The 144,179-nt window shown below is 46.6% G+C and overlaps 8 protein-coding genes across 8 annotated transcripts; 6 read left to right on the forward strand and 2 right to left on the reverse strand.

Moving 5' to 3' along the window:
• Positions 1-6,800: 6,800 nt before the first annotated feature.
• RNF186 (ring finger protein 186) lies at positions 6,801-7,547 on the forward strand. Its single transcript, XM_075278847.1, has one exon. The coding sequence runs from the start codon at positions 6,822-6,824 to the stop codon at positions 7,545-7,547; it is 726 nt and encodes a 241-aa protein (XP_075134948.1). The 5' UTR covers positions 6,801-6,821.
• Positions 7,548-12,606: 5,059 nt separating this feature from the next.
• TMCO4 (transmembrane and coiled-coil domains 4) lies at positions 12,607-40,727 on the forward strand. The gene is made up of 14 exons (XM_075277900.1): positions 12,607-12,715; positions 18,553-18,705; positions 18,784-18,958; positions 19,502-19,529; positions 21,537-21,669; positions 26,438-26,535; positions 26,622-26,765; positions 26,843-26,962; positions 27,075-27,239; positions 28,735-28,871; positions 30,713-30,797; positions 32,866-32,983; positions 33,400-33,517; positions 38,719-40,727. The coding sequence occupies exons 2-14, from the start codon at positions 18,575-18,577 to the stop codon at positions 39,109-39,111; spliced, it is 1,845 nt and encodes a 614-aa protein (XP_075134001.1). The 5' UTR covers positions 12,607-12,715; positions 18,553-18,574; the 3' UTR covers positions 39,112-40,727.
• A 113-nt stretch (positions 40,728-40,840) lies between these two features.
• HTR6 (5-hydroxytryptamine receptor 6) lies at positions 40,841-51,105 on the reverse strand. The gene is given in 4 exon segments (XM_075277899.1): positions 40,841-41,468; positions 43,277-43,420; positions 48,978-49,712; positions 49,714-51,105. Coding segments are annotated over 4 exon segments (1,398 nt in total). The 5' UTR covers positions 49,834-51,105; the 3' UTR covers positions 40,841-41,069.
• A 5,267-nt stretch (positions 51,106-56,372) lies between these two features.
• CASP9 (caspase 9) lies at positions 56,373-64,076 on the forward strand. The gene is made up of 9 exons (XM_075277902.1): positions 56,373-56,577; positions 57,972-58,182; positions 58,318-58,358; positions 58,429-58,605; positions 58,728-58,817; positions 60,120-60,267; positions 61,805-61,993; positions 63,135-63,244; positions 63,676-64,076. The coding sequence occupies exons 1-9, from the start codon at positions 56,446-56,448 to the stop codon at positions 63,766-63,768; spliced, it is 1,191 nt and encodes a 396-aa protein (XP_075134003.1). The 5' UTR covers positions 56,373-56,445; the 3' UTR covers positions 63,769-64,076.
• Positions 64,077-74,039: 9,963 nt separating this feature from the next.
• On the forward strand, positions 74,040-77,644 carry LOC142209804 (chymotrypsin-C-like). Its single transcript, XM_075278850.1, has 8 exons — positions 74,040-74,079; positions 74,607-74,695; positions 74,783-74,883; positions 74,977-75,099; positions 75,204-75,340; positions 75,479-75,624; positions 77,123-77,275; positions 77,494-77,644. The coding sequence occupies exons 1-8, from the start codon at positions 74,040-74,042 to the stop codon at positions 77,509-77,511; spliced, it is 807 nt and encodes a 268-aa protein (XP_075134951.1). The 3' UTR covers positions 77,512-77,644.
• Positions 77,645-84,018: 6,374 nt separating this feature from the next.
• LOC142208995 (chymotrypsin-like elastase family member 2A) lies at positions 84,019-87,468 on the forward strand. Its single transcript, XM_075277919.1, has 8 exons — positions 84,019-84,061; positions 85,203-85,291; positions 85,498-85,598; positions 85,683-85,811; positions 86,201-86,337; positions 86,726-86,871; positions 87,136-87,288; positions 87,414-87,468. Exons 1-8 carry the CDS (start codon positions 84,019-84,021, stop codon positions 87,429-87,431), a joined length of 816 nt encoding a protein of 271 aa, XP_075134020.1. The 3' UTR covers positions 87,432-87,468.
• A 4,655-nt stretch (positions 87,469-92,123) lies between these two features.
• On the forward strand, positions 92,124-105,063 carry TMEM147 (transmembrane protein 147). Its single transcript, XM_075278852.1, has 7 exons — positions 92,124-92,273; positions 92,353-92,422; positions 102,955-103,020; positions 103,491-103,627; positions 103,969-104,053; positions 104,136-104,257; positions 104,805-105,063. The coding sequence occupies exons 1-7, from the start codon at positions 92,197-92,199 to the stop codon at positions 104,923-104,925; spliced, it is 678 nt and encodes a 225-aa protein (XP_075134953.1). The 5' UTR covers positions 92,124-92,196; the 3' UTR covers positions 104,926-105,063.
• Positions 105,064-110,410: 5,347 nt separating this feature from the next.
• Positions 110,411-125,357, reverse strand: ATP4A (ATPase H+/K+ transporting subunit alpha). Its single transcript, XM_075277912.1, has 19 exons — positions 125,290-125,357; positions 122,405-122,539; positions 121,809-121,868; positions 121,524-121,727; positions 119,659-119,772; positions 119,396-119,530; positions 119,044-119,161; positions 117,858-118,126; positions 117,573-117,771; positions 117,377-117,486; positions 117,151-117,285; positions 116,830-117,022; positions 116,486-116,661; positions 115,549-115,685; positions 115,307-115,457; positions 115,049-115,217; positions 114,800-114,954; positions 110,683-110,806; positions 110,411-110,540 (listed from the first exon to the last, which is right to left on the reverse strand). Exons 1-18 carry the CDS (start codon positions 125,299-125,301, stop codon positions 110,744-110,746), a joined length of 2,535 nt encoding a protein of 844 aa, XP_075134013.1. The 5' UTR covers positions 125,302-125,357; the 3' UTR covers positions 110,411-110,540; positions 110,683-110,743.
• Positions 125,358-144,179: the final 18,822 nt, after the last annotated feature.

A 144,179-nucleotide genomic window follows, 5' to 3' on the forward strand; every position in this document is an offset into this window, starting at 1 on the left:
GTACAGAATAAGTAATGTAATGTATGTACACAGTGACTGCACCAGCAGAATAGTGAGCGCAGCTCTGGAGTATAATACAGGATAAGTAATGTAATGTATGTACACAGTGACTGCACCAGCAGAATAGTGAGCGCAGCTCTGGAGTATAATACAGGATAAGTAATGTAATGTATGTACACAGTGACTGCACCAACAGAATAGTGAGTGCAGCTCTGGAGTATAATACAGGATAAGTAATGTAATGTATGTACACAGTGACTGCACCAGCAGAATAGTGAGTGCAATGAGCGTGTTGTTGGCGTTGATGATCCAGATGCTCCAGCATTTCGACAGCTCTCAAGCTGGCCTGTTGCTTAATTTGTTTCTTGCGCTGTGCCTGTGATTGTTCCGGTATCTTAGCAGCTCGCTGGGATGCCATATAATGATCGTGTTGTTGGCGTCGATGATCCCCCTCAACTCTGTTTGAGGAGAACTGTGTGACTTCTGGCTTCCTTCATAGCTCTCGTTGTTTGCGACAAATTAGATTCTCTTTTTCCAGGCATGTTTAAAATTGACAAACTGCCAATTTGGATTAAAGAGGACCTCCCATGGTTTGGGGCACAGGCAGTTCTATATACTGCTGAATTCAGCGCACTGTCGGCTTTCCTGTTGTGTGCCCAGAGTAAAGCGCTATCGGTGCCGGTACCGTAGCTCTTTACAGTCAGAGGGGCGTCCCTGACAGTTAGTCAGGTACGTCCTTCTTCATAGCAGAGCCTATCGCACTGTACAGTGTGAGCGGGGAGGAACGTCCCCTCCCCTTCTAATAACACTCGTCTATGGATGAGCACTGTGAGCAGAGGGAGGGGGCGTTCCTCCCCGCTCACACTGTACAGCGCGATAGGCACTGTTGTGGAGAAGGACTGTCAGGAATGCCTGTCTGATTGTAAAGAGCTACAGTACCGGGACCGATAGCTTTTCACCCGGGGCACAGATCGGAAAAGCCGACAGTGTGCTGAATTCAGCGCACTATCGGCTTTCCAGCAGTATATAGAACTGCCTGTGCCCCAAACCATGAAAGGACCTCTTTAAAGTTGTTCTTTGCATGTCAGTTTGTCTGCACTGCCTGGAGCAGATCAGATAATATGCACATGTGTGTAGACAATCCACAGAGGGTTAGCGTGTGTTTACACAGAGAGATATTAGCCCTGTGTCCTGAGATAAGGCTGCTGCAGGAGCAGTGTAATATAGTGTATGGACATAAATTCATAACAGTCGTGCAGCCATGTAATTTACCGTGTCATCATTAGCTTGATGACCTTTGACACACTCCAAAGGGGGTTAAACCAGTCACAGGGTTTTATGTCCTTTTACAACAACTAAACACCACGTGACTGATCAAAGGAACCATAAAACTCAGAGAACCTTCCTGTGAACTGATATACATGTTTTTTTTACTGTTTATTTGCATGTTCTGCTTTCCATCAATTCTGCATCTAACACTCTATTCCTGTATAAATGTACTCGCCTTCAGATATTGTGTTACACCAGCCTGATGAAGGGACCTGTTTAGTCGTCCCGAAAGATCGCAATATGTCATCATTTTTAGTTAGCCATTAAAAAAGGTATCAACTACTGAAGACTCCTCAAAAAAAAAATAAAAAATTATATTTCATCACCACTGGCTAACACGGTACTAAGATATTTTTCCTTATTTGTAATATTTATTAGTATAAGTAGGAGCAGGCTAGGATGTGCGGTCAGGACTGTAAGTAACTATTTGCTCACTAGGTGGCAGCACTAGTCCACATTGGGGAGTACACAAAAACCTGAAGCTTCAGGAACAGACCGTCCTCTCTGCAGTAAGCGGTCTAAACTGATACATTGCAGCAAACTCTCATATGAGATGGTGGTTTGGACTTTATACAATTATAATAACCCCTTAGCTTTGAGCATTGGCGTAACTTAGCGCTCATGGACCCTGGTGTAAAAGCTCAGCTTGGGTCCGGCTGTGCTATTGCACCTCACACCCCTCAGCCGTGTCCCATCTGGACATTTTAGCTGCACCTTCTCTATCTGAGCCCAGACTGCCATGATGACTTGTTCACAATATGTCTGTACACAAAAGCTTCCCATCGTTCACATCCCCTGTTGGTGCCCCTCACATAGTGATTGGGCCTCCTTTTGTGCCACAACCTCCCCTACAGAATTCCTCCTTCACAATATCCTGCTGACCTACTGCTATATTTCACCACTAAAGAATTACTTTTCTGCTTTCTGACAGTGGAAGGCTGTGTATCATAAATTGTCTCACTCCAGTGCACTACAGGGCAGAGCGAATACATTCACCACCCACCGAGCGTCAGCTATTAAAGGATATCAGAAAGGAGATCAAAGAATTTGAGCATAACCTATGGGCCCCCATGGCTCCTGGGCCCCCAAGTCACAGCTGCGACTCCTACAGGTGTTAACCCTTTGCATGTAAATGTGTTCCCCTTCACTGACCGCAGGACACCTATCCGTGCACTATGGAGTGGACGTCCCTTTAAGCACAGGCCGCAGCCTTGGTACATGCATTGATGATCATGTTACAAGCTATAATTGACATTTGCTTATGTTGACCCCTCGGGCTGTGTACGTTCTGTGACTTAGAAACCAAATTATGTCCGAGTAGCTCCCCTCCTCCCGCCTGGCGTCACTTAGGTAATCCGCAGTAAACTATCCAATGACGACAACGATTACGCATCAGCCGCACAATCACACCGATTGGGTGCACCCCTCCAGGTCCTGACCTCCAGCCTATAGAGCCAAAAAAATCAAAAAGGGCAGCACTCCAAGTTTGTACAATATAATGTACTGACCAGAAGCAGATATCGAGGAGACATTGCGGCCATTACAAGATTAGCTCAAGGGTTCTGCTGGGATCTAACTTTTGGGGTTCACTATACACAAATCATTATTATACTGTCGGATCTCTTCAGACCCCAATGTATAATAATCGGAGGTCTAGGGTAAGTGCGGATACATAACAGTTATACTCACCTTCGCTGAGCGTCATTGTGGCATCTGGCCCTCCCTGGGGGTTCCCTTATGGCCTCCTGGATGATGTCACACACAACGGGGGTCACCGCTGAGTTCTGTGTTTGAGTCTCAGTCCATCAGATGGGTGAAAGCATCTTGATGTCGACATGCACCATGTATGAGGTCACCCAGGAGGCCCAAGAGAAGTATAAGATTACTCCAGAGTAAGATAAGTTTCACTTCCAGTTCCTGACAAACTTGGGGAGCCTTCACATGGAGTAAACGCGCGTGTATTTTTGCAAAATACACGTGTAAAAATAAGACTCCCATTGACTTCAATGACATTTTACAGGCGTATTTTTACATGCGCGTTTACTCCGTGTGAAGGCTCCCTTACTTGACCCAAAACAAATCTTTGGGTCGAATCTTCCGGACCCGAAACCAATCTTCAGAGGTTTGCCCATCTCTAATCCTGGGCTCCCTTGCGGTGTCTGGCTTGTTTTAAAGCCTCATGATGTCAACATGGCCGACATGATCACTATCACAGGCCTGTGTAGTCACACAAGGCCAATGATTGATATCAAAGAGGAGGCCACAAGCTACCTGGCAAAGAAAAACAGATGAGAGAGCCCAGGAGAGGTGAGGGAAGGTGAGGGAACCTCCCAGAACAATGGCCTGCAATGACCTGCCAAAGCAACAGGGATCAATCATCTGATGCAAGTCATATATCAATACGGTATATACTCAAGAGTGAAATTACAACACCAAGGACAAACCGCAAGTTTCTACAAATCAGGGACGTAGCCGGTGTCACGCTGGGTTCACAGCAGTGCCCGGACTCCGTTAATCAGGTTTCCGTCTTCTGCATGCAGAAGACGGAAACTTGTCATTCCAAGTCCGGCCGTGAGCGCTGGTGAGCGTTTTGAGGAAACAGAAACCTGCAGAACGCGCTCCCGGGTGCAAATGTGAACGAGCCCTAACCGAAGGGAACATGAAAGACAGATTGAAAGAAAAGTTTTTAGCCACATGAAACCTCAAAATCAGATTAAGTGGTGCCGGGTGACTCCTTATTTGTCTCCGATGCAATGATATGCAAAGATTGATCTGGAGACCACGTGGGCCTTCACAAGGGAACGTTACGCCAATCCTGTTCCTGGGATTATGGCGTAGTGTGGCATAGTGTGTGCTAGCGATTTCCTGGCTGAACACCTTCCCACCTATCTCCACCACTCTGAGACAGGGACGGCTAAATAGTAGGAGTCATTTTGCAGGTTTAAGCCCCCACGTAATAAAATACAGCAAAAAACATTGGCAGAAAAACTCAGAGAAAATATGTTGCATTTTTCTCTGCACTGTTTTTTAGTGAGTTTTACTGCATTTTTCTCGACGTTTTTTTTCCACCCCATTTAAATCTATAGGGAAAGCATTTGCGATTCCGCAGTTAAAATGGGCCAGTATTTTTCAAAAATAGCTTTTCCGACGTTCTTTTTCTCTGCAAGATATTAATGAAATCTCATTCACTTTCCTGGTACTGTAATACACAGTGTTTTTTTCTGCAGCAGCCAAAAAATGCTGCATTTCAGCATTGTGTGGCCTTAGTTGTAGGATCTCCTAAAAGAAATGCAGCTCAGGGCGGGTTCACATCTGCGCCCGGTCTCCGGTTTAGCCAATCCAGCCAGTTACCGTCTTCTGCCCCGCGAAACTGGACAGGAGACGGGAACCTGGAGGTCAGCTTTTTTTAACCGGACATACAAAGTCCCGCATGTCCGACTTTGCTAAAAAAACAAAAAACAGTTTCCCCGCGAACAGGTAGAAGAAGCACACGAGCGGTCACCTCTGCAAACCCATTCAGGTGAATGGGTTTGAAAGCTGACCGTCAGGTTTCCATCTCCTGTCCAGTTTCGCAAGGCAGAAGATGGAAACCGAACGGATAGGCTAAACCGGAGACCGGGCGCAGATGTGAACCCGCCCTAAGCTGGAGTCACCGCTTGTTTCTGTGAGTTAAAGGGCACTTTTTACCATCTCCACCAACTCATTTACATCCTTCAATAGACTCCTCTCCACTGATTCTAGCACAGTTGGAATTTTTTATTTGGCCCCACCATTCCTGAGCAATCATTGCTTTAGTTTTAGCAGAGTTAGGTTCGAATCCAGCCAAGGATGACATCTGCAAGGAGTTTGTATGTTCTCCCTGTGTTTGCGTGGGTTTCCTTTGGGTACTCTGCTTTCCTTCCACAGTCCAAAGACATACTGATAGGGAATGTAGATTGTGAGCCCTGTATGGGCCGAACATTATAAAACTGAGGCTGCATATTGCGGTAAAGGTGCATATTTTGTTGCAGATTTTGCTGTGTTTTTTTTTAAGCCAAACCCAAGAGTGGCTTCAAGAGGAATGGGAAATTTAAAGGAACTCTAAGACCTCATGCACACAAGGCATGTGCACAGTTGGCGTGCTAGTCGCATTTTTCACAGCTAGCATACTGACCCATTTATTCACGCGTCAGTCATCTGAATGGGAACTGTCCTGGCAGCAAGTACAAGGGTTTGTGCGAGCTCCGTTTAGATGTACAAGACAGTCGGAGACATTGTAGCAAGACGTCTACCACCTGCAAATACACCTGACGCTAGGTTCACACCTGCGTTCAGGGTCTCCGTTCTATGGTTTCCGTCTTCTGCATGCCAGAAGACGGAAACCATAGATCAGGTCCGGCCGTGAGCGGCGGTGAGCGTTTTTTTCTCTCCGCCGAGAAACCATTTTTTAAAATCCGGACACAGAGTACTGCATGTCTGACTCTGTGTCCGGATTATAAAACCCGGTTTCACGGCAGAGAGCATAAAACGCTCACCGCCGCTCATGGCCGGACATCTTTCTCACCCATTCAAATGAATGGGTGAGAAAGACTCCTGCAGGTTTCCGTATCCTGCTCTGTTTTATGCAGGAAACGGAAACCTGAAGTACGGAGAGGAGAACGCTGATGTGAACAAGCCCTGAACTAGCAGATCATTTTTAGACATTTCCGTCACGTTGCTCAAGGCCAATCAGCGCCGCAGTGACCCTATACTAATATAGTAGGGGGCACAGAGCAGGGAACGTGCGAGGTCCTGGGCTGCACATTGCTCCTCATTATTATTAATAGGGGACTTTGGCCATCATTTATTGCCCTGTTTTCCTATTAGTATTTGCTTTCACAGCAGACGGCATCGTATTAATACTGGAGATTCCTGCCCCTTGCCACCCTGAGACGCCACATCAAAGATGGAGGCTCCGACCCATCAACGAGCCCGTATTAACCCCTTAAAGGGTTTGTTGGCTCTTACGGACCTAGATGGTGTTCCATTCTGCAACGTTTTCAGAAGCTTTGTGTTTCAGTTCCCGCTATGGGCCTCCATCCTGAAGTCTCCTGGTCCCAGGTCCCTGGTCTTCTGCACCACCTCAAGTTACGGCCCTGGTAGGAGATGAAGGTAAATCCAAAATGTTTGGAAGAAGGAGCAAAGGACTGGGCGCAGGATGCAACTTTGGGGTGGATACTTCTCATTGTCTACTGTATGTTTTATAGGGAATTGTTCTTCAGTTGAGTGACTGTCCTGGTTGCTATATAAACCAGCCGTTTCCTGTGTCCTGTGGAGGATACGTGCTCCCATGAAGGGTAGCAGAGGCTTTATCATCATCCATAAAACTTATCAAACATTGGGTTAATGTTTAAGCTCGGGGTGATAAGCGACATTTGCTTCTTCGCTGGAAACGGTCAAGCCCAGCTGCCTGAATTCCCCACAAGGAAGGATACAAGGAGACCTGAGATACAGACGCTCCAGCCTGACCCAGCATGGAGGCTTCTCCAGACCTTCATCCCACCATCCCTGAGGATGTAGAACCTGAGATTGATGAGACCTTACAAGGACAGACCCCCTCCGAACTGGATGTAGCAGACCAGCAGGCATCACTACATGATAAGGATCCATCACCACATCCTGGGCCTGACTCTTGTCTCACCGACATGGATTGTCCCATCTGTTTCAGCAGATATGACATCTATAGGGTTCCCAAGGAACTGTCCTGCAAGCACAACTTCTGTGCCGTCTGCCTTAAGCTGCTGATCTGTAATGAACTGGGTACTTGGCGGATCATTTGCCCCATCTGTAGGGCCCCTACCCCAGTTTTTGGTGGACTTGTACGCACTTTGCAAAACCAGGAGTCACTTATGAGCAGACTGGAGAACCCTAAGCCCAAAGCTGAGGTTTTTGAGCCTTCTAGGACACCAGAGGTGGCTGCAAGAATGGACGGCCATGACCAATGCGACCCAGGGAATGATGAGCGCCATGGCAATCTGAGAATTGCGGCTAGAAGGCTTGTCATACTTTTGTTAATTTTGCTCATTCTTCTCATTATCATCATGCAGTTTCTTTACACGGGGATCATGAAATGGGTTTTGGGGTTCACCCTCGGTGTGGTTGTGATTATCACCGTCCTTCTCTGCTTCAATCCGAATTGCAGGATGAACTTTCCCCGGGCGGACAATCAGCAAATGGACAATGATGTCTCACCTGTGTGATGTATAGACTGAAACGCGTGGGCGGAAACGCATTGGTTTAAAGCTCAATATTTGCATTGAAATGCGTCAGAAGTCTCAGACATAGACTGACATTTCTTAGCATGATGAATAGATGACTATGCTAGGGTCATACACAACCTGAAACGTATTAGCTTGCATACTGACTGACTCGTGATGTCATTACATGAATGAACTGAAATGCGTCCATGGTCTAAGTCTACCTTATATCCATTCTAGTATACAAATAGGTTATATTAGCCTTATTATGCTTCACCCCAAACTTCAAGATGAGTCTGGACAATATTGTCTCATCTGTACGATGGATTGAAACGCGTCTGTCTGATACATAGACTGAAACAAGTGGGATGAAAGGCGGCCCTTTTAGGCCAATGAAAATATATTGTGATGCAAAAAAATTGTAAATTGTATAAAAAAAAATCCATTTTAGTTGCCCAACCAAATTGCAGCTTTAGTTTTTCAGGCGCAGTATACAAAATGAAAGCTGCACTGTGATTGGTTGCCATCAATCTGCCCCTAAATGTGTTTATTTAATAAAGTCACGCATATACTATAACCATAGCGATCAGTGACCAATATTCCTATAAGCTGGCACAGGATTGGTTGTTTCAGCTTTCTTCCTGTATGGCGTCATTTTCTATTTTAGTGTTTTGTATCTTCTGTATGTCTATAAAAGAAAGCAAATGCAATAAAATAAAGAACGAAGAAATTTTGCAAACATTCCTGGTTACAAAGCTCTCAGTTTTTGGCACACAGATAGTATGCAGAGCTATGTGTAGTGCACTTTTGTAGCTATGTGTTACACGCTTCCTCCCATGCCAATAGTCATTGTCTCATCCATAGGGTCTTCTATCTGGAATGACCATTTGGAAGGGTTCAGATGGAAGACCCTATGGATGAGACATAGCTAAATGACTATTAGCTTGGAAGGAAAAAGATGGCGCCTGGTGCCCATCGCTGGGACATAGATTTCCTTGTAGATGGTATTATATGGGACATGGGAAAGTAGGAGAGGAGTGATAGTGCCCATTGTGGTACCGTAAGGGGCAGTACAAAAATCTCAATGGTACATATAGAGGGTTTGAGAAAATAATGGAAAAACACACTGTCAGGGTGAATTCACACTGAGTAAACGCTAGCTTATTCTGAACGTAAAACACGTTCAGAATAAGCGGCGTCTAAAGCAGCTCCATTCATTTCTATGGGAGCGGGGATACGAGCGCTCCCCATAGAAATGAATGGGCTGCTTCTTTCACTCCGTGCAGTCCCATTGAAGTGAATGGGGAGTGCCGGCGTATACGGCAAGCTCTGCTCATGCCGGAGCGTACACGCCGGCACTCCCCATTCACTTCAATGGGACTGCACGGAGTGAAAGAAGCAGCCCATTCATTTCTATGGGGAGTGCTCGTATCCCCGCTCCCATAGAAATGAATGGAGCTGCTTTAGACGCCGCTTATTCTGAACGTGTTTTACGTTCAGAATAAGCTAGCGTTTACTCAGTGTGAATTCACCCTCAAGTTGAATTCTTCCTGACACACCAATCATCACCGACAACGCCTCCTTTATACTCCCATAGAATATATCGCTATTAGGAAGGTTTATTTATTAATGTCTACTGGTTCAATGATCACATCTCAGTATGCAAAGACTGACAAAACAAATAGAGATAAAAGAAGCTGTGGCTGAAAGTCAAAGCTTGACGCAAGGGACAGAAGAACTTTACTGCATTATAGCCAAAAACACAAAACTACAGCCCTCCTCAAAATACTGCAGACAGATGATACTTTAGGGGCACTAGTATCAGTGAAAATTGTCCGGTGTGCACTGCACAAGCATAATATCCATGTAGGTGCTGCAATTGCCTAACTAAAGTCAAGCTTTGACTTTCAACCACTGTTGCTTCTGTTTAAGGATGTTTTGACAGTTTTTGCCTACTGAGATGTAATCATGGAACCAATAGATCTGGACACAGCCATCAACTGGGGTGACAGACACCCCTACCAGGTACACAGAGTACCTATCACACCTCTAAAACAAACAATATAATTTTTAGAAAAGCGCTAGAGTAATAAAGTTTATAGACAGTGATGTAATTTGTTACTGGGAAAAAGGGTGATACTGGTGACGGCAGGTTCAGGTATCGTATATCTGAATACCTTCACCACACAAGGTGGATCTCCACACTTTTTGACAAAGAAAGTTGATTTAACTACTGAAGCAGATTCCTCGAGAATTTGTTCAGGATTTGGGATTTTCTGAGATTGGGGTTGTCCTTGATTTGAAGATAATTGATACTTATGACCTACCCATAGGATATCAGTATGAGATCGGTCAGGCTGCTACACCTGGATCCCATCCCAATCATCTATCTCACTTGCTGGTAGGGTTGAGCGATCGGGATCGGAAAAGATCGGATGCCGATCGGCGATCAAGCAAATTTCACAATTGGCTGGAAAATGATCGGAAATTGGATTTTGAAACCTCAAGATCGGCTCAACCTTAAAAGTGACTATTCCCATAGAGAAGCATTGACTAGGGTTGAGCGATCGGGAAACATCGGATCCTGATCGGCGATCGAGCAAATTTCACGATCGTCTGGAAAACGATTGGAAATCAGATTTTAAAATCGATCCTGAAATCTCAAAATCGCCTCAACCCTACTTGCTGCAAGTCATATACTATGTATACCGCTGGAAACAGCACTGCTGATATTTAACCCCTTCCCCCCACAGGCATTTTTCTATTTTTGTTTTTGACTCCCCGCCTTCCAAACCCCGTAACTTTTATATTTTTCCATTCTCAGAGCCTTACGAGAGCTTACTGTTTGCGGGACAAATTATTCTTCCTAATAGTACAATTTAATATTCTGTATAATGTACTGGAAAGCTGGAAAAAATTCTGAATGGGGTGGAATTGGGAAAAAAGTGCATTTGTGCGACTTTCTTATGGGTTTCGTTTTTATGGTGCTTACTATGCAGCCAAAATGATGTCTCCTGTATGCTAATGATTGCCATGATTTCGGGATTGCAAATATATATGGTTTTATCTGCATTTTAACACATAAAAAAAATCCAAAATTTTGCAAAAAAAAAATATTTTTCTTAGAGTCGCCATATTCTGACACCTATAACTTTTTTTTGATTTCCGTGTACGGGGATGCATAGGTCGTCTTTTTTGCAGGGCCAGATGTACTTTTTAGTTATACTATTTTTCGGAAGGTCTATTACTTTGATCAAAAATAGTGCGAAAAAGTGAAAAAAACTGAAGGGTGCATGCACACGATGTCACGCAGCACTGATTCTTGCACGATAACTCGTGTACGGTTCAGCGCTGCAAAACAGAATCCCAGTGACTTCAATGGGTTCCGTTTAGCGCGCGTAACACATTGAAATCAATAGGAGGCTTTTTAACCCATTGATTTCAATGTCTTACGTGCGCTAAACGGAACCCATTGAAGTCACTGGGATTCTGTTTTGCAGCGCTGAACCGTACACGAGTTATCGTGCAAGAATCAGTGCTGCGTTACATTGTGTGAGTGCACCCTAAGACCGGGCGTTTTTGGGCACAGGGGTACCTAATGTGTACACGCCCGATTTCAAAACAGTGAGAGTCTATTGGGCGATTCATCTGGGATGAAAAAATAGGACGTCTTATTTCTGACTGTTTTTTCATAGATCTCAAGTCTGATGAAGAATCCACGAAAATGGGCTCCCCATCCGTTTTCATGACCGTTTTTTACAACGGCCGAATGACCATAGTCATAGTCGGTGTCTGGTAACGGTCCGTCCCTGAGCTGTCCATCATCTCATGTCCTGAACTCCTGCCACTGTCCACCTTAAGAAGAGTCCATGAGACCCGGTCAGTGCCGCACCTCCCATGAGGCGACCCGAAGCAAAAGCTTCAGGCGGCACTTTGCCGGGACCCCCCGGGGGGGGGGGGGCGTTGCAGCATTTTTGCTGACCTAAGGGAGTCCAGGATAAGCTGTCCTGGTCCGGTTTAGCGTCACCGTCTCAGCAGCCCGGCACGGGAAGCGAGCGGTGGATTGGGGAGGCCCTGTGGACGCAGCGCTGCTCCAGCGGCCTCCCCTCACGCTCATGCAGAGAGCAGGTCCTCTCCCTGCCTGCTAATGCCGCCCGGCCCCCCTTCACTCCACCACGCCCCCTCCTCCTGGGGGGGAGGGGCATCTTTCTGTCATCCGCCTCAGGCGGCATAAAAGCTAGGTTCACCCCTGGACCCGGTCAGTATCCCAGATCCAAGATTGGGTGGTGGAAGATGGGGTGTCTGAAACTTTGTGTCCCCCCCATTTACACTGAACTTGTCGCTCAAAGTTGGGCATTGGTAGTGGTAATACCCCCTTATTCACCCTGGTCTAGAGGCGTCCATATACCAGAGCCTTCAGGGATCACAATAGCAATGTCCTATCTTTCATAGGATCGGTCGGGGGTGACTTTCATCCCCCTGACATTAAGCTGCTTCCATTCTTTCTGGAGGTGCGCATTTGTGAACCGACTTGCTGTTTCCAATGACAGCAACATTTTGTAACTTTCGATGAGGACTAAATCTCATCTCCTATAGTCATAGGAAGCAGGGTGATAACCAATAGCACTGCCCATATACCCTCCACCCAGCTTTTCCAGCATCCTGAATCATGCCATGCATTTATTCATCCCCATTTCTAGTAATACTCCATAACAAGGTAGATTTGCCCTTCAGTATTCTAATATAGCAGGGTAACGCCCCCTGCAGGTGACATTAACAACTCAGTTGTCACCCAACTTTTCCAGGAACAGACATCATAAGGGTTGTAGTGACTGAATGACTCCAATGATTTATTATGCAAACAGTAGGCGTCCATCTGCAGCTACAGCAGCACCAGGCCGGAAGTGTCCCGTCACCACAGCAACCCTCCCCGGGACTCAAAGTCCGTCTGCCAGCTCACTGCCGAACTTACGCAAGTCCCTCTATTCTACAAAGCAGCGTAACTTGCGTAGTGAACGTAACTTTAGTCAGAGCCGTTAGTGAGTAATGTTACGCCAAGAGCGTAAGGTTGGTATTCGCAGAAATTTACGCTGATCCCGTAGATGTGGCCTGGTCGGTGTATGACAGAGGGCTCGGTGACTGGCGCTGGCCTGGAGCGGGTCGTGGCTCGGGTGAGAGGCTTGTTGTCCCTGTGTGATGATGGGGGTTGTAGTACTGCTGTGTGGGCTGTAGTGCTCGGCTCTGACAGGAAGTGACGAGGAACATGACTACGCTATAAGGTGGCGGCGGCGGACAGGCTCCTCACAGCTGGGTGCAGGGGGTGGAGAGGTGCAATGTAAACAGTATACAGTCACCTGCTGCCGCCATATTTACTGCTATAGTATTGGGCTCCACCCTCACCTGGCCCCGTATAACAATACATATGGCGCCAGGGGAGGAGACACTACAACTCCCAGGAGGCCCTGATATCTCCTGGTTGTAGTATCCTAAACCCCGGATAGTCACAGGTTGCATTGCACTGACCTATACAGAAGCAGGCTGTTGGGCATGCTGGGAGTTGTAGTTCCCCAGGCTCCAGAAAGTCATAGGTTGCATTGCATTGACTTATACAGGAGCAGGCTGTTGGGCATGCTGGGAGATGTAGTTCCCCAGGCTGCATAGAGCCATAGGTTGCATTGCATTCTTATACAGAAGCAGACTGTTGGGCATGCTGGGAGTTGTAGTTCCACAGGCTGCACAGAGCCATAGGTTGCATTGCATTCTTATACAGAAGCTAACTGTTGGGCATGCTGGGAGTTGTAGTTCCCCAGGCTGCACAGAGCCATAGGTTGCATTGCATTGACCTATACAGAAGCAAGCTGTTGAGCATGCTGGGAGTTGTAGTTCCCCAGGCTGCATAGAGTCATAGGTTGCATTGCATTGACTTATAGAGAAGCAGATTGTTGGGCATGCTGGGAGTTGTAGTTCCCTAGGCTGCATAGAGCCATAGGTTGCATTGCATTGACTTATACAGAAGCAGACTGTTGGGCATGCTGGGAGATGTAGTTCCCCAGGCTGCACAGAGCCATAGGTTGCATTGCATTGACTTATACAGAAGCAGGCTGTTGGGCATGCTGGAAGTTGTAGTTCCCCGGGCTGCACAGAGCCATAGGTTGCATTGCATTGACCTATACAGAAGCAAGCTGTTGAGCATGCTGGGAGTTGTAGTTCCCCAGGCTGCATAGAGCCATAGGTTGCATTGCATTGACTTATACAGAAGCAGGCTGTTGGGCATGCTGGGAGATGTAGTTCCCCAGGATGCATAGAGAGGTTGCATTGCATTCACCTATACAGAAGCAGGCTGTTGGGCATGCAGGGAGATGTAGTTCCATTGACTTATACAGAAGCAGGCTGTTGGGCATGTTGGGAGTTGTAGTTCCCCAGGCTGCACAGAGCCATAGGTTGCATTGCATTGACCTATACAGAAGCAAGCTGTTGAGCATGCTGGGAGTTGTAGTTCCCCAGGCTGCATAGAGCCATAGGTTGCATTGCATTGACTTATACAGAAGCAGGCTGTTGGGCATGCTGGAAGTTGTAGTTCCCCAGGCTGCATAGAGCCATAGGTTGCATTGCCTTATACAGAAGCAGATTGTTGGGCATGCTGGGAGTTGTAGTTCCCCAGGCTGCATAGAGCCATAGGTTGCATTGCATTGACTTATACAGAAGCAGGCTGTTGGGCATGCTGGGAGATGTAGTTCCCCAGGCTGCATAGAGAGGTTGCATTGCATTCACCTATACAGAAGCAGACTGTTGGGCATGCTGGGAGATGTAGTTCCCCAGGCTGCATAGAGAGGTTGCATTGCATTCACCTATACAGAAGCAGACTGTTGGGCATGCTGGGAGATGTAGTTCCCCAGGCTCTAGAAAGCCATAGGTTGCATTGCATTGACTTATACAGAAGCAGGCTGTTGGGCATGTTGGGAGTTGTAGTTCCCCAGGCTGCACAGAGCCATAGGTTGCATTGCATTGACCTATACAGAAGCAAGCTGTTGAGCATGCTGGGAGTTGTAGTTCCCCAGGCTGCATAGAGCCATAGGTTGCATTGCATTGACTTATACAGAAGCAAGCTGTTGAGCATGCTGGGAGTTGTAGTTCCCCAGGCTGCATAGAGCCATAGGTTGCATTGCATTGACTTATACAGAAGCAAGCTGTTGAGCATGCTGGGAGTTGTAGTTCCCCAGGCTGCATAGAGCCATAGGTTGCATTGCATTGACTTATACAGAAGCAAGCTGTTGAGCATGCTGGGAGTTGTAGTTTCCCAGGCTGCACAGAGCCATAGGTTGCATTGCATTGACTTATACAGAAGCAGGCTGTTGGACATGTTGGGAGTTGTAGTTCCCAGGCTGCACAGAGCCATAGGTTGCATTGCCTTATACAGAAGCCGGCTGTTGAGCATGTTGGGAGTTGTAGTTCCCCAGGCTGCACAGAGCCATAGGTTGCATTGTCTTATACGGAAGCAGGCTGTTGGGCATGCTGGGAGTTGTAGTTTTCCAGGCTCCAGAAAGCCATAGGTTGCATTGCATTGACCTACAGCTCTGGAAAAAACTAAGACACCACTGCAAAATGTTCATTTTCTCAGATTTTTCTCATCATTTTTATATTTTTGAGTAAAATGTACATTGTTCTTTTATTCTATAAACTACTGACAACTTGTCTCCGAAATTCAAAGCAAAAAATTTTGTATTTATTTGCAGCAAATGAGAAATCGTCAAAATAATAAAAAAGAAGCTGCGCTGTCAGACCTCAAATAATGCAAAGAAAACAAGATCATATTCATTTACAAACAACAATACTAATGTTGTAAGGCCTCGTTCACATCAGTGTTCGTATTCCGTCCGGGAGAGTCCGCATGAGGACCCCCCCCCAAACGGAATACCGAACGCAACTGCAAGCTCTGTGCCAGTGAAAGCACACGGACCGCATAGACTATAATGGGGTCAGTGTGTTTGCCACCAGATCTCTGCAGGGATCATGTGGACAGGGAAGTAGTTCACAGTCTACTTTCCTGCCTGCATGATTCGTGCGGCAAGCACACGGACCCCATTATAGTCTATGGGGTCCGTGTGCTTTCACTGCACAGCGCTTGCAGTTGCGTTCAGTAGCAGATGTGAACGAAAGGTAACTCAGGAAGATCAGAAATCAATGTTTGGTGGACTAACCCTGATTTTTAACCCCAGCTTTCACGCGTCTTGGCTTTCCACCAGTCTTTCACTCTATTTTTGGGTGACCTTATGCCCCTCCTGGCACAGAAATGTAAGCAGTTCTTCTTAGTTTGATGGCTTGTGACTATCCATCTTCCTCTTGATCACATTCGAGAGGTTTTCAATGGGGTTCAGATCCGGAGCTTGGGCTGGCCATGACAGGCTCCTTGATCCACACATTGACTGACCTAGTTGTCGCGAGGCGAATCCGCCTGAAGAATGAGCATGTCGCTTCTTTTTTCCGGGTGCCGGAACAGACCGCTCCTGGAAAAAAGAACTGACCGGCTCCCATTGATTTCAATGGGGGTTGTTTTTTTAGTCAGGATTTTGAGGTGGTTCTATATAGATGGCCCCAGTCCTCCAGGGCGAGCGTCGTTCCCCTTCTATGTCATCCACATGCCGCAAGCACCTAGAGATTCCTCTATAGTACAGCACGTTCTGCTATTACTGTTGATCAGGGATCGGTGACATTTCCTTAGGTTCTTTTATGGCCCCATGTTTACATTTACTAGTGCACTTATCGCGGGGGCCGCCATTAGCCATCTCATGTATTATCTGTGCAGTGTGTTTGTTATTGTGTGTATGGGAACTAACCCGTATACTTAACCACAATGGAAGGGTTGTTCTACATAGACACTTAGCACCCAGAGGTCGCCAGAGCAAAAATAATGTATGACATTTTTTAAATTAAAAAAGAAAAAAGTAAATATTTAAAAAAAATTTTTTAGGGGACTGCATTATAGTCTGTATGAGTGTACTACTATTGAGCTCTGCCATAGGCAGGCCTCAATGGCGATATTGCTATGGCAGGCTGGGAATATTGAGAAGGTTGCTGCTGTTCCTTTCACCTTATGAGACTGTTGAACTGAGCTGAGTGCTATATTCGGCTATCTCCATCAGTCTCATAGACTCTCATGTCTGTTCTTGTGACGCCAGCAGTCAGAGTTGTCATGGATATAATTAATACGTGTCGCTCTAGGTCAGTGATGATGAACCTTTTAGAGACCGAGTGCCCAAACTACAACCCAAAACCCACTAATTTATCACAAAGTGCCAACACGGCAATTTAACCTTAATAATGTGCAGATCCACAATTGCACACGATTATAGACCTGCAAAATATGGTCGTACGAATGGGGCTTTCTGCTCCACTGTGACCCCCACACAGTCCAATCTGCTTCACAGTGACCCCCACAAAGTACAATCTGCTCCACAGTAGCCCCCACACAGTATAATCTGCTGCACAGTGGCCCTCACACAGTATAATCTGCTGCACAGTGGCCCTCACACAGTATAATCTGCTGCACAGTGGTCCCCACACAGTATAATCTGCTCCACAGTGGCCCCCACACAGTATAATCTGCTCCACAGTGGCCCCCACACAGTATAATCTGCTCCACAGTGGCCCCCACACAGTATAATCTGCTCCACAGTGGCCCCCACACAGTATAATCTGCAGCACAGTATCCCCCACACAGTATAATCTGCTGCACAGTGGCCCCCACACAGTACAATCTGCTCCACAGTGGTCCCCACACAGTATGTTCTGCTGCACAGTGGTCCCCACACAGTATGTTCTTCTGGACAGTGGTCCCCACACAGTACAATCTGCTCCACAGCGACCCCCCCCCACAGTATAATCTGCTCCACAGTGGTCCCCACACAGCACAATCAGCTCCACAGTGGCTCCCACACAGTATAATCTGCTCCACAGTGGCTCCCACACAGTACAATCTGCTGCACAGTGGCCCCCACACAGTATAATCTGCTGCACAGTGGCCCCCACACAGTACAATCTGCTCCACAGCGACCCCCCACACAGTATAATCTGCTCCACAGTGGCTCCCACACAGTATAATCTGCTCCACAGTGGCCTCCACACAGTACAATCTGCTGCACAGTAGCCCCCACACAGTGTAATCTGCTCCACAGTAGCCCCCACACAGTATAATCTGCTCCACAGTAGCCCCCACACAGTATAATCTGCTCCACAGTAGCCCCCACACAGTATAATCTGCTGCACAGTCACCCCCACACAGTATAATCTGCTCCACAGTAGCCCCCACACAGTATAATCTGCTCCACAGTAGCCCCCACACAGTATAATCTGCTGCACAGTCACCCCCACACAGTATAATCTGCTCCACAGTAGCCCCCACACAGTATAATCTGCTCCATAGTGGCCCCCACACAGTACAATCTCCTCCACAGTAGCCCCCACACAGTATAATCTGCTCCACAGTAGCCCCCACACAGTACAATCTCCTCCACAGTAGCCCCCACACAGTATAATCTGCTGCACAGTGGCTCCCACACAGTACAATCTTCTCCACAGTGGCCCCCACACAGTACAGTCTGCTCCACAGTAGCCCCCACACAGTATAATCTGCTGCACATTGGCTCCCACACAGTATAATCTGCTCCACAGATGGGTGCCCAAAGAGAGTGCTCTGAGTGCCACCTCTGGTATCTGTGCCATAGGTTTGCCATCACGGCTCTAGGTACAGCCCCTTAGATTAAAACAGATCTACAGGTTCCTAAAAAAATGATCCCTGTACACGTCCTGCTGAGCTTGTGCCGCACGCAGCAGCCAATCTGAACAATCAGAGCTGCAGTGTAAAGCCTAGGGAGTGAGGGCACATTCTCTGCAATGAGTCAAGGGGGGCAAATTTTCGACACTGGCTTGAGACATAAAGTTTTCGGTATTATGTTGCGACCTCTTCGGTGCTTGTCAGTGCGGTCCTTCATTACTATTCCTGTATTTGCAGACGAGCCGACGGCGGTGACATCATGCAGGACGAATCGGACGGAGGCCGCAGGGCAGCGCTGCTGGGGAGGTCGCTAAGTGAACCGGCACGTTTCGCCTACGCGGGGCTGTGCGCAATATCACTAGCTCAGCTGTACCCCGAGAAGGAACAGAGGTAATGAGTGACTTATTTCGGGTGGTTCTCCCGCAGTCTATACACTGCCGTATACTCTATGTTGTCCTCTCTACCCAGGGAATTCTGCAGAAAGTTTGTGGAGGATTTGGTGCAATGGCTGGACCTGTGCCCCTCAGTCATCCCCGCCATGGAGGCGTTCGGCAGTGGCCTGGGCGGGGAAGGGACGGACACATTCACTCATGTTCTTCAGGGAGATTCAGTCATGAAGAGCAACCCAACCATAATCACTCAGGTAGAGCACGTCGCCACATTGTGTGTTATGTATACACGTCATATCTCTATTGTCATCGTTGTCATTGAATAGGAACAGCTGAGAGTTAGTTGTTTCCAACAATCCTAAACAGTCTATACTGCGGGATTGGGGCACCCTATGATGCCCAGAACTATTATATCTAATATATGGAGTGTCCCTGCGACCTTTAGCTTGGAGTTCTCTTTTATGAATATAATGTCAGAACTGCAGTGAACACTGACACCTGGACAAAGTTGAAGTTGGAGAGGGTTGGGTGGTTTTCCAGGCTTTCAAATGAAGATCAGTGAGGGTTCGATGCCCTATGTGAAGTGACAGCAGTGCTTCTGCTTCACAGGCCATGTGACCTCACATTCATCAGTCACGTGGCCGTTCGCAGTTCAGTTCCATTCAAGTGAGTTGGAATACCAAGCACAGCTTAGTCATCCATTATCTATTACATACATTACAAGATTCCAGGTTCTTATTACCTATGTTGATCTTTCCGCCCCCGTTGTAACGTCATGTCCTTCTCCTTTATTTCAGGATCTGGTGTCTTTCTGCCTACGAGATGGTGAGTTCTTGGATGTCTTGATGATGATGTAGACATTAAAGGGGTTATGCCCTTATGGACACTTGTCCCCTATCGAAAGGAAAGGGGATAAGTTTGAGGATACTGTGGATCCAAGCATTGGGACCTTCATAATAAGGGGAATAGGGGTTTAAAATCCCCCATGCCTCCTCTTTGTGAATTGAGTGTCAGTGCTTGCGTGACCGGCGCCCCATATTAGAGACTGGAGACTCCATTCACAAGGAGGAGGCACAGTCCTTCCACTCTCCTCATCGTTGGGGGGTCCCGGCGGTCAGACCACCAATGCCCTGAAACCTATCCTTTATCCTGTGCATAGAGGATAAATGTCCCTAATAGCACAACCCCTTTAAAGGGCTCCTTTCATTGGATACCCTTTTTTCTGACTAACATGTAGGAACAGCCATAAGAAAGGCCATTCTTCTCCTACCTTTAGATGTCTTCTCTACGTCGCCGTTCGGTAGAAATCCGGGTTTTCTTCGGTATGCAAATGAGTTCTCTCGCAGCACTGGGGGGCGTCCCCAATGCTGCGAGTGAACTCTCCAGCGCTGCCTCCATCTTTTTCTGGAACGCCCTCTACCTGTCTCTTCTTCCGTCCTGGGTTTCAATCTTCTAGGCCTCCAGCAGAGCCGCCTGCGCATACTTGGACCACAAGAAAATGGCCGCTTACACAGTAACCTGTGTAAGTGGTCATTTTCTTGTGGCTGCTTATGCAGTAAACTGGTGTAAGCGGCCATGTTCTTGTGGCCGCGGGCATGCACAGTTGGCTCTGCCCAAGGCCTAGAAGATTGAGACCCAGGATGGAAGAAGACACAGGGAGATGGATTCCAGAAGAAGATGGAGGCGGCGCTGGAGATTTCTCTGGCAGCATTGGGGACGCCCCCATTACTGTTTGAGCGTCGAGGACCGCCCCCAGTGCTGCAAGAGAACTCATTTGCATACAGACGAAAACTGGATTATATACAGAATGACGACGCGGAGAAGACATCTAAAGGTAGGAATAGAATAGTCTTTCTTAAGGCTATTTCTATGTGTTAGTCAGAAAAAAAGGGAATCCAATGATAGGATCCCTTTAAGCTGGCCGTCTTCCATCTCACAACCCTGTCAGTATTTTATCTGTATTTCTGACTGACGAGACGCTGATGTCACCGAGCGGTGATCGTACGGCACGTTGTAAAACGTTGCGTCGGCGGACGCACCAGATTGTGTGATATAAAAGCTAGTGCTAATTCCAAAATCCATCTGTTTTATCTGATGAAACGGCAGTCGAGGAGATTGTCGTCTTTTATGTGTCCCTATAAACGGAGCAGCCGCTAATGTGAGCTGTGACCTAGTGAAGGGCGAGGGATTTGTATCTACAGAGATTGAAGGATTAGATAAACACAGCTGCTTTTTTCCCCAGAAACAGCGCCACTGCTGTTCACAGGTTGGATGTGGAATGACATCTATAACTGCAATACCAGGTATGAACCATAGACAGGTGTGGCACTGTTGAGGGAAGGAAGAAATCAGGTGTTTATTCACATGTAGCTCTTTGTGGCTGCGAATTGTTCTCAAAGTGAGCAGAACTGTAGCGACATGTGAACAAACCTCAACACCGGACATTGTCTTTAATAGGGTTTTGTCATTACAAACAGTTATACTCTATCCATAGGAAGGTTAGTGTCAGATTGCTGGTGGCTCGACTGTGATCAGGAGAATGGGGGCCTATAAGCCCCCCTGTGTCCTCCATGTGGATGAAGCGCGGAGCTCCATTTACTTCTATGGGGGTTCCAGAGATTGCAGTCCCCCATTCTGGTCACTAGGGGGTCCTAGTAATCTGACACTTATCCCCTATCCTGTGTCTGTCATGACAAATTCCCTGTAAGGTTGGAGGGATAGTAGAGATGGTCTGGACACCATAAAGGGGTCTTCCACTCAGGTAGTCGGGGTGGTGGAAATAAATCCCGCTCTGTCCATGGCGTGGCTTGTGAATTGTCTCTGTATGTGCAGGGTACTACGACGCCCGGAGCAGAGTACTAATCTCCCACGTCTCCTGGCTGCTGCGTGTCCCCCCAGAAACCATGGAAATGAGTGAGGAGTCCATGATGGAGAGTCTGAAGAAATACACCGAGGAGCCTTCAGAGTAAGCACTGCTTAGCCGAGACATGCCGCAGATTTCTTGTAGACGTTTATGCAATTGAGAAACGGTCTCATCCCTCTAAATCTGCTTGGTGTTGCAGCAAGGACAGAGGTTTTTGCAAAGCCCATTCAGCAGACATTTCAGCAACACATCGGCTGCATGTGAATACGCCCATGTAAAATCTACCCCTATACCTATGTATAAAGGTCAATGCACAAGTTTTTTTATGCACAGTGACCCATTATATTGTAATGGCCCCACACACACATCCAGGTTCACACTTGCGCACGTGCCCGCTTTAGGCAATCCTGCTGGGTTTCCGTCTTCTGCAACGAGAAACTGGACAGGGGACGGAAACCCGGCGGTCAGTTTTCAAACCCATTCACTTGAATGGGTTTGCAAAGTGACCGCTTGTTTTGTGCCTATCCGCGGCAAAATGTTGTTTTTTTTTAACTGGACACAAAGTCGGACATGCAGGACTTTGCGTTCCAATAATGGCCCGAACAGGCACTAAACGCTCATTGGCGGTCACTTTGCAAATCCATTCAAGTGAATGAGTTTGAAATCTGACCGCCGAGTTTCCGTCCCCTGTCCAGTTTCTCGTTGCAGAAGATGGAAACCCAGCAGGATTGCCTAAAGCGATTGCCTAAAGCGGGCACAGGCACAGGTGTGAACCCGCCCTTAGCAGTATTTTTCTGCCTCGCCTGCCAATACCCTTTACTATTTTACTATTATACACAATACCTGTGTAGCTGGTGTCATTTCCTCGCCCGTGTTGTTCACCCCTACCCTATTTTTTTGGCTAGGGTTATTGTTTCTTTATAGTGTTGTGTATACTCCTTAGAAATCAATACAGTCGCCATTGATCGCTGTGTTATCCATGTTATGTTGGTGGGTGGGTGGGTGACTATATACAACCACATACACAATACACCCACAAATAGCCATATCATTGACTGTAGATGAGGCAGCCTTGACCTCCACTACTTATACAGCGCCTGGGCCCCGTAGCCTTGCCGGATGTGTCTGCTGCAGCCATATTGGTCATCCTGCACTGATACGATGGCACGACATCCCAGTGTATAGTAAAGCGGCGGAGTCCTGTCTCCTCACACATCCTGCCGAGGCCCTAAAGCCATAAACATGAGGTATATGTTGCCCAAACTCAGTAATTTAGTGGGACTGGACAGGGGATAGGCCATCAATATTAGAAAGTGGATATCCCTTTAAGCCCTCCATACACTAAGCTTTACTTCCATATGGCTGTATACCTTCCCTTTAATCAAAGGTGGCTCAGGTCAGAGGTTTATGGAACACAATAGGATGCTATCTGTTGTTTTTTTTTCCCTATTATTGAGTGATATTATTGATCAGAAGGATGATTTATGGGGCATGTTGTGCGGAGACACGAAAGTGACGAATATGACCCAATTTTAGTATGGACAATAGTAATAACTCTAGACTCTGCCCCAGATTCGCAGGTTGCACATCTACAGATCTACAGGTCGGCCCCATTTGCTGTCACTAGTCCATACATGACTACCCGCCTCTAGATTTCACATGCCAGGTCTTAGTCTTCTGCAATGTGGATTTCATATCTATGCTGCAGATGGAATGTGGAATAAACATGTTTATACCCAGCAAATGTGCATTAAAAATCATGTGTGTGTATCTGTACTGAGCCAATCCAGCGCTGTATGTTATATGTATGTTATATGACCATTACTGATCTCTCATAATGACCAATAACATTGTCTTTACTCACTGTGCTGCCACTGAAGGAGCCGCCGCCAAGGTGCGTAACTGTATGACCATATATCACTTCTCTGACATGTCTGTGTATGTATGTGCCTCAAAGAGCAGCTCCAGTCAGATCTAATACTCCGCTACTTCATTCATCTCCATAGAGGGCAATAATATAGTTGTTATATCCTTGTACATAGGAGGTAGTATTATAGTACAGTAGTTATATTCTTGTACATAGGAGCAGTATTATAGTAGTTATATTCTTGTACATAGGAGCAGTATTATAGTAGTTATATTCTTGTACATAGGAGCAGTATTATAGTAGTTATATTCTTGTACATAGGAGCAGTATTATAGTAGTTATATTCTTGTACATAGGAGTAATATTATAGTAGTTATATTCTTGTACATAGGAGCAGTATTATAGTAGTTATATTCTTGTACATAGGAGCAGTATTATAGTAGTTATATTCTTGTACATAGGAGCAGTATTATAGTAGTTATATTCTTGTACATAGGAGCAGTATTATAGTAGTTATATTCTTGTACATAGGAGCAGTATTATAGTAATTATATTCTTGTACATAGAAGTAGTATTATAGTAGTTATATTCTTGTACATAGAAGTAGTATTATAGTAGTTATATTCTTGTACATAGGCGTAGTATTATAGTAGTTATATTCTTGTACATAGGAGTAGTATTATAGTAGTTATATTCTTGTACATAGGGGGTAGTATTATAGTAGTTATATTCTTGTACATAGGAGTAGTATTATAGTAGTTATATTCTTGTACATAGGAGGTAGTATTATAGTAGTTATATTCTTGTACATAGGAGCAGTATTATAGTAGTTATATTCTTGTACATAGGAGGTAGTATTATAGTAGGTATATTCTTGTACATAGGAGCAGTATTATAGTAATTATATTCTTGTACATAGAAGTAGTATTATAGTAATTATATTCTTGTACATAGGAGGTAGTAGTATAGTAGTTATATTCTTGTACATAGGAGCAGTATTATAGTAGTTATATTCTTGTACATAGGAGCAGTATTATAGTAGTTATATTCTTGTACATAGGAGCAGTATTATAGTAGTTATATTCTTGTACATAGGAGTAGTATTATAGTAGTTATATTCTTGTACATAGGAGGTAGTATTATAGTAGTTATATTCTTGTACATAGGAGGTAGTATTATAGTAGTTATATTCTTGTACATAGGAGTAGTATTATAGTAGTTATATTCTTGTACATAGGAGTAGTATTATAGTAGTTATATTCTTGTACATAGGAGCAGTATTATAGTAGTTATATTCTTGTACATAGGAGGTAATATTATAGTAGTTATATTCTTGTACATAGGAGCAGTATTATAGTAGTTATATTCTTGTACATAGGAGTAATATTATAGTAGTTATATTCTTGTACATAGGAGCAGTATTATAGTAGTTACATTCTTGTACATAGAAGCAGTATTATAGTAGTTATATTCTTGTACATATGAGCAGTATTATAGTAGTTATATTCTTGTACATAGGGGCAGTATTATAGTAGTTATATTCTTGTACATAGTAGTATTATAGTAGTTATATTCTTGTACATAGGTGTAGTATTATAGTAGTTATATTCTGGTACATAGGAGTAGTATTATAGTAGTTATATTCTTGTACATAGGGGGCAGTATTATAGTAGTTATATTCTTGTACATAGGAATAGTATTATAGTAGTTATATTCTTGTACATAGGAGTAGTATTATAGTAGTTATATTCTTGTACATAGGAGTAGTATTATAGTTGTTATATTCTTGTACATAGGAGTAGTATTATAGTAGTTATATTCTTGTACATAGGGGGCAGTATTATAGTAGTTATATTCTTGTACATAGGTGTAGTATTATAGTAGTTATATTCTGGTACATAGGAGCAGTATTATAGTAGTTATATTCTTGTACATAGGAGTAGTATTATAGTTGTTATATTCTTGTACATAGGAGCAGTATTATAGTAGTTATATTCTTGTACATAGGAGTAGTATTATAGTTGTTATTCTTGTACATAGGAGTAGTATTATAGTAGTTATATTCTTGTACATAGGGGGCAGTATTATAGTAGTTATATTCTTGTACATAGGTGTAGTATTATAGTAGTTATATTCTGGTACATAGGAGCAGTATTATAGTAGTTATATTCTTGTACATAGGGGCAGCATTATTATATTAGTTATCATCTACTCTGTAGGGCGCAGTAGTGAGTATAGAATAGTTCCTCCATTGTAGTCTGAGCTGTATCTGGAGGTGTAATGTTAGGAATATTACAATGTGACTGGTTCCTGCTGCTCTCTTCTCCATATTAGTACTGAGCGCAGCTGCTCTTTAGGGCGGTTGTGTTGCTCCTTTCTCTGACACTGTATTACTTTTATGATCTTACAGTAGACTTTCTGTATCATGTAGGGATTTCTTACACTTGTATGATGGCGTTGGTGGGCTTCGCGCTGGTCCCCGTCCTCCTCCTGTGTTATTGTGTTTCTGCACTACTGACTGCGCGTCTTTTCGGAGGCGTCGCATGAACCCTGCCTGTAATTATTCCGCTTGTTTCCTCCTCCTTGTCGCCGGGTTTGTTTGTTTGTACACAAGAGCGGAACAGATTGTTCACATCAGGAGCGCTCCTGTTACCGCTGCCATTATTATTTCACTTCATGACTCCCAAGATCGTGTCATGCCAGTGGTGAACCGGTTAAACCTCCTTTCCCCAGATACTGGAAATACATGCTCAACTCTTGGGAAAGCTGGGTGACATCCAATATGGCTGCCATTATGGCTACCTCATGAATTGTTCCCACATTCGCACCCTGCAGCGGTTTGTATGCCTCTTCTGCCATTCAGGACTGCAGGAAAGCTGGATGACAACCCCCGGTAGAAGTTATTGTTTATGGCTTATTATTATTTGTCTGTTTTTGGGAAAGCTGGGTGATAAGCAATATGGCAGCCATTTTTGTTTCTTACTCATCTATGTTGTATCTCAGGTCCGTGCAGGCGTCTCGCAGGAAGAAGGAAAGTCGGAAGAAGATGAAGAGATATCTGCTCATAGGCCTGGCCACTGTGGGTGGAGGGACAGTTATCGGTGAGGGTCCTAACGCTGCGCCACTCTCGTCATGTGACGTGGTTACTTCGTGTGAGGTCTCTCATATATTCCATCCATGTACACAGGTCTGACGGGAGGATTGGCAGCTCCACTTGTAGCCGCAGGAGCCGCCACAATCATCGGGAGCGCCGGAGCCGCAGTTTTGGGGTCCACGGCCGGCATCGCTATCATGGCGTCTCTCTTTGGAGCAGCCGGAGCCGGGCTGACAGGTTCGTGGGAATAATAAAAAATCAGAAAAAGACTTTCCTTGGCTGATTCTCACAAGATGATGTCCAATATATCTCAGGTTATAAGATGAAGAAACGTGTTGGAGCCATTGAGGAGTTTGAGTTCTTGCCGATGACCGGCGGGCGTCAGCTCCACATATGTATCGCCATCACTGGGTGGCTCTCCACTGGAAAATACGGTGAGGGTTCTTATTCTTTGTTCTATATACCACCAAATAATACAGCTATACTGTATGACGGTATATGGATGAGATAGATGAACCTTATATAATGTCTTAATATCCTGTGTAGGAAGTTTTGCTGCCCCATGGCAAAGTCTGCTGCACTCCACTGAACAGTACTGCCTGGCATGGGAGTCTAAGTACCTCAGGGAACTCGGAAACGCACTGGATACCTTACTGAACGGCCTGGTGAATATTGTGGCGCAGGAAGCCCTGAAATACACCATCTTGTCAGGTAGCCTTATGCTATGTGCCCTGCTGACTGTATACATGGGGGAAGTGGAGTCTGTTTGTAAATACGTTGTCCTTAACTTGAGTTACATCCTGTATTATACTCCAGAGCTGCGCTCACTATTCTGCTGGTACAGTCACTGTGTACATACATTACATTACTTATCCTGTACTGATCCTGAGTTACATCCTGTATTATACTCCAGAGCTGTGCTCACTATTCTGCTGGTACAGTCACTGTGTACATACATTACTTATCCTGTACTTATCCTGAGTTACATCCTGTATTATACTCCAGAGCTGCGCTCACTATTCTGCTGGTGCAGTCACTGTGTACATACATTACATTACTTATTCTGTACTGATCCTGAGTTACATCCTGTATTATACTCCAGAGCTGCGCTCACTATTCTGCTGGTACAGTAACTGTGTACATACATTACATTACTTATCCTGTACTGATCCTGAGTTACATCCTGTATTATACTCCAGAGCTGCGCTCACTATTCTGCTGGTACAGTCACTGTGTACATACATTATATTACTTATCCTGTATTATACTCCAGAGCTGCGCTCGTTATTCTGCTGGTGCAGTCACTGTGTACATACATTACATTACTTATCCTGTACTGATCCTGAGTTACATCCTGTATTATACTGCAGAGCTGCGCTCACTATTCTGCTGGTGCAGTCACTGTGTACATACATTACATTACTGATCCTGTACTGATCCTGAGTTACATCCTGTATTATACTCCAGAGCTGCGCTCACTATTCTGCTGGTACAGTCACTGTGTACATACATTACATTACTTATCCTGTACTGATCCTGAGTTACATCCTGTATTATACTCCAGAGCTGTGCTCACTATTCTGCTGGTACAGTCACTGTGTACATACATTACATTACTTATCCTGTACTGATCCTGAGTTACATCCTGTATTATACTCCAGAGCAGCGCTCACTATTCTGCTGGTACAGTCACTGTGTACATACATTACATTACTGATCCTGTACTGATCCTGAGTTACATCCTGTATTATACTCCAGAGCTGCGCTCACTATTCTGCTGGTACAGTCACTGTGTACATACATTACATTACTTATCCTGTACTGATCCTGAGTTACATCCTGTATTATACTCCAGAGCTGTGCTCACTATTCTGCTGGTACAGTCACTGTGTACATACATTACATTACTTATCCTGTACTGATCCTGAGTTACATCCTGTATTATACTCCAGAGCTGTGCTCACTATTCTGCTGGTACAGTCACTGTGTACATACATTACATTACTTATCCTGTACTGATCCTGAGTTACATCCTGTATTATACTCCAGAGCTGCACTCACTATTCTGCTGGTACAGTCACTGTGTACATACATTACTTATCCTGTACTGATCCTGAGTTACATCCTGTATTATACTCCAGAGCTGTGCTCACTATTCTGCTGGTACTGTGTACACATATTACATGCCTTCTCCTCTGCTCTCCAGGTATTGTGACTGCCCTGACATGGCCGGCCTCGCTCATCACCGTGGCCAGTGTGATAGATAACCCTTGGGGTGTCTGCCTTAGTCGCTCGGCTGAAGTAGGGAAGCATCTGGCCCATATCCTGCTCAGCAGACAGCAGGTAACAAGGAGTCTGAGCGCTCCGTCCTCCTGACCGGTCATAATGGTGGATGATTGGATTCTGGGTGTACACACAATCCCTTCCTCCTTGTTGTCTCCTTCATCACGTCTCGTCTTATTCCCCCTTCCCCCCTCCTTGTTGTCTCCTTCATCCTGTCACATCTTGTATCCCCCACTGCTGTTGTCTTTCTGTGTGGGTGGGGGACTTGGACCCCCCTCGGTGTTAATCCGTCTCCTTGGTCCTGCCAGCACTGTGCGCTCTATATGCAGATACATGTGGGATGACTGGATGAATCATGGTGTGTATGAGGGGGTCAGACACCTGCGGGGGGAGGGGCTGCTTCTCCAACGTCTTGAAACGAGCGTGATTTCGGTTCTTAACAGCAGTCTCTGTAATGAACATATGTCCTCGAAGCCAAGAACCGGTAATTGCTGCGATGAGTGCGGATTATAGGCGACTACTTCATTACCTTGTGTACGCTCCGCAGCCGCGTGGCACGTCTCTGTTAATCTCTGTGTCGACACTTGATCAGGCACAGCTTGGCAGTGAGCCCATTGGCTAGTGTGGTGGGTCTCTTAGGGGTATGGGAAGGGGAGAGGAATGCTTGTGATCACATTATCCATTCACAGGGGAGCACAGCGCCCCCTCCCAAATAATGTCCATTTACATAGGGGTCAAAGAGAATCAGTAAATTCCCTCATTATTATCCTGAGTGTTTTCTGGAATTTTGTGAAAATTTTGCACATTTTTGATTCCTCGCCATTTTAAAGGAGTTTACGGTAAGCGCCTGGTTGTCGGAGATATCGGTGCAGGTAGTTTTGGCTCCATCACAAGGGTGGGCCTTATAGATCAGCGCCATTGTTGGGCAGTAAGGAACATTCCCCTGACATTACTCTTCCATAGCCCTATACTGTCAGAGGGGTGACACTGATCTGTAAGGTCCGTTCTTCTGGCGGTGAAGGAATATCGGTAACAAAACTACCCGCACTGATATCTCTGGCACCCTAGAGCATCTCTATTATCTATCAGTGAATGGACACGCTGCGTGTGATGTGCCATAATACTTCTCACAGCTAGGGTTGAGATTTCAGGATCGATTTTTAAAATCCAATTTCTGATCATTTTCCAGCTGATCCCGATCGTGAAATTTGCTCGATCACCGATCAGGATCCAATCTTTCCCGATCGCTCAACCCTATTTATGATATATACATGTATAGGGTTGAGCCAATCTTGAGATAACCTCCGACCTTGATCCTTCTGGAAAAGATCGGGATCGGAATCCGATCGCGATTGTGAAACTTACTTGATCGCCGATCGGAATCCGATCCCGATTACTCAACCCTACTCACAGCTGAGGATTTGTAACAGTGACAATCTTAGTGTCTGCCTTCCATGACAGGTCCCACAGGGCCAGGTTTTGAGGTGCAAGGCCACTCCAGTTTCCTTAGTGCGAATATCCTGAACAGCCTACGAACATCCTAAGTAAACATCCTAAGTAAACTTCTTAAGTAAACATCCTGAACTGCTGCACAGATACATTGTAACAAACTATCAGCTCAGGCAAGAGCTTTGTATAGCCAATATTGAGTTTACCTCACATAGTAGTCTATACCAGATACAATTGTAACAAACTCTCAGCTATGAGAATTATTAGTTGAAGGTGGGAAGGGCTTGTGAGGGAAGAGCGCCACCCTGTGGTGAGCTTATGCAGTGCAATCCTATGAGGACTGAAGCTGAACCAAGTGTGCATGTGTTCTCAGGCCGTGATGTGAATGATGGGGGTAGTTGTCCTGTGTACCTTGCACATGTTACAGTAACACAGTTGTTCTCTTCCCTCAGGGACGCCGGCCGGTCACACTGATCGGCTTCAGCCTGGGGGCTCGGGTCATATACTTCTGTCTACAGGAGCTGGCACAGGAGGCAGGTAAGGGCCGCAGTCATCAGCGGGGTCAATTGTGTAAGGCCTAATACAGTGATCTATACCGTCATGGTGTATTATTATGGGGGAAACACAGCTGTGACTTTCATGTAACCTACTAGAAAGTAGAAGCTCTGGAGTCACATCTTAGTCAGATCTGTTTCTGGGAAAGCTGGGTAACAGTTCTGGATTGTCATTCCTATTGGTTGTCACTAGGGTTGAGCCGATATTTGACTTTTCAGGATCGATTCTGAAATCCGATTTCCGATCAGTTTTCATTCGAACCCGATCTTGATCTGAATTCCGATTCCAATGCAAGTCAATGGGATTTTTTTATTAATCGGAGATCGGATTTTAAAAACAATCCTATTCACTATACAGAATGGAATCTAATAATTGAGTGCTTTAATTGTTAGAATCCATGCTGTGTAGTGATTTTTTTTTAATCCTCTGGCTACTTAGTCCCCCCTGGTGTCCACTTACCTGCAGAGATGGCTGCTCCGGTGCCCGGTGTTCTCGTTCTTCTTCGCCTTGCTGTCCCCCGCCTCCCAGGTTAGGAGAGTGTGGGCGGGTACTGGGAGGGGAGACGTCTCGTCTCACCGCCCTGTACCCGCCCACTTTCCTAAGCCACAAGCCCTGCCTTCTTCCTAGCTCTTTAACACTAACCTGGGAGGCGGGGGCAGCGAGGCGAAGAAGAACGAGAACACCGGGCACCGGACCAGCCATCTCTGCAGGTAAGTAGCTACTAGAGATGTTAGCTAGTCTCCCATTAGAATGAGTGGACGCAGCCGGCGCGTAGGGGGTTAAGGCTCTGTGCCGGCTGCTTCCATTCATTCCTATGGAACCACAGCGGAGCCTTCAAACTGAGTATACACTCCGCTCAGAATGAGCGGAGCGTATACTCAGTGTGAAGGCTAACATTGTTAGCTTTTCCCACAATGCTTGGCCAGTAGCAAGGCATTGTGGGAAATAATCACCGATCTCGATCCCACCTAAAAAGATCGTGTTCGGAATTCCGATCGCGATCGTGAAATTTTCTCGTTCGCCGATCGGAGTCCGATCTTTTCTGAACACGATCGCTCAACCCTAGTTGTCACCCAGCTTTCTTAGAGCTCGGATACTTCTGCAGTGATCTCTCTGCATCGTAGATGTGTCAAAGCTCCTGCTGTCACAAACAGGAGGCCCTATTGGTTGTCACATAGCTTTTCCAAAAACAGATATTTTCTTAAAGGGGTTATCTAGTTTCTATTATTGATGGCCTATCCTATTAGATCTGATATCAGGGACTTCCCCAGCAGATCAGCTCTACCGAGACAGTACGACTCCTGGTAATGTTTGCATTCACTTCTTCGCTATACAAGTAGTGGTAGGTTTTGGTAATGCCCCATTGAAGTCTATGAAGGTCATTGAAGACTATGGGGCTGCCCCATTGAAGTCTATGACACGGTACTGCAGTACCTACACCCACCTCTTTAGTTTCGGTCATCAGTACGGGATTTGTAGGGAGGACACTTGGACCCCGAACAGATCAGCTGTTCCGGCAGTTTCTTGGTGCAGATATAATCCATCAATACTAGAAATCCTATAACCCCTGTATCTACCATATGGACAGTTGTATACATTGGCATAGTCTGGAATAATTAAAGGGGATTTATTTCCTTTAAAAAGGTCATCAATATGTGATCAGCAGAGTATCGACACCCAGTCAGCACTGATGATCACTTATAAATCGATAACCTATCCTTAGGACACTCAGGACCCCCGCATATCAGCTGTTTGAAGGGACTGTGGTGCCATGGTCTTTTTCCTGGTCCACGTTCACCAGTCCCAATGTGACAGCAGCAGCTTGGTCTTGTTTAAATGAATGGGGTTGAGCTGCAATACCAAGCACAGCCACTATACAGTGTGTGGCGCTGCACTTGATATTCAGTGAAGTGACCGCAGCCGTCATCCACTTTGCAGTCTATTCAACTAGCTGATCGTGGTTGGATCCCTGCTGGTCACATATCGATGACCTGTCCTAAGTTTACGTCAAAAAACGAGTCATGGAAAAGTTGGATTGTATCCCCGGCAGATGCTGAAGGGATCATTGAGGACGTGGTGCTGCTGGGAGCCCCCGTAGAGGGTGACGTGAAGAAATGGAAGCCGCTCACACGCGTTGTATCGGGCCGGATCATCAATGGTTACTGCAGGTAGACCCTATCGCCCCTCGCTGCCGCATAGTGTCTATAGATATATATGTGTATATTTATTTGTAAGGTCTTGGTGAATCATGGCTTATTTTCAGCAGAATGAATAATACAATAAATAATAACCCCAAGAATAGATCGGAGAGCGGAGATTGTGGGGGAGGAATGGGCGGATGATGTCATCTATCCCTGCACGATATTCACAGGGTCTGTAATGTCTGCCCTGATGAGTTATATGGTTTTAAGGTTTTAAAGGGGTTGTCCAGGTTTGTTAGGCCGGAAATGGGTCGGGGGCCAATAGCCTTCTATAAGGGGCTGCTTTACTGCAGTACAGTCAATGCAGTGTCGGCATCCGGCTCCAATACAGGTTGGGGTTATACCTTATGTTTTGTCCTGACCTGTCACCTATTCTTTGGCAGAGGCGACTGGTTGCTCAGCTTTGTGTACCGTAGCTCCTCGGTGAAGCTCAGCGTGGCCGGGCTACAGCCTGTCAACCTGGATGATCGCAGGATGGTGAATGTGGACCTGTCATCCGTGGTAAGTGGCCACCACTACAGGTAGATGGCAACGCTATCGGAACGAAGAAATCTTTGCATTTGTTTGTGATTTTGAGTTTCTGCGTCCCCAATGCTGCGAGAGAAATCTCCAGCGACGCCTCCATCTTCATCTTGAACGGCCTCTCCCTGCGTCTTCTTCCGTTCTGGGTTTCAATCTTCTAGGCCTTGAGCAGAGCTGACTGCGCATGCTCAGGCCACAAAAAAATGGCCGCTTACACAGTAAGCTGGTGTAAGTGACCATTTTCTTGTGGCCACTTACACAGTAAGCTGGTGTAAGCAGCCATTTTCTTGTGGCCACTTACACAGTAAGCTGGTGTAAGCGGCCATTTTCTTGTGGCCCGGGCATGCGCAGTCGACTCTGCTTGAGGCCTGAGGCCTAGAAAATTGAAACCCAGGATGGAAGAAGACACAGAGAGAGGCCGTTCCTGAAGAAGATGGAGGCGTCGCTGGAGATTTCTCTCGCAGCGTAGGGGACGCCCCCAGTGCTGTGAGAGAACTCATTTGCATACCGAAGAAAACCTGTACAGCGGCGCGGAGAAGACGTCTAAGGGAAGGAGAAGAATAGCCTTTCTTAAGGCTATTCCTATGTGTTAGTCAGAAAAAAGGGTACCCAATGATAGCATCCCTTTAAAGGGGTCTTCCAGGATGTACATATTGATGACCAATCCTTGGGATAGATAAGGGTCTGACACCCAGTGTACCTGGTCTTGAAGAGACTGTGGCGCTCACGGTTCCCTTTGCTGATGACGTCACATTCATTGGTCACTTGGTACAGCCGCAGCTTAGTCCCGTCCAAGTGAATGGGGCTGAGGTGCAATACCAAGGTATTCAGTGAAGAGGCCACAGGCTCTTCAACCAGCCGATTGGTGGTGATCCTGGGTGTTGGACCCCCACCAGTCACAGATTGATTACTTATCTCCAAAAAATCTCTGCTTCATATTTCCCCTATGTAAATCGGTCACACGTGTGCAGTGCATGTCTAAGGGGTTAATGAAGAAGAGCTGAGCTGTATTTTCGGCTCCCTGTATGACATGTGATACTCCCTCACTTTTCCATAATCCCGGCCTACCAGGGATCAGCTCTAAGAGGCGGCCACCATGTTCCTTCCTCCCCGGAGAGTGATGTTTCTTGGAATTGGAGGAACAGCCTTGTTTCCTGTCTCAGTCCCTTATAATTATTTGTAAATCCACTTTGGCGTCGCTTTCATATGTAGAGATGGCAATAAGGGCCGGGGTTAATCCAGTGAGAGAGGCGAGCGCGGTCTCTGTGCAGACGGCCTTTTCTCTGGTCCTAATCCCATAAATATGTGATTGGTGGGGGGGGGGGGGGTCTGACACCCAGGACCCCCACAGATCAGCTAGTTGAAGAGGCAGTGCCATACATGTTATCGGGGCTGTGGTTAATATTGCACCTCAGCCCTATTTCCAGCTTTCCCAGGGACAGGTCCATGTGAACTCAATGACAGTGTAGAAGTTATGGGAAATTTCTCATTGTATTTGTATCATAGACTGGCGTGTAGTTGTAGCAGAGCTGAGATTGTTTGCGGTGCGGAGTCCCATATACAGCCCGGGCTGTGCTACACTGAGCTCTGCTCCATCTGCGTGCCTTCCCTCCTAGCCCTGGGCACATACATTACCACTTCTGATCTGTTTATTGTGAATCCTTCTGCTCCAGCGCCGCTGCTCACACAACAGACATGATTTCAGTAATGAACGCCCCGGCATGGCTGAGTGCTGACCCTGCGGGACGTAGCTGCCGGCCGAGGGATGGAAGTCGACAGCAGACTGTATCTTCTACACATCGTACATCAGGAGGCATCAGCTCCGTCTGGGATTTGATGCCTGAGTTAGCAGCGTGTAAGATATAGGACTGACAGCTGTGAGCGCGGCTCTGGAGTGCAAGAGGGAGGCTGCAGCCTGGGGAGGTAAAGGGGTTTTTCTGCAGGATATAACAGTGATGACATGAAGGTGAAGCCCTGACCGCAGAGTATGCGTCTATGGCAGGAGAGCAGAGAAAGGGACCTTGTGATCCTGAGTTATGGTCTGTAGTATGTACAGGATAAGTAATGTAATGTACATAGTGACTGCACCAGCAGAATAGTGAGCGCAGCTCTGGAGTATAATACAGGATGTAACTCAGGATAAGTACAGGATAAGTAATGTATGTACACAGTGACTGTACCAGCAGAATAGTGAGTGCAGCTCTGGAGTATAATACAGGATGTAACTCAGGAACAGTACAGGATAAGTAATGTAATGTATGTACACAGTGACTGCACCAGCAGAATAGTGAGTGCAGCTCTGGAGTATAATACAGGATGTAACTCAGGATCAGTACAGGATAAGTAATGTAATGTATGTACACAGTGACTGTACCAGCAGAAGAGTGAGCGCAGCTCTGGAGTATAATACAGGATGTAACTCAGGATCAGTACAGGATAAGTAATGTAATGTATGTACACAGTGACTGTACCAGCAGAAGAGTGAGCGCAGCTCTGGAGTATAATACAGGATGTAACTCAGGATCAGTACAGGATAAGTAATGTAATGTATGTACACAGTGACTGCACCAGCAGAATAGTGAGCGCAGCTCTGGAGTATAATACAGGATGTAACTCAGGATCAGTACAGGATAAGTAATGTAATGTATGTACACAGTGACTACACCAGCAGAATAGTGAGCGCAGCTCTGGAGTATAATACAGGATGTAACTCAGGAACAGTACAGGATAAGTAATGTAATGTATGTACACAGTGACTGCACCAGCAGAATAGTGAGCGCAGCTCTGGAGTATAATACAGGAAGTAACTCAGGATCAGTACAGGATAAGTAATGTAATGTATGTACACAGTGACTGTACCAGCAGAACAGTGAGTGCAGCTCTGGAGTATAATACAGGATGTAACTCAGGATCAGTACAGGATAAGTAATGTAATGTATGTACACAGTGACTGCACCAGCACAATAGAGAGCGCAGCTCTGGAGTATAATACAGGATGTAACTCAGGATCAGTACAGGATAAGTAATGTAATGTATGTACACAGTGACTGTACCAGCAGAATAGTGAGTGCAGCTCTGGAGTATAATACAGGATGTAACTCAGGATCAGTACAGGATAAGTAATGTAATGTATGTACACAGTGACTGTACCAGCAGAATAGTGAGTGCAGCTCTGGAGTATAATACAGGATGTAACTCAGGATCAGTACAGGATAAGTAATGTAATGTATGTACACAGTGACTGTACCAGCAGAATAGTGAGTGCAGCTCTGGAGTATAATACAGGATATAACTGAGGATAAGTAATGTAATGTATGTATACAGTGACTGTACCAGCAGAATAGTGAGTGCAGCTCTGGAGTATAATACAGGATGTAACTCAGGATCAGTATATAGGATATAGTGTATATATACAGTGACTTGAGGCTGTCTATGTAGTATAATACAGAGGTGGACATTGCTCTTAGTTCCCTCGGTCTGCGTTCAGCTGTCAGTTCCAGTGATTTTCCCTTCTCCTTCCATTAGCATATACCCGTCTTGACCCTTCAGTGTAGGATGTGAGAGATAAGTGGGATCATACAGAGGACTCCTGGAGTTATGAATTAGTTATGTCACCCCTGTCAGTCTTGTCTCTATTTCTCGGTACTAGAAGCCTGAGGCGCTCCCCTCGGGCCTTGCTGCTATTTATGTTGTGCTGATGGATCTGTGAGTGCAGAGATATATATATATATATGTGTGTGTATGTATACAGTATATATATATATATAGGCACCATTAGCACATCCTGCACAGGGAGCGCGCCGCACATTACAGGTGATAAAACATTTTGCTAATGTCTTAGCTGCTCTGACAGCTGGCTGAGCATGCTGGGAGTTGTAGTATTTCAACACTTGGCAGTTGTAGATCTTATCCCATGTGAGTTGTGACCCAATATGGCCGGCTGCTGAGGAACTACAAGTCTCAGCCACTCCCAGCTTATTCTATGTCCTCTTGCCTCTGATATAGACACTATACAGTCCAGACAGCCTGCTCTTTCCTGTGGTACTACAAGTCCCAGCATTGCCTTTATCTACAGTGATATCCCTTTGGTGTATTTTCCGCCTTCTGTTTGGCTCTGTACATGTCGGCGCTGCGCTATGTCACGGAGTAAATTGGTAAGCGCGGACTCTCGCCGCAAATAATTAGTACGCCGCCCCCACCTGGCAGAAATTAATTACACCTCCAGGTTAAGCGCTGACCCGCTGTCCTTTTCATCGCCGCTCGGGAGGGGGAGGTGATCCCAGCAGGTCTCTGGGTGTTTTTGGGGAGGGGGGAGAGGCAGAGAACAGCTGCTCCGTACAATGTTGTACCGCCACCCCCCATCATTACCCGCAGCGCATAATTGACTCCTTTTTGTTTTCTACTGTAAGCTCTTGATTTTCTTCAGTTTTTTTCGGATAAGGCACTTGTGGCTGCTTTATATTCCTGAGCCCTCGACGTCGTCTGTCACTGACTTACAGCTGCGCCAATGGGCTCACGTATCGCACCGCAGCGGAGAACAATCCCTCATAATCACTGCGAGCGGACACTTCCTGCCCTTTGCTGAGTGATCCTCATGAGGGGGGTAGAACTTTTCTTTCTTAAAGGGGAACCTTGTGTGTATGGGACAGAATTCAGGACAGATGCTGTTTCTGTCCATTTTGTATCTCTTCACTGAATACCACGCACAGCCATTGTAGTGGTTGTGTTTGGTATTGCAGCTCAGCCCCATTCAGTTGAATGGAACTGAGCTTCTGCTGTACCATGTGACCAATGAACGCAATGTCATCAGCACAGCACGGTCTTTTCAAACAGCTGATCGGTCTTGGTCCTGGGTATCAAACCCCCACTGATCACATATTGAAGACTTATCCTAAGGATAGGTAATAAGTATATGATATTGCTTACTGATCCCCCAGCGCTCCCATTCCAATTACCTTGTCCCTGCTGGTCTCTACTTCCAGGAAATGCCTACTCAGCCAATCAGTAGCAGAGGTGGATCCACACTGCGGCTAGTGATTGGCTGAGCAGTCGCTTCCAGGGCCAGGAAGTAGCGACCAGCAGGGAACCAGGAACATTGGGGATCACTGATTATCACTCCCCCCCCCCCATCCCAATCCCTTTAATGAGTTTACTGCCGCTCACGTCTACTCCTTCCATAGGTGAACGGACACCTGGACTACATGAAGCAGATGGACACAATACTGAAGGCCGTGGGTATCAAGACCAAGGAGTGTCGGCTGGAAGAGCAGAACGGACTTCTCCAGCCACTGGCGGGAGGTCTCGCTACGTCTCAAAGCAGCGAGACGGCAGAAGAAACCACCAGCAAGGAGGACGTCTCACCCTGGGACTGGGAGCCCATCACAACGGCAGACCCTTCCCCAGACTTGTCCCAGTCTCCCTGCGCCCGCTGTGGTACTGCGCAGGTGGAGGAACCGTTCTGTAAAGACTGCGCTAACAATAACACAGCAACAAAAGATGAGGAGAGCGACACTCCGCACTCTCTTAAAGAGACAGAACATGAAGCAGGGATCAGCTGCAGTTCTGTAGGGTGATCCGGACTTGGTGTCTTAGATACTGTGATACACAGGGAGCGTCCATGAGCCGTCTCCAGCGATGACCATATCCTGAAGGTAAAGCTGGTGACGTCACCGCACTGAGTTTTTAGCGCCGCTGCCTTATCGTAAAGGGGACATTAAAAAGTGCAAACACTTCCATAATACGTCCGATGTGTGAAGCCTTATAGGATGACCGCCATCTCCTGTGTCTTAAGATGGAGACTAGGAGTAGAGAGCAGCGTGGGGATCTGTCCCATTCTAGTCATTGTATTTTCATGGTGCCCCCAACAAACCCCTTTATTTCATTCCATAAGGCCAGATGTCGGCCATATTTCCTAGACCAAATCCAAACTCAGGAGTCCCTGCATTCTCAGTATTGAAAACATGACTACAGTAGAGGTGCAGGGACTCCTTGCATCATCAATGACTGTAGTGCTGGGAGTCTTGGTTCCAGCTTGGGTTTTGTCTTGAGAATATGGCTGACATGAGGTCCATATCTAACCGTACTGTGAAGAGACCGCAGCAATCAATATTGTAGTATCAGACAACCCCCTTAAAGGGATTATCCATGATGGCCAGGATCCCAAGAGTGTGGTGAGTACGCATTCCGGAGAAGCAGTGGGCATGTGTCCTGCCGTGTCATTCAAGGTATATGGGTCTGCTTGTGTTATCCCCATCTATCTCTAGGTGATTGTGACACCCAGGGCCCCCACCAATCAGCTATATGAAGGGGCGCAGCTTTAAGAAGCACCACAGTCTTTTTTCTATGCTGATGGATGATGTTACGTTCATCAGTCACATGATACAACAGCGGCCCAGTCCCATTCAAGTAAATAGGACTGAGCTGCAATACCAAGCACAGCCACTACAATATATACAGTGCTGTGCTTGGTATTCAGTGCTCTCTTTAGCCAGCTGATATGTGGGGGTCCCGGGTGTCAGACCCTCATCGATCATCGAAGGATAACTCCTCAATGTATAAGTTCTAGTAAACCCCTTTAAAGTCTAAGTCTATTAGCTCTTCATTTACATAAATCTGGACCAGCCCTTTAATTGAAGAGTGGATACGTCGCCGGGATCGACCCTTTAATGACTCAATCTCCCACACTTCACATACCTGACATTTCTCTAATGTCACCGAGCTTGTTCCTTCATTGCCGGTGGCGAGGACGGGCGCCTTCCCCTCCCCCATTTTCCCTGCTGCTCTCTCATCAAATATCACTGAATTTATTAGAAAAAAAAAAAAAATTACAGAAATAAGTGGACAGAAGAGCAATAAATTACTGTACAAAATGTCACCAGCAGAGCCCCAGGACCCCGTCACGTGTCAAGTACAAGACGGCGAAGAGACCCCAAAGTGACTGCAAAACAGAACTGTTCCTCCTCCGGAAAATCCTACACAAAATGTTGTGTTACTCTAGTCCCTTCCAAAGCTGCATTCATAATACCTCTGACTGTGCACTACAGGAGCTCAGATAGGACATAGCGCTAGGTTGCCCACAGTGGGGTGGAGCTAAACCCTGTCTATTGCTAAGGACAACCTGAAGAATGTTGAAGGCAGCTCTAGATGTGATTGGAGTAAATGGATAATTTACTCGAAAAGAGTCTTTCCAAAAATGACCGCTATACAACATGGCGATCACATGATCGGACCCTGGAAGTAAAAAAAAACAAGGCCCACTGTGCAATGACCACGACAGTAGTAAAGAGGGGGGGACTACTTCTAAATACATTGGGGTCCCTGAGTCTCCATCCTAAGCAAAGGTGCATAGTGGTTGTCACTCAGCTTTTCACAGATCCTGAACAGCTTTGATCTGTTTTGTCGTATACTCTCCTGCCTGCTTAAGTGTCAGTCTTCACCGGAGTTCGGGGTTCCGTTCGCCGGATAAACGGGCAGAGCCGAAATATAAATGTCCCTTCTGCCGGGATGTCACATGATGAGAGTCCATGATGTCTCAGTCCATGGGAGTGTTCAGCTGGTGGACCTGCATCTCCTGCTCCAGGTCAAAGAGGTTGACGGAATCGGCGGCGGTGACGGGCAGGGGGTCGGTGCTGTGGTCTTTATAGTTGTGTAGTAGGTGCTCGTTGCCCAGCGTGGCGGAATATATGGAGTCGGTCTCTCCTCGCAGGGTCAGGACGTTCCTCAGTGACAGCCCCAGGCGGGGGGCGCTGTTGGAGTTGCGTACGGACAGCGAGATGACTCTGGAGCGTCGGCAGCAGGGCATGTACTTCCCCATGGCACGCTTGAAGTCTCTCATGAAGAGGGGGTAGATGATGGGGTTCATGGTGCTGTTACAGTACCCCAGCCACGTCAGGACGTCAAACAGGTCAGGGGGGACGCAGTCACAGACAGCCTGCATGGCACAGCAAGACAACAGTCACCACACTGGGTACAATTTACAAGACGCCAGAATAATATTTACAGGGAAACGTCTACTGGGCTGACCCTTTAATTTAAAGGGATTCTACCATTAAAATCAAATTTTTTGTCCCTAACGTAGGAATAGCCTTAAGAAAGGCTATGCTTCTCCTACCTTTAGATGTGTTCTCCTCGCCGCCGTTCCGTAGAAATCACGGTTTTCGCCGGTATGCAAATGAGTTATCTCGCAGCACTGGGGGCGGTCCTCGGCGCTCAAACAGCACTGGGGGCGTCCCCAATGCTGCAAGAGAACTCTCCAGCGACGCCTCCATCTTCTTCAGGAACAGGCTTTTCTTCCGGGGTTTGGCTTCAAACTTCTCGGCCTTGGGCAGCTGACTGCGCATGCCTGCCGGCCACATGAAGATGGCCACTTACCATTCTGTGTAAGCGGTCATTTTCTTGTGGCTGGCGGGCATGTGCAGTCAGCTTTGCCCGAGGTCTAGAAGTTTGAAGCCAACCCCTGGAAGAAGACGCGTGAAGAGGCCGTTCTTGAAGAAGATGGAGGCGGAGCTGGAAATTTCTCTCGCAGCATTGGGGACGCCTCTGGCGAAAATCAGGATTTCTACGGAACGGTGGTGCGGAAAAGACATCTAAAGGTAGGAGAAGAATAGCCTTTCTTAAGGCTATTCCTACGTGTTATGGACAAAAAATTTGATTTTAATGGTAGAGTCCCTTTAAGGGAACATCTGGACAATGATAGTGAGCTCCACTTGCTCTTCACATGGCCATGATGCCGCTCAGTCCAATAAGTCAAATAAGTGAATTGAGCTGTAATACCGAGCACAGCCACTATACAAGGAAAGGCGCTATGCTTGGTAAGTAGTGAAGAGGTCAAAACAATCAATGGTACCAACTCAACGACCTCTTAGGGTGCATTCACACTGAGTAAACGCTAGCTTATTTTGTAGAGTAAAATTACACTTGTAAATTTTGCTATCCCATTGACTTCAATGACATTTTACAGGCGTATTTTTACAGGCGTATTTTTACACTTGTAAAAAAATATCATTGAAGTCAATGGGATAGCAAAATTTACAAGTGTAATTTTACTCTACAAAATAAGCTAGCGTTTACTCAGTGTGAATGCACCCTTAGGGTGCGATCATACGATGTAGCGTGATCTGGCACATATACACGTGTCAGCAGATTGCGCGCTCAAAAAGATCCCATTCATTTCAATGGGAGTTACAAGCGTATACGCCGCGTTATTTTGCGCCCATGATTTTGCGGCCGCAAAATAACGCGGCGTATACGCTTGCAACTCCCATTGAAATGAATGGGATGTTTTTGAGCGCGCAATCTGCTGATGTGTATACGTGCCAGATCACGCTACATGTTACATCGTGTGAACGCACCCTTATGGCTTCACACGGGGGCAAAGAGGCGGATTTTGACGGTGGATTTTGCCTCAAAATCCACCTCATTACAATAGTGGTCGATGTAGACCGCTAGCTTTTTTTTTTCTTCTAGCAGTTTTTCGCCGCTAGCAGAAAAAAGAAGCAACATGGCCTTTCTTCACGCGTTTTCCGCCTGAAGAAAGCAATAGAAGTGAATGGGAGGTGAAAAACGCATGTTTTTTTTCCACGTGGAAAAAAACGCCCCTAGCTGAGCTTTGACGGGACAGAAATAACCTGCTTGAGTTATGTTTCTGGAAAAGCTGGGTGATGACCGATAGGGATGATCCCACAGGGGTCGCCACACAGCTTTCCTACAACCCCGACTGACATATCACAACACTCTTACCTGAACCACATTGGCGACAAAGAATGGAAGCCAGGCCACGAAAAACATGCCCAGTAGGATGCCCAGGGTGAGACTTGCCTTGAGAGCCTTCTTACTGTGCTTAGTGACAAACTTCCTGCCCTCCACGACCGGAACCGCCAGCACCTGGGGAGATGACAGAGAAAAATGTAAGTATAAGTAGCTCAACGCTGGTCTGCCAAAGCCTGAGCTGCCAGGGCATGACACTTAAAGGGGCCTTATCCCTTTTTATTCCAAAAACAGCGCCACTCTTGCCAATGGGGGTGACTGGTATTGCAGCTTATGAGAGTGCTGCTGTTTCTGGGTTAAAAAAAATAGCAAAATTTGCTTCCAGTAGGGGGCAGCAGTGCGATCCTGAGAGCTAATAGACAACCGTCAGAATGGTGAGTGCCGCTCTGGAGCATGCTCAGTAGTGTAAGGACTGATCTGTAATACGCTGTAGCGTCATATTATATAAGTCGCTTCATTTTTGCATCCAGTTACAGTCTAATCGGACCCATCAACATAAGCTCGGATTAGTCACGCATCATTTATTCCGGTCATGCCAAATCCCCCTGGCGCTGCGGCCGCGCTCACATGTAACCTGCCAATCTTCCATCTGTCAGTGGATTACATGCACATCTGCAGCCGAGCCCTGGTAAGTGTAATATAGGTCAGGCCGCCGCAGATCAGAGATGGCGATCAGCGCCTCCGCCTCAGGTTTGTTCCTTATCCGCAGTGTTAAATTTCACATGTGGAATCGGAAACAGTCTCTGACCTAATATATCTCACAGGTGAGGGTTTGTTATACCATATTGGTGCAGGTACCTTGTTACACTGACAATACTGGGGCAAATGTGGGACATCAGTTTGGGAGAACTCGGCCTGACAGATTTACTGTGGTGCTGTGTGTTGTTGCGGATCAGAGCAACGGACACAAGGACCACAAATGGAGACCGACAGACCCCATTGGAATTTTTGAACGGACTCCGATGTGACCGTAACCTCTCCGGTGCAAGTTCTAAATGACATCCTGGATGGCGTAGGTCAGGGTCAAGTTTTAACTCTTTCCCAACATCTCTGTACTACTACGGTGGGTATCGGGTGTTTAAATTTGGCAGTCTCCTTTTGTATTGTATACTGAGCGTGGGTATTAACCCTCCCAATGCCACGGACAACCTTATAAAAATATTCTTCCCATATATTGAACTCCACAGTGAGAACAAAACTCAAAGGAGCCAAACCGCCATTTTTTCATAACATTTTCCGAAAAAGCGATTAAAACATCAGACATTCCCCAAAATATATAAATAAAAAGTACACCTGGCCCCGCAAAAAGAAAGACACCATATGCATCCCCGGTCACAAAAATATTTAAAAAAAAGCGATGGGTGTCATATGAATATGGCAACCCCCCAAAAAATGATTTTTTTAGTTGTTAAGGTTTGTATTGCTTTTAAGAGGTTATGATCTCAAAAAAACTATATAAATTTGGTATCTCCGTAATTGTACCAACCCACAGAATGTAAGTGACAAGCAGTGGCGTAACTAGGAATGGTGGGGCCCTGTGGCGAGCTTTTGACATATTCCCCCCCACCCCCCCGGAAGACCTCAACCGATGCCCCCCCCCCCCCTCATTCCTGCGTGCTCTATTATTCCCCATAGTGGCCCCTGCACATAGTATTATCCCCCATAGTGGCCCCTCCACACAGTATTATCCCCCATAGTGGCCCCTGCACACAGTATTATGCCCCTGCACACAGTATTATGTCCCATAGTGGCCCCTGCACACAGTATTATACCACATAGTGGCCCCTGCACACAGTATTATACCACATAGTGGCCCCTGCACACAGTATTATACCACATAGTGGCCCCTGCACACAGTATTATACCACATAGTGGCCCCTGCACACAGTATTATACCACATAGTGGTGCCTGCACAGAGTATTATACCACATAGTGGCCCCTGCACACAGTATTATACCACATAGTGGCCCCTGTACACAGTATTATACCACATAGTGGTGCCTGCACAGAGTATTATACCACATAGTGGCCCCTGCACACAGTATTATACCACATAGTGGTGCCTGCACAGAGTATTATACCACATAGTGGCCCCTGCACACAGTATTATACCACATAGTGGCCCCTGCACACAGTATTATACCACATAGTGGCCCCTGCACACAGTATTATACCACATAGTGGTGCCTGCACACAGTATTATACCACATAGTGGCCCCTGCACACAGTATTATACCACATAGTGGTGCCTGCACAGAGTATTATACCACATAGTGGTGCCTGCACAGAGTATTATACCACATAGTGGCCCCTGCACACAGTATTATACCACATAGTGGTGCCTGCACAGAGTATTATACCACATAGTGGCCCCTGCACACAGTATTATACCACATAGTGGCCCCTGCACACAGTATTATACCACATAGTGGTGCCTGCACAGAGTATTATACCACATAGTGGTGCCTGCACAGAGTATTATCCCCCATAGTGGCCCCTGCACACAGTATTATACCACATAGTGGCCCCTGCACACAGTATTATACCACATAGTGGTGCCTGCACAGAGTATTATACCACATAGTGGCCCCTGCACACAGTATTATACCACATAGTGGTGCCTGCACAGAGTATTATACCACATAGTGGTGCCTGCACAGAGTATTATACCACATAGTGGTGCCTGCACAGAGTATTATACCACATAGTGGTGCCTGCACAGAGTATTATACCACATAGTGGCCCCTGCACACAGTATTATACCCCATAGTGGTGCCTGCACAGAGTATTATGCCCTATTGTGGACACCCACGAACAATTATTATACTCGGGGGACTTTTCAGAGTATAATAATCGGAAACCCAGGGGGGATACCAACATAAAAACACTGTTACTTACCTTTCCCCGGCTCCGCTGCAGTCCTCGGTGGTGTCAGCCACCTTCAATGACGTTCGGGACGTCACATAACCCGGAACACAGGCTCCGATCATGTGACTTCAGGGACGTCACAGAAGTGGTCTCGAAGCCTGTCTGGAGCCCAGAGAGGTAAGTAAAAGCGTTTTTTATGTTCTCTTACCTCTCCTGGGCCTCCGATCATTATACTCAGGGGCCTGAAAAGACCCCTGAATATAATTATAGTGTGGGGCCCGCGGCATCACTTACCGATCCTGGCCTCTGCCAGAATCAGTAAGCAAATAGGGCCCGTTCCCGGCTGGAGTAGCCGGTAAAGGCCTATTATGAAAAGAAAAAACAGCAGTAGCGGCTGTCGTCGGGCCCCTAATGTCCTGGGCCCTGTGGCAGCCACTACCACTGCTAACCCGGTAGTTACGCCCCTGATCCTATTCATTTCAGTAGGAGTCAGACGCCACATGAGTGCTGTCTCTGGTAATGCTTGGCATCCTATAGAGTTCGATGGACCCTTGGAACAGGCATTTAGGCCCCACATTCTTGTGGTCTGTGCATTGACCAATGGTGAGAATCCCTGTGTGGAGAAATATCTGCTATCCTATAGATAAGGGGATGAGTCTTGTTCCCTGTGCAAACCCTTTTTAGGAGCAAATCTGCACCTAACGTTCCTTAAAGGGAGTGCGCGCCAAGTTTATGTGTTATTTTTACAGAAGTTTTCATGAAGCCACTAAAAAAAATAATAAATCCTGCAATTTTCATTCCATCCACTAAGACTAATAATAGACTGGCATTTACCAATTCTGTAGGGGGTTTTCATTTACATCACTGACAGGATTACAATAGAAGATAACACCCATAGTGACCCAGCATTACATCCACTACTAATAATAGATGATGTCACAGCTTATCTCCTCTCCCCTGCACAGAGCATGCCCAGAAAACTCTCCCATAGACCTCAATGAGTCGGCTCCAGAATACTGCTACCTATGACCATGATGGTGCTGTAAAGCAGATCACTAAATGCTGTTAACAGAGCAGAGGAGAAACTCAGGCAAAATGGCAGCCCCCATTTTTAATTGGTGACGCATTCCCTTTAAGAATGTATATCATGCATAAGGAATTAAAAATGGGGAATCCTGGAAGAGTCAAATAGTCTGGATTTCAGAGCCGCTGCAGAGCATCACTCCCCTGGTGCCCATGACACGTATACATGGATTTGGTTGTCATTGACCCCCTTGAGATGTAGAACCCCCCGGGGAGGCATTTAGGGTGCGGCCTCTTTAAGGGTTACTTAGGCGGCACAGAGTTTATGACAAACATGTCAGGCAGATCAATCTGGAATAAAATCTGGGACATGGAAACCATAGTGCAGAGAATGGCGGCTCCCCCTCCCCCGGCACACACTGAGTTGGCACGGGTTACCCTGCAGCAGAGGGTAGAGGGGTGTGGATGTTTTATGCATGCGGGTGCACTGGTACCAAGCCTGGCATGAGACTGTAGCCCACAGTTCTCATGTTCAGGACTGGAAACATATTACAAGGCGTTTGGGGAGGGGGGAGACATGTGACTCATCCCAGCGCCTGTTCTGCAGGGTAAATCACACTCGTGCTGTGTGCAGCAGAACCAAAGATCAGGGTGAATTCACACATGGCAGATAAATACTGAAAATCAGTTCCATACAAGTGAATGAGGAGGCTTCCTAAGCAAGTTTCCTAAGCAAGCAGAAGAATGGAACAAACTGAAACAAATCTGCTATGTCTGAATATACCCTAAGACTCCTATAGCATCAAATATTGCATATACTGCCACCTGCTGTCCGGGCATATTGTGTCTAACCGGACCACAGTCCTGGTATATGCAACTCCTGCCCAGCATACTATACAAACTACACAGTAATGGTAGCACTACCGCTAATAACCACAAGGTGTCACCGTGTAAGGGAGCTATCACCACCTAATGGCCACAGTGAGTAATGCAGGTCTGATTTAGTTTTCAATGTTTTGAGATTAAGAAGAATTAATTACTTCCTGGTCAGAGAGGAAACAATATTATTACTGCCTGTCATAAAGTATAATGATTTACTGACACTAAGAAACAAGGACGTATTATCCATCGTGGGATTCATAGTGTACAAGACACAACTACAAGGATCACATTTCCTTAATACTCTGAAAAGCAATAAATCATAAATCACTGTTATTTCCGTATCAGCTAATGATTGTGATACATATTTATAAGCTCCGTATGTCAGGTGCCATTATTAGGTATTTATGGACACTGCACATTACCACTTCTCTTATTCTGTATATAAGGACACTGCACAGTACCACTTCTCTTATTCTGTATATATGGACACTGCACAGTACCACTTCTCTTGTCCTGTATACTGGGTGTAATCCTCAGTATCTGCTCTTATTCTGTATATATGGACACTGCACAGTACCACTTCTCTTATTCTGTATATAAGGACACTGCACAGTACCACTTCTCTTATTCTGTATATATGGACACTGCACAGTACCACTTCTCTTATTCTGTATATATGGACACTGCACAGTACCACTTCTCTTGTCCTGTATACTGGTGTAATTCTCAGTATCTGCTCTTATTCTGTATATATGGACACTGCACAGTACCACTTCTCTTATTCTGTATATATGGACACTGCACAGTACCACTTCTCTTATTCTGTATATAAAGACACTGCACAGTACCACTTCTCCTGTCCCGTATATACATGCAGTTAGTTGGGTGGCCGGTACACACCTGCACATGGTCTTCAGACATATTGGGCACATTTGTGGTCAGAGATGCCACTTGCACCGCTTGCTTCCTCGCCGCCAGCAGGATCCTGCAGTAGGTGAATGAAATGGCCGCTGATGGGAGAAAGAAGGTGAGACAGGAGGCGATCAAGGCGTAGGGTAAGCTGACCAGCAGACGACACTGCACGTCCTCCGATGTCAACGTCAGGTTAGACTGGTGCAACTCAAAGTCTGGGTCATGCCAACCCATCTTAATGGGCAAGAAAGAAGCCAAAGCAGCCAAGGTCCATGTGGCCAAAATCAATCCCAGAGCCCTGCAGGAGGTCATGCGTAGCTTGTACTTCAGCGGAGAGATAATAAGCAGGTAGCGGTCCAGACTGATGACACACAGGTTGAGTATAGACGCGCTGCAGCACATGACATCGAAGGAATACCAGACACTGCAGAACTCCGCGTCTAAGATCCACCGTTCATAGAGTTCGTTCAGCATGGCGGGTGGCATCACCACCAGGCCTACCATGAGGTCCGACATAAACAGGGACACCAAGAAGTAATTAGATGTGTTCCGGAGGGATCTCTGGGTGAAGATGAGTAAGATAAGTAAGGAGTTTCCTAAGGTGGTGATAAAGATGATGAAGGAAAGAAAGACGGCCATCCAGATCCGCCGCCCATTAGGAGATGCCCCCTCTGCCTCATTGCCATAAAGATCATCCCAATGTTCATCCATTTGGTGAGCCATGAAGAATGATCCTATCAAGACGTGACAACTGTGATTGTCTCCTCTTTGCTGAGTGTCTCTCCATCGATCCTAGACCTTCTCCACCATCCCAAACCTTGTCCTGTCTTATCTTCTCCACCATCCCTGCCCCAGGTCATTCTTATCCTGTTTGTTCTTCAACATTTTGAACCTGGTCTCCTACTATCTTTTCATTTTCTCCACCACCAAGACTCTGGACCTGTCTTATGTTTCTAACTTCTCCACTGTCTTTGATCTAACTTATCTTCTTACCTTCTTAACCACCAAGATCCTGGTTCTTGCTATAGTTGAACCTTCTTGACTAATATAGTCCTCTCTTAAAGTCATTATCCATATCTTGGACCCATCTTAGCTCCTCGTCTTTAGATCCTGGTCCTATCCTATCTTCTCAGATTCACCACTATCTTGGTCTTATCTTCTTACCTTCTCCACCACCAAAATTCTGGTTCTTGCTATGTTAGCACCTTCTTTACTAACACAGTCCTTTCTTACATTCTTCACTATCCATATCTTGGACCCATCTTAGCTCCTCATCTTTAGATCCCGCTCCTGTCCTATCTTCTCACATTCACCACTATCTTGGTCTTATCTTCTTACCTTTTCAACCACCGAGATCCTGGTCCCATCTCAGTTTCTCACCTTTTCCACCACTAAGATCCTGTTATATCTCCTCACCTCCTCTAGTTTTCGAGTCCTGTCTTGTCACCTTTTTCACCATCTGAGTCCTGTTCTATCTTCTCACCTTCTCCACTAGCCTGGTCCTGCGTTATCCTTTACCTTCTCCTCCACTTCTACCTATGTCCCATGTTGGCTTCTCACCTTCTCCACCACTAAGATCCTTGCCCCATCTTCTCTTCACACCTTTTCCACCATCGGATCCCGTACTATCTCCTCATCTTCTTCTCTGTGTTGGTCCTGTCCTATCTTCTCGGCTTCTCCACCATCTTCGCTCTGCTTTGCTCTTATTCCTTTCACTTTTTCTTCTTCTTTTCCACTTTTTCGTTGATCTCTTTAATTGTGATCCGTCTCTGTCCTCGTCGTCCTACGTCTTCCCGTCTCTAATAATAATCTGGGCTCGGTAGTTGTTCCTTCCCTGTAATTACTCTGCTTTCCTGCAGTTTATTGTGTCTTCCCCTGTCGCGCTGTCACTTCTCCTCTGTGAGACTCTCCTCGTCGTCTCCGCCATGCCTCCCCCCCCCCGCCCGCAGAAGCAGCAGAGCTGGCAGAGGCGATTTTAATCACATGTAAGAACCTTCAGAAGGCAGCGAATGTGAGATGTATACAAGCAAGCGGTGAATGAGCAGCGACTGACAAGGAAGATCTGGGAACTCCAGCGTTAGGTCCAACCCCTCCAGCCCCTTCCTCTCTCCGCCAGGCGAAAATCTCATCATCTCCGGGAATGATTGACTTTTCCAACAAAACAAAACACATCACTCAGTGGCCATCAGATGCCAACACAGCGGAAATACAGCGGCAGGGACCAGAATTCAGTGCCGCTAATGTTCCTTGACAGGTCAACAGGTGCAGCTCGGGAAGGGTTAATATAGGGGATAACACCGTCTGACCCCCTCCCCTCCCCCAGCTGTGACTGATGTTTACTGAGAAGTTAATGGGAAAATAAATCTATGCAGCTAGATTGAGATCAAGTGATTTATAATATTCTGATCTCTAGTAGGGGGCATTACAGCAAATAACATACCTAGCTGCTGCAGAACCTCTTTATAGACACCCCTGCTTCTGAAAAATCTCATAATACACACCTCAGCTGCTGCAGAACCTCATAATGCACACCTCATCTGCTGCAGATCATCATAATAGACACCTGAGCTGCTGCAGAACCTCATAATGCACACCTCATTGCTGCAGATCATCATAATAGACACCTGAGCTGCTGCAGAACCTCATAATGCACACCTCATCTGCTGCAGAACATCATAATACACACACAAGTGCTGAAGAACCTCATAATATACACCTAAGCTGCTGCAGAACTTCATAACGTACACCTGTGTACTACAGAAGTTTATAATAAACAACATCATAATATACACCTCAGCTTCTGCAGAACCTCACAATATACCCCCATGTGGTGCAGAACATCACAATACACACCTCAGCTGCTGCAGAACCTCATAATACACACCTCAGCTGCTGCAGAACCTCATAATACACACCTCAGCTGCTGCAGAACCTCATAATACACACCTCACCTGCTGCAGAACCTCACAATATACCCCCATGTGGTGCAGAACATCACAATACACACCTCAGCTTCTGCAAAACATCATAATACACACCTCAGCTGCTGCAGAACATCATAATACACACCTCAGCTGCTGCAGGACATCATAATACACACCTCAGCTGCTGCAGAACATCATAATACACACCTCAGCTGCTGCAGAACATCATAATATACAAGTCAGCTGCTGCAGAACCTCATAATACACACCTCAGCTGCTGCAGAACATCATAATACACACCTCAGCTGCTGCAGAACATCATAATATACAAGTCAGCTGCTGCAGAACCTCATAATACACACCTCAGCTGCTGCAAAACATCATAATACACACCTCAGCTGCTGCAGAACCTCATAATACACACCTCAGCTGCTGCAGAACATCATAATACACACCTCAGCTGCTGCAGAACTTCATAATACACACCTCAGCTGCTGCAGAACCTCATAATACACACCTCAGCTGCTGCAGAACCTCATAATACACACCTCAGCTGCTGCAAAACATCATAATACACACCTCAGCTGCTGCAAAACATCATAATACACACCTCAGCTGCTGCAGAACATCATAATACACACCTCAGCTGCTGCAGAACCTCATAATACACACCTCAGCTGCTGCAGAACATCATAATATACAAGTCAGCTGCTGCAGAACATCATAATACACACCTCAGCTGCTGCAGAACCTCATAATACACACCTCAGCTGCTGCAGGACATCATTATATACAAGTCAGCTGCTGCAGAACATCATAATATACACCTCAGCTGCTGCAGGACATCATAATACACACCTCAGCTGCTGCAGAACATCATAATACACACCTCAGCTGCTGCAGAACATCATAATACACACCTCAGCTGCTGCAGAACATCATAATACACACCTCAGCTGCTGCAGAACATCATAATACACACCTCAGCTGCTGCAGAACATCATAATACACACCTCAGCTGCTGCAGAACATCATAATATACAAGTCAGCTGCTGCAGAACATCATAATACACACCTCAGCTGCTGCAGGACATCATTATATACAAGTCAGCTGCTGCAGAACATCATAATATACACCTCAGCTGCTGCAGAACCTCAAAATAAACACATTATCTGTTTCAGAAATGTATAATACGCACCTCAGCCGCTGCACAATATAATAATATACAGTATCCAAACGTATGCAGACATCATGGCATCCACCTCAGCTGCTGCAGAACATCATAATACACCTCTCAGCTGCTGTGAAACCTAAAAATACAAATGTAAGCCGTGCTGTAGAACATCACAATACCTCACCCAATCCCTGCCAATAGGCAGACCATCTCAATGTGTTTATCAATCACTGCTTCTGCAAAAAAGAAGTTCTGCAGCGGCTTAGATATGTATTAGACAATACAATGCCTCAGCTGCTGCAGGACACCTTTAAAAACAGTAAGCCAGGCCTCAAGTCAAACACTGAACAATGAACATCATGTTCCTCCTAATGCTTTAAATTCGCTTCTATGGAGATTATTGTACAAGTGTATTTAAAGGGGAAGTCAAGCAATAGCCAAGAATCCAATGTAGGAGAAACGCGTTGTAGAGCCGGGAACTGACCGCGGTGCTGAATCCGTGTCTATTCACACTCTGAAGATTTCCCGACCTGCAGAAATAGCAAAATCAAGCAGTTTACAGACCTAATAGTTGTCACAGCTGAGGGTTTGTTACAATCCAGTCTACTGTAGACAATCCTCTGTGCTCCGAATCTCGACTATAGCGCAGAACCTTTCAATATAGAGTTATGAAGCCTTAGATACAAGAGACTAAGCCGTCCCTTTAATGCTAGCATATAGTGGAGTTCCCCTTTAAGAGCGGAGCATTATGCATTCCAGTAGCGTCCATCGAGTGGCGGCAATATTCGGTGACATCTAATTACTCAGGATGTCATTATCCCCTCAGGTCCTCCATCTCATTATAAAGCTCTTTCCTGGAGGACGCTTTCCGTAAGTGTTAATCACCTGACTGCGCCCCTCGCCCCGCACACACCGCCGCCGCCTCTATCAGTTCACTGATGATCCCTGTGTTCTCTCCATATTATAGACAAGGGTCACACCCCACATATATCATGGCCTCATGTGGCGATTAGTAAAATCCCCCCTCCTAGGTCGCTCAGGGGTTGTCACCCAGCTTTCCTAGGTTCCTGAATAGGAAATCCACCTAATGAAACAATCCACAAATGGAAATGATGCGTGAAATTTGCTCAATCGAGTTACGATCTTTTCCAATCCCGATCGCTCAACCCCAGTGACAGGTTCCCTTTAAATCTAGAAGGATCATTTTAGTGGACTTTTACATTAAAAGCTCTTACGTAATGTTGCCTGATGACAATGACTCCCTTCCGCAGAGGAGCTATTCATATAATATCTGTGCCAAGGACAGTATATAGGCCGGCGTATAGTCTGTAGATCAGCGGAGAAGCGGTATACAATCCCGCTCTTGTTTTCTCCCTTACTTTATGATGACGACAGTCACCCCGGTATATATCGGATTGCAATGTATACATCACCTCTAATCGGGAACATCCACGTGTTTTCTTAAGCCCCAGCCCTTTTCAAACCGGGAATTGGCGATGATTGTCAGATATAATTCCATAAAAATGGGAGATCTAGAAGAGTTGGTAGATCTCGCAAGCCTTCGAATAGGCAGCACACCTTAAATGTCTCCCGTTTGTGGTGTCAGGATTCTGCGTCATTCCCCGACATCTAGAGATGAGCGAGTAGTATTGGATCGAATACCTCGCTGCCATAGGAATGCGAGTAAGCGGCCGAACACCAAGGGGTTAAGCGCATTGAAGATTCGATGTGCTTAACCCTTTGGTGTTCGGCCGCTTACACGCATTCCTATGGCAGCGAGGTATTCGATCCAATACTACTCGCTCATCTCTACTGACATCCAAATGCACATTCAGGGTGTGAAGTTATGTCCATAGACTGTGACGTATATAAGGAGAGGGATATCTATACAGTACACAGCCGGACAAATTCTCAAGCATGCCAAGTACCGGTACAGATAGTGGTCACCCCTCCAGTTGCTGCGATTTCTTCTGCTTGACGCTAGGATCACACTAGCGTAGGTTGTCCTTTGTTCTGGTACATTGAATACGCAGACTTCCATCATGGGGTCCGTGTGCTTTCACTGCTCACCGCTTGCAAATGCGTTCGGTGGTCCGTTCGGGGTCCCCATGCGGATTACCCCGAACGGGCCCTTACCCGCAGAAATAGACTATAATGGGGTCCGCTGGGTTTCTGCCTGAAAAATGTGGAAAGTCCTTCTTGCAGGATTTTCTTCTCGCTGTATTTTTCGAGTGGAATGGGAGACAGAATCCCCGAATGGCGATCGATCGTAAATGTGAACCCAGACTTACATGTGAAACACGACAGACCACATTGACTATAAACAGATCTGTCAGGTGCCGGAAAGTGGCGGACGAAAAAGTTGTGCATGCAGGACTTTTTCATCAGCCAATCACAGGCAGATGTCGCGATGAAGTCTCTGATGCAAATGCAGACTAAGGTCGGACATTGACATTGAGAGATTTGCCACCGTTTCCAGGAATTCAGATCTTTTCGGAAATTCTGTGATGGATAAAGGAGTTTTCTGATGACTTGTCCATAGATACCTGGGACTCCCACGGATTAGCTGATGGAAGTGGCAGTGGCGGTCTGGTGAGCGCTGCTTTCGTGTCACAGGCCATGTGATGTCACGTTTATCAGCCACATGGCCTGCTCGCAGCTTATTTAAGTAAATGAGTCTACGCTGCAGTACCAAGCACAGCCACTATACAATGTGGGGCGCTGTACCTGGTATTGAGGCTGCAGCACTCATCTGAACATTACAGTCTCATCAAACAGCTGATCGGTGGGGGTGCTGTGTGGCGGATCTGATATGAATGATGTATAATAGGATAAGTCATTGATAGTTCAGTCTCTGAAAACATCTTTTACTACAATAAAAGGGGAAACCAAAAACTCCCCATAGCAAACAGCTGAAAAACATAGCAACCAATCACAGTGCAGCTTTGATTTTTCAAGAACACTATACAAGAAGAAAGCTGCACTGTGATTGGTTGATATGGCTAGTCTTAAAACCACAGGCCTTATGGACCACAGCAACCAATCACAGCGCAGCTTTCATTGTTTCAGAGCGTTTTAGTGAATACAAGCTGAGCTCTGATTGGTTACTATGATAGGGCCGTTCTAAACATATAAAACACAGCATTGGCGGGAGTGTAGTCCTACAGTTTGTATTATTTACACCTCGCACATATTCCAATGTCGCTGCGCTCTGATAGGTTGGAGCTGCCTGGTCATGTAAACTTGAGAGCACAAACATGGCCGCCAGTGGCTTCCTAGTCGGGTGTACATACATGGAGCCGACGCAACGTGATGACGTCATGTTTACGGAAGTGTTTGTGACAGTGGACAGGGAGGATGGAGGAGAGACACCGGCAGATCCTGCAGCGGAATCGGGTGCAGCTGGTCAAGTCCCTGGAGGTGAAGAACATCTGGGACCCGCTGGTGGAGAAGGGGGTGTTCAGCAATGACATGATCGAGGAGATCCAGGTGGGGGCAGTAGTGTGCCTGTGTTTGCTTGTATTGGGGTGCACTGGGCTACAGAATGGGGGTCCACAGAGGATCAGGAGCTGGGACATACTGGGGCTTCAAGACAACATAGAGGAGGAGCAGTGAGGGGGGAGGGTGAAGTCCTTATAGGTAACAGGGACTATCCTGGACTGGGCAGGGGTTATGGGGCAGCTGTACACTCGGGGTAACAGTATATAGGGCATAAGATCCAGTGATGCCCCTCCACCAGTGCATGTAAGGGTCTGGCTGTGCCCCACTTCCAATAGGCATAAGGGTCTGGTTGTGTCCCCTCATCCCAATTGGTGTAAGAGTCCAACTGTGCCCCCCCAGTGGCCTTAAGGGTTCCACTGTGGCCCTCAAAAAGCACATAAGTATCTGGCTTGGACCCCCTAAAGGGCATAAGGGTCCAGCTATGGCCGAGCAACTGGCATAAGGGTCTGGCTCTAGTCCCCCAAAGGGCTTTAGGGTCTGACTGAGGCCCCCAAAGGGAATAAGGGTCCAGCTATGGCCGTGCAACTGGCATAAGGGTCTGGCTCTAGTCCCCCAAAGGGCTTTAGGGTCGGACTGAGGCCCCCAAAGGGCATAAGGGTCCAGCTATGGCCGTGCAACTGGCATAAAGGTCTGGCTCTAGTCCCCCAAGGGCTTCAGGGTCTGACTGAGGCCCCCAAAGGGAATAAGGGTCCAGCTATGGCTGTTCAACTGGCATAAAGGTCTGGCTCTAGTCCCCCAAAGGACTTTAGGGTCCGACTGAGGCCCCCAAAGGGCATAAGGGTCCAGCTATGGCCGTGCAACTGGCATAAAGGTCTGGCTCTAGTCCCCCAAAGGGCTTTAGGGTCGGACTGAGGCCCCCAAAGGGCATAAGGGTCCAGCTATGGCCGTGCAACTGGCATAAAGGTCTGGCTCTAGTCCCCCAAGGGCTTCAGGGTGTGACTGAGGCCCCCAAAGGGCATAAGGGTCCAGCTATGGCCGTGCAACTGGCATAAAGGTCTGGCTCTAGTCCCCCAAAGGACTTTAGGGTCCGACTGAGGCCCCCAAAGGGTCCAGCTATGGCCTTGCAACTGGCATAAAGGTCTGGGTCTAGTCCCCCAAAGGACTTTAGGGTCTGACTGAGGCCCCCAAAGGGCATAAGGGTCCAGCTATGGCCTTGCAACTGGCATAAGGGTCTGGCTCTAGTCCCCCAAAGGGCTTTAGGGTCCGACTGAGGCCCCCAAAGGGCATAAGGGTCCAGATGTAAATCACCCTGTAAGGCGCACACTGCATGGAGTGTAAGCTGCTAACTTTTTTTTAAAGCTGATGTCCTGGTTCCAGCATAAGTGAAACTGTATCATGTGACACCCTCATATGACTCAGAATTTCCTTGTCCTTATTATCAGAGGGCCGGGACACGGAGGGATCAGGCTCGACAGTTAGTGATCGATGTACAAACCCGCGGCAGTGACGCTTTCTACCTCTTCCTGCAATGTCTGAGGGAATCCGGGCAGCACGACCTCGCCGACCTCCTACAGGGAAATGGCGGAAAGAAGGAGGTGATAAAACCTTCTTCGCTCCCCCCAACACCAGTCCTGAGATTTCCAGAGGATAAAAGTGAGTCTTCTGGTGTAATATCTCTGCCTGTGTATGTTCCAGTCTGCACTGGACTTCTGAAATTCTATTCAAGAACCAGGAAGCTCAGGATGAGCAGCACTGTAATAAGTAGTCTATTTTTTTTTCTTTCTTCAGGTCCTGTTGAAGAGACCTCTAAGCCCCTGGATATGGAGATGGTTTGTACATATTATTCGTTTTGGCGCGGTTCTTATGCTTCCATCCTCTAAATGACGTCTCTTGTCTCAGGATTATCCCATGAACTTTGACCCCTGCGGCTACTGCCTGATTATCAACAATATGGAGTTCTCTGAGTCATCGGGCTTGTCCTACAGAACCGGCTCCGACATTGACCGTGAGAAGCTGGAGAGGCGGATGCGATCTTATCACTTCGATGTGACGGTTAAGAACAACCTGAGGGCGGCGGTGAGTCTGGGGAGCGATATATTGATAAGACAGAGACATTCCTTCCGTCTGATCACCATAGTGTGCAGTAATCCATAATCTTCCGGATTACAGGATTATAATGTCATTCTGTATACCGGCAGGAGATCCATGAGGAGCTGCAGCGGCTGACCGCCAGGGATCACAATGATCGGGACTGCTGCATGGTGGTCATCCTGTCCCACGGCTGTGAGGTGAGCGCCCCCTGCTGCACACGATTGAATAATCCACCTCAACATAAGGCGGATGTCACAGGTTCACTGGTCAATTCAGGTGTAGGATTTTCGGTGCAAGGCTCACAGTGGTTAAAGGGATTCTACCACTAAAACACATTTTTTTTCTAGTTACCACGTCGGAATAGCCTTTAAAAAGGCTATTCGTCTCTTACCTGTGGAAGTGCTCTCCGCCGCGCCGTTCGTTCAAAATACCGGTTTGTATCGGTATGCTAATTAGTTCTCTCGCAGCGATGGGGGCGTCCCCATTGCAGCTCGAAAACCGACCGCAGCGCCGCCTCTCTGGTCTTCGGTGTCCTCCCCTTGCTTCTTCAGCGTACTGTCGGACACCTGCGCAGTATGCTCTCTGTTCGGCGAAGCTTGCCGAACGTACTGCGCATGCGCGAAAGTGCGGTGCCCGCACTATGGCTGGGACCGCAATTTCGCGCATGCGCAGTACGTTCGGCAATCTTCGCCGAACAGAGCGTACTGCGCAGGCGTCCGACAGTACGCTGAAGAAGCAAGGGGAGGACACCGAAGACCAGAGAGGCGGCGCTGCGGTCGGTTTTCGAGCTGCAATGGGGACGCCCCCATCGCTGCGAGAGAACTAATTAGCATACCGGTACAAACCGGTATTTTGAACGAACGGCGCGGCGGAGAGCACTTCCACAGGTAAGAGACGAATAGCCTTTTTAAAGGCTATTCCGACGTGGTAACTAGAAAAAAATGTGTTTTAGTGGTAGAATCCCTTTAACCCCATTGTGCCTATGAGCAAAACCCTGGAGGAAAACCGAAGCTTTGCTTTAGCTTTCAACCACGGGATGCTCAGGGCCAGAATTTGGAGAAGAATCTGAGGTGGAAGACTCTTTATTTGCCACCATGTGAACCCGACCTTAAAGAGGTTTTCCAGGACTTATTTAGATATGACTTATTGTTAGGAGATGTGATCAGAGGGGATGCGACACCTGGTACCTGCGCCGATCATCTGTTTGAAGACTTAAGAGTGTCGCAGCCTCTTCCCTGGGCCAGTGATTTCACTTTCTTCGGTCTGCATCTGCAATACCAGGCATAGCTCCTACGATAAGTTTGGCACTGAGCTTGGTATTTAGTGAAGAGGCTGCAGCACTCACCTCAAATACTGTGACCTCTTTAATCGGCTGATTGTCAGGGTCCCCGGGTATCAAACCCCACTAATCACATATTGCTGACCTATAAATCAGTCTTGAAAAATCCATTTAGGTAACTTGTTTCTAAATCAGCGTCTTGTTTGTTCTGTCCCTCTAGACCAGACACACTCGGTTTCCAGGTGGGGTGTACGGGACAGACGGAGTGCGGATTCCTGTGGAGAGGATTGTGAACTACTTCAATGGCTACAACTGCCCCGGTCTGCGAGGAAAGCCAAAGCTGTTCTTCATCCAGGCCTGCGGGGGAGGTATGGGTACATACTGAACATAGTCAATCTTGTCTCTGCATACTAAATGCTATTTATTGTTCACTGTTATCAGCCATTTCAGACAGACTGCAGGTCAGGTGCATGTACTTTATTTTTTTTTTTTTCAAATCTTTATTTAAGAATAAATACAGAACAGCAAACAAAAACGGCGTAGGAAAACAAGATCAAAGCCACGTGGTGATGACTCCGAGAAGTGCATTAGTATTGAACATTTTTACAAATTTTTGTCTGAGACAGGGGTGGGGAGGGGGGGATAGGCAGGGGAGAAACAAAAGACATTAAACGCTACAGTGGATAATAGTATTATACACAGTATACTCATATTAAAGGCAAAGGTAGAGAGTGGAGTAGCTACTAGAGCGAGACACACATAATAGAGCGGAAGAGGGGATCAGTCAAGCTTAGCAAATTGGATGCAAGGGTTCCAGGTCTTATTGCATTTGCCCGAGGCCCATCCAGAAAGCTCCTCACATATGCAAATCTGATTGACCCTAGATACCTATTCAGAGTGGGTGGGTGAAGCGGACTGTGGGCACTTTTGAGGGATGAGGAACTTTGCGGCTGCGAGGAGGTGTGTCGCTAGGTCACGTTTAGTAGGTGCCAGATGGGTGTCAGGCAAAGCCAATGCCAGCTGAGAGAGATATTCGGAAGTCAGGTTTAAGTATAACCCGCATGGAGGACTTGACTGATTACCAGTATGGGCCTAAGGACCGACATGACCACTATATATGGAAGAGAGAGCCTACTTCAACCAACAAAGGTTGCTTTCCGCTAGACGGTTTGCATGCAACCACTGTGGTGTCTTGTACCATCTTGTCAGGAGTTTATAGAGGTTTTCCTGCAACCTCACCCAGGAAGAAAACCTGTGTGACGTGGACAGGACACGCTTGACCTGATCATCTGGCTTCGTAAGCTCTTTATTCATAATATATATATGGAGGACATGGGACACTTTCCTAAGTTTAGGCAGGGGGGGCTAAAATCAATTTTTAAAGTCCATGGATTCCTGCCTCAACTCAAATTTAGCACAGAAAAGCGAGATAGTATGAGACAGATCTCGGCGTTCAAGGGTCACAGACCAGTTAGAGATTATAAGTGGTCATCCAATGGTCAGAAATAGGCAAAGATGAGAGAGGTTTGTCTCACAGACCAGTAATCGACAATATGTTAGGGATTATGGTGCATATAATTTATTGCTAACTCTTATCACCATTTCAGACTGAGGATAGACTGACTGTATACACCTGATCTACAATCTGTTATGTGACTGATATCAGCTGATACTCTTATAAGGTTGTTGCTATACAGTGATTTTGACTGTGAAACCTGTTGCATAGCTAAAATTTTCCAAAATTGATATGTAGCCCTAGCCTAAGACTGCTGTGCTCTAAAAGAGATGGCACTAAATTGGCACTAGAGGTGATGTAGTGCAGTGTTGCCACCTGCTGGTTAGAATGTATATTTCTAGCTCCCAGGCTGCAGACTCTGATGGGTCTCTTGTATTTTGTCTTTTTAGAAGAACAGGATAAAGGTTGTACCGTGGATGTAGGGGACTCGGGAGATCAGCCCAATAAATTTGATACAGATTCCTTACAAAGCGATGCAACCGCCATGCCTCCTGACCAGGATGACACAGATGAGACAGATGCTGTATCCAGACTGCCTACACCTGGTGATATCCTAGTGTCCTATTCAACCTATCCGGGTAAGGGTCACTAAGGTTTAGCTGTAGTTGGTATTTGTATGAACAGTCCATTGTGAGGAGATAGATGCTGCTGCACACATTTACAATGTTAGGTGACAATTTATTAGGGGGCAAGTAATAACAAAGAAAATGCCATGAATGTTCAAGTTGACAAGCATATATGAGTAAAGATGCCACTAGATCAAGGTAATATAACGTTTCGGTCCTTCAGACCTTCATCAGATGTGATCTAGTGCAGGACGGGCAGAGTGACAGGATCCTACTATAATACTGCACCTATGTACAAGAATATAACTACTATAATACTACCACCTATGTACAAGAATATAACTACTATAATACTACCACCTATGTACAAGAATATAACTAGAAGTATAATCTTGTCAAACCGAAGGTTCGATATAAGGGTCCGCGACTCACAGCTTGTAAAAACTTTTCTTTTTATTTCATCCTTTTAAAATTTCTGTTTGCCACCATAGGCTGAAGTATACATTTAAACACAAAAAAACATAGTGTAGACAAGGTAGACACTGGACATGGTGAGTTAAAAACCGCTAGAAAACTGACGCGTTTCGGGACTATTGAGGCGTCCCTTACTCATAGTGAAACTAGCTAGTTTCACTATGAGTAAGGGACGCCTCAATAGTCCCGAAACGCGTCAGTTTTCTAGCGGTTTTTAACTCACCATGTCCAGTGTCTACCTTGTCTACACTATGTTTTTTTGTGTTTAAATGTATACTTCAGCCTATGGTGGCAAACAGAAATTTTAAAAGGATGAAATAAAAAGAAAAGTTTTTACAAGCTGTGAGTCGCGGACCCTTATATCGAATCTTCGGTTTGACAAGATTATACTTCCATTTATTTACTCCAATGAGTCAAGGAGAATAGGGTCGTGCACCAACAATCATCATTTGAACGACTACAAGGGTGAGCTACTTTATATCTTTTTCTATTTAAGAATATAACTACTATAATACTACCACCTATGTACAAGAATATAACTACTATAATACTACTCCTATGTACAAGAATATAACTACTATAATACTGCTCCTATGTACAAGAATATAACTACTATAATACTGCTCCTATGAGTCTCTTGTACATTATAAGAGTGTAATATTTGAGGCCTCTTCTTTAGGTTATGTATCTTGGAGGGAGAAGTTAAATGGTTCTTGGTATGTGGAGACGTTGGACAATGTGTTAGATCAGTACGCCAGGACCGTAGATCTGCAAGCAATGCTGGTCAGGGTAAGAATCCTTTGTAAAATATATATGTTATACATAACGTATATTTTTTTCATTCTTTTCCTATACAATTATGTGGATACACCTCTTTTGTTGTCCCCCCCCCCCCTCCCCGTTGTCCTTTAGTATAGTCTTGGTGCCCTGATATATTTAGTACTAGACTATATTGAGAAATGTCACTATACCACTTCTGTCCTGATACTTGAGCCACACACCTATCAGACATTTTTACACTTCGGCCCCGCTCACACTCCTCAGATTCCTCTTCATTTTCTTTCTGCTTCAGCTTTCCGTAGCTGGTTTCGCTCAGATAAGTGAGTCTGATCAGCGGGAGTCTCACGCCATGGACAGAGATTTTGTGATGTCACAGAATGACGGGCGGGGTTATCTGATGGGGATCTATGATGTCCTAACATTATGTGGTTAATCCGCAGGTTGCAGACAGAGTCTCCGGTAAGGGAACCTACAAGCAGATCCCGGGAATGTTCAATTTTCTGCGGAAAAGATTTTTCTTTAGAACAGGCTGATGTAATGTATCATCATCGCCTCCCAGTGGTTAGTACTGTACCTGCAGGAAGAGCGCAGTAACGTCCTCCTCTCTTTTTGTCCTGGGATCGGAGCGTTTTATGTTCCACCTTAACAAGAACAATCAGGATTTATCTGCCGATCAGGATTACTTACAGGACATAAAGTTGTGGCCAATGAAGCAGTTTACACCGCTCCACACAGGGACAGGATCAGGGCCAATCATTAAAGGGCCCCTGATCTATTTACCAGCAGAGATGCAGGTTTTGTACTTTTTTATGAAAAATAAAAAAAAAATGTGAAAAATTCCCATGTGTTACACATCATTACTTTTTTTTTTGTCTGATTTGCTTTACATCAGCCACATAGATTATAGACACAATAATCTGGACATGTTCACTGGTGTCTCGGGAGAGTTTTCCAGGCATGCTCAGTGACCTGAGTGGAGGTCATAGTTCAGGGAGGGGGACTAGATAACCTTTGACCATCACCTATAGCAGGGATAGGGAACCTTCCGCTCTCCAGCTGCTGTGAAACTACAACTCCCAACATGCTCCATTTACTTCCATGGGAGTTCCAAGAATAGCAGAGCAAGTATGCATGCTGGGAGTTGTAGTTTTGCAACAGCTGGAGAGCCGTACGTTCCCTACCCCTGCCATTGTAATCTATACTGTGATAATAATGAGTTGTTTGCTGAGAAGTGATCTCCACAGAGCAGGAGGTGTCAGCCTATTACTAGGCTTAGTGGGTAAAAGTAGAACTACTGGATTTAAAGGGGTTGTCCAGGCTTAATTTTTTTTCTGGCCTATCCTCAGGATAGGCCATAAATATCCAGTCGGGGCCATCTGTCCGATACACAATATGGGGCAGGAAGCAGAAAGCTCCATCCACTGTATAGCACTTGAGTACCTTCACTGCAGCTCAGCTCCTGGCCACAATACAGCATATGCAGCTTTTTGTTTCCGCCCCTGTATAGTGTATAGCACAGGTGTCATAAACTTCTCCATACAGATGATCTGTCCGGGGGCTAGCTCTCAACCCCCACTGATTAGGTATTTATGGCTTATTCAGAGGATCAGCCATAAAAAGAAATTAAGCCAAGACAACCCCTTTAAAGGGATTCTACCATTAAAACTTTTTTTTTTGTGGCTAAGACGTCGTAGTGGTCTTTAGAAAGGCTATTCGTCTCTTACCTTTAGACGTGGTCTCTGCTGCACCGTTCCTTTGAAATACCGGCTTTTACCGGTATGCAAATGAGTTCTCTCGCAGAGATGGGGGCGGGCCCCAGCACTCAAACAGCGATGAGGACGTCCCCACCGCTGCCAGAGAAGTGTCTCCAAGCGCCACCTCCTTCTTTATCCGCTGCATCATCTTCAATGTCTTCCGGCGCAGGCTCGTAACTTCGAGCAGAGCAGACTGCGCAGGTGCACAGGTCATGGGAAAATGGCCGCTTGCACAGTATTGTTAGTGGCCGTTTTCCCGTGGCCTGCGCAGTCTGCTCTGCACTGCTAGGTTATGAGCCTGCCCCGGAAGAAGACATTGAACATGATGCGGTGGACGAAGAAGGAGGTTGAAGACACTTCTCTGGCAACGGTGGGGACGCCCTCATCGTAGTTTGAACGCTGGGGCCCGCCCCCATCGCAGTGAGAGAACTCATTTGCATACCTGTAAAAACCGGTATTTCTAAGGAACGGCGCAGCGGAGACCACGTCTAAAGGTAAGAGATGAATAGCCTTTCTAAAGACTACTCCGACGTCTTATCCACAAAAAAAAAAAAAAAACAGTTTTAATGGTAGAATCCCTTTAAGGATGGGGCCACACGGTGGCTCAGTGGTTAGCACTGCAGCCTTGCAGCGTTGGAGTCCTGGTGTTCAAATCCTGCCAAGGGCAAAAAAAAACATCTGCAAGGAGTTTGTATGTTCTCCCCGTGTTTGCATGGATTTTCATCCCATATTCCAAAAAAAAAAGACATACTGATAGGCAAAAAATGTACATTGTGAGCTCTATGTGGGGCTCACAATCTACATTCAAAAAAAAAAAAAAAGAATCCCTTTAAGGATTTTTATGAAATATAGATAGTGACATGGGAAAACTTCACCAAAAATTGTTAAAAACAAATGTGTAATGTAAAAACTTGATTTAAGAAATGGGACATTTTCTGGCGACGCATTCCCTTTAAGGACGTGACCCTTGGTTTCCATTCTGTGGGAAGTGACACAGCCGCTGTAAGAAGAGATTTGCAGTGTGTTGATATATCCTTGGGACTGCGTGTTTCCAGTCATCCTGCCAGGAAAAACAGGGAGCTGTAACATGTATTTGTCCCATGGAAGCTTTCATTAGGCTTGTGTGCCTATACTAGTTATGTGGATTCTCGCACAAATGAAGTGTTGTCATAGAGCAGGGGTAGGGAACGTACGGCACTCCAGCTGTTGCAAAACTACAACTCCCAGCATGCATACTTGCTCTGCTGTTCTTGGAACTCCCATGGAAGTGAATGGAGCATGATGGGAGTTTTAGTTTCACAGCAGCTGGAGAGCTGAAGGTTCCCTACTCCTGTCATAGGAACACAGAAAGAGGGGTATATACAGTCCCTCATGTAAAAGCCACAGCTCTGGATGTCAGCTGTATATACAGTCCTTCATATAGAGGCCTTAGCTCAGAATAGTCTGTAAGTGTGGAGTTTGTATATACAGTCCCCCATCTATAGGGCCTCTAATCGGTGTGGGAGGAAACCCGCACAAACATGGGGAGAACATACAAACTCCATGCAGATGTTGTTTTTGGTTGGATTCGAACCCAGGACTCCAGCGCTGCAAGGCTGCAGTGCTGACCACTGTGCCACCTATACTGTCTTTTATATAGAGGCTTAGCATAGCCTAGCAGTGTGTGGGTTGTATATACAGTCTCTCATATAAAGGTCTTTGCTTGTGTGGTTTCTGTATATAAAGGCCTTGGCTCAGTATACTCCATCAGTGTAGTATCTGTATATACAGTCCTTCATGTTGAGGCCTCGGCTCAGTATACTCCATTAGTGTGGTGTCTGTATATAGAGGCCTCGGCTCAGTATACTCCATTAGTGTGGTGTCTGTATATAGAGGCCTCGGCTCAGTATACTCCATTAGTGTGGTGTCTGTATATAGAGGCCTAGGCTCAGTATACTCCATCAGTGTGGTGTCTGTATATAGAGGCCTAGGCTCAGTATACTCCATTAGTGTGGTGTCTGTATATAGAGGCCTAGGCTCAGTATACTCCATCAGTGTGGTGTCTGTATATAGTGGCCTCGGCTCAGTATACTCCATTAGTGTGGTGTCTGTATATAGTGGCCTAGGCTCAGTATACTCCATTAGTATGGTGTCTGTATATAGAGGCCTAGGCTCAGTATACTCCATTAGTGTGGTGTCTGTATATAGAGGCCTAGGCTCAGTATACTCCATTAGTGTGGTGTCTGTATATAGTGGCCTAGGCTCAGTATACTCCATTAGTGTGGTGTCTGTATATAGAGGCCTAGGCTCAGTATACTCCATCAGTGTGGTGTCTGTACATAGATGCCTAGGCTCAGTATACTCCATCAGTGTGGTATCTGTATATACAGTCCCTCATATTGAGGCCTTGGCTTAGTATACTCCATTAGTGTGGTGTCTGTATACAGAGGCCTCGGCTCAGTATACGCCATTAGTGTGGCGTCTGTATATAGAGGCCTAGGCTCAGTATACTCCATTAGTGTGGTGTCTGTATATAGATGCCTAGGCTCAGTATACTCCATCAGTGTGGTGTCTGTATATAGATGCCTAGGCTCAGTATACTCCATCAGTGTGGTGTCTGTATATAGATGCCTAGGCTCAATATACTCCATTAGTGTGGTGTCTGTATATAGATGCCTAGGCTCAATATACTCCATTAGTGTGGTCTCTGTATATAGAGGCCTAGGCTCAGTATACTCCATTAGTGTGGTGTCTGATATAGATGCCTAGGCTCAGTATACTCCATTAGTGTGGTGTCTGTATATGGAAGCCTAGGCTCAGTATACTCCATTAGTGTGGTGTCTGTATATAGAAGCCTAGGCTCAGTATACTCCATCTTTGTGGTGTCTGTATATAGATGCCTCGGCTCAATATACTCCATTAGTGTGGTGTCTGTATATAGATGCCTAGGCTCAATATACTCCATTAGTGTGGTCTCTGTATATAGAGGCCTAGGCTCAGTATACTCCATCAGTGTGGTGTCTGTATATAGAGGCCTAGCTCAGTATACGCCTTTAGTGTGGTGTCTGTATATAGAGGCCTAGGCTCAGTATACTCCATTAGTGTGGTGTCTGTATATAGAGGCCTAGGCTCAGTATACTCCATTAGTGTGGTGTCTGTATATGGAAGCCTAGGCTCAGTATACTCCATCAGTGTGGTGTCTGTATATAGAAGCCTAGGCTCAGTATACTCCATCAGTGTGGTGTCTGTACATAGAGGCCTCGGCTCAATATACTCCATCAGTGTGGTGTCTGTATATAGAGGCCAGGCTCAGTATACTCCATCAGTGTGGTGTCTGTACATAGAGGCCTCGGCTCAGTATACTCCATTAGTGTGGTGTCTGTATATAGATGCCTAGGCTCAGTATACTCCATCAGTGTGGTGTCTGTATATAGAGGCCTAGGCTCAGTATACTCCATTAGTGTGGTGTCTGTATATAGAGGCCTAGGCTCAGTATACTCCATTAGTGTGGTGTCTGTATATAGATGCCTAGGCTCAGTATACTCCATTAGTGTGGTCTCTGTATATAGAGGCCTAGGCTCAGTATACGCCTTTAGTGTGGTGTCTGTATATAGAGGCCTGGGCTCAGTATACTCCATTAGTGTAGTGTCTGTATATAGAGGCCTAGGCTCAGTATACTCCATTAGTGTGGTGTCTGTAAATAGAGGCCTAGGCTCAGTATACTCCATTAGTGTGGTGTCTGTATATAGAGGCCTAGGCTCAATATACTCCATTAGTGTGGTGTCTGTATATAGAGGCCTAGGCTCAGTATACTCCATCAGTGTGGTGTCTGTATATAGAGGCCTAGGCTCAGTATACTCCATTAGTGTGGTGTCTGTATATGGAAGCCTAGGCTCAGTATACTCCATTAGTGTGGTGTCTGTATATAGAGGCCTAGGCTCAGTATACTCCATTAGTGTGGTGTCTGTATATAGAGGCCTAGGCTCAGTATACTCCATCAGTGTGGTGTCTGTATATAGAGGCCTAGGCTCAATATACTCCATCAGTGTGGTGTCTGTATATAGAGGCCAGGCTCAGTATACTCCATCAGTGTGGTGTCTGTACATAGAGGCCTCGGCTCAGTATACTCCATTAGTGTGGTGTCTGTATATAGATGCCTAGGCTCAGTATACTCCATCAGTGTGGTGTCTGTATATAGAGGCCTAGGCTCAGTATACTCCATTAGTGTGGTGTCTGTATATAGAGGCCTCGGCTCAGTATACTCCATTAGTGTTGTGTCTGTGCATAGATGCCTAGGCTCAGAATACTCCATCAGTGTGGTATCTGTATATACAGTCCCTCATATTGAGGCCTTGGCTTAGTATACTCCATTAGTGTGGTGTCTGTATATAGAGGCCTCGGCTCAGTATACTCCATTAGTGTGGTGTCTGTATATAGAGGCCTCGGCTCAGTATACTCCATTAGTGTGGTGTCTGTATATAGATGCCTAGGCTCAGTATACTCCATTAGTGTGGTCTCTGTATATAGAGGCCTAGGCTCAGTATACTCCATTAGTGTGGTCTCTGTATATAGAGGCCTAGGCTCAGTATACTCCATCAGTGTGGTGTCTGTATATAGAGACCTCAGCTCAGTATACTCCATTAGTGTGGTGTCTGTATATAGATGCCTAGGCTCAGTATACTCCATTAGTGTGGTGTCTGTATATAGAGGCCTAGGCTCAGTATACTCCATTAGAGTGGTCTCTGTATATAGAGGCCTAGGCTCAGTATACTCCATTAGTGTGGTCTCTGTATATAGAGGCCTAGGCTCAGTATACTCCATTAGTGTGGTGTCTGTATATAGAGGCCTCGGCTCAGTATACTCCATCAGTGTGGTGTCTGTATATAGAGGCCTAGCTCAGTATACTCCATTAGTGTGGTGTCTGTATATAGAGGCCTAGGCTCAGTATACTCCATTAGTGTGGTGTCTGTATATAGAGGCCTAGGCTCAGTATACTCCATTAGTGTGGTGTCTGTATATAGATGCCTAGGCTCAGTATACTCCATTAGTGTGGTCTCTGTATATAGAGGCCTAGGCTCAGTATACTCCATTAGTGTGGTGTCTGTATATAGAGGCCTAGGCTCAGTATACTCCATTAGTGTGGTGTCTGTATATAGATGCCTAGGCTCAGTATACTCCATCAGTGTGGTGTCTGTATATAGAGGCCTCGGCTCAGTATACTCCATTAGTGTGGTGTCTGTATATAGAGGCCTCGGCTCAGTATACTCCATTAGTGTGGTCTCTGTATATAGAGGCCTAGGCTCAGTATACTCCATTAGTGTGGTCTCTGTATATAGAGGCCTAGGCTCAGTATACTCCATTAGTGTGGTGTCTGTATATAGATGCCTAGGCTCAGTATACTCCATCAGTGTGGTGTCTGTATATAGATGCTCAGGCTCAGTATACTCCATCAGTGTGGTGTCTGTATATAGAGGCCTAGGCTCAGTATACACCATTAGTGTGATCTCTGTATATAGATGCCTAGGCTCAGTATACTCCATTAGTGTGGTGTCTCTATATACTGGCCTCGGCTCAGTATACTCCATCAGTGTGGTGTCTGTATATAGAGGCCTAGGCTCAGTATACACCATTAGTGTGATCTCTGTATATAGATGCCTAGGCTCAGTATACTCCATTAGTGTGGTGTCTCTATATACAGGCCTCGGCTCAGTATACTCCATCAGTGTGGTGTCTGTACATAGATGCTCAGGCTTAGTATACTCCATCAGTGTGGTGTCTGTATATAGATGCCTAGGCTCAGTATACTCCATTAGTGTGGTGTCTGTATATAGATGCCTAGGCTCAGTATACTCCATCAATGTGGTGTCTGTATATAGAGACCTCGGCTCAGTATACTCCATTAGTTTGGTGTCTGTATATAGAGGCCTAGGCTCAGTATACTGCATCAGTGTGGTGTCTGTATATAGAGGCCTCGGCTCAGTATACTCCATTAGTGTGGTGTCTGTATATAGAGGCCTAGGCTCAGTATACTCCATTAGTGTGGTCTCTGTATATAGAGGCCTAGGCTCAGTATACTCCATTAAGGGCGCATGCACACTACGTAACGCCGGGCGTGTATGAGAGCCGTACACGCCGGCGTTACAGCAGGGCTGCCGAACACTTCCCATTCACTTCAATGGGAGCGCTCGTAAACGCCGCTGTTACAAGTGCTCCCATTGAAGTGAATGGGAAGTGTTCGGCAGCCCTGCTGTAACGCCGGCGTGTACGGCTCTCATACACGCCCGGCGTTACGTAGTGTGCATGCACCCTTAGTGTGGTGTCTCTATATACTGGCCTTGGCTCAGTATACTCCATCAGTGTGGTGTCTGTATATAGAGGCCTAGGCTCAGTATACTCCATTAGTGTGGCATCTGTATATAGAGGCCTAGGCTCAGTATACTCCATTAGTGTGATCTCTGTATATAGATGCCTAGGCTCAGTATACTCCATCAGTGTGGTGTCTGTATATAGAGGCCTAGGCTCAGTATACTCCATTAGTGTGGCATCTGTATATAGAGGCCTAGGCTCAGTATACTCCATTAGTGTGATCTCTGTATATAGAGGCCTAGGCTCAGTATACTCCATTAGTGTGGTGTCTCTATATACAGGCCTCGGCTCAGTATACTCCATCAGTGTGGTGTCTGTATATAGATGCCTAGGCTCAGTATACTTCATTAGTGTGGTGTCTGTATATAGATGCCTAGGCTCAGTATACTCCATCAGTGTGGTGTCTGTATATAGAGACCTCGGCTCAGTATACTCCATTAGTTTGGTGTCTGTATATAGATGCCTAGGCTCAGTATACTCCATCAGTGTGGTGTCTGTATATAGAGGCCTAGGCTCAGTATACTCCATCAGTGTGGTGTCTGTACATAGAGGCCTAGGCTCAGTATACTCCATCAGTGTGGTGTCTGTATATAGATGCCTAGGCTCAGTATACTCCATCAGTGTGGTGTCTGTACATAGAGGCCTAGGCTCAGTATACTCCATTAGTGTGGTGTCTGTATATAGATGCCTAGGCTCAGTATACTCCATTAGTGTGGTGTCTGTATATAGAGGCCTAGGCTCACTATACTCCATTAGTGTGGTGTCTGTATATAGAGGCCTAGGCTCAGTATACTCCATTAGTGTGGTGTCTGTATATAGATGCCTAGGCTCAGTATACTCCATTAGTGTGGTGTCTGTATATAGAGGCCTAGGCTCAGTATACTCCATCAGTGTGGTGTCTGTATATAGAGGCCTAGGCTCAGTATACTCCATCAGTGTGGTGTCTGTACATAGAGGCCTAGGCTCAGTATACTCCATCAGTGTGGTGTCTGTATATAGATGCCTAGGCTCAGTATACTCCATCAGTGTGGTGTCTGTACATAGAGGCCTAGGCTCAGTATACTCCATTAGTGTGGTGTCTGTATATAGATGCCTAGGCTCAGTATACTCCATTAGTGTGGTGTCTGTATATAGAGGCCTAGGCTCACTATACTCCATTAGTGTGGTGTCTGTATATAGAGGCCTAGGCTCAGTATACTCCATTAGTGTGGTGTCTGTATATAGATGCCTAGGCTCAGTATACTCCATTAGTGTGGTGTCTGTACATAGAGGCCTCGGCTCAGTATACTCCATTAGTGTGGTGTCTGTATATAGAGGCCTCGGCTCAATATACTCCATCAGTGTGGTGTCTGTATATAGAGGCCTAGGCTCAGTATACTCCATCAGTGTGGTGTCTGTATATAGATGCCTAGGCTCAGTATACTCCATCAGTGTGGTGTCTGTATATAGAAGCCTAGGCTCAGTATACTCCATCAGTGTGGTGTCTGTATATAGAGGCCTAGGCTCAGTATATTCCATCAGTGTGGTGTCTGTATATAGAGGCCTAGGCTCAGTATACTCCATTAGTGTGGTGTCTGTACATAGATGCCTAGGCTCAGTATACTGCATCAGTGTGGTGTCTGTATATAGATGCCTAGGCTCAGTATATTCCATCAGTGTGGTGTCTGTACATAGAGGCCTAGGCTCAGTATACTCCATTAGTGTGGTGTCTGTATATAGAGGCCTCGGCTCAGTATACTCCATTAGTGTGGTGTCTGTATATAGAGGCCTAGGCTCAGTATACTCCATCAGTGTGGTGTCTGTATATAGATGTCTAGGCTCAGTATACTCCATTAGTGTGGTGTCTGTATATAGAGGCCTAGGCTCTGTATACTCCATCAGTGTGGTGTCTGTATATAGAGGCCTCGGCTCAGTATACTCCATCAGTGTGGTGTCTGTATATAGAGGCCTAGGCTCAGTATATTCCATCAGTGTGGTGTCTGTATATAGAGGCCTAGGCTCAGTATACTCCATTAGTGTGGTGTCTGTATATAGAGGCCTAGGCTCAGTATACTCCATTAGTGTGGTGTCTGTATATAGACGCCTTGGCTCAGTATACTCCATCAGTGTGGTGTCTGTATATAGAGGCCTAGGCTCAGTATATTCCATCAGTGTGGTGTCTGTATATACAGGCCTAGGCTCAGTATACTCCATTAGTGTGGTGTCTCTATATACAGGCCTAGGCTCAGTATACTCCATTAGTGTGGTGTCTGTATATAGAGGCCTAGGCTCAGTATACTTCATTAGTGTGGTGTCTGTACATAGACGCCTAGGCTCAGTATACTCCATTAGTGTGGTGTCTGTATATAGAGGCCTTGGCTCAGTATACTCCATCAGTGTGGTGTCTCTATATACAGGCCTCAGCTCTTGCTGCTTAGTCTTGCGTTGCGGCCTGGTCCTGTGAATATTTCAGTATCTGCACATCTGTCACACACTGCAGGTTGTTGCACTTGTCCAGATTCAATCTCATGAAGTAAACACGTCCTTATCTCCTCACTTAGTAATGACTTATATCAGAAGATTCTGCGGCCAGCGTCCTTCTGCAACAATGTGGAAGGGTTTCATTGGTTGCGCCTATCTCCCCGGCGGCGCTCATTATGGCAGGGAGTCAGGATTTCCCTCTATATAAATGGTGTCTCGGGTCCAGGAGGATTTCACACATCACAATGTTGAAGCTCGTGGTTCTTGCTCTCTGCCTGGCTTACGGTAATCCAAGACTCCTCCAACTTTATCTTGGTCAATGGTTTCTAGAACAGGGTTGGGGGCCGCAATTATTAGGCAACTTCAAGATTGAGTCATGGCGTCTGCACCAACGGCTGTAGGGATCGTATATGGCAGTCACATGGTGGCCGGCCACATCACTGCCACATTGTATTCTAGACGGGGTACAGAGATCTATGGGTTAAACTTGGGGGTCATACACTGAAGGGTCACCTAATGTGATGAATAACCCCTGTAATAGAAGAATTTCTAAGATATTAAGACATCAATTGCTTCAATATGTTAGCCATATCGATTTATGGGAAATCTGGGTGGCAACCTTTATGGCACTTGTCACCCAGATGGGCTTAGACATGTGGAGTGTGTGTAGGCAAATAAGGGGGATTTGCCATTTAGTAGCCCCGAAAAGCTTTTATAGGTAGTCACCCAGCTTTCCCATGCAGGGGACAACTCCAAGACTTGCGTTTTAAAGGGACGAGTTCTTTTTCATTGCCCTATATTGTTTCTTGTAGCCTACAGCTGCGGTGTTCCAGCTGTACAGCCCATCCAGTCCAGGGTGGTGGGTGGCATCGATGTGCGCCCACACAGCTGGCCATGGCAGGTACGGACCATAGAGCAGACATGATATCTCCAAGCCAAAAGCCGATAACTCCATTTATATATTATTGGGCTTTTTTTCTCCTTTTAGATCTCTCTGCAGTACCAAGGAACAAGTGGCGCCTGGGGACACACATGTGGGGGAACCCTGATCGCTGACAACTGGGTCCTGACTGCCGCCCACTGTATCAGGTACCATCTTGAGACACTAATGTACAATGACAACTATGCAGGGAATTTAGTGTACTGACATCTGACCCTATGATAACACCTCCTGTCACCCAGCTCCAGCCGCACCTACAGAGTCCTGCTTGGAAAGCACAACCTTAAGGAAGATGAAGAAGGAGCTGTTGCCATCTCCCCCGAGAAGATCATTGTTCACGAGAACTGGAACTCATTCTTCATCATGTAAGTAATCAGAACCAGCATCCAAGGGCCCCACCATGTTCAGGGGCCCAGCCTGACAAAGATCTCTGATTCCACTAATGCCGAACTTCTTGTTTATGTTGCAGCAATGACATCGCCCTCATCAAGCTGTCCGAGCCTGCACCATTGAGCCACACTGTGCAACCTGCCTGTGTGCCAGCTGAAGGCACCCTCTTGGCAAATGACTTCCCCTGCTATGTCACTGGATGGGGTCGTCTGTACAGTAAGTTATAACTCCATAGGTAATATTTACAAAGAGTTAAAGGATGCTACATGACTGCTGTATCACTTATAGATTCTTTGATTTATGGCTTAGCCATGGTATAATATAGGTATTTACTATCTATTCCCTTATTCTCAGCCAATGGACCCATTGCTGACAATCTCCAGCAGGCTCTTCTTCCCGTTGTCGATCATGCTACTTGCAGCCAGCGTGACTGGTGGGGCAGCAATGTAAGAACCACCATGGTCTGCGCTGGAGGTGATGGAATCGTGTCTGGATGCAATGTAAGAACTGATCTTCTACATAACTTATCCTGTACTGATCCTGAGTTACATCCTGTATTATACTCCAGAGCTGCGCTCACTATTCTGCTGGTACAGTCACTGTGTACATACATTACATTACTTATCCTGTACTGATCCTGAGTTACATCCTGTATTATACTCCAGAGCTGCGCTCACTATTCTGCTGGTACAGTCACTGTGTACATACATTACATTACTTATCCTGTACTGATCCTGAGTTACATCCTGTATTATACTCCAGAGCTGCGCTCACTATTCTGCTGGTGTAGTCACTGTGTACATACATTACATTACTTATCCTGTACTGATCCTGAGTTACATCCTGTATTATACTCCAGAGCTGCGCTCACTATTCTGCTGGTACAGTCACTGTGTACATACATTACATTACTTATCCTGTACTGATCCTGAGTTACATCCTGTATTATACTCCAGAGCTGCGCTCACTATTCTGCTGGTACAGTCACTGTGTACATACATTACATTACTTATCCTGTACTGATCCTGAGTTACATCCTGTATTATACTCCAGAGCTGCGCTCACTATTCTGCTGGTGTAGTCACTGTGTACATACATTACATTACTTATCCTGTACTGATCCTGAGTTACATCCTGTATTATACTCCAGAGCTGCGCTCACTATTCTGCTGGTACAGTCACTGTGTACATACATTACATTACTTATCCTGTACTGATCCTGAGTTACATCCTGTATTATACTCCAGAGCTGCGCTCACTATTCTGCTGGTACAGTCACTGTGTACATACATTACATTACTTATCCTGTACTGATCCTGAGTTACATCCTGTATTATACTCCAGAGCTGCGCTCACTATTCTGCTGGTGTAGTCACTGTGTACATACATTACATTACTTATCCTGTACTGATCCTGAGTTACATCCTGTATTATACTCCAGAGCTGCACTCACTATTCTGCTGGTACAGTCACTGTGTACATACATTACATTACTTATCCTGTACTGATCCTGAGTTACATCCTGTATTATACTCCAGAGCTGCGCTCACTATTCTGCTGGTGCAGTCACTGTGTACATACATTACATTACTTATCCTGTACTGATCCTGAGTTACATCCTGTATTATACTCCAGAGCTGCGCTTACTATTCTGCTGGTACAGTCACTGTGTACATACATTACATTACTTATCCAGTATTGTACTCCAGAGCTGCGCTCACTATTCTGCAGGCTTTGTGGCTGAAAATGAAAAACTAATTACTCATCTGATGTATTTGGGATATCTGTCCACAAGCTTGCTGACTGTTTTCATTACCAACCAGAATTGTTGTGACTTCAGCTCTGACCTTTAATAACTAGTGTAATAGAACACATAAAGCCGCATGGACAAGCAGGATTGCTTATATTTTTGGATCTTTTTGATATGTCCCACATAATATATGATAGTACACATGGTATCCAGCCCAGGTTATAACTAGTGAATGTGTCACTTTCCAGGGAGACTCTGGCGGTCCTCTGAACTGTCAGGCTGCTGGCGGATCCTGGGAAGTTCATGGCATTGTCAGCTTTGGCTCCGGACTCAGCTGCAACTACGAGAAGAAGCCCACCGTCTTCACCCGTGTGTCCGCCTACAACGACTGGATCAATAATGTAAGTACCAGCTGGAATACAGGCACTTGTGCCCTCCAGTGGGGGATATGGGTACTGCAGGGCTTTAGTGTATATGCGGTTATATAGTCTTATATATGTAGTGTCATCAGTCAGACATGTTTATGTTTCAATGCAAACCTCCATATTGGTGTCATAGTACATTTATATTGATATATGTTACACTCCGCTCTTTCTCACATGTGACTGTTCACTTATAGAAAATCATCAACAACTAAGAAGCGACAAGAGTCGTCCTCCAGCAGCGGCCGCAGCCCTTGGCGGGATCTTATTAGTTATCATTTTATGTTTAATACCTGGCACAATGTAATAACTATGTAAACCAATAAAGGAGGAAAATCTGCGAAAAAACCCGGTGTAATGTCTAGTTGTATAAGACAGTCCCTGAAATAAAGAAGTAAGTGTATTGTTACAATGGCACATGTGTGATACTGTGTGATGAGCTGTGTATCTAAGCCCCTCATGTGTGATACTGTGTGATGAGCTGTGTATCTAAGCCCCTCATGTGTGATACTGTGTGATGAGCTGTGTATCTAAGCCCCTCATGTGTGATACTGTGTGATGAGCTGTGTATCTAAGCCCCTCATGTGTGATACTGTGTGATGAGCTGTGTATCTAAGCCCCTCATGTGTGATACTGTGTGATGAGCTGTGTATCTAAGCCCCTCATGTGTGATACTGTGTGATGAGCTGTGTATCTAAGCCCCTCATGTGTGATACTCTGTGATGAGCTGTGTATCTAAGCCCCTCATGTGTGATACTCTGTGATGAGCTGTGTATCTAAGCCTCTCATGTGTGATACTGTGTGATGAGCTGTGTATCTAAGCCCCTCATGTGTGATACTGTGTGATGAGCTGTGTATCTAAGCCCCTCATGTGTGATACTGTGTGATGAGCTGTGTATCTAAGCCCCTCATGTGTGATACTCTGTGATGAGCTGTGTATCTAAGCCCCTCATGTGTGATACTGTGTGATGAGCTGTGTATCTAAGCCCCTCATGTGTGATACTCTGTGATGAGCTGTGTATCTAAGCCCCTCATGTGTGATACTGTGTGATGAGCTGTGTATCTAAGCCCCTCATGTGTGATACTCTGTGATGAGCTGTGTATCTAAGCCCCTCATGTGTGATACTCTGTGATGAGCTGTGTATCTAAGCCCCTCATGTGTGATACTCTGTGATGAGCTGTGTATCTAAGCCTCTCATGTGTGATACTGTGTGATGAGCTGTGTATCTAAGCCCCTCATGTGTGATACTCTGTGATGAGCTGTGTATCTAAGCCCCTCGTGTGTGATACTCTGTGATGAGCTGTGTATCTAAGCCCCTCATGTGTGATACTCTGTGATGAGCTGTGTATCTAAGCCCCTCGTGTGTGATACTGTGTGATGAGCTGTGTATTTAAGCTCCGCATGTGTGATACTCTGTGATCAGCTGTGTATCTAAGCCCCTCATGTGTGATACTCTGTGATGAGCTGTGTATCTAAGCCCCTCATGTGTGATACGGTCTGCTGAGCCGCTGTATCTCATTCTATTACATGTGATACTGCCTGCTTAGCTACCCTGCTGATAGAGGTCAATGCCATTAGGGGGCAGCACTGCCATAAAGGGTCTGTGCAATGTTTAGGGTACACATCACAGTATGCCAGGACACAAGGTTTCCAATAGAATTGCCCAGACCATTATATTTTCCCAACAGGCACTTCCTCTCATAGCGCCCCCTGGTACCACATCCCTTCCCAGGTAAGTGACACACACATGCCCGGCTGTCCACGTGACGTAACACGTGATCTATCAGACCAGGCTACTTCTTCCATTGTTCCATGGTCCAGATTGGGTGCTCAGGTGACCATTGTAGGTACTCTCAGTGGTGGACAAGGGTCAGGGTGAGCACTCCGACCACTCTGTGGCTACCAGCACACTGTGATACCCTGTGTGAACTGAGCCCTTTCTGTCATACCCTCCCAACTTTCAAAGGACAGAAAGAGGAAAAGAATGTGCAAATTTACCCCCACCCACTTCTACTTTGACTCCTCCCATTCACTTCCATTTCTCTTTGTGTCCCCGCAAGGTATAATGCCCCTATAGTAACCTTAACATGATATGCCCGGACATAATAATGCCCCCCTCCAATTGCCCTCACAGTATAAGGTCACTCTCCTGCTACGCCCCTAGTTTAATGTCCTAGCAGACAGGGGCCGAATGGTGAAGGAGGGAGTTGAAGGCTCCAGAAGAGCTTACAATCTATCAAAGACATATATGTAGGCGTTGTGAAATATTTATTACATGAGTAAAATTGAGAGCACCATGTTAGATCTGGATCTGTAAATTGAATGAGGCTGCTCAATGCCAGGCAGCAGCTGCAAAAGCTTTGTTACATAGTTTGACAGTGTAAAAAAATCGCTGGTTAGGCTGCAACTTAATGCACCATGTTAGGACAGCGAGGGTGGACTGAGCGGTCATGGCCACCATTTCTACCCTGTGCATATAAAGCAGCCTAATGGGTGAGAATTGTGGGCCCAGGATTCTGCCCTCCTCTGACGCCAGTGCATAAAATATTGGATTATGGCTTGACTAACACCCAGAGGAACCTGCCTATATCCGAATGGCCCCAGTTGCTGTTGTTGCCCCGCACCCCCAGAGGTCTTCGTTACCACATTGACATTGGTTTCTTTTCCCGAAACTTGGTGAGCTAAAGACGATGATAAAATCTCTGGTTATTTTCAGCACTGACTGGTCACTTATTATGTTTTATACAAGGTCTCTTATTATCTGTCTGGTGTATATATTACATGATGGGAAGAGCCCCAGCTACAGTATACAGGTATATATAGCTGTGCAAACACTATAGATTGTTGACATTGAAGTTATTGGTCTTGAGAGACACTATATCTTATACGCCAATCACATCCAAATCCACATATAGTATTCTTCTGGATGACATTTAGGTAGATCCCAACAGTGCTCTACCTGTTAGACTGTTGGGAGTCCTAGTATTGCCACAGCTAGAAATCCATAAGTTGAAGAACAGTGACCTATAATGTGACCTTGCAGGGAGATTCTGGAGGACCCGTGAACTGCCTGAATGGCCAAGGTGACTAGGAAGTCCATGGTGTAGTCAGTTTTGGTTCCTCCCTTAGATGTAACTACTACAAGAAGCCGCCATCATCACCCACGTCTTCGACTGGATCTGGGGGTGCCGTTGGTTGCTGTGATGTGTCCAATTTTTTTATCTATATTGCTTGGTATAATGAGTCACATATAAAGGAGTTGTCCAGGATTTTATGGAATCTCCTTAGGATAGGCCATGTGTATCTGATCGGTGGGGCCAACAGTGCATTCATCAGCTCTATGAGGCCCGTACTGTACACAACACAGGCCCGAATCAGTTGGCTCCAATCCCAGTTTCGGTGCCCAACCACTACTCAAGGAGCCAATTTCTGGCTCCAGGCTGTATGTAGTATGTCAGAAGCTGTGGGCCCCTCATCAGTCACGTAAGGATAGGCCATAAGAAAGGGAGGTCATCAAGAATGATGTCACATATGCCAGCCTTGACCCGCTATGTGCCATAGTCATCTGGGCTTAATCCAATAAGTGGCATATGACTTTTAGGTGCATCTCCTCCCCCCCTGGTGCACCAAAAAAATCAAATTGTGTAAATTTAAGCCATAATTTGCACCAATTTCTAGTGTAAATTATGTTGAGCTTGTCTAAACAACTCTTCATAAAACTGCCGAGAGTGGCGACAAAAAGGTAAAAATTCACAAATTTTTATTATTTTTTTTACTGTATTTTACAGTGAATTTCTGTAAAATAAAAAAAATACATTATTAAATATATATATTTTTTAATAAGGATATAATCTGTGGCATTACCGTCCATCTTAATAAACAAAACAGTGATCTGTAAGTTGTATGTCAACCTGGCTGAAAGTGTCCTGTTTGCCTGCAGCTCCCCCACAGGGGAAATGATGCATTACACAGTTCTTATTGCAATCAATGGGACATCTATGTGATGTATTTCCATACAATGACCTGTGTATAAGTCTCTAATAGGGGAATATCTTGAAAAGGAAACCCCCAAAAAAGGATTTGACAATCAATTTTGTAAACTAGGCGATCCCTTTAACCCCTTAAAGCAGTGATCCAGTCCCAAAAGGGTTTTTCATACTGGTCATATGTATGGTATCTGTGGGGGTCCAACACCGGGATCCCACATATCTGTGCAGGGTCTTGGTGTCAATCCCCCACAGGTCAAATACTGATGGATAGGTCAGTATGGAAAATCCTTTTGGGGTTGGACAACCCCTTGAAGGACAATGCCATATACTACAAGAAGTTATCTGGCAGATGTTACATCTGCACAACAAACATTCAGGAGCAAAAATCTTGGACAATTCAAGTTCCGTTACTGTATACTGTGACCCCCACAAAATACGTGCCCCCTCTTCGTGTGTATATTAAGTGATGTGGCGGACCCCTGAAGCATACCTCCCAACTTTTGAAGAACCGAAAGAGGGACAAAATGTGCGGCGTGCGTAGCGCGCCGCGGCAAATTTAGCCCCACCCACTTTTTTGTTGACTCCGCCCAGTCGTTAATTTTTCATGTGCCCGCACACAGTATAATCCTCCTACAGTCACCCGTAAATTATATGTCCCCCCTCTATCTCTCCCCCAGTTTCATATACACCCTTCATCTGCCCCCAGTTTCATGTCCCTCTTCCATCTCTGCCCCCAGATTCATGTCCCTCCATCTCTGCCCCCAGATTCATGTCCCACATCTCTGCCCCCAGATTCATGTCCCTCCATCTCTGCCCCCAGATTCATGTCCCTCCATCTCTGCCCCCAGATTCATGTCCCTCCATCTCTGCCCCCAGATTCATGTCCCTCCATCTCTGCCCCCAGATTCATGTCCCTCCATCTCTGCCCCCAGATTCATGTCCCACATCTCTGCCCCCAGATTCCTGTCCCTCCATCTCTGCCCCCAGATTCATGTCCCCATCTCTGCCCCCAGATTCATGTCCCTCCATCTCTGCCCCCAGATTCATGTCCTCTCCATCTTTGCCCCCAGATTCATGTCCTCTCCATCTCTGCCCCCAGATTCATGTCCCCACATCTCTGCCCCCAGATTCATGTCCCACATCTCTGCCCCCAGATTCATGTCCCCACATCTCTGCCCCCAGATTCATGTCCCACATCTCTGCCCCAGATTCATGTCCCACATCTCTGCCCCCAGATTCATGTCCCACATCTCTGCCCCCAGATTCATGTCCCTCCATCTCTGCCCCCAGATTCATGTCCCTCCATCTCTGCCCCCAAATTCATGTCCTCTCCATCTCTGCCCCCAGATTCATGTCCCCCATCTCTGCCCCCAGATTCATGTCCCACATCTCTGCCCCCAGATTCATGTCCCACATCTCTGCCCCCAGATTCATGTCCCTCCATCTCTGCCCCCAGATTCATGTCCCTCCATCTCTGCCCCCAAATTCATGTCCTCTCCATCTCTGCCCCCAGATTCATGTCCCCCATCTCTGCCCCAATGTCATGCCGTCATCTCCTTCATCTGCCCCCAGATTCACGTTCCACCTCCACATTAAACTTACCTTCTCCTCCGCTCCCTCGCCGCTCTCTGCCCGCCTCTCTCCCTGACACACGCGGCTGAAGCTGCTCGCGTGCTCGCTTCGCCGCTGCGTCTCTCTCTCGCTGACACATGCGGCTGAAGCGAGGAGCTGACCTGTGTCAGCTCCTCGCTTCAGCCGCATGTGTCAGCGAGAGAGAGACGCAGCGGCGAAGCGAGCACGCGAGCAGCTTCAGCCGCATGTGTCAGGGAGAGAGGCGGGCAGCGGCGAAGCGAGGAGCTGACCTGTGTCAGCTCCTTCCTTCAGCCGCATGTGTGTTCAACTCAGATCTGCGTCCTCTGGACGCAGATCTGAGTTGAAATCGGGACATACCTCCCTCCAACCGGGACCGCGGGACATGTCACCCAAATCGGGACTGTCCCGCGGAAATCGGGACGGTTGGGAGGTATGCCCTGAAGGACCCCATTATAGACTATGGCTAATTACTGTTTTAGCAGTCCAACTTTCCGTCAAATGGGTCCCCTGGCAGACCCAAACAATGGAGATCTGTGTGCAGATCTGAACCTATCTTTGGGGTCTAGTTATAGGCTATACATGAGGTTGCTCAATGCCAGGCAGCTGCTGCAAAAGCTTATTAAGCTGCAACTTAAAAATGAGGCATAGTTAGGGAATCAAGGGTGGATTAGCAGTCGGGGGACACCACATTACCCCTGTGCAGATAATGCAGCCTAATGGGGGCCCAGGATATTGGATTATGGAATGACCTTGACCTCTGGCCAAATGTTGTAGCCGCTAGTGTTGCCTCCCTGGAGCTCTGTGTCATATAATCACCCATACGCAGCGCCCATAGGAACCTACCTGTTTTTGCCCGTGTGTATATTCATATGCCCCAGTGCCCTTTGTGTAACATATCTGTAGCCATTGTCACATTGCCCTTGGTCTTTCCTAAACATTGTAAGGATCATAATAAAAGCCATGGTTATTTTCGGCGCTGAACAGTCACTTATTATGTTTCTTACAAGGTCTCTTATTATCTGGCTAAATATTCTTGGTGGTGGGAATAACCCCAAATATAGTATACAGGTACGGCTGTGCAAACACTAGATAAGGGGCCTCTATATATACAAGCTGCGGCAAAGATCGCAACATTCACCATGATGATTCCCTTGGTAGTAGCAGTGCTCCTGGTGGCCGGGGGTAAGTGGTATTATACACATGCTTTTGGTTGTGCAGTCAGGTGGCTGGGATGAGTTGGGTGCCTGTGGACGAGTAGTGTAGCATTGCTACTGGTGGCAGGGGGTATGTGGCTGTACAGATTACAGGCTGGGATTACTTGTGTTCCAGGTGGCTCGGAGTACGTGTAGCAATGATCCTGGTGGCTAAAGATAAGTTTTATAAAACATATAGCTGTACAGTCTGGAAACTGGGATTACTTGTGTTCCTGGTGGCTGGGGCTAAGTGTAGAAGTGTTCCTGGCGGTTCGGGGGTAAGTGTAGCAGTACTCCTTGTGGCTAGTGCAACTATTATAGAATGCACAGTTGTGTAGTACATTGGCCTGGACTAAGTAGTATAGAACATTAGGCTGTACAGTCTGATGGCTGGGATGAGCTGTGATCCATGTGGCTGGGAATATGTGTAGCAATGCTTGTGGTGGCTGGGGGTAAGTAGCATTGAACTCAATTGTACAGCGTATAAACTGGGATCAGCTGTGTTCCTGGTGGCTGGGGGTAAGTGCAGCAGTGTTCCTGGTGGCTGGGGGTAAGTGCAGCAGTGTTCCTGGTGCCTGGGGGTAAGTTCCACAGTGTTCCTGGGGGCTGGGGGTAAGTGCAGCAGTGTTCCTGGTGGCTGGGGGTAAGTGCAGCAGTGTTCCTGGTGGCTGGGGGTAAGTGCAGCAGTGTTCCTGGTGGCTGGGGGTAAGTGCAGCAGTGTTCCTGGTGGCTGGGGGTAAGTGCAGCAGTGTTCCTGGTGGTAAGTTCAGCAGTGTTCCTGGTGGCTGGGGGTAAGTGCAGCAGTGTTCCTGGTGCCTGGGGGTAAGTTCCACAGTGTTCCTGGGGGCTGGGGGTAAGTGCAGCAGTGTTCCTGGGGGCTGGGGGTAAGTGCAGCAGTGTTCCTGGGGGCTGGGGGTAAGTGCAGCAGTGTTCCTGGTGCCTAGGGGTAAGTGCAGCAGTGTTCCAGGTGGCTGAGACATCTTTCATAGAATATGTAGCTATGCAGGGTGTGTTGGCAGGGGGTAAAGGTAACAGTGCTCCTTATTGCAGGGGGTAAGTATTATACCTACCTACCTGTTTAGGACCAAGCACAGTTTTGTGAATTCATCTACACCTCTTGTCTTGTATAGCATCCGGCTGCGGAGTCCCCACTTACAAGCCCTCAGTATCACGGGTGGTGAATGGTGAGGAGGTCGTACCCCACAGCTGGCCCTGGCAGGTGAGTAGAACTTTGGCCCTTGTCTCTACCCTTAATATTGAAGCCCCTTTTGCTTTTTCCAAATATCATGTGCTTTTATGGAATTGCCCCTACAAAAACTTTAAGCAGGGCCTGCATTCTGCCAATGGTGTCCGCTGTACTGTGTTTCCTCCTTCGTGTGGCGCTGCTCCATGATAACACATTGCATATTTACTCCCATGATGCAGGTGTCTCTCCAGTACATCTATACTGATGGATACTGGTATCATACGTGCGGAGGAAGCCTCATCGCACCCAACTGGGTCCTGACCGCCGGTCACTGCATCAGGTACAAAGGGGCAATGGCAGATGACTAACCGTTGCTTTAGAGAACTTTGGCCTCGCACTCACCCACATGGCTTTTCTTTTTCAGTTCTTCCCTCACCTATCGCGTCATGTTGGGCAAGCACAACTTCCGGGAGGCTGAGTCCGGTCAGAAGACCATCAGAGTTATCAAACTGATCAACCATTCAAGATGGAACCCCAACAGACTTTCTGCAGGGTAACGTCTTCACGGGGGCCATATGTATGGTTTACCTGTGGGAATGTGGGACTCTTGGCAATGTGTGACTATATACAGTACTTGTTACTTAAAGGGTAACTCTACCCAATAGACATATCGCCTTCATTATTCTTCTCCTATATGGTGTCCCTTGTGTATTTGAGCCATACATTTTCCACTATAGCACACTGTCCTGGGTGGTGTATAAGTTTGTCACAGCCCCACCCTTGATGAGGGTAACTGGATAGCTACCAGGCCCACTTTGGATCATTACCCATGCCCATATGCTGCGTGAACATGTGCCATTGCACATGGGGAGGCAAAGGGAAGGACAATTGTGTAGAAGGTGATATGACTCCTCTGTAAAACTCATATTATATTTTCTCCAGATTTGACATCTCTCTTCTGAAGCTGGAAACTGCGGTAGAATTTAGCGACACTATCCAGCCCGCATGCCTGCCCCCTGCTGGTACTATCCTCCCACATAACTTTGCCTGCTATGTCACAGGATGGGGCAACCTGCAAAGTAAGTGACATGTATCCACTCACTAATGGGGTATGAGGGCTTGTGTGTGACCCCATGGCGGTGCCATAGGATTGTTAGTATAAGCTGAAGGAAACCTGAAAATTCTATGCACTTTTTTATGTTTTTTTTTAAAGATTTGTATGGTTGTTGAAATCAATTTAGTGTTTGATAACAAATAGAGGAAGCCACTTGATAAAAGGATACAGAGGTGTAACCCCAAAAATCTGGAAAAAGCACCTCTAGCGGTGACTGCTCCCTCACCACACTCTGTAGTGACACATGTGAAGGGCCATATGTCTGACCCCATGGCGGTTCCACAAGATTTAGCTCACAATGAGGTGTTTTATTGTCTTTTGTATAATTTTATGACATTTTTTATCTTTTACAGCGAATGGCCCGGCTCCTGACAGGCTGCAGCAAGGTCGTCTGCTGGTGGTGGACCACGCCACCTGCTCTCAGTCCGACTGGTGGGGTAGAAACGTTCAGACAAACATGATTTGTGCCGGTGGAGATGGCATCATCTCAAGCTGCTATGTAATTGATTTTACTTTTCTGTTTCCATTTCTAAATTACTCTTTTAACTCTCACATATCACATTTGTCTTGAGTAACATTATAACTTATACTCCAGTCACATCCAGAGCTGCCTTCAGTATTCCACCAGATAACACTAGTTGGGTTAGAAGGGATACAAATATATAAAACTGTTCTTCTATCTGCTGCTGTCAGGATATGTTGGGGGTTATAGTGTTGATGAGTAGTAGCTTGTAGACCACTTACCTATAATGTGACCTTGCAGGGAGATTCTGGAGGACCCTTGAACTGCTTGAATGATCAAGGAACCTGGGAAGTCCATGGTGTGGTCAGTTTTGGTTCCTCCCTTGGATGTAACTACTACAAGAAGCCTTCCGTCTTCACACGTGTCTCCGACTTCAACAGCTGGATCAGTACAGTAAGTGTCACATGGTCAAGAAAAAAAAATGGGGGCGTCCAAATTGACCAATCACATCACCTTATTAATTTCCCATATAATCCCATATAATATTTTTGTTACCCTTATACTCTCTTTTCCAATAGACCATTGCATCCAACTAAAGTCAAGATCCCTGGGAATCTGCAAACAAGAGAAAATAAAAAAAAAAAAAACATCTTGAAAACCGTATTTGTATCGTCCTAATTTTTTTTTTTATTTTACTGTAAATTCTTGTAAATTGAAAAATAAAATAATTTTAATAAAAATTTAAATCATTGTTGCTATAAATGGAAGGAATTATCTTGTGTGAATAGAAAAAAAAGTGATCATCTGTGATCTGTGGGTCAACCTAAAAGTAAGTGCTCTATTTACCTGCGGTGCCCCCACAGGGGAAAGGAAGCATTACACTATCCTTACTGAAATAAATTGGATGTCATAGAATGGAGGACTTATCCTTTAAGAAGGAACAGGCATTCACTAAAAAATACTGAAAAATAACTAGATAGAAAGTATGATGTCATCACCTCTAAACATTAGGAATTGGAGGGAGGGTTTCCCGCGTCAAAATCAGGACCAAATACACCATCCTGTGCCCCGTGAGAACAGGGCCTTAGGGTTTTTTATTTCAAAATAGCGTACAGAAATAGGTATGTGTACCCAATGTCCAGAGCAAAAAACAAAAAATATGTAATACACTAAAATATAACTTAATAATCTAAAAATATGTATTTATATAAAAAAATATAAACTCAAAGAATCGGCCAACCATAAAATTGATTGTGCCTGTGGCCCAGTCTAGAAAAAAACCCCATAGATAGGCCAGCCTTTAATCAAACATAATGAGTGTTTTTTAATTAGTGGAACTTATTCACACTGGAAGACGTTTTTTTTTTAGCATCAGTGCTTCCAATGCTCCACAATGTTGGCAACACCTCATAAGAAGGAGTGATAAAAGAGGAAGAGGGAAAGGAGCAATCAGATATATTTCCATATAGGATTAAATCCCCCCACAAACACACCAATCTAAGGCTGCCTAGCCAGTAACAGACCGGCCCACTAGTCTGGCTGAGCGGCTAGCTCCAGAGCTCACATTACACTGCCACATATCATCTGACTAAGGGCTTGTTCACATCTGCGCCCGGGACTCCGTTCTGCAGGTTTCCGTTTCCTGCACAAAACAGGGCAGAAGACGGAAACCTAATACGGAGTGCCGAACGCTGGTGTGAACCCAGCATATGTTCTACATGCACGCTTAAAGAGGACCTTTCACCTCCTGGGGCACATGCGGTTTTATATACCGCTAGAAAGTCGTCCGTGTCCTGAATTCAGCGCACTATCGGCTTTCCCGTTCTGTGCTCCCGGTTAAGAGCTATCAGTGCCAGTACCGTAGCTCTTCACTGTCAGAAGGGCGTTTCTGACGATCACTCAGGAACGTCCTTCCTCACGGTAGCGTCTATTGCGCTGTACTGTGAGAGGGGGCCTTCCTTACTGCGATGACGTTGATACTCCCTGTATTAGAACATTCTCAAAGGCTTCAAGTTTTCTCAAGATATTCTGATGGGAAACTGCTCTAATTAACATTATAGAAAACTCTACCTCTACATGCCAAGGAAGTTCAGACAAAGGTTAAAACATGGAAGGTATAGAACAAGATGGCTGAACCAAAGTCCCTCACACCCCTTGTGAGACCATATGCTGGTGCGGTTGGCCCTGGGTTCCTCCTAATGCAGGACAATGCCAGACCTCATGTGGCGGGAGTGTATCAGCAGTTCCTACAAGATGAAGGCATTGAAGCTCTGGACTGGCCTGTCCGTTTCCCAGACCTGATTGAGCACATCTGGGACATCATGTCTCGCTCCAGCCACCAACGTCACGTTGCACCACAGACTGCATACCTCCCAACCGTCCCGATTTCCGCGGGACAGTCCCGATTTGGGTGACATGTCCCGCGGTCCCGGTTGGAGGGAGGTATGTCCCGATTTCAACTCAGATCTGCGTCCAGAGGACGCAGATCTGAGTTGAACACATATGCGGCTGAAGCAAGGAGCTGACACAGGTCAGCTCCTCGCTTCGCCGCTGCCCGCCTCTCTCCCTGACACACGCGGCTGAAGCTGCTCGCGTGCTCGCTTCGCCGCTGCGTCTCTCTCTCTCGCTGACACATGCGGCTGAAGCGAGGAGCTGACCTGTGTCAGCACCTCGCTTCGCCGCTGCCGCCGGCTCCTGGCTTGTAGACGCGATGTACACGCCAGGAGCCGGCGGCAGCAGCGAAGTGAGGAGCTGACACAGGTCAGCTCCTCGCTTCAGCCGCATGTGTCAGCGAGAGAGAGAGACGCAGCGGACACATCTCTGCCCCCAGATTCATGTCCCTCCATCTCTGCCCCCAGATTCATGTCCCTCCATCTCTGCCCCCAGATTCATGTCCCTCCATCTCTGCCCCCAGATTCATGTCCCTCCATCTCTGCCCCCAGATTCATGTCCCTCCATCTCTGCCCCCAGATTCATGTCCCACATCTCTGCCCCCAGATTCCTGTCCCTCCATCTCTGCCCCCAGATTCATGTCCCCCATCTCTGCCCCCAGATTCATGTCCCTCCATCTCTGCCCCCAGATTCATGTCCTCTCCATCTCTGCCCCCAGATTCATGTCCCCACATCTCTGCCCCCAGATTCATGTCCCACATCTCTGCCCCCAGATTCATGTCCCCACATCTCTGCCCCCAGATTCATGTCCCACATCTCTGCCCCCAGATTCATGTCCCACATCTCTGCCCCCAGATTCATGTCCCACATCTCTGCCCCCAGATTCATGTCCCTCCATCTCTGCCCCCAGATTCATGTCCCTCCATCTCTGCCCCCCAAATTCATGTCCTCTCCATCTCTGCCCCCAGATTCATGTCCCTCCATCTCTGCCCCCAGATTCATGTCCCCACATCTCTGCCCCCAGATTCATGTCCGACATCTCTGCCCCCAGATTCATGTTCCACATCTCTGCCCCCAGATTCATGTCCCCACATCTCTGCCCCCAGATTCATGTCCCACATCTCTGCCCCCAGATTCATGTCCCTCCATCTCTGCCCCCAGATTCATGTCCCTCCATCTCTGCCCCCGATTCATGTCCCTCCATCTCTGCCCCCAGATTCATGTCCCACATCTCTGCCCCCAGATTCATGTCCCACATCTCTGCCCCCAGATTCATGTCCCTCCATCTCTGCCCCCAGATTCATGTCCCTCCATCTCTGCCCCCAAATTCATGTCCTCTCCATCTCTGCCCCCAGATTCATGTCCCCCATCTCTGCCCCAATGTCATGCCGTCATCTCCTTCATCTGCCCCCAGATTCACGTTCCACCTCCACATTAAACTTACCTTCTCCTCCGCTCCCTCGCCGCTCTCTGCCCGCCTCTCTCCCTGACACACGCGGCTGAAGCTGCTCGCGTGCTCGCTTCGCCGCTGCGTCTCTCTCTCGCTGACACATGCGGCTGAAGCGAGGAGCTGACCTGTGTCAGCTCCTCGCTTCAGCCGCATGTGTCAGCGAGAGAGAGACGCAGCGGCGAAGCGAGCACGCGAGCAGCTTCAGCCGCGTGTGTCAGGGAGAGAGGCGGGCAGCGGCTAAGCGAGGAGCTGACCTGTGTCAGCTCCTTCCTTCAGCCGCATGTGTCAGCGAGAGAGGCGGGCAGAGAGCGGCGAGGGAGCGGAGGAGAAGGTAAGTTTAATGTGGAGGTGGAATGTGAATCTGGGGGCAGATGAAGGAGAGGACGGCATGACACTGGGGGCAGAGATGGAGAGGACATGAATCTGGGGGCAGAGATGGAGGGACATGAATCTGGGGGCAGAGATGGAGTGGACATGAAACTGGGGGCAGAGATGTGGGGACATGAATCTGGGGGCAGAGATGTGGGGACATGAATCTGGGGGCAGAGATGTGGGGACATGAATCTGGGGGCAGAGATGGAGGAACATGAAACTGGGGGCAGAGATGGAGAGGACATGAATCTGGGGGCAGAGATGGAGAGGATATGAATCTGAGGGCAGAGATGTGGGGACATGAATCTGGGGGCAGAGATGTGGGGACATGAATCTGGGGGCAGAGATGGAGGAACATGAAACTGGGGGAAGAGATGGGGACATGAATCTGGGGGCAGAGATGGAGAGGATATGAATCTGAGGGCAGAGATGGGAGACATGAATCTGGGGGCAGAGATGGAGAGGATATGAATCTGGGGGCAGAGATGGAGGGACATGAATCTGGGGGCAGAGATGGAAGAGGGACATGAAACTGGGGGCAGAGATAGAGGGGGGACATATAATTTACGGGTGACTGTAGGAGGATTATACTGTGTGCGGGCACATGAAAAATTAACGAGTGGGGGTGTGTGTGTGTGTGTGGGGGGGTGACTCCAAATCCAGGCCTCCATTGGTTAATAAATGTGATTTCCATTGATGATTTTTGTGTGGTTTTGTTGTCATCACATTCAACTTTGTACAGAACAAAGTATTCAATGAGAAGATTTCATCATTCAGATTTAGGAGGTGTTATTGGAGGGTTCCCTTTATTTTTTGAGCAGTGTATATATACAGTATATATATGATTTCAGTCTTGGCTTAGTTGGATGTCTTGTAAGATTTCCCATGACTGACTTCATACACTCTGAGGATTTATACTGCTGAGCCTTCACTTTCTGGCTCATTCTCTGGACCATGCTGTAAGGACAGATCTGCTAAGTGGTCACTATAAGACACGTCCATTGCGCATGCTCTTATTAAGCGCTGTCACCGATTACCTAGTGCGCATGCTTTGATAGGTGACACTGATTTGTACTGCAGTGCGCAAGCGCTTTGTCCGGGCTCTGATTGGCCTCTGTCAGGTGACCGGGTCGGGGTCGCTGGTCGCCATGACGCTCTTTCATTTCGGGAATTGCTTCGCTTTGGCGTATTTCCCCTATTTTATCACATATAAGTGCAGCGGCCTGTAAGTACCGGAGACCGGGGAGACCGGGGGAGGAGAGGCCGGGGGCCGGGTGTAGCTGACTGACTGTCTGCTCTTACAGGTCCGAGTACAGCGCCTTCTGGAGATGTGTCCAGGCCGGAGCCACCTACCTGTGTGTGCAGCTATGCAAGGTGAGTGACACCCGGGGGGATACAGTGGGTAATATGGCACTGGGGGGAGTGGTGGCACAGGAGGGGGATCATTGGGGAGAGGGCACACTATATAACATGGTACAGGGGTAGTGGTGGCACAGGAGGGGGGATCATTGGGGAGAGGGGCACACTACATAACATGGTACAGGGGTAGTGGTGGCACAGGAGGGGGATCATTGGGCAGTGGGCACACTACATAACATGGTACAGGGGTAGTGGTGGCACAGGAGGGGGATCATTGGGCAGTGGGCACACTACATAACATGGTACAGGGGTAGTGGTGGCACAGGAGGGGGATCATTGGGGAGAGGGGCACACTACATAACATGGTACAGGGGTAGTGGTGGCACAGGAGGGGGATCATTGGGCAGGGGCACACTACATAACATGGTACAGGGGTAGTGGTGGCACAGGAGGGGGATCATTGGGGAGAGGGGCACACTACATAACATGGTACAGGGGTAGTGGTGGCACAGGAGGGGGATCATTGGGGAGAGGGCACACTATATAACATGGTACAGGGGTAGTGGTGGCACAGGAGGGGGATCATTGGGGAGAGGGGCACACTATATAACATGGTACAGGGGTAGTGGTGGCACAGGAGGGGGATCATTGGGGAGAGGGGCACACTACATAACATGGTACAGGGGTAGTGGTGGCACAGGAGGGGGATCATTGGGGAGAGGGCACACTATATAACATGGTACAGGGGTAGTGGTGGCACAGGAGGGGGATCATTGGGCAGGGGCACACTACATAACATGGTACAGGGGTAGTGGTGGCACAGGAGGGGGGATCATTGGGGAGAGGGGCACACTACATAACATGGTACAGGGGTAGTGGTGGCACAGGAGGGGGATCATTGGGCAGGGGCACACTATATAACATGGTACAGGGGTAGTGGTGGCACAGGAGGGGGGATCATTGGGCAGGGGCACACTACATAACATGGTACAGGGGTAGTGGTGGCACAGGAGGGGGATCATTGAGGAGAGGGCACACTATATAACATGGTACAGGGGTAGTGGTGGCACAGGAGGGGGATCATTGGGGAGAGGGGCACACTACATAACATGGTACAGGGGTAGTGGTGGCACAGGAGGGGGATCATTGGGGAGAGGGGCACACTACATAACATGGTACAGGGGTAGTGGTGGCACAGGAGGGGGGATCATTGGGCAGGGGGCACACTACATAACATGGTACAGGGGTAGTGGTGGCACAGGAGGGGGATCATTGAGGAGAGGGCACACTATATAACATGGTACAGGGGTAGTGGTGGCACAGGAGGGGGATCATTGGGGAGAGGGGCACACTACATAACATGGTACAGGGGTAGTGGTGGCACAGGAGGGGGATCATTGAGGAGAGGGCACACTATATAACATGGTACAGGGTAGTGGTGGCACAGGAGGGGGATCATTGGGGAGAGGGGCACACTACATAACATGGTACAGGGGTAGTGGTGGCACAGGAGGGGGATCATTGAGGAGAGGGCACACTATATAACATGGTACAGGGGTAGTGGTGGCACAGGAGGGGGGATCATTGGGCAGAGGGGCACACTACATAACATGGTACAGGGGTAGTGGTGGCACAGGAGGGGGGATCATTGGGGAGAGGGCACACTACATAACATGGTACAGGGGTAGTGGTGGCACAGGAGGGGGATCATTGGGGAGAGGGGCACACTACATAACATGGTACAGGGGTAGTGGTGGCACAGGAGGGGGATCATTGGGGAGAGGGGCACACTACATAACATGGTACAGGGGTAGTGGTGGCACAGGAGGGGGATCATTGGGGAGAGGGGCACACTACATAACATGGTACAGGGGTAGTGGTGGCACAGGAGGGGGGATCATTGGGCAGGGGGCACACTACATAACATGGTACAGGGGTAGTGGTGGCACAGGAGGGGGATCATTGAGGAGAGGGCACACTATATAACATGGTACAGGGGTAGTGGTGGCACAGGAGGGGGATCATTGAGGAGAGGGGCACACTACATAACATGGTACAGGGGTAGTGGTGGCACAGGAGGGGGATCATTGAGGAGAGGGCACACTATATAACATGGTACAGGGGTAGTGGTGGCACAGGAGGGGGATCATTGGGGAGAGGGGCACACTACATAACATGGTACAGGGGTAGTGGTGGCACAGGAGGGGGATCATTGAGGAGAGGGCACACTATATAACATGGTACAGGGGTAGTGGTGGCACAGGAGGGGGGATCATTGGGCAGAGGGGCACACTACATAACATGGTACAGGGGTAGTGGTGGCACAGGAGGGGGGATCATTGGGGAGAGGGCACACTACATAACATGGTACAGGGGTAGTGGTGGCACAGGAGGGGGATCATTGGGGAGAGGGGCACACTACATAACATGGTACAGGGGTAGTGGTGGCACAGGAGGGGGGATCATTGGGGAGAGGGGCACACTATATAACATGGTACAGGGGTAGTGGTGGCACAGGAGGGGGATCATTGGGGAGAGGGCACACTACATAACATGGTACAGGGGTAGTGGTGGCACAGGAGGGGGATCATTGGGCAGTGGGCACACTACATAACCTGGTACAGGGGTAGTGGTGGCACAGGAGGGGGGATCATTGGGCAGGTGCACACTACATAACCTGGTACAGGGGTAGTGGTGGTACAGGAGGGGGGATCATTGGGCAGGGGCACACTACATAACATGGTACAGGGGTAGTGGTGGCACAGGAGGGGGATCATTGGGCAGGGGCACACTACATAACATGGTACAGGGGTAGTGGTGGTACAGGAGGGGGATCATTGGGCAGGGGCACACTACATAACATGGTACAGGGGTAGTGGTGGCACAGGAGGGGGATCATTGGGGAGAGGGGCACACTACATAACATGGTACAGGGGTAGTGGTGGCACAGGAGGGGGGTCATTGGGCAGGGGCACACTATATAACATGGTACAGGGGTAGTGGTGGCACAGGAGGGGGATCATTGGGGAGAGGGGCACACTACATAACATGGTACAGGGGTAGTGGTGGCACAGGAGGGGGATCATTGGGGAGAGGGGCACACTACATAACATGGTACAGGGGTAGTGGTGGCACAGGAGGGGGATCATTGGGGAGAGGGGCACACTACATAACATGGTACAGGGGTAGTGGTGGCACAGGAGGGGGGATCATTGGGGAGAGGGGCACACTACATAACATGGTACAGGGGTAGTGGTGGCACAGGAGGGGGATCATTGGGGAGAGGGGCACACTACATAACATGGTACAGGGGTAGTGGTGGCACAGGAGGGGGATCATTGGGCAGGGGCACACTACATAACATGGTACCAGGGTAGTGGTGGCACAGGAGGGGGATCATTGGGCAGGGGCACACTATATAACATGGTACAGGGGTAGTGGTGGCACAGGAGGGGGATCATTGGGGAGAGGGGCACACTACATAACATGGTACAGGGGTAGTGGTGGCACAGGTGGGGGGATCATTGGGCAGTGGGCACACTATATAACATGGTACAGGGGTAGTGGTGGCACAGGAGGGGGATCATTGGGGAGAGGGGCACACTACATAACATGGTACAGGGGTAGTGGTGGCACAGGAGGGGGATCATTGGGCAGGGGCACACTACATAACATGGTACAGGGGTGGTGGTGGCACAGGAGGGGGGATCATTGGGGAGAGGGGCACACTACATAACATGGTACAGGGGTAGTGGTGGCACAGGAGGGGGGATCATTGGGGAGAGGGGCACACTACATAACATGGTACAGGGGTAGTGGTGGCACAGGAGGGGGATCATTGGGCAGGGGCACACTACATAACATGGTACAGGGGTAGTGGTGGCACAGGAGGGGGATCATTGGGGAGAGGGGCACACTACATAACATGGTACAGGGGTAGTGGTGGCACAGGAGGGGGATCATTGGGGAGAGGGCACACTACATAACATGGTACAGGGGTAGTGGTGGCACAGGAGGGGGATCATTGGGCAGGGGCACACTACATAACATGGTACAGGGGTAGTGGTGGCACAGGAGGGGGATCATTGGGCAGGGGCACACTACATAACATGGTACAGGGGTAGTGGTGGCACAGGAGGGGGATCATTGGGGAGAGGGGCACACTACATAACATGGTACAGGGGTAGTGGTGGCACAGGAGGGGGATCATTGGGGAGAGGGGCACACTACATAACATGGTACAGGGGTAGTGGTGGCACAGGAGGGGGGATCATTGGGCAGGGGCACACTACATAACATGGTACAGGGGTAGTAGTGGCACAGGAGGGGGATCATTGGGCAGGGGCACACTACATAACATGGTACAGGGGTAGTGGTGGCACAGGAGGGGGATCATTGGGGAGAGGGGCACACTACATAACATGGTACCAGGGTAGTGGTGGCACAGGAGGGGGATCATTGGGGAGAGGGCACACTACATAACATGGTACAGGGGTAGTGGTGGCACAGGAGGGGGGATCATTGGGGAGAGGGGCACACTACATAACATGGTACAGGGGTAGTGGTGGCACAGGAGGGGGGATCATTGGGGAGAGGGGCACACTACATAACATGGTACAGGGGTAGTGGTGGCACAGGAGGGGGATCATTGGGGAGAGGGGCACACTACATAACATGGCACAGGGGTAGTGGTGGCACAGGAGGGGGATCATTGGGCAGGGGCACACTACATAACATGGTACAGGGGTAGTAGTGGCACAGGAGGGGGATCTTTGGGCAGGGGCACACTACATAACATGGTACAGGGGTAGTGGTGGCACAGGAGGGGGGATCATTGGGGAGAGGGGCACACTACATAACATGGTACAGGGGTAGTGGTGGCACAGGAGGGGGATCATTGGGGAGAGGGGCACACTACATAACATGGTACAGGGGTAGTGGTGGCACAGGAGGGGGGAGCATTGGGCAGGGGGCACACTACATAACATGGTACAGGGGTAGTGGTGGCACAGGAGGGGGGATCATTGGGCAGTGGGCACACTATATAACATGGTACAGGGGTAGTGGTGGCACAGGAGGGGGATCATTGGGCAGGGGCACACTATATAACATGGTACAGGGGTAGTGGTGGCACAGGAGGGGGGATCATTGGGCAGTGGGCACACTACATAACATGGTACAGGGGTAGTGGTGGCACAGGAGGGGGATCATTGGGCAGGGGCACACTACATAACATGGTACAGGGGTAGTGGTGGCACAGGAGGGGGATCATTGGGCAGGGGCACACTACATAACATGGTACAGGGGTAGTGGTGGCACAGGAGGGGGGATCATTGGGCAGAGGGGCACACTACATAACATGGTACAGGGGTAGTGGTGGCACAGGAGGGGGGAGCATTGGGCAGGGGCACACTACATAACATGGTACAGGGGTAGTGGTGGCACAGGAGGGGGGATCATTGGGCAGGGGCACACTACATAACATGGTACAGGGGTAGTGGTGGTACAGGAGGGGGGATCATTGGGCAGGGGCACACTACATAACATGGTACAGGGGTAGTGGTGGCACAGGAGGGGGGTCATTGGGGAGAGGGCACACTATATAACATGGTACAGGGGTAGTGGTGGCACAGGAGGGGGGATCATTGGGCAGGGGCACACTACATAACATGGTACAGGGGTAGTGGTGGCACAGGAGGGGGATCATTGGGCAGTGGGCACACTATATAACATGGTACAGGGGTAGTGGTGGCACAGGAGGGGGGATCATTGGGCAGGGGCACACTACATAACATGGTACAGGGGTAGTGGTGGCACAGGAGGGGGGTCATTGGGGAGAGGGGCACACTACATAACATGGTACAGGGGTAGTGGTGGCACAGGAGGGGGATCATTGGGCAGGGGCACACTACATAACATGGTACAGGGGTGGTGGTGGTACAGGAGGGGGATCATTGGGCAGGGCCACACTACATAACAGTACAGGGGTAGTAGTGGCACAGGAGGGGGGATCATTGGGCAGGGGGCACACTACATAACCTGGTACAGGGGTAGTGGTGGCACAGGAGGGGGATCATTGGGGAGAGGGGCACACTACATAACATGGTACAGGGGTAGTGGTGGTACAGGAGGGGGATCATTGGGCAGGGGGCACACTACATAACATGGTACAGGGGTAGTGGTGGCACAGGAGGGGGGATCATTGGGCAGGGGGCACACTACATAACCTGGTACAGGGGTAGTGGTGGCACAGGAGGGGGGATCATTGGGCAGTGGGCACACTATATAACATGGTACAGGGGTAGTGGTGGCACAGGAGGGGGATCATTGGGCAGGGGGCACACTACATAACATGGCACAGGGGTAGTGATGGCACAGGAGGGGGGATCATTGGGCAGTGGGCACACTATATAACATGGTACAGGGGTAGTGGTGGTACAGGAGGGGGGATCATTGGGCAGTGGGCACACTATATAACATGGTACAGGGGTAGTGGTGGCACAGGAGGGGGATCATTGGGCAGGGGGCACACTACATAACATGGCACAGGGGTAGTGGTGGCACAGGAGGGGGATCATTGGGGAGAGGGGCACACTACATAACATGGTACAGGGGTAGTGGTGGCACAGGAGGGGGGATCATTGGGCAGGGGCACACTACATAACATGGTACAGGGGTAGTGGTGGTACAGGAGGGGGGATCATTGGGCAGGGGCACACTACATAACATGGTACAGGGGTAGTGGTGGCACAGGAGGGGGATCATTGGGCAGGGGCACACTACATAACATGGTACAGGGGTAGTGGTGGCACAGGAGGGGGATCATTGGGGAGAGGGCACACTACATAACATGGTACAGGGGTAGTGGTGGCACAGGAGGGGGGATCATTGGGCAGTGGGCACACTATATAACATGGTACAGGGGTAGTGGTGGCACAGGAGGGGGATTATTGGGCAGGGGGGGGCACACTACATAACATGGTACAGGAGGGGGGATCATTGGGGAGAGGGGCACACTACATAACATGGTACAGGGGTAGTGGTGGCACAGGAGGGGGATCATTGGGCAGTGGGCACACTATATAACATGGTACAGGGGTAGTGGTGGCACAGGAGGGGGGATCATTGGGCAGGGGGGGCACACTACATAACATGGTACAGGGGTAGTGGTGGCACAGGTGGGGGGATCATTGGGCAGTGGGCACACTATATAACATGGTATAGGGGTAGTGGTGGCACAGGAGGGGGATCATTGGGGAGAGGGGCACACTACATAACATGGTACAGGGGTAGTGGTGGCACAGGAGGGGGATCATTGGGGAGAGGGGCACACTACATAACATGGTACAGGGGTAGTGGTGGCACAGGAGGGGGATCATTGGGCAGGGGCACACTACATAACATGGTACCAGGGTAGTGGTGGCACAGGAGGGGGATCATTGGGGAGAGGGGCACACTACATAACATGGTACAGGGGTAGTGGTGGCACAGGAGGGGGATCATTGGGCAGTGGGCACACTACATAACATGGTACAGGGGTAGTGGTGGCACAGGAGGGGGATCATTGGGGAGAGGGGCACACTACATAACATGGCACAGGGGTAGTGGTGGCACAGGAGGGGGGATCATTGGGCAGGGGCACACTACATAACATGGTACAGGGGTAGTGGTGGCACAGGAGGGGGATCATTGGGGAGAGGGGCACACTACATAACATGGTACAGGGGTAGTGGTGGCACAGGAGGGGGATCATTGGGCAGGGGGCACACTACATAACATGGTACAGGGGTAGTGGTGGCACAGGAGGGGGGATCATTGGGCAGTGGGCACACTATATAACATGGTACAGGGGTAGTGGTGGCACAGGAGGGGGATCATTGGGGAGAGGGCACACTACATAACATGGCACAGGGGTAGTGGTGGCACAGGAGGGGGATCATTGGGGAGAGGGCACACTACATAACATGGCACAGGGGTAGTGGTGGCACAGGAGGGGGGATCATTGGGCAGTGGGCACACTATATAACATGGTACAGGGGTAGTGGTGGCACAGGAGGGGGATCCTTGGGCAGGGGCACACTACATAACATGGTACAGGGGTAGTGGTGGCACAGGAGGGGGGATCATTGGGCAGTGGGCACACTATATAACATGGTACAGGGGTAGTGGTGGCACAGGAGGGGGATCATTGGGCAGGGGCACACTACATAACATGGTACAGGGGTAGTGGTGGCACAGGAGGGGGATCATTGGGCAGTGGGCACACTATATAACATGGTACAGGGGTAGTGGTGGAACAGGAGGGGGATCATTGGGCAGTGGGCACACTATATAACATGGTACAGGGGTAGTGGTGGCACAGGAGGGGGATCATTGGGGAGAGGGCACACTACATAACATGGTACAGGGGTAGTGGTGGCACAGGAGGGGGGATCATTGGGCAGGTGCACACTATATAACATGGTACAGGGGTAGTGGTGGCACAGGAGGGGGGATCATTGGGCAGGGGCACACTACATAACATGGTACCAGGGTAGTGGTGGCACAGGAGGGGGATCATTGGGGAGAGGGGCACACTACATAACATGGTACAGGGGTAGTGGTGGCACAGGAGGGGGGATCATTGGGCAGTGGGCACACTATATAACATGGTACAGGGGTAGTGGTGGCACAGGAGGGGGATCATTGGGCAGGGGCACACTACATAACATGGTACCAGGGTAGTGGTGGCACAGGAGGGGGATCATTGGGGAGAGGGGCACACTACATAACCTGGTACAGGGGTAGTGGTGGCACAGGAGGGGGGATCATTGGGCAGTGGGCACACTACATAACATGGTACAGGGGTAGTGGTGGCACAGGAGGGGGATCATTGGGCAGGGGCACACTACATAACATGGTACAGGGGTAGTGGTGGCACAGGAGGGGGATCATTGGGCAGGGGCACACTACATAACATGGTACCAGGGTAGTGGTGGCACAGGAGGGGGATCATTGGGGAGAGGGGCACACTACATAACATGGTACAGGGGTAGTGGTGGCACAGGAGGGGGGATCATTGGGGAGAGGGGCACACTACATAACATGGTACAGGGGTAGTGGTGGCACAGGAGGGGGATCATTGGGCAGGGGCACACTACATAACATGGTACAGGGGTAGTGGTGGCACAGGAGGGAGATCATTGGGCAGGGGGCACACTACATAACATGGTACAGGGGTAGTGGTGGCACAGGAGGGGGATCATTGGGGAGAGGGGCACACTACATAACATGGTACAGGGGTAGTGGTGGTACAAGAAGTGGGAGATTTTTGGAGGACCTGGCTTTGGCATGGTGGGTAACATGGCACTAGGAATCCTGGAGGCACAAGAAAGGAAGATCATTGGGGCAGTGGGCATAGCGGGTTATCTGGTACTGGGAATAGTGCTGGCACGGAGGTTGGATATCATTGTTATGGTGGAATTTCACTGGGCAGAGGGGTTGGCATGATGGCTGACAATGTACCAGTGGTAATGTTGGCACAGAAGGTGGAATAACTTTGGGAAGATTGCCACATTGGGTAATATGGTACCGGGAGTAATGGAGGTTGGCACAGTGGGTGATTTGGTGCCAGAAATAGTAGCAGCAGGTTGGATATCTTTGGACAGGTTGTCACAGTAGCTGATAGGGTAGGTTTAGTGGTGGCACAGGGAGTTGGGGAGGTTGGCACAGTGAGTAATATGATAGTGGTGGCATAGATGGTGAGATATCATTGGAGGTAAGGGTTGGCGTGCGGGGCAGTAACATAAATAATAGTGTTACAGGAGGTGGAATGTCATTGGGGCGTTTAGCACAGTATGTTTCTGGGATTAGTGGTGGGATATTGTTTGGGGATGGGGTACAAGAGTTTGTGGTGACGCAGAAGGTGGTATCTCAATGGAGGAAGAAATAGGCAAGATGGGTGACCTGGTGCCAGGGGTAGAGGTGGTACAGGAGTGGGTAGTAGGGGGACATCTTTGGGTGGAGACTTTACACACATTGCAGTAAGTAGCGGGTATTGCCACAATGGCACAAGGACCAGAGGCATCAAAGCAGGTGGCATAGCATTGAGGAAAGGGTTGTCAGATTTGGGGACATGGTAGCAGGTTAGATAACATTGGAGGGGGGAGCCAGAATGTCACAAGTTGTTGGGTTATAGTGTAACATAAATGTCTTCACAAGGTTTAGGATGGGAGTAAAGGTGGTAGAGGGTTGTGGAGTAATAGAGGTGGCATTGTAGGTAGGATAACCCTGTGGGTGTAGATGGCAGAGCACATGCTGCATAGTGAGGGGAAGCTTTGAAGATGAGTTAGAATGGCACAGATCATTGGGTGAGGGTGTATCGGGATGGGCAGACGCCAAGGCAGAGCCTCTAATAATCCTATTCATAAATGATTGGTCAGTACATCGCGCAACATGACAACCACGAATGGTGGCGGGTAGCGGGTGGGGTGTGTGTGAAACGGGTTGTATAGGTTAAGGGTCTTCCAGTTTTGCTGTCGCTGATGATTTTTCCCTTCCTGTTTCAGATGCTTTTCCTGGCAACGTTTTTCCCAACCTGGGAAGGGGCGGCCGGAGCCTACGACTTTATTGGGGTGAGAGAAAAGGATCAGGCTTGTGAGATTATATGGTCCCCCCCCAACTATGCTGCAGTCTGATGATTCACATACCAATAGTAGCTACTCTCACATATGAAAGATGTCTGCTGGTAGTCCTCAGCTGTGTTGCATTGTGGGAGATGTTGCATTTACACCAGGCATTGCATGCTGTAGTGGTTTAGTGGAACCTGGCTACGGTTTCATAGGAAAACTGCAGCAGAATGCAGCTTCGTATGTGACTGGAGTAAAGGACATGACGTAAAAGCAGAATTGTAAATGTATCTCTGTATGTGACTGGAGTAAAGTGCATGACGTAACAGCAGAATTGCGACTACAGCTCCAGTGGTGATTGTACAGTAATACATGATATAACTACAGAATTGTGACTGCAGCTCTGGGTGTGACTGGAGTATAACCTATACATAAAGCTGAGTGGACCAGTATGGCTGAATTTTGCTGTCCCCTAGGAATTCATGAAGGCCACGGTTGACCTGGCAGACCTGTTGGGTTTGCACTTGGTTATGTCTCGGAACGCAGGGAAGGGCGAGTACAAGATAATGGTGGCAGCGATGGGCTGGGCGACCGCAGAACTCGTCATGTCAAGGTAAGCGGATGTGGAAAGTAGTATTTAAAGGGGAAGTTCACCCAAACATCCCTTAGAAAACGCTCAGTGCATCACCTCGGTTCAGTCAGTGAGCTTGGACCACCTTAGATTTTCAGAGTAAGGGGCTGCAGTGTTGTGTTGAGCCCCTGACTCTTTGGTGCCGCTTATCAGAACCTTGTAAATCTACATTCTGCAGTGTCGCCGAAGGATTAAGATGCTGTTCCAAGCTCATTGAATGACCTAAGGCCGGTGAGACAATCCCTTATGGATGACCTTCCCCTTTAAGGAGTCTCTTTTAGCGTTCACCAGGAAACTGATGCCACGTCTTATTTTGGTGCCAGGTGTCTTCCTCTTTGGGTCGGTGCCCGAGGTATTGAATTTGACTGGAAATACATTCAGATGAGCATCGATTCCAACATCAGTCTGGTAAGATGTCCTCTCTGTCCTGTCTCCTCTACCAGCTCAATGCCCAGTGTGCCCTCTAACCTGTACCTCCTGGTATTGGCAGGTGCACTACATGGCAGTGGCAGCCCTGGTCTGGATGTGGACGCGCTACGATCTCCCCGCTCACTTCCGTCTTCCCGTGACAGTGCTCCTGGGCCTCAGCATGTACAAGGCCTTCCTCATGGAGTGAGTACCAGGAGAAAGCCTTCTAAGCAGCTTAAAGGGTCCTGTGTGTGACCCCAGGCGAGGAGGGGGTTGTGTTGCTGATGTGCTCAGTTTACAGATTTTGTAGACTGGTTACAGTGTAGCAAACCCTCAGCTGTGGGAAGTTTTCAATGAGGATTGTAATTAGAGGGATTTTCCAAGCTTTATCAATTCATGGCCTATCATTTAAAATGGGGGTCGGACAACCGGGATCACCTGTTTTCGGTGGTAGAGGGGTTGCCTGATAGCTGCTACCTCTTCACAGACCATGTGATGGCATGTTCATCGGTCACATGGCCAGTTCGCAGCTCAGTCCCATTCAAGTGAATGAGGCAATATATACAGATGACACTGTGCTTGGCTCTCTGTAAAGAGCCCCCTATGGTCTATTGATTGATGGGGGGTCTTGGGTGTTGGACCCCACTGATCATCGATTCCTAAGAATAGGTCATCCATTGCTAAAGTCTTGAGATCTCCTTTAAGTTCCATGCAAGCAGAGGTCATGACCGTTTCTCTTTTCTCTTTGCAGCTGCTTCGTGCACATTTTCTTGCTGGGCAGCTGGACGGCTCTGCTCCTGAAGGCTGTGACCACCGGCGTCCTGTCCCTCAGCTGCCTCACACTATTTGTAAGTCTTGTGCACGGTAACTGAGCGCCTCCTGTGGTCACTACGGATTCTTCATTCAAGAGGATGTAAAGTAACGGGCGGGGAGAACTTTATATGTATTCTGCTTTAAATTAATTTCATAAAACCTTTATAATAAAATACTCGGACCATTCACATGTGTGGAAAAAGAAAGCTTACTCTAGTTGCAGCCAAAGCTGCTGCCACTGCTCTGCTGGCTGCCTGTTTGACGTGTCCTGCTGCATTGCATTTTGAGAGCTGTTATGTTTCCTACCCATAATACATTCATCTCCCACAGTGCAATGCAGCAAAGGTCACATGTGGGCAACACGGTGGCTCAGTCGTTAGCATTGAAGCCTTGCAGCGCTAGAGTCCTGGGTTTGAATCCCGGCAGGAACAACATCTGCAAGGAGTTTGTATGTTCTCCCTATGTTTGCGTGGATTTCCTCCCATACTACAAAGACATACAGATAGGAAAAAATGTACATTGTGATCCCTATATGGGGCTCACAATCTACATAAAAAAGAAAGGAAGAAAAAATAGCATGTGAGATGTCACTGAACAGCCGGGGGGGTCTGACAGCTGAGTGTTGTCATTCTGCTTGCGGTGGGCCCTGACATTGCAGTCCTTGTTAGTTCTGATGGTAAGTTGCATCCGATTTTGTGCTCTAATCACATCCAGAGCTGCATTGCTAAATCTGATCACCCACTCGGTAATCTTTATTAGTCCTGGAGACTTGTTTTTTTTTCAAATGCAATAGTTTAGACTGGATGCAATTGTAACAAATCTTCAGCTGTGAGAAGGTTTTAGGACGTTATTTGCTTTGGGGCTGTCCAGGACTATGATTTCGATCAGTGTGGGCTTTTTGATATTTACAAAGCACAGAGTCATAAGGATGGCAACCGACAGGTCCAAGAATTTGCAATTGGCGCCATTTACTTAATGCACTTCTCCTCTAAGTGATTAAAACCTCCTTGGCCTAGGCGACAATACTAGTGGAGCGTCTGCAAGGTGAGGGAAGAAGGAACAGCAGAGGACAGAACATAGCTCAGGGGTAGGGAACCTTTGGCTCTCCAGCTGCTGTGAAACTATAACTCCCAGCATGCTCCACTCACTTCCATGGGAGTTCCAAGAACAGCAGAGCGAGTATGCATGCTGGGAGTTGTAGTTTTGCAACAGCTGGAGAGCCGAAGGTTGCCGACCCCTGATATAGCTGCTCACCCTGACATCATACTGTGGTTCTTACTTCATGATACACTTACACAACCGCCCCTGTGTATGATCTTCTCACCCTCTGCACTCGTTCGGCCTGGAAACGTCAAATCTCAGGGTTTACATGTGTGTACGTGACGTCCAGGTGGATCGGGAAGGGGACTGAGCCAAAATTGTAGGTAGCGGTGTCACAGCAGCGACAGAGCAGACAGATTGAAGGAGGGCAGAGGAAAGTGAGCAGGAGAGAGAAGCAAATTTATCATAGGCAGGTGAGGAGGGCACATCCTGTAGGGTAGGGTGTACCATGCTGATTGTACTGGGGGTGACTGACCTCACAGTGAGATCTGAGGTCAGGGGGACTCTGCCAGCACCTTGACAATAGCTATAATGAAATGCAGACTGAATTGCAAAAAATGAACGGACAGTATGGGCTTCTCTGGTCATGGTATGGTAAAAAGTAGAGATGAGCGAGTAGTATTCGATCGAATACTACGGTATTCGAAATACTCGTACTCGATCGAGTACCACTCACTATTCGAATGTAAAAGTTGGATGCAGAACCAGCATTGATTGGCCGAATGCTATACAGTCGGCCAATCAATGCTGGTTCTTCTCCTACCTTTAGAAGTCTTCTCCGTGCAGCTTCGAATATTGAACCCTATTATAGTCTATGGGGGGAAAATGCTCGTTTCAGGGGTAGGCAACGTTCGATCAAATTATACTTACCAAGTCCCCGAGTGAGGGTCGGGCTGAATCCTCCGAGAAGTCTTCTCCGTGCAGCGTCCCCGCGGCGTCTTCTGGCTCTTCATTCACTCTGCCAGGCATCGGGCCTGGGCAGAGCCGACTGCGCATGTCCGCTTGTAGTGTGGGCATACGCAGTTGGCTCTGTTCAGGCCCGATGCCTGGCAGAGTGAATGAAGAGCCAGAAGACACTGCGGGGACGCTGCACGGAGAAGACTGCTCGGGGGATTCAGCCCGACCCTCACTCGGGGACTTGGTAAGTATAATTTGATCGAACGTTGCCTACCCCTGAAACGAGCATTTTCCCCCCATAGACTATAATAGGGTTCAATATTCGATTTGAGTAGTCGAATATTGAGGGGCTACTCGAAACGAATATCGAACCTCGAACATTTTACTGTTCGCTCATCTCTAGTAAAAATGAACCCCCCTTAACACTCTAAAGAATAAATTGTAGTGGAAAAATCTCCCATGCAATTTCTTAATTTTAGACATGATGTATATTTAACACGTCACTGCACCATTTTCAACTGCAGCTTGTTGAGTGGGACTGTACAGTAAGGCCCCATGCACACTGGGGATCTGTATTAAAAAATCTGCTCCATACATAAGCTACATTTTTAGTATGTGACCGTGAAGCTGACTGGCGTCAGGTTGGGAAATCCAGCCTATGTATGAACTAGATTTTTCGATCCAGATTCAGTCCCATTTGGTTAGTTTCTTGCAGGAGCCCAAACTTTACCTTTTATTCTAATTCATTACATGCACATATATATAATGAAATTCTCTTTGTCTCCTAACTTTTACAGGTTAGATCCCATTAGCTCTTCCGTCTTCTTTTATATTTTATATACTGCTATATAGTGGCCTGGTACTGCAGCTCATTCCCATTCATTTCAGTGGACGTGATGTCGGTCACTATTGAGAGACCAATGTTGTCAATGTATAATAGAACGTTGTACAATTTCCCAATATACTTTCTGTATCAGTTCCTCCCAGTTTTCTATATCTCTGCTTGCTGTCATTCATTCTATTACTTCTAGTGGATAAAAATCAGTTCATGGTCATGTGAAGGACACGTGATCATGGACCCCATATCGCATGACCATGGGCTGATTTTTATCCATTGGGAGTAAACCGAATTAATGACAGCAAGCAGAGATCTAGAAAAGCGGGAGGAATTAATATAGAAAGTATTGTACAGCACTTTATTATACAAACATTACCATTAGTCTCTCAATATTAGTCTGAAAGTGGACAACCCCTTTAATAGTCCTGGACCATGCCTTTAAGGTTCACGTGCCCGCCATCTAGGAATGGGCAATGAATCGAAAGTCAGCTCAGTAAGACATCGCTTATTTCAATTATTCAGCCTCTCCAATCAGGATACTTGAATGAATAACTAAACCGGGGGCGTGGCATGTAAAAAAGGGGCGTGTCCTAAAATAATCGATCATTAATTATAATCGTTATAAAATGTTCAATTAATCATGACATTGATTTGGGTCATAATCGTTGAGCCCCACCACCATCCTGCCTTTCCATTATCTGGTGTTCTCTTCTGTCTGAGCTCCTGGGTCACGAATAGAACACCAGAACTGCAGTTAAGACTGACACAATTATACAGACACTGAGCAGTTCCGTTATTAATAATTTATTAGTGTAACTCGGTAATCTCCATTGTACAGAGCTGTGATATCACCCACAATATACATCCACCCCATTGCCAGGGCGCGATAGGCGGCGTCACAGTAGAAATAGAGGATCTAAAATAAAGCTCCCACCCCACTGACTGCAGATGTAGCCCGGGCGCTTTGGAACGACACCGCCGCTGTTACCCAGAGGAGCCCACAGGCCGCGCCATTCCTGAGATCAAACGTTTCCAGATTTCTTATATACAGCAGATTCTCTGATTCGTCTTGTGTCAGCCGTGAAATGGACGGAGAACATCCAGAACGGGCTCCTTGTGAGAGAGGGGCCTGACTTCCTGTGTCTTCAGCTGCGGAAGAGGGTATGTGACGGGGTCCGGGGTGTCTAATAGTAAAGCTCCTTGTCCCACCAGCCTGTGAAGGAGACAAGATCAAGGTGAGGACGATTTAAAGGGCCAGTAACGCGATGCAGTTTCATGGTTTCGGTCTGCAGCAGATGATCTGGATGGGACTGTACATACTGCTTGGTGCAAAAATGACTGCACCCCTAGTGCACCATTACTGCCTAAATATGGACGACACTCAACCAAATCTGGACTGGTCGTCTCCTATAGACTTTACTTTGTCGCTTTTCCAGTGTGGATTTTACCAGTGACTACGGATTACCTGCACTGGCTAATGGAGTCTGTAGTAGTCTGCAATCTGCTTCCTGTCTCTATAGGACCATGCTTTACACTGCAGGCCGTCTGTATCTAGCAACAGCTCTAATGGAGCCTGACAGTGTAAAATCCACTTCCTTATCTTACTGTTCTGCCCCCCCCCCCCCATACTTTACACTGCAGCTTTATTTTGTCAGATTGCGAATAAGCCCAAGATCAGCAGCAAGTCACTACGTGAAGAGAAGATCAAGGAGCTAATCCTCTAGTACTGCCTATGGACAAGGGAGGAGCCTAAACAAGGGGGAGGAGCTTATAAGGCGCTAAATATCGTGGATCTGTAGATTTAAGACTATAACATCGATCCTCATCAGTCCGACGATCTCCCCTTGGGGCGCATATTCTTTAGGGTAACGGTACTCACTTCCGGGGTGTCTGCGGACTCCAAGCTTACGGATCTCATCATAAACGAAAATCAGGATACCGAAGGGCAGAGGGACGAGCCACCACTGGAACCTACAAAGATGGAGGGGTGGGAGAGACAGGGTTAAAGACTATTGACCAAAGCTCCGGTCCTTCTCTAGGGGGCAACACACAGGACACGTGAATCTTATGGAGACATCTTACACATCCTCTTACCGGATAGGCATGAAGTTGAAGACGTTGGGCATTCCCGGGCAGTAACACAAGAAGTTACCAAGACACAACTGGAAGATGATGGCGATCACCAAGACCTTATTCCTATGGGAGGAAGGAACAAGACAGAGCGTTGTATATGGCGGTATAATCTGTTCTGGAATCACTCGGGCCCTGGAGTCTGAGGGGCCACGGGCAAGAGGCTGGGATTACCCACCTGAAAAATCCTTGCTGGAAGACGGAGAGACGTCTGGTTTTTCTGATGAGGACGTCGGAAATTTGGCAGACCTCGATACTGATGAAGAAGACGGTGTAACAGTTGTACTGCTGGTAGAGGCGCTGGCTGAAGGTCTGAAAGGCAAAACCAAGGGTAATGTAGGGGGTGCTAGTGTATAAAATCTGCCCTAATGTGCAAGAGTGCCCTCTGCAGGGTGGCTGGGAGTACTACACATGAAGTATTCACCACTGGTACATGGGAAGGAGATGTGATGAAAGACAGAGGCCTACAACAGAATGGCAGGCAGGGGTGTTTGACCCAGAATTGGGCTGGGGGCTCTTGAGCTTATATAAGAGGATGGCAATGTTGCCCATCTTGTATTACCCATTCCTGGCCATAGCTGTCCTGCAAGTCCTGGAGGTGCTGGTTCTCCCATTGAGCGCGGAGTCCCAAACAGTAGGCTGGGAACCAACCCTCCTGGGCCATGGTCGTGAAGTAGTCCACAAAACCGGCAAATGACTGAATGACACCTGGAGTAGAAAATGGAGATGAGGACAATCGGTCAGTGTCACAATATCCCGAAATAACAAGCCCCCAACCAGAGGCTGAATACTAAACTCCACCTAGCTGTGTCCTCACTATTTGTATTATATTTCTGCACCCCATATTTACCGATCTGGAAGTAAGAGTACACAGCCAGAGCTTCATTCACCAAGCGGTCACGGCGGGGGTTTCATGGTTTCAGATGCATGATGTCACTCTCTGCCTTCTCATAGGCCAAAGACACAGAGGGGAACTGAGCAGAGAAGAAACACAAAGGATAAAATATATGTGGCACGTGTATTCGATTGCCTTACATCCTGTATTATACTCCAGAGCTGCGCTCACTATTCTGCTGGTGCAGTCACTGTGTACATACATTACATTACTTATCCTGTACTGATCCTGAGTTTCCTCCTGTATTATACTCCAGAGCTGCGCTCACTATTCTGCTGGTGCAGTCACTGTGTACATACATTACATTACTTATCCTGTACTGATTCTGAGTTATATCCTGTATTATACTCCAGAGCTGCGCTCACTATTCTGCTGGTACAGTCACTGTGTACATACATTACATTACTTATCCTGTACTGATCCTGAGTTACCACCTGTATTATACTCCAGAGCTGCGCTCACTATTCTGCTGGTGCAGTCACTGTGTACATACATTACATTACTTATCCTGTACTGATTCTGAGTTATATCCTGTATTATACTCCAGAGCTGCGCTCACTATTCTGCTGGTACAGTCACTGTGTACATACATTACATTACTTATCCTGTACTGATCCTGAGTTACCTCCTGTATTATACTCCAGAGCTGCGCTCACTATTCTGCTGGTGCAGTCACTGTGTACATACATTACATTACTTATCCTGTACTGATCCTGAGTTACATCCTGTATTATACTCCAGAGCTGCGCTCACTATTCTGCTGGTACAGTCACTGTGTACATTACATTACATTACTTATCCTGCACTGATCCTGAGTTACATCCTGTATTATACTCCAGAGCTGCGCTCACTATTCTGCTGGTGCAGTCACTGTGTACATACATTACATTACTTATCCTGAGTTACATCCTGTATTATACTCCAGAGCTGCGCTCGCTATTCTGTTGGTACAGTCACTGTGTACATACATTACATTACTTATCCTGTACTGATCCTGAGTTACATCCTGTATTATACTCCAGAGCTGCGCTCACTATTCTGCTGGTGCAGTCACTGTGTACATACATTACATTACTAATCCTGTACTGATCCTGAGTTACATCCTGTATTATACTCCAGAGCTGCGCTCACTATTCTGCTGGTACAGTCACTGTGTACATACATTACATTACTTATCCTGTACTGATCCTGAGTTACACCCTGTATTATACCCCAGAGCTGCACTCACTATTCTGCTGGTGCAGTCACTGTGTACATACATTACATTACTTATCCTGTACTGATCCTGAGTTACATCCTGTATTATACTCCAGAGCTGCGCTCACTATTCTGCTGGTGCAGTCACTGTGTACATACATTACATTACTTATCCTGTACTGATCCTGAGTTACCTCCTGTATTATACTCCAGAGCTGCGCTCACTATTCTGCTGGTGCAGTCACTGTGTACATACATTACATTACTTATCCTGTACTGATTCTGAGTTATATCCTGTATTATACTCCAGAGCTGCGCTCACTATTCTGCTGGTACAGTCACTGTGTACATACATTACATTACTTATCCTGTACTGATCCTGAGTTACCTCCTGTATTATACTCCAGAGCTGCGCTCACTATTCTGCTGGTACAGTCACTGTGTACATTACATTACATTACTTATCCTGCACTGATCCTGAGTTACATCCTGTATTATACTCCAGAGCTGCGCTCACTATTCTGCTGGTGCAGTCACTGTGTACATACATTACATTACTTATCCTGAGTTACATCCTGTATTATACTCCAGAGCTGCGCTCGCTATTCTGCTGGTACAGTCACTGTGTACATACATTACATTACTTATCCTGTACTGATCCTGAGTTACATCCTGTATTATACTCCAGAGCTGCGCTCACTATTCTGCTGGTACAGTCACTGTGTACATACATTACATTACTTATCCTGTACTGATCCTGAGTTACACCCTGTATTATACCCCAGAGCTGCACTCACTATTCTGCTGGTGCAGTCACTGTGTACATACATTACATTACTTATCCTGTACTGATCCTGAGTTACATCCTGTATTATACTCCAGAGCTGCGCTCACTATTCTGCTGGTGCAGTCACTGTGTACATACATTACATTACTTATCCTGTATTGATCCTGGGTTACATCCTGTATTATACTCCAGAGCTGCGCTCACTATTCTGCTGGTGCAGTCACTGTGTACATACATTACATTACTTATCCTGTACTGATCCTGAGTTACATCCTGTATTATACTCCAGAGCTGCACTCACTATTCTGCTGGTATAGTCACTGTGTACATACATTACATTACTTATCCTGTACTGATCCTGAGTTACATCCTGTATTATACTCCAGAGCTGTGCTCACTATTCTGCTGGTACAGTCACTGTGTACATACATTACATTACTTATCCTGTACTGATCCTGAGTTACATCCTGTATTATACTCCAGAGCTGCGCTCACTATTCTGCTGGTGCAGTCACTGTGTACATACATTACATTACTTATCCTGTACTGATCCTGAGTTACATCCTGTATTATACTCCAGAGCTGCACTCACTATTCTGCTGGTATAGTCACTGTGTACATACATTACATTACTTATCCTGTACTGATCCTGAGTTACATCCTGTATTATACTCCAGAGCTGCACTCACTATTCTGCTGGTATAGTCACTGTGTACATACATTACATTACTTATCCTGTACTAATCCTGAGTTACATCCTGTATTATACTCCAGAGCTGCGCTCACTATTCTGCTGGTACAGTCACTGTGTAAATACATTACATTACTTATCCTGTACTGATCCTGAGTTACATCCTGTATTATACTCCAGAGCTGCACTCACTATTCTGCTGGTACAGTCACTGTGTACATACATTACATTACTTATCCTGTACTGATCCTGAGTTACATCCTGTATTATACTCCAGAGCTGCGCTCACTATTCTGCTGGTACAGTCACTGTGTACATACATTACATTACTTATCCTGTACTGATCCTGAGTTACATCCTGTATTATACTCCAGAGCTGCACTCACTATTCTGCTGGTACAGTCACTGTGTAAATACATTACATTACTTATCCTGTACTGATTCTGAGTTACATCCTGTATTATACTCCAGAGCTGCACTCACTATTCTGCTGGTACAGTCACTGTGTACATACATTACATTACTTATCCTGCACTGATCCTGAGTTACATCCTGTATTATACTCCAGAGCTGCGCTCACTATTCTGCTGGTACAGTCACTGTGTAAATACATTACATTACTTATCCTGTACTGATCCTGAGTTACATCCTGTATTATACTCCAGAGCTGCGCTCACTATTCTGCTGGTACAGTCACTGTGTGCATACATTACATTACTTATCCTGTACTGATCCTGAGTTACATCCTGTATTATACTCCAGAGCTGCGCTCACTATTCTGCTGGTACAGTCACTGTGTAAATACATTACATTACTTATCCTGTACTGATCCTGAGTTACATCCTGTATTATACTCCAGAGCTGCGCTCACTATTCTGCTGGTACAGTCACTGTGTACATACATTACATTACTTATCCTGTACTGATCCTGAGTTACTTCCTGTATTATACTCCAGAGCTGCGCTCACTATTCTGCTGGTACAGTCACTGTGTACATACATTACATTACTTATCCTGTACTGATCCTGAGTTACTTCCTGTATTATACTCCAGAGCTGTACTCACTATTCTGCTAGTGCAGTCACTGTGTACATACATTACATTACTTATCCTGTACTGATCCTGAGTTACATCCTGTATTATACTCCAGAGCTGCACTCACTATTCTGCTGGTGCAGTCACTGTGTACATACATTACATTACTTATCCTGTACTGATCCTGAGTTACATCCTGTATTATACTCCAGAGCTGCGCTCACTATTCTGCTGGTACAGTCACTGTGTACATACATTACATTACTTATCCTGTACTGATCCTGAGTTACATCCTGTATTATACTCCAGAGCTGCGCTCACTATTCTTTTGGTGCAGTCACGTCTTAGTTTTCAGTACTCACAATGTCAGTACACAGCTCAATGAAGAGGATGGTGATACAACCCAAGGGCAGGGGTACACTGGCTGTGATGTAGATGAGATATGGCGCCAGCTCTGGGATGTTCTTGGTCAGTGTGTAGGCGATGGATTTTTTCAAATTGTCAAAAATGAGACGACCTGAGAGACAGTGAAGACCGGAATCCAATGTGTTATATTGCACTTCACCAGCATTGCCACCAGATGGCACCAGATTCCAGCAGTCTTGGCTTACCTTGTTCTACTCCTGTGACAATGGATGCAAAGTTATCATCCAATAGGATCATGTCGGCTGCGTTCTTGGCAGCATCAGACCCAGCGATTCCCATAGCGACTCCGATATCGGCCTTCTTCAGGGCTGGAGAGTCATTGACACCATCACCTGTCACAGCCACAATGGCTCCCTGGAGGAAGGGGAAGCAGTGCAATGGTCAGAGCTGACAGACTGTGAGACTATTGGATATGGACGTTACGTTGTCAGAGGGATATTTACCAGTTTCTGACAACTTTCGACAATGATGAGCTTCTGTTGCGGGGACGTACGGGCGAATACCATCTCTGGGTGCATCTTCAGCGCCTCCACCAACTCCTCGCTGGTCATGTCCTTCAGCTGTCCACCATTAATGACACAAGCCCGGGCATCTCTGAGGAGGTATACAGTATATACTGTGACATACAGTGGCAGTTCCCACATTTGCCGGATTATCAGAATTTTATGGACGGGTTTATTATTACCGTTTGTTCACTTGCTCTACAGGAATACGCAGGCGAGCGGCAATGTCTTCCACTGTCTCGCTGCCTTCGGAGATGATACCGACGCTGGCTGCAATGGCCTTGGCTGTGATTGGATGATCTCCAGTGACCATGATGACCTGCGGGGTAAAAACAAAATCAGATCACCATCTGATACTGGGCCGTTATAGATTTCTAGTTTGATCTGCAGTGATACATCCAAATAGATGTAAAATTATTGCAGGACACCTATTTACCACTAGTTGGCACTGTAGAAGATTGTGCTGCACTGTTATGAAATTGAAACATTGTGCCTTGTGTTGCTCAGAGATGAGTCTCTATGTAACAGCATTCCATGTGGCCATGCTTGGTATTGCAAACTACTAAATGGTTCTAAGTGAGTGGTCAATGATTCTGTATAGATACAGGGGTGAAATCCACATTTTTAATAGTGGGTTCTATGGGAGATAAGCGAAGAATTTCAGGGTGTGACCAACTGGCTATGCTCCTTTCTGCCGACATGGAAGCACCATGTGCCACGTAGTGTCCCATTTAATACAAGGAGACTAATTATTTATCTCCTAATGTTCCCTAATGTCCCAACGTATATGAACCTTCCCCCCTACTGTCCCCTCAATTCATATCAATATGGTGTTGAGGTGATTTGCGGCCTATAAATCAGAGAGGAGGCCTGTGGCTTCCTGCTCTACCAGAGGTTCAGGACAAAGTGTGACACATCTCCCGGTTCAATATTTTAGACAGCCAAGTTGTCCGAACCAGGGAGAACCAACTCACTCCACCCATAGATACCTACAACCTATGAATGTCTTGGGTTTACAGGGTCGTTGAGCGATTAAAAGTGACCATGTCCAATATCTATGACATAGCCTTCACTAGAAGGTAGAGCAGTAGAGTCCAACATAACTTCCTATCCACTTACTCGGATTCCAGCAGTTCTGCATTTCATGACGGCGTCAGGGACGGTGGCTCTGGGGGGGTCAATCATAGAGATTAATCCGGCAAAGCACAGGCCACTGGTGGGGAAGTTCATCTCTTCTGAGTCAAAGTTAAATCCTCGGGGATATTCCTTCTCGTTGAGGTAGAGATGACAGAAACCTGATGGGAGTAATGAATGGTAACGCTAGAAATATCCCACCTTAGTGCACCGGAAAGCAAAAAGCTCAACGATGTAGAAGCCCTAAATACAAGTCTTCTCGCCATATTATAGGGTGAGGAACATCTGGAGGTATGAGGTCTACACTGACTCCATGTTCTTCTACTTACCTAAGACTCTCTCTCCAAGACCTCCGAGGTCCATGTAAGCTGTTTGGAAGGCTTCTTGCCATTGAGTGTCCAGAGGAAGCTCCTGCCCTTTAATCATGATGGTGGAACATCTCTCCAAGATACGTTCTGGAGCGCCCTTCATCACCAGTAGGTAGCGCAGGTCTAGAGGGTCTTGAAGCTCATGGATGGACAACTAGAGAAAAATACATCATCATGGTCATGACTCCTAGGACATTATGGTGTCACTCAAAGATGGCCTCATTATAATGGTGATATGTGTATCGATATGTTCTTGATCAAAGTTTTTGTCTTTCATCTCACCTGGAACTTGTTGGTTGAGTTAAAGGGAACTTCTGTCACTTTCTTGAAGCGTTCTCTGTACTCCATGACATTACCGACCGTCAGCTCGGAGAACTTCAGCAAAGCTGTCTCAGAGGCGTCTCCAATAACAATTCGCTGTAAGATGAGATGATTTTTTTGGTTGGTGGTCTAGTTTATTATGAAGTTGTTCCCCTTCTTTGAAAAAAAAGCTGTTGCTGGTTCTTACCTTGGGTATTGGGACTCCATCTTGCCCACCCTTGAAGGCGGCGCGATTACATAGACTGACCACTCTACTCAGAGCTCTCCAAGTGTCTGATGTCTGGTCAAAACTTTGACCTAAAAAGAGAGAACATAGAAGCTACTATGAAGTAGGCGCTCGATGATATTGGAGATTCTCCATGACTGGTGGGCTTGAAGGTTACCTGACTGGTCCTCAGTGGTGTCAGCTGAATGGATCTGGTTGTCAAACCATAAGTGAGACACGGTCATCCGGTTTTGGGTTAAAGTTCCTGTCTTGTCTGAGCAGATGACTGATGTAGAGCCCAGGGTCTCCACAGCTTCAAGGTTCTTGACAACACAATTTTTTCGGGCAAGACGTTTGGCAGTAAGAGACAGACATACCTAAGGACAAAGGAAGTCATATCAGACACTCAAGGAGGTCCACCCGCTTATTCGCACCATTGTGCCCAGTCTTTAGGTTTTCTTACCGTGACAGTAGCCAGGAGACCTTCAGGGACGTAGGCTACCACAATGGCCATGAAGAAGACCATAGCGCGGAGGAAGGGATAGCCGATAACCATTGCAACCACAAAGAAGGTAGCTCCGAAGAAGATGGCCAGACCGGCAATGATGTCCACAAAGTGCTCAATCTCAATGGCGATTGGTGTTTTCTCATTACCCACACCAGACGCCAAGCTGGCAATACGACCAATGATGGTGCGGTCACCGGTGTTGATAATTACTCCTGTGGCGGTACCTGTCAAGGCGATAGGAGTTATTGGTATTGATGTAGATTTCATCTAAGGAGGTTACAGGATTAGAAAAACATGGCACCACACTAGTCAGTTGGTTGTGTGTGGTATTGCAACTCAGCCATAATGACTTTTATGGAGCCAACTTGCAAGATTACACACAACCCATCACAACTTATTGTGATGTTTCTGGAGGAGATCAGCCATGTTTCTCTAATTTGGTACCTGAGGTCATATAAGGAGGTCTGTTGGTCATATTCAACATCAAACTTATGTCTACTTTACATACATTGGATGTGTGAGCCAACGTAAGTCTTGAGTCTACCAATACAAAGGTTAATCCTCAGGATAGGACTTCCATGACTAGAGATGAAGAAACCTAACCAAGTGAAGATTGGGAATGTTTGAGAGTTTCGAGCAAAAAAAATTTTTTGGGCCAATCTGGATGTTTAGGGGCTCTGCCGCTCCATGATTTGGTGATCAGGTCTTCTGAGGCCGACCACCATCTTAAAGATGTAATTCGACTATCATAGTTGAGGCCTATGATTGGGCGTTAGCTTTCACATGAAGAGGAACTCCCATGTGAACGGTGAACCCCAATCACTGGCCTCAGTGGTGATGTAAGGGGGGGGGGGTTAAAGACACCATTAAGATGGTGGGCAACCCAAGAAGAGAAACAAACCAACATAGACTTCCTTGGCAGAATCAAGGAGAGGTTAGTAAAATTATTTTGAATTATAACCTTGTCTGGATAACCACCACAAATTGGCCACCATTTTGCTGGATTTCTGTGAACCCTCAAAAAATTTGACCCAATTTTTTTGGAAATTTACAGCAAATTCCTTTTATCCTAGAAGATAGACTCTGAACTAAATACAAGGGCATAGACATTTTTTTTTTGTAGCAGACAAAGCTTCTTTACCTTCCAGACACATGGTAGAGAAGAAGGCAATGTTCCTTGTTTCCAGGGGGCTTTCATGGGTATATTCTGGAGATCGAGTTTGGGGTTCGGATTCACCAGTGAGGGAAGAGTTGTCCACCTGAAACGTGATGGAGGCCATGTCAGGAGACACCAATCAGAACATAACAATCCATCTACCTTACAAACTTTAGGCATGGCTAGCTTTTGAATTGGTCATTAGAGATGGTCCGATTAGCCTGGACTTCTTGTAGGCCAACATGCGCTAAAGATCATGGATTGGACCATTGCTTGGTACGGTCTACAAATCTAGTAGCTTCTAGAACAAGAGAGAAGATTAGGGTTTGTTCTTTACCTTGCACCCTTGAGAAGTGATAATTCTGATATCTGCTGGTACACGGTCTCCACCCTTAATCTCTACCAGGTCTCCGACCACCAGTTGGTTGGCATTGATCTGAAACTTTTCCCCGTCTCGTATTACTGTGGCTTGCTAAAAGCAAAAATATTGACATTGGCATCAAGCAACCATTGTGACCCTTTCCATATTATAATAGGAATGGCACAACTGGTGGAAGCCATAAAGACCAGACACCATTTTGTGACCACCATGTGTTATACCTGAGGCACAAGGTTCTTGAAGCTGGCAATGATGTTGGTGCTCTTGAATTCCTGATAATAACCAAAGCAACCAGTGACGACCACGACAGCGATGAGGGTGATGGCCAAATACAACTGGAAGAAGAAGACAACATACGCAGATTAATGAATAGCATTGAGACCTTTGGTGGGGGCTCCTCCACGTCCAGAAGGTCACAGTATAGTGGGGTTATCCAGTCATTGTATGTTATTTGATCACTTCATGACGGTATTACTTGGTCACTGTATGGTCACTGGAAAAGGAGGAAGTGGTGAGATTTGGTCACTGTATGACCATATTATTTAAGAACTGCATAGTGGTATTGTGTAGTCACCCAATGGTCGTATTGAGCCCTTCATGGTGGTATTACCTGGTCACTCTATGGTTATATTATTTGAGCACTACATAGTGGTATTGCTTGATCACTATATGGCTATATTATTTGAGCAGTACTTGGTGGTATTGCTTAATCATTGTATGAATATATTATTTGAGCACTGCATGGTGGTATTACCTGGCCAATGTATGGCTATATTATTTGAGCACTACATGGCGGCATTACCTGGTCACTGTAAGGTCATATTATTTGAGCACTGTATGTTGGTATTACTTGATCACTATATGGCTATATTATTTGAACACTACATGGTGGTATTACCTGGCCACTGTATGGCTATGTTATTTGAGCACTACATGGTAGTATTACTTGATCACTATATGGCTATATTATTTGAACACTACATGGCGGTATTACCTGGCCACTGTATGGCTATGTTATTTGAGCACTACATGGTAGTATTACTTGATCACTATATGGCTATATTATTTGAACACTACATGGTGGTATTACCTGGCCACTGTATGGCTATGTTATTTGAGCACTACATGGTAGTATTACTTGATCACTATATGGCTATATTATTTGAACACTACATGGCGGTATTACCTGGCCACTGTATGGATATATTATTTGAGCACTACATGGTGGTATTACTTGATCACTATATGGCTATATTATTTGAGCACTACATGGTGGTATTACTTGATCACTATATGGCTATATTATTTGAACATTGCATGGTGGTATTATGTGGTAACTATATGGCTATATTATTTGAGCACTACATGGTGGTATTACTTGATCACTATATGGCTATATTATTTGAACATTGCATGGTGGTATTATGTGGTAACTATATGGCTATATTATTTGAGCACTGCATGGTGGTATTACCTGATCACTGTATGGTCATATTATTTGAGTACTACATGGTGGTATTACCTGGCCACTTTATGGTTATATTATTTGATCACTACATGGTGGTATTACCTGGCCACTGTATGTCTATATTATTTGAGCACTACATGGTGGTATTACCTGGCCACTGTATGGTCATATTATTTGAGTACTACATGGTGGTATTACCTGGCCACTTTATGGTTATATTATTTGATCACTACATGGTGGTATTACCTGGCCACTGTATGTCTATATTATTTGAGCACTACATGGTGGTATTACCTGGCCACTGTATGGCTATATTATTTGATCACTGCATAGGGATTTTATGTGGTCACTATATGGCGGCATAGTTTTCCCACACAGGGGCCCTCAACTTATATAATAGATAATACTATTATTTTTTAAGTCACTGCACATGTTCCAATCTGCAGGAAAACAAGGGACTCAACTCAATTCTTCCACAGGAGCCCCCTCTTGTCAGTGTTCATCCTCGATCTATGGTATTAGTATACTATATGGCGGTATACCGTCGGTAACATGAAAAGAATGTACCAACACTTCTGAAATGTAGAAAGCAGAGGATCTTGGCGGTTCTTGACTTACATTATCGGCACTGGTCAGATCTCCTTGTGCGCACTGGATACCGAAGGCGATGAGGCAGATGCAGGCAGCCACCCACATCAGGCACTGCAGTCCTCCTGCCAGCTGACGGGCAAACTTTATGTACTCCGGGGTACCTTTAGGCGGCTTCAGTTCATTGGGTCCATCCCGGATTAGGATCTCACCAGCATAGCTGCTCTTCATCCCCTATGGGTTTACAATATGGCGATATAAGACAACCTGTACCGCACATTATAGGAGTATTACACGGCCCAGGGTCGTACTCACCCTCGTGACGCTCGTCTGATACTTCACCTCCAGATCTTCTATGGTCAGCTCATGGTCATTCTAGAAGAAGAAACAAAGACACTCAGACTGGGTCATCTCTTGGTCCCATATCTCTGTATAACTGGGTAGAGATGTCATTCAGGACTCTGGGAAAGTTGGGTGACAACAGAGAACAATAGACAACGTATCCAGGAGGTGACAAGCTGCAGGTTTCCTGTTTTTGGCCGTTGTTGTACATGATGGAGACTTCCTCACCATTGACTACAGGATGGAGAAGTGACTGCCATAAATTTGTGGTTTTCGATAGCAACCGCCTTATTGGAAAGTGACAACTGCGGAAATCTCCTTATATCAATGTCACCTCCAATTAAAGGAGCGGGGTTATCTTAAAGATGGTGTTGGGGTCCTATAGTAGAACCAACAAGGGAGTGTAGATTTGCTTTAGTTGACATGTTTTGTATTCCAGTCACATCCAGAGCTGCACTCATAATTCTGCAGCATTATATTGATAGATTCATACTTAACTGACATCCCATAATTGTGAATGCAGCTTTGGATGTGAATGGAGTATAAGTCATAAATGTAACTGTCCTTACAATGTCCATTTCCTTCTTCATATTTTCCAGCTTCTCCTTCTTCTTTGCTCCCTTTCCCTCCTTCTTCTTGATTTTCACGTCCATGTCTCCCTGTCCGTCCTTCCCGGCCTCCACCGAGTACAGATCATAGTTCTCCTGTGTGGGAAGAAGAAGTAGAAAATCGTATCATGGTGCAGAGCATCGCGGCTGACTGGGCTGGAGATGTCTGTAGGTTTATACCCAGAAGCCACAGTGGTAAGCGGTAGAGTGTGGCTCTGCCAAACCTAATGAGGTCTATTGTCTTGCACTATGAACAACAAATGTGCTACAATAAAGTGTCCTCCATATCTTCAGGAGGTGTAATGTCTTGTAAGTGTTATTGTTATTTCTATTGTGTCACATGGTGCGTATCCTCAAGTATCGCTACAAGGTCATCAGTGGAGAACACAATCAAGGGCAAGGAGTCTGATAAACATGTGACCCAAACATGGGAGGAGTACACAGGCTGTGTCCATAGGTGGCAGTATTATAGTAGTTATATTCTTGTACATAGGAGGCAGTATTATAGTAGTTATATTCTTGTACATAGGAGTAGTATTATAGTAGTTATATTCTTATACATAGGAGCAGTATTATAGTACTTATATTCTTGTATATAGGAGGTAGTATTATAGTAGTTATATTCTTGTACATAGGAGGCAGTATTATAGTAGTTATATTGTTGTACATAGGAGGCAGTATTATAGTAGTTATATTGTTGTACATAGGAGCAGTATTATAGTAGTTATATTCTTGTACATAGGAGGCAGTATTATAGTAGTTATATTCTTGTACATAGGAGCAGTATTATAGTAGTTATATTCTTGTACATAGGAGGCAGTATTATAGTAGTTATATTCTTGTACATAGGAGTAGTATTATAGTAGTTATATTCTTGTACATAGGAGTAGTATTATAGTAGTTATATTCTTGTACATAGGAGCAGTATTATAGTAGTTATATTCTTGTACATAGGAGGCAGTATTATAGTAGTTATATTCTTGTACATAGGAGGCAGTATTATAGTAGTTATATTGTTGTACATAGGAGCAGTATTATAGTAGTTATATTCTTGTACATAGGAGGCAGTATTATAGTAGTTATATTCTTGTACATAGGAGTAGTATTATAGTAGTTATATTCTTGTACATAGGAGTAGTATTATAGTAGTTATATTCTTGTACATAGGAGCAGTATTATAGTAGTTATATTCTTGTACATAGGACCAGTATTATAGTACTTATATTCTTGTATATAGGAGGTAGTATTATAGTAGTTATATTCTTGTACATAGGAGTAGTATTATACTAGTTATATTCTTATACATAGGAGCAGTATTATAGTACTTATATTCTTGTATATAGGAGGTAGTATTATAGTAGTTATATTCTTGTACATAGGAGCAGTATTATAGTAGTTATATTCTTGTACATAGGAGTAGTATTATAGTAGTTATATTCTTGTACATAGGAGCAGTATTATAGTAGTTATATTCTTGTACATAGGAGTAGTATTATAGTAGTTATATTCTTGTACATAGGGGCAGTATTATAGTAGTTATATTCTTGTACATAGGAGCAGTATTATAGTAGTTATATTCTTGTACATAGGAACAGTATTATAGTAGTTATATTCTTGTACATAGGAGTAGTATTATAGTAGTTATATTCTTGTACATAGGAGCAGTATTATAGTAGTTATATTCTAGTATATAGGAGTAGTATTATAGTAGTTATATTCTTGTACATAGCAGCAGTATTATAGTAGTTATATTCTTGTACATAGGAGCAGTATTATAGTAGTTATATTCTTGTACATAGGAGCAGTATTATAGTAGTTATATTCTAGTATATAGGAGTAGTATTATAGTAGTTATATTCTTGTACATAGGAGCAGTATTATAGTAGTTATATTCTTGTACATAGGAGCTGTATTATAGTAGTTATATTCTTTTACATAGGAGTAGTAATATAGTAGTTATAGTCTTGTACATAGGGGGCAGTATTATTTATTTAGTGTTCCATATGTCTCCTCGGACAGGTATCACATTACATTAGTAATAATATATCAGGTGGACACATTTTGCTCTTGATATAGTCGCGTTATCAGTACTTTTTGGCGTGACTATTGATAAGATCGGGTGTTCTTACGCTATTTTCATTAGTATACCGACTTTCGTTGTGTTTTACGCTGATAACATAGAACTCTCTGTGCTGTGTAATCTGGACTATAGCGGTAATAACCTCTTACAATCACATATCTCGCATACAATTCCTTGTGTAAACACCTCTTTATTTAATCACTGTTATGCGGTTAAAAAGAATTCCAGCCGGACACGATAAGAGTGAGATATAATATCCACAGCGGACAATTGTACGGTGAATTATTATCTGGACACGTGCCCAGAGTGACAGGACGCTCTGAAGGAGTCACTAGTGCGATATAATATACATACTATACAGGACACCATCTATACACATACTCTATACACTGCTTCATTGTAACTCAATACATATGGCTATATTCTGTTCTATAAGGGGCAGTATTATACTATATAGTGGCCATTTAAGATAGCAAAAATGTATCTGATGTCAAATTTTTTGTTCTATTTCTTAAGACATGTCTATCTCTTACTTAGTCTTTTCTCAGTTGCCTATAACTCATTTCCCACCGATTCCTTAGTCCACCACCAATTACCCCAATTGCCTCATAAATAATGTGTTTTTTTCCTTCCAAAATTTCCCACCCATGGCAAAACTACGACAAATCCCAATAAAATGCAGTATCTAATTCAGTATCACACATCTGCTGTATCTAAGCCTATCATGTGTGATACCCCATCAGCACTATATTCCCCGGAGTCTTACCTTCTTCCCCATCTTGCTGGTTTGGTGTTACGGGGACTGTGATCAGGCTGATGGTTGTTGCCAACAAATCTTGGCGAGGACTTAAGGTCACCTTATAAAGCTCGGGCGGTGGACCCACCCAGAGGCACGGAGCGCACCACTGCCCCCTCCCCACGCTGCACCTTTACGTCTGTAGCTAAAATCCAATCTCAGGGCTGTGATAAAACAAGGACATGTAGATTACAGAACCTTCTCCTGTCCTTCAATATCTGCCCCTGAACTGTATAATGTGTACTGGGCCTCAGCGCACTTACCTGGTATATAAATCTAATATCAGACGTATAATACCGTATATAATCACAGTGCAGGCCAACAGTAAGCACTACATACCCCAGCAAGGAAGGGCAAATACTAGGCATTATAATGTAATAACATGGGATCCGACACCCGGGACCCCACTCTGATCGGCAGCTTAAAGGGGCTGTGGTGCCAATCTAAGGGCCGTGACCTCTTCACTGTTTAGTAATGAATGGGACGAGTCTGTAATGACATTGCATGGCTGCTATGGACAGTGAAGAGGTCACAGTATGAACACGAGAGCTGAGGCCTCTTCACACAAGGGGGGTTCTGGGTATCAGAGTTCAACAGATATCTCATATATGACCTATTCTGAAAATAGGTCATCAATAAATATGAACCGGGCAACCCCTTTAAAGTAGTAAACAATATTATAAAGTATAATGGCCGCCACATTATAAGGTGCTCCTTATTATGTCCCCACAATATAATGTCCCCCTTAATATATCACCTAAAGTCCTCCTCATTGTTACCCCACGGTATAATGTCCCCCTTATTATGTCATCCACAATATAATGTTTTCTGCATTGTGTCCTTTATACTATAATGTTCCCCTTCATGTGACCCCACAGTATAATGTCCCCTTTCATGTGGCCCCCACAGTATAATGTCCCCCTTATTATGTCAACCACAATGTAATGTCCTCGCATTGTGGCCCTCACAGTATAATGGACCCCTTATTATGGCCCCAACTATATAATGTCCTCCACAGTATAATGGACCCCTCATTCTGGCCTTTATACTATAATGTTCCCCTTCATGTGACCCCACAGTATAACGTCCCCTTTCATGTAGCCCCCACAGTATAATGTCCCCCTTATTATGTCAACCACAATGTAATGTCCTCCACATTGTGGCCCTCACAGTATAATGGACCTCTCATTGTGGCCTTTATACTATAATGTTCCCCTTCATGTGACCCCACAGTATAGTGTCCCCTTCCATATGGCCCCAACACTATAATGTCCCCTTCCATGTGGCCCCAAACACTATAATGTCCCCCTTATTATGTCAATCACAATGTAATATCCTCTGCATTGTGGCCCTCACAGTATAATGGACCCTTTATTGTGGCCTTTATACTATAATGTTCCCCTTCATGTGACCCCACAGTATAATGTCTCCTTCCATGTGGTCTGCACATGTGTTCCCCTTATTATGGCCCCAACTATATAATGTCCTCCACAGTATAATGGACCCCTCATTGTGGTCTTTATACTATAATGTTCCCCTCCATGTGACCCCACAGTATAATGTCTCCTTTCATGTGGGGTGGGGGGTGGGGGCACATGGATAGAGACATTATTATTTGGGGCCATATGGAGGGTGAAATTATAATAAGGGGGATAATGTGGGGACTGAAAGGATGGGTACATTGTGCTGTGGAGTGCCACATGAAGGGGACATTATAATGATCCCCTTTTTGCCTCCACAATATAAAGTCTCCATCCTTGTGGTTCCCACATTACGATGATCCTCCATGTGGTTGTCACAAAAAAAAAATGCATAAGCAAAAAACTAAAACACATCAAAATAAAACTAATCCTCACCTGGCTTCAGGGAGCAGAAGGTGCCATATAGCAAGGTCACTACATCACCCCTGATGGCATTTAACTTGTCAAGGGCTGAATGGTGAAGCTGGGACCAGATGACTCCATGCTTCACCGGTGAGCTCAACCCATCCGTGTCCTCTGAGTTGAAGATGATTTGAAGCTGAGACATAGCTCCTACTGGGGGGAAAGCACCAGATATCTATGATTGTCCCATTGAGTCCAGGATAGTTGGGAGATATACCTATTGGTTATGTCCTGGGTGGTACCCTTTATGTGCCAACTGTGGTACATCCAACCCTCGCTACACATTGTAGTCCCACCAGGTGGAAAGTACCCATATAAAGTGGAGGTTTTCCTGCGTTTTTGGTGTGCCACATGGAGTTCTGTTGCGACTTTTGTAGCTAGCCTGAGAAGTGGTACCTGTAGGAGCAGAGTGCAGACCCCTGTGAGAACCGGGCTGTGCATTGCGGCTATCATGCCAAGAAGTGTTTAGTGGTTAATTCTGGGGTTGATTCTTTTGGCAACTGAGCAACTTGTGTTAACAAATTTGTTATTTTTTGGATGGACATCTTCTAACTCAGTAGAGTGTCGGTGGCAGGCTTCTTTGGGTTGTGTCTGGGCAAATACACCAGTAATAGGGACCCGACTACCCTGCCCTTGGATAGTTTGGTGTAGAGCAAGGGCCATAAAAGAGCCTTGGCCATAGTACTTGGGACTGATGTGAGTTGACCCACACGCCAAGACCCTACAGTATCACACGGGATAAGATTAGATACAGCATCCCTATATATAGAGCAGTGGAGGATAATATGGATAGTTTGAGGCCAAGGTTCCTAGAGAGCCAAAAGCTACCCAAAGTGCCCAAAGATTTGGGTTTTATGGCTTTGAACAAAGATCTCCGGCACAGATGTGTGCAGGACTTGCAAAGGGACATCACATATAATAGGCTTAGATACATCTCAGCATATAGTTGTATATACATGTATTAGGCTTGGATACAGTAGCTAACTAGATAGGCTTAGATACAATAGCTCAGAGTTCCTGAAGCTTGATTGATAGTAATATTGAATTACATTCTATCGCATTGTATCACACTTGAGAAGCTTAGATACACCAGGCAATTTTTCAGCTATTTAGTTTACTCTTTGATTTCTGGGTAATGTTCTTGTGTAAACCATGATAGTCTTTGTGTTGCGTCTTCTTAAGGTATTTCCTGGGACTCTCGTCACAGAAGAATAGAGGAGAACGTCAGAGGAGCCGAGAGCAAACAGACGCCGGGCTCAGAATCAGTTGTACAGGACGTGTAGCGGGCATGCACCGTACGTGGGTTGTCCAAGTTAGGAAGCCTATAGAGCGTGACAGAGAGGGTCTCATGCTATGGAGGACCTGTCCTGTCCTACATTAGGAGCAAAAGGGTAACAATGTTTTGATCTTGTGACTTTCAGATTCCGTATCACACCATCCACTAAAGCGTAGAACGTGAGGCTACCATCATGTTACAGACAGTCATCTTGGCTATCTCATACATAAATGTGACTTGTAACTATTTAGCATATGCTTAGTTCTGTAGATGATTCTCATGTAACTGCATTGTTACTGTTTTGCTTCTGGTGCATACAAAAAATTACATTTGCCATTGGCCCTCAGTGGTCACATGGGGTGCACTTACATCATAACACTGGGTCATTGTGTCATGGCCTCAATGTGTCGTCCGTGACCCCCGGGGCGTGCAACGTCACAAAAAGCTTGAAGAGGACACAAGGTGCCAGCAGGATGCTGAAAGGTTGCCCGGGAGAGTTAAGACAAGATGTTTGTTATTTTCCCTCACTTTCCCTGGGCCTCCACTTATTATACTCTGGGGTCTGAGAAGACCCCAGAGTACAACAATTTACCAAAACAAGTCTTGTGAGGTTTGCTCAACTCCACTAATGAAGCGGCCTCAGGTGTTATACTCTGTGAGGCCACTCTGGAGCATTATACTGTGTGGGGGACACTCTGGAGCATTATACTGTGTGGGGGACACTCTGGAGCATTATACTGTGTGGGGGACACTCTGGAGCATTATATCGTGTGGGGGACACTCTGGAGCATTATACTGTGTGGGGGACACTCTGGAGCATTATACTGTGTGGGGGACACTCTGGAGCATTATACTGTGTGGGGGACACTCTGGAGCATTATACTGTGTGGGGGACACTCTGGAGCATTATACTGTACTAGCAGTACCCGCGACTTTGTCCGTGGAACCCTGACCCCTTGCGCGACCCACCTGTAGCACCGCGCAGGCTTCTTCCTGTGCCTTGTGTCCACAGCGGCTCCCTTTTCCTCATCTCCCCCCTGGCGCCTGCCAACCCCCTTTTTTCCAACCAACTCCCTCATGTGCTCGCTTCTCTCTCCTACCCCATGTTCTTGTGGACACCATCCGGCTGATAGCTCCGCCCACATAGAGAAGCGGCACCCATCCAGGTGAGCTGCTGATGAGGCTGGGTTGACGTCATCCCAGGTCCTACAGCGTCCCAGGTCCTGCAGCGAATTCGAAAGTGAAAAGCACCGGTCACGGGAGTGAATTGCGGTGGTGTACGGGAATTCCATGTAGCCTATCGTTCAAACCGGGACCCAAGGTATGTATGTGCGCAATTTCAGCCAAATTTGTTCGCCCGTCTAGGTGTCATTGCGTCCCCTTTCCAACCCCCCTGACCCCTTTGCACGCAACCCCAGCCTCGGCCTCCTCCCCTGCCTGGGGTTAGGAGCTAGACCCGAGAGGGCAATAGGGAGTGTGTGGCTTGCTATGCTAAAAAGTGTGTGGGATTGCAGAGCTGGTGGTATGAGTTGTGGTTTTGTGGGTGTCCTGGCAAAAACGTATGTCTGCGATTGTGACTAAAAGTAGCCTATTGTTCAATCCTGCCTAGGAACTATGTTTGTTGAAAATTTGAGCCAAATCGGTTGAGCGGTTTTTGCGTGATTAAGGAACAAACATCCAAACATCTAAACATCCAAACACAGAAACATCCAAACATGCTGCCACTGTGGAGCATATTGTACTGTGTGGGGGCCACTGTGGTGCATATTATCCTGTGCAGGACCCTCTGTGGAGCATATTATACTGTGTGGTCAGCCACTGTGGAATATATTATCCTGTGTGGGGGCCACTGTGGAACATATTATATTGTGTGGAGGCCACTGTTGGGCATATTATCCTGTGTGAGGGCCGCTGTGGTGCATATTATCCTGTGCAGGACCCTCTGTGGAACATATTATACTGTGTGGTCAGCCACTGTGGAATATATTATCCTGTGTGGGGGCCACTGTGGAACATATTATATTGTGTGGAGGCCACTGTTGGGCATATTATCCTGTGTGAGGGCTGCTGTGGTGCATATTATCCTGTGCAGGACCCTCTGTGGAACATATTATACTGTGTGGTCAGCCACTGTGGAATATATTATCCTGTGTGAAGGCCACTGTGGAGTATATTATACTTTTCAGGAGCTACTGTGTAGCAAATTACATTGTGGGGGCCGAATTCACTATTTATATTGCACCTCATCTGTTTTTATAGCAGACATGAAAGTATTACAGGCTGTTATTATATTGCATGGTGACTATAAAACAGATCCTGTGTAATGTAAATGGTGAAGGGGTGAGAGCGCTCGCAAATCACCAGAGTGCCTTCAAACAGTTGATCAGCAGGAGCCCTGGGTGTTAGATCCCACTGATCTCTTAGATCTTATAGACTAGTAGGACCAAGGCTGCTTTAACCATAGGTGCAACGGATCAAGAGGGATAATCCCACATTTTGGGTGATGTCTTGCTATTTTGTGAGGCTTGCAGTGATTTCAACTCTATCTGTGTCCATTTGTAGGATGTGCATGAAGCTGCACATGTCACGTACAACCCTCAACAGGGAAATTGCAACACCAAGAAAGACAAACTGGAAGGTTCTGCAAATCAGGGAAATATACAGTGTCACTAAGATCTACACATGATGAGATTTTCAACCTCTAGCTCCAACCTATGACATGTGGGAGGGACATAATAGACGGATTGCAAGCAAAATTTTTGAAAAACCTCAAAAATTTGGATCAAGTGGTGCGGGAGGACCGTGCGATGTCTCCTGTTGTCCTGTGTCAGCTATCACCATTTGTAAAAACTGAGTCCTTGTGCTGAGAATCTTGGTTTATCACTCAGCAGATCGCAACATGTTTAGGCCAAGACGTCAGCATGTTCATTGTTGTGCGTCCTGGTGGTTGGGAGAACAACAACAAACTTCAATGAGAGCAAGAGGTGCGCGGAGGTGAAGATCTGCATTGGCTCATTATCTTATTGGAACAATGGCACTTAGTACCGCATGGGATGGATCACTAGACATAGGGTGGCAAATAGTATGGACATAAACCACAGGCGTTTGCACAACATAGGGCTACAAGCCAGGCGTCCAGCTACCGGTGTTACATGGTGCTCACTCCACCAGTCTCAAAGGCTGTCAAGGTGCACAACAAGATGCTAATGGAGGTCTGTCTATCCTCTTCAGAGATGAGTCCTGCCTTTGTCTCGAATGCAGTGATAGCTGGAGATTGGTTTGGAGACCACTTGGCCTTCTCAAGGGAATTTCACATTGGTCTGTTCTCCCAGAATTATGGTGTGGGGTAGCATAATATTTGGTAGCTGGAGCCGTCCAGTCTTCATTTCAGGTTCACTAAGTGCTCGGTCTTGGAACCAGTGGTACGGCCATTTCTACAAAGTGTCCCAGGAGCTTGTGCTACTGTGAGCAACCTGCGTGACCTAACCGTGCTACCATGGCCTCCAACATTACCGGACTTGTCTCTCATTGAGCCCATCTGAGATGTCATTGAATGGCAATTGCAAAGGGATCTGCCAGCAGCTAATATGGTTAACTTGCCCAATTGTAGAACCACCATTAATAACCACTGATAGCATGCCAAGGCGTCTAAGTGCAAGGATGTCTGGAAGTGGCGCTCATTCTCCATACTGAATACATTGAGATATTTAGAATTTTCTGTTTCCATTTTTCACACTTGCATATCATTAATTTATCGATCCATCCTGAGATTTCCAGAATTCCAAGACTCTTCCTTCTTGGTATTACAATTCCGATGTTCTGATCATTGCTTATGGTAGTGATCTGTACAGGTATTGGGCAGTGTTCTCTCTCCTCTGCCTCCTGTGCTTCCCCAGCGACAAAGCACATGAACGACCTTCTCAATGTCACATGATAAGACGTTGTATGGGCTTCAGCCTGAAGTCCTACAGTGTCCTGAGGATACATTGTACCTTCTTATCAATGAAAACACTCCATATCTTACGGGGTGCAGCGAGTTACAGGAGGCCAGGAATGTGGTATGTGAATATCTAATGCGAGAGAGAAGTCACTGCGCACAATAACAGAGAGCAGAGACCGACTTATATGACTGGGGAGGGGACACCAAGTGTCAGTGTGTTATTGTCCTGTATCACAAGTGTCAGCGTGTCATTGTCGTCTACTCCAAGTCTCATTGTCCTGTACCACTTGTGTCATTGTCCTGTACCCCAAGTGTCATTGTCCTGTACCCCAAGTGTCATTGTCCTGTACCCCAAGTGTCATTGTCCTGTACCCCAAGTGTCATTGTCCTGTACCCCAAGTGTCAGCGTGTCATTGTCCTGTACCCCAAGTGTCAGCGTGTCACTGTCCTGTACCCCAAGTGTCAGCGTGTCATTGTCCTGTACCCCAAGTGTCAGCCTGTCATTGTCCTGTACCCCAAGTGTCAGCGTGTCATTGTCCTGTACCCCAAGTGTCAGTGTGTCATTGTCCTGTACCCCAAGTGTCAGCGTGTCATTGTCCTGTACCCCAAGTGTCAGCCTGTCATTGTCCTGTACCCCAAGTGTCAGCCTGTCATTGTCCTGTACCCCAAGTGTCAGCGTGTCATTATCCTGTACCCCAAGTGTCAGCGTGTCATTGTCCTGTACCCCAAGTGTCAGTGTGTCATTGTCCTGTACCCCAAGTGTCAGTGTGTCATTGTCCTGTACCCCAAGTGTCAGTGTGTCATTGTCCTGTACCCCAAGTGTCAGTGTGTCATTGTCCTGTACCCCCAAGTATCAGTGTGTCATTATCCTGTACCCCAAGTGTCAGTGTGTCATTGTCCTGTACCCCCAAGTGTCAGTGTGTCATTATCCTGTACCCCAAGTGTCAGTGTGTCATTGTCCTGTACCCCAAGTGTCAGTGTGTCATTGTCCTGTACCCCCAAGTGTCAGTGTGTCATTGTCCTGTACCCCAAGTGTCAGCGTGTCATTGTCCTGTACCCCAAGTGTCAGCGTGTCATTGTCCTGTACCCCAAGTGTCAGTGTGTCATTGTCCTGTACCCCAAGTGTCAGTGTGTCATTGTCCTGTACCCCAAGTGTCAGCGTGTCATTATCCTGTACCCCAAGTGTCAGCGTGCCATTGTCCTGTACCCCAAGTGTCAGCGTGTCATTGTCCTGTACCCCAAGTGTCATTGTACCATTTTCATTATATCATTGTTCGTCCCCCTATGCGCCATTTTGTCCTTACTGTATATGTGATTCCCAGGGTGATAGCATGCGGCATGATTTATAGTTATCTTATGGTGTCTGACACTATTGGCACCCTGTAAAATACATGGCGGAGGGGTGAATGATCCTGAACACTTTGTCAACCATCTTCTCCGTCTTCCTATCTGTGGTATTGCTACACAAATGAAACATTTGGAGCGATAAGTATTTGCTGAGTCTTTATATACACAATTTCAGTCATCTAGCGCCTATCTAATGTGTATGGGATTGTCCAGTTGTTCTCTGAGAGGATATTTTCTCGGGTATATGCCCCTTTACATGCCTGTTACTTCCTCAGGGGTCTCCATTATTGGCTATATTTCTCCATGTTTCCACCATGTTCCACCTGTTCCACATATGAGGTGTCTTTAACCTGTGAATGGTCGGAGGTCACTGGATTGCTCCAGGTCAGGGGCCTCCGCGGCACGTCCACCCCCATTACATGACTCTACTCCATCCCCATAAGCTTACCCCACCCCTCCATACTACTCTATTATCCAATGAGCGTCACATTTTGGATGTGTTTCATGGTTTATTTGCTGGATCACCAGGAGTTCTGCATCATCATACAGATCTATCGGTCGGCCATGGGCCACAGAAAAAAAGTGGCGTTTTACAGTCACAGCAAAGTGGATGGTATTCTAGCGAATCCCATGGTCACTTCGCCGGAAAATACGCGTCAATTTCCAAACCCAATCAGATTTTTTTGCTGTGGGATTTCTAACCTAAATGTGATCTCATAGTCATAAATATGGCAGCTAAAAGGTACAAAATAGCGCCAAGAATCATTGCAGTGACATTAAGCTTTCGAGCCGCAGATGAATTGGACTTGGCGGAGTGTAAGTCTTGTCTAGCCATAGCGTCCTGAGTCTGGAAGAAGAGGAAATACAGGTCAGCAATGCCGCAAGACTAAACATCAAGTACGATGGATTTAGTCCATCCCCCACAGACCCTGGATACTGATAACGATCAATAAATAATAGTAAGAATTATCAATCTACAAATATAATATTAATAACCATTAATTACCAATAATACCTACATTATAAAATTACTATTATATAATATAAAATAATAATACAATAATAATACTGAACTAGAGGGCGCTATGGAGCACGAAATCTCCTGAAGAAGAGCATTAAGCAGCAGGGATGTGATGCCCACCTCTGCGATGCCCCCTACTCTAGACAGACGCCTCTATAAACCTATTGCCCATTGCCGTACATTACCAATATCCACTTAGAATAGAAGACTCATCATTACCTTGCAAGAGAAGATCAAGGCGCCCAATCCCAAGGGGAAGCAGCAAAACAACATGCTTATGACGGAGCAGCACATGTAGTCGTTGTAGTGAGGCTGAAGGCCTGTAGTCATGACTGGAGGCGCTGTTGTCGCAGTGACTACATATGAGCCTGGTCGGTAGACCACCGGTTGAGGTGGAGGGGCCACTTGGTTTGTATAATTTGCCGGATGAGATCCTGGAGGGTAGACGGCTTGGGCATGAGTTGGCAGAGGTGGAGGAGCCACTTGGTTTGTATAATTTGCCAGCTGATATCCTGGAGGGTAGACGGCTTGGGCATGAGTTGGCAGAGTTGGCTGCATTGGATATGGTTTTTGAAGAGGATCCAACTCCTGGACATGGGGGTTGCTGGGTTTGGGGTCTGCTTCCATGTTTCAGAATGGAAATGTTCTCAGGTTGGAGGTAGCAGAGCGAAGACACGAGGGTGCTGCGTCTTGGTGGATAAGATGTATCTCATCATTGATGTCAGGAGATTACACAGCGCCCACATCCTGACATCATTGTGAAATGTTTATCTCGGTGTTATTGTAATATGTCAGGGCTGTGCGGTGTGGAGATGATTCTGTAGAAGAGGCCTAAGATGGCGGCTAACCTCAGTCACAGACACCAGTAAGTAGTGAAGATCTTCCACCAGCATCAAGGTTATTTCGACAAGTTTCTGGGGCCCAAAGATGTGAGTAGGCCGGTTTCAGACACTGGGGCTACAAGCATATGAACGTGTCCATGTATGGGTCCATGAGAACATGGCATGGATGGCCCATTGCAGTGAAAGTGTGGTGGTATATATGCTCTGTAATGTCAAGTGGGCGGTGTCAGGCAGGGGCGTGACTCAGAGCTCCAATCAGACGCAGCCAGCGTCAGAGCTCAGAATCAAACCCCTTGTCTGCTGCTGCCTGACCCTGCCCTCCTGACAGTACAGAGACTAAATAGTATATCAGGCATCAAAACTACCAGCATCGATTGCTCAGGAATGGTGGGGGCTAGAGAAAAAATTAGCGGTTATTTCCATTTTGACAGTGGTTTTCCGAGATTGAAATAACCCTTTTATGTAGTAGCGCCCCCTAACAGCTCTGGTTGGTGGAGCTGCTGTCAATCAAAAGTACTGCCAGAGTTTCATCCAATCAGCTCTCTTCTTCAGCAGCAACCATTACAGTCTGGAATTGGAACCCTGTGGACTCCGAGCTGTGGAAATCTTGGCCACACCCCTTTGACTATCTTGTGGGTGCTATGAGTTACATAACAATGCAGCTGGCATGCTTAGTGGAGTTGATTATGGCTTAGTTGGGTTTATCAAAGAACAGATGAGTTGTAAGAAGGGAGAGAAGAGCGGGCCATTGCCAACACTGACTGACCAGATGACCAGTGGGGCCCTTGTATGGCGTGCCCTTGCTGTGAGTCATAAGTAACATGGAGGCACAGCTTTTTAGGCGGGCAGTATCCACCCATTATGGATGGGAATGGCGTCTACTCTACACTCTCTACTCTAGTCCTCTGTCCCTTTCTATAGCGGTGGATATGGGGCAACGCCGGTTCTAAGACTCCTTTCCCAAGGCACTAATTTTGTTCTTTCTTTCCGCCACTATTGGGGTCATGGAGGACTCTTTTTCCCCATGGGTACCAGGTTCCTAATAATGGAGATCTTCTGTCAGAATCAAGGTTACTTTGCAAACTTTAGGGTCCAATGTTGTAGGGCAATCTGTCTCAGAGTCTCAAGAACACATCTAGACTCAACTCCAGCTGACTACCAACCATCTGCTAAGGCTGGCCATTGGGCCACTAGACTACCAGCCAACTCGCCCAGCCTTCTAGAAACATCAGAACAGATGACACCCCCATTTATATAGAAGATACAACAGATAAGGAATGGCATGTTTATTCTTTAAGACACAAGAAAGTGCAAAAACAAATGAAACCAGAGCAAAAACATAGTCCTATAAGTCTAAGCAAATACAACATCTTACTACGAGAAGTGTTCTTGAGGACCCTTGAGGGACATTACATGGTTTAATCTGGGAGCTGGTTCAGAGCGATCCTGGAATGGTGGAACGTGTAACCCAAGTATTGGGGGGCACCACAGAATTGTCGCCCTTGGGGCAGAATATGTTTTGGTTTTATTGGCTGGGAAGGTTTTCCAACTTGACTGTATTTGTGAGAACTTTGTCCATTGTCTTCTTCTTCTTCCCATATGGTGGTATTAATCCAGAAATGATAAGTTTGGGGAAGTTCTTGATCAGTGTGACCATAATGGCTACCTAGGGTGAAGGCTCCTATGATGTCTCCATCAGTTGGGTTTGTCTCTCCATGTTCCTACCCCTTCCATTTGACCATCTTCTCCACCTATTGAGGTCTCTCTCAGCTATAGCTCTCCAGCTGTTGATGGTCAGGGGGTGCTTCACTCCACCTTGTATGGCTTTAGTCCATCCACTCCATCCCTATTAGTTTACCCCACCTTCTCTATGCTGTTGCTCCAATGACAAAGTTGAGAAATTTTGGATGTTCTTCATGGTTTATTTGCTGGATTCTCAGGAGTTCTGGATCATCGGGTTCCAGATGAAAGCAATTCCATTGCATATACAGATGAGTAGATCAAGAGCGGTGCTGGATATTACAATATTAGTGGGAGGTGGGGGGTAAAGTTGGCTAAAATTCAGATCGTCTTCTCATCATCATAAATATAAAGATGGCAAAGTAGAATATAACTCCAAACATCATTGCAGAGATATTGAACCCTCGAGCAGAGGAGGAGTATGACCTGGCGGCGTATGAGTCCTGCCTAGCATTGGCGTCCTGTGTCTGTAAGACGAGGAAATATAGGTCAGCGATATCACAAATGCAATATAATGCCACTGAACTAGAGGGCGCACCTGAGTACCATTCCTCCTGCAGGGTCCAGATATGGCATTCAATGGCGCCCTCTAGTTCAGACACAAGACATTACACACGTCTCAACTAAAGGGATTTTTACATTTTACATCATCAACAGAAATTTCTGCAACTTCCTCATAGATTTACATCTATAGGAGAAAACCCACTGACCAAATCCATCTCACAGCTGAGTGTCTGTTACAACACATTCTGCCTAGACCATAAAGTAACAGATCTGATAGTTTGTTACAATGTATCAGGATTGTCTAGACTGGATACATTTCATAGACGCCCCAGCTGCAAAAGTATTGGATCCCTTCTCCCACTTATTACCACTTGTCATTGCCCGATGACCTAGCAGCCCCCACCCTCAATATGTCTATGGAGCCAATAGAAAGATGAGACAGCAACAAAAGCAATACATTGTCAGATATGAACCAAATCCCCCTAAAATATGATGCCCTATGCAGATGCCTGTATGAACTCATTTTCCCAACATTGCCAATATCAGCTTAGAATAAAATTCATTACCTTGCAAGAGAAGATCAAGGCGCCCAATCCCAGGGGAAGGCAGCAAAACAACATGCTTAGTACAGACCAGCACATATAGTCGCTGTAATGACGCTGAAGGCCTGTAGTCATGACCGGAGGCGCTGTTGTCGCAGTCACTACATATGGGGCTGGTTGGTAGGCCATGGGTTGAGGTGGAGGGGCCACTTGGTTTGGATAATACGGCTGAGGGTAGCCTGAAGGGTAGACAGCTTGGGCATACGTTGGCAGAGGTGGCTGCGTTGGATATGGCGGGGGAACAAAGTCCTGGCCATCGGGGATGATTGGTTTGGGATCTGCTTCCATGTTGGAGATCGGATGTTTCTTAGGTTGTAGGTAAAAGAGCAAAGACACAAAAGTGCCCACGCTCACTAGATAAGATCTGTCCTATTGATGTCACTACCCGGAGATTGCACAGAGACCACATCCTGACATCATTGTGAAATGACCACCGAAGTATTATCACACAAAGAGAAAGAAATCCTGGACATTTCTCATGGTCCATAATGGTTTAACCAGAGAGTCAGAGCAAACCTGGGCCTGGAGGGGCAAGTACCCCAATACTGGGAGATAGAGCCGAATCATTGCCCAGGGGCAGAATATTTGGTGTTGTGGGATGACTGTACTGATCCTGAGTTACATCCTGTATTATACTCCAGAGCTGCGCTCACTATTCTGCTGGTACAGTCACTGTGTACATACATTACATTACTTATCCTGTACTGATCCTGAGTTACATCCTGTATTATACTCCAGAGCTGCACTCACTATTCTGCTGGTGCAGTCACTGTGTACATACATTACATTACTTATCCTGTACTGATCCTGAGTTACATCCTGTATTATACTCCAGAGCTGCACTCACTATTCTGCTGGTACAGTCACTGTGTACATACATTACATTACTTATCCTGTACTGATCCTGAGTTACATCCTGTATTATACTCCAGAGCTGCACTCACTATTCTGCTGGTACAGTCACTGTGTACATACATTACATTACTTATCCTGTACTGATCCTGAGTTACATCCTATATTATACTCCAGAGCTGCACTCACTATTCTGCTGGTGCAGTCACTGTGTACATACATTACATTACTTATCCTGTACTGATCCTGAGTTACATCCTGTATTATACTCCAGAGCTGCACTCACTATTCTGCTGGTGCAGTCACTGTGTACATACATTACATTACTTATCCTGTACTGATCCTGAGTTATATCCTGTATTATACTCCAGAGCTGTGCTCACTATTCTGCTGGTGCAGTCACTGTGTACATACATTACATTACTTATCCTGTACTGATCCTGAGTTACATCCTGTATTATACTCCAGAGCTGCACTCACTATTCTGCTGGTACAGTCACTGTGTACATACATTACATTACTTATCCTGTACTGATCCTGAGTTACATCCTGTATTATACTCCAGAGCTGCGCTCACTATTCTGCATATATTTTAGCATATTCACAGCCATAAACAGTCTACTACACATATACAGAGCACAATAAGATGCACAGAGCACAAGTATAAACACATAACATTTGTACGAGCCAGTCTTGGGTAAACAACAATCTTACAAAGTGGTCCGTCCTGCTGATCCTCATCCTTGGGAACTCCTCTAGTTTACTCTGCTCCTCCTGGATCAGTCCGGACCCCATCTTGTTATTTGTAAATGGTGTGGTTAGCCGTGTGAGAGGTCAGAGGAGAAGGGAGGGGGATGACATATAATTGGATGGGGATCGTGCCTGTGGTAGGCTCGGCCACAGCTGGTCAGGTAAGGCTACTAGGCTACGTGTCTCTAGTCCTTGGGAGGGCAGTTGTTTCCAGTTGACGTCACTGAGGAGGACACCTGGTGATGTTCTCAATCCAAACAAGAGTATGTGCAGACTGGCGCCATAAAAGATATATAGTTTTATTACAATAATAAAAATGCGGATAATTAAAAATGAGAGGCAGATAATAAAGCAGAACAAACACAACATGTCCGACATAACTGCTGGAAGTGGATGTCAGCCATTTACGATCTAGTGCTACAAGGAGGTTCCTATAAGGATCTTTCTTGAACCATCTGCTGGTATAACTTAGGAGTAGAGGACGGGGGCCATGCAGGGGTCAAGGTTTGTCATTTTCTCTTTGAATAATAGAGGAAACCAAATAGAATATTAAAGAGTATTCCGAGGACAAGAGTTGTCACATTCAGTCTGAAGGCCCTACGGGAATTTCTGGCCGCAGCGTCATTGTCTAAATCTTCATTGCTGCATCTTGTCTACAAAAGATGGAGAGATAGATGTTAGATGGAGAATCAATGGCGACTGGAACAAGGAGAGCAGAGGGCCGGCTCACCAAACACAGCCCTCCTAGTGCTCACAATATAATATAGTTACATAGTGACGTAGTAGATGAGGTTGGATGAAGACATCAGTCCATCAAGTCCAACCTATAACCCTACAATCCCTACAGTGTTGATCCAGAGGAAGACAAAAATCCCCATGAAGCTCATGCCAATTGCCTCATTTCAGGGGAAAAAATTTCTTCCCAACTCCAATCTGGCAGAAACTTAGGTCAACGTGTCCTTATAATCTAGAGTCCCTAACCCGTAATATTGTTCTCTTCAAGAAAGGCATCCGCCCATTCTCATTAATTTTTCATGTGCCCGCATACAGTATAATCCTCCTACAGTCACCCATAAATTATATGTCCCCCTCTCTATCCCCCAGTTTCATATACACCCTTCATCTGCCCCCAGATTCATGTCCCCCCTCCATCTCTGCCCCCAGTTTCATGTCCCCCTCCATCTCTGCCCCCAGATTCATATCCCCCCATCTCTGCCCCCAGATTCATGTCCCCTCCATCTCTGCCCACAGATTCATGTCCCCACATCTCTGCCCCCAGATTCATGTCCCCCATCTCTGCCCACAGATTCATGTCCCTCCATCTCTGCCCCCAAATTCGTGTCCCCTCCGTCTCTGCCCCCAGATTCATGTCCTCCATCTCTGCCCCCAGATTCATGTCCCTCCATCTCTGCCCACAGATTCATGTCCCTCCATCTCTGCCCCCAGATTCATGTCCCCTCCATCTCTGCCCCCAGATTCATGTCCCCTCCGTCTCTGCCCCCATATTCATGTCCTCCATCTCTGCCCCCAGATTCATGTCCCTCCATCTCTTCCCACAGATTCATGTCCCTCCATCTCTGCCCCCAGATTCATGTCCCCTCCATCTCTGCCCCCAGATTCATGTCCCCTCTATCTCTGCCCCCAGATTCATGTCACTCCATCTCTGCCCCCAGATTCATGTCCCCCCTCCATCTCTGCCCCCAGTGTCATGCCGTCCTCTCCTTCATCTGCCCCCAGTTTCACGTTCTACCTCAGTGTACACATTACACTTACCTTCTCCTCGCTCCCCCGCCGTTCTCTCCGCGCCTCTCTCACATAGTTGTAGACGCGATGTGACATCATCACATCGTGTCTACACAGCCAATAGTCAACGTGCAGCGGCGAAGCAAGGAGCTGAGCTGTGACAGCTCCTTGCTTTAGCCGCATATGTGTTCAACTCAGATCTGCGTCCTCTGGACGCAGATCTGAGTTGAAATCGGGACATACCTCCCTCCAACCGGGACCGCGGGACACGTCACCGGAATCGTGAATGTCCCGCGGAAATCGGGTCGGTTGGGAGGTATGCCTAAACCCATAAAGATATGTAGGCTTTCTCCAGTGGCCTAGGGAAGCAAAAAGGTTAACAAAAATCCCAAAGTCCAAGGCTGTCTAATTTACCAACTATCACTGGCCACAATCCAAGGTGCAAACAAAATAAAACAGCCATTATAGTCTAAATCAGAATCAATTTCAGGTTAAACCTATAAATATCGGACACAAAGTCTCATACAAAGGATCCCGTACACAAACCCGCCCTCAACCCCCTCCTGTCGCAGCTGTTTAAAAAAAATTTCTATTGGGTCGACCCATTCTATAATTTTTTAATATTCCATATAATGTAGCGGGAAGTTGAAAAGAAACTCAGAATGGGGTGGAATTGGAGAAAATCTGCGTTTGTGCAATTTACTTACAGGCCTTGTTTTTATGGCGCCCATTGTACAACCAAAATTACGTCACCTGAATTCTGCAGCGAATTTATAGGTATTTTTTTATGTTTTATTCCCGCCAAAAAAATTCAAGACTTTGACAACAAGATTGAAAAATCAATGAAGTGCTGAAATAAATTTATTCAAAAATTCAAAAATCAGAATTCAAAATCAAAATTTTCTTTATGTTTTAAATCAAGTAAATTATTGTTTATCTCTTTGCGTACCTTGCAAGAATAGACAATGGCAGCGATTCCAAGGGGCCAACAAAAGAACAGTGTGTTAATGATGGACCAGCAGAGGTAATCGTGGTAGTTGTAGATGTCGTAGTCGTTGGTGTAGTCGCGCTGGGTTAGTCGTGCCTTCTGCTTATTCACCATCACATTGGTCCTTGTGGGTTGGCAAATGTGGGGCTGTTGAACTGTGTGATGTGGACCTGGTTGGTAGTAAGTAGAGTATGTGTAGGACGGCATGACGGGTTGTCTTGGGTTGCATGGAAGTGGTGGGTCCACTGTTGTGATGCAGTTGGAATCCTGATACTGATCAGAATCCTGATCGAAATCCTGACCCTGATCGAAATCCTGATCCTGATTGAAATCCTGATCCCAATTGGAATCCTGATGCTGAATGGAATTCTGATCCTGATATTGTTTGGAATCCTGATCCCAGTTGGAATCCTGATACGGAATGGAATGCTGATCGAAATCCTGATCCTGATTGAAATCCTGATACTGTTCGGAATTCTGATCCTGATACTTTTCGGAATTCTGATCCTGATATTGTTTGGAACCCTGATCGCAGTTGTAATCCTGATACTTTTCGGAATTCTGATCCTGGTATTGTTCAGAATCCTGATCCTGATTCTCTGTGAATGCGTCTTCCATTCTTGTATGACAGTACTGAATTTCTCAGTAGACATTTTAAGACTTTGAAAGCAGACCTGTTGCTCGTCCTTGTCACCAAGCCAGGACCCGCCTTATACGATCGATTTATGTATCCAATAACTAGTTCACGTTAGCACTGAATTTGCATTTAACTCTTCATGTACACATCCGTTTGGCAGGGATCATTTCCAGTCATAGACGGATACAAAAAGTAATAAAAGGATAGGAGGTGAGGAAAGGAAATGGCAGCATATTTTTTTGGATCAAAAAGGTGCTGAAGCCCAGATAGAGGGAACCAGAGGATGGGAGTAGTAGTGGCGGAGGACGTGCCACCAGCTAGGCTGAGCACACTCAACCACGTTCCCCAGTTCTACTCCTAGGCCGGATACCCAGCACCCAGCCGGATGGTGGTGGTAGTACTTTTCCCCAAGGGCACTTCCAGTTGGAGAGGAGACCTCTCTACTCTGAGCTGGTCTGATGGAAGTTGGAAGGCTTCTGATGGTATTGCAGGAACGACTCAAGCAGACAGATGTGCAGTGAAATGGGGTGATTCTTTACTCAGCAACTGAACAGGAAACAACAAGCAGCTTCATAAACAGGGGTAGTAGTTCTCTAGTGATCAGTTCCCCAGTAGGAGGGTACCCAGGGATGTTTAAGGCTCTAAGGTTAATCTTCACTCCAACTATAACTTCTCTCATCTGCCCCTCCGAGCAGTAGATATGGGAGGCTGTAGTGCAGGGTAGTCCTGACAGGG

This window comes from Leptodactylus fuscus, chromosome 6 (assembly GCF_031893055.1).
Source record: "Leptodactylus fuscus isolate aLepFus1 chromosome 6, aLepFus1.hap2, whole genome shotgun sequence".
Lineage (NCBI taxonomy): Eukaryota > Metazoa > Chordata > Amphibia > Anura > Leptodactylidae > Leptodactylus > Leptodactylus fuscus.

Coding starts and splice junctions, on each gene's coding strand:
- RNF186 (XM_075278847.1), top strand. CDS start 6,822: ATGGAGGCTTCTCCAGACCTTCATCCCACCATCCCTGAGGATGTAGAA.
- TMCO4 (XM_075277900.1), top strand. CDS start 18,575: ATGCAGGACGAATCGGACGGAGGCCGCAGGGCAGCGCTGCTGGGGAGG. Junction 26,963..27,074: donor GCTCTCCACTGGAAAATACG/GTGAGGGTTCTT, acceptor TATCCTGTGTAG/GAAGTTTTGCTGCCCCATGG. Junction 28,872..30,712: donor TCCTGCTCAGCAGACAGCAG/GTAACAAGGAGT, acceptor CTCTTCCCTCAG/GGACGCCGGCCGGTCACACT.
- CASP9 (XM_075277902.1), top strand. CDS start 56,446: ATGGAGGAGAGACACCGGCAGATCCTGCAGCGGAATCGGGTGCAGCTG. Junction 58,606..58,727: donor AGAACAACCTGAGGGCGGCG/GTGAGTCTGGGG, acceptor GTATACCGGCAG/GAGATCCATGAGGAGCTGCA. Junction 63,245..63,675: donor TGCAAGCAATGCTGGTCAGG/GTAAGAATCCTT, acceptor GTTAATCCGCAG/GTTGCAGACAGAGTCTCCGG.
- LOC142209804 (XM_075278850.1), top strand. CDS start 74,040: ATGTTGAAGCTCGTGGTTCTTGCTCTCTGCCTGGCTTACG. Junction 74,696..74,782: donor CACACAGCTGGCCATGGCAG/GTACGGACCATA, acceptor TTCTCCTTTTAG/ATCTCTCTGCAGTACCAAGG. Junction 75,625..77,122: donor GAATCGTGTCTGGATGCAAT/GTAAGAACTGAT, acceptor GTCACTTTCCAG/GGAGACTCTGGCGGTCCTCT.
- LOC142208995 (XM_075277919.1), top strand. CDS start 84,019: ATGATGATTCCCTTGGTAGTAGCAGTGCTCCTGGTGGCCGGGG. Junction 86,338..86,725: donor AGGATGGGGCAACCTGCAAA/GTAAGTGACATG, acceptor TATCTTTTACAG/CGAATGGCCCGGCTCCTGAC. Junction 86,872..87,135: donor GCATCATCTCAAGCTGCTAT/GTAATTGATTTT, acceptor GTGACCTTGCAG/GGAGATTCTGGAGGACCCTT.
- TMEM147 (XM_075278852.1), top strand. CDS start 92,197: ATGACGCTCTTTCATTTCGGGAATTGCTTCGCTTTGGCGTATTTCCCC. Junction 92,274..92,352: donor ACATATAAGTGCAGCGGCCT/GTAAGTACCGGA, acceptor CTGCTCTTACAG/GTCCGAGTACAGCGCCTTCT. Junction 103,021..103,490: donor GAGCCTACGACTTTATTGGG/GTGAGAGAAAAG, acceptor GCTGTCCCCTAG/GAATTCATGAAGGCCACGGT.
- ATP4A (XM_075277912.1), bottom strand. Junction 115,218..115,306: donor TCGAAAGTTGTCAGAAACTG/GTAAATATCCCT, acceptor CCCTTCCTCCAG/GGAGCCATTGTGGCTGTGAC. Junction 110,807..114,799: donor TTGAGCTGTGTACTGACATT/GTGAGTACTGAA, acceptor TTCTCTGCTCAG/TTCCCCTCTGTGTCTTTGGC.